The sequence below is a fragment of the Microtus oregoni genome, unplaced genomic scaffold (genome assembly GCF_018167655.1).
Source record: "Microtus oregoni isolate MIOR12 unplaced genomic scaffold, Mior012 000011F_ref0000422, whole genome shotgun sequence".
Classification (NCBI taxonomy): domain Eukaryota; kingdom Metazoa; phylum Chordata; class Mammalia; order Rodentia; family Cricetidae; genus Microtus; species Microtus oregoni.
Genome location: NW_024543070.1, coordinates 23,428,817 through 23,572,995, shown reverse-complemented (window position 1 = coordinate 23,572,995; position 144,179 = coordinate 23,428,817). Strand labels below are relative to the sequence as shown.

The window sequence follows — 144,179 nt, the reverse complement described above, 5'->3', positions numbered from 1 at the left end:
GCTGAATGTGTGGCCTCATGTAGGAGGAACATCTGGGCATCTGACTGCATTTTTTTCCTATTCATCCAAAAGTTTTGGCAGCTAGCTGCAGACAGCTTGAAAATCTTCTCTTGAAGCAGGAAAGGGAAGTCTCTGTCAGATGAATAATGACAGGAAACATGGTGGGTTTTTTTCAAGTCGCAGCTAAGCTACCACCAGAACATCATTTTCCAAGACGCTAAGTCCTCATCTTTTATAACTCAAGATAAAGTATATTCAGAATGAAACATCAAAAATGCATTTAGTAAAATTTTAAATCCTGGCAGAGGTTTTCAATTACAGATAAAGTTACAGAATGGCACACAGAGAAATAAACATGTGGATATTGAATATTTGATGTCTGAAATTATCCCTCATGACTAGTTTGCGCTTCATGCTTACAGAAAGAATGAGGGTCAACCATTACCTTTGAAATGTGCAAGGACTCAATCTCACATGTGTCCACTTATTCTAAATAATAACTTAATGAGTGCCATACAATTGTATACTAAAATTGGAATTCCCCTGTAGTCTCAGTAAAATAATATACAAGCTAAATATTTTCATGGCCAGGGATGGTGGCAGGAGCCTATAAGCCCAGAACACAATAATGAAGGCAAGATAATTATTTTGGAGACAGCTTGAGCCATACAGCGAGTCCAAATGCAGTTTAAACTACATTACAAGAACAAGTCTCAAAGAAAAAAAGGGTAGAACTATAGCTAAGTGATAAATGGCTTGCCTAGCATGCATGAGATCCTGGGCTAAATTCTCATAGTCACGAAAAGTTCTATAAGAAATAACAATAGCAACCAGAAGTAAATTATCTAGGATATGCTTACATGAGACTTGAAAATTATGTTATTACCTTCCTTAATCACAACCACATTAAAAAACAAAACAAAACAAACAAACAAAACTTGTTTATAGCACCAAAGATCACATTTGCGGTGAGAGATGTGGATCTGACAAATGACACCTGGGAGAAAGTTCTAACAAACAAAAGGATAACAAAGCCACCATCCCAGCCTTGTCATAGGCCTAGGAAGTGAGATACGTCATTGTTTACTTCCTTGTACCATACAGCCTCCAAATTCACGCTTTCACTTATATTAGCTCTGCAGGGCCAAGCCCACCTACCATGCACTGCAATCCCCAATCTTCTCCTACCTTAGAAAGTGGGTCCTTCAGTTTCTAGTCTTCTTTCATCCCCTCACTCCTTTCTGATTTCCTTCTAAAACAAGGTCAAAGCCCACCACGTACTTCTGTATTTCATCAGTTAATGGAGCTGCAGTGTGCATGCATAGAGCTTATCTCAAATACCCTATTAATATAATTAAACAAAAAAGATTGCACACTCAGTAGTAACAAACCTTTAAAACTATAGATAAGAAAAATAAGGACAAAAATTCTAAAATGAATATTAAAAGATTACTTATCAGTTATTCTTTAGCCCCAACATGTATCTTTTGACGGACATATGGCTGTCTTGTCCTTACATAACATGCATGCCTAGTGTTCACTGAAGTCAGAAGAGGGTACCACCAGATCTCTTAAAACTGGAGTTACAAGCCTGGCGGTGGTGGCACACGCCTTTAATCCCAGCACTCGGAAGGCAGAGGCAGGTGGATCTCTGGGAGTTTGAGGCCAGCCTGGTCTACAAGAGCTAGTTCAGGGACAGGCACCAAAGCTACAGAGAAATCCTGTCTAGGAAAAAAAAATGGAGTTACAGACAGTTGTGAACTGCCATGCTGAGAACAGACTCTGGGGCCTCTGAAAGAGCATCCAGTGTTCTTTATAACCCAGCCACCTTTCCAGTCCCCCGATGTGTAGTCTCCAAAGTTAAACAGCTCAAGTTTATGCAAAAGCTTTCCTTGATTAAAACAATCTTCTATTTGCAAAAGTCCAACTCATACTAATATTGCACACCAGGAAGCAACTCCACTGTTTATGTTACCAAATATCTGCTACCCAACATCATTTATATGTCACATGCCCTGTTAATAAATAGCTGTGCAAAATACATGCCAGAGAAGTCAGGCATTTCTTTAAAAGTCAATTAAATATTTTATAAAATGTTTTTTTCCAAGGGTTGGTTGAAAGGCTTTTAGTTTTGGCATTTTCCACCATATAACAAATACACAAGGTGTTCTTTTGGAGAGTTCTTAGATCTTCAGGGCCTGATGGTGGCAGCAATCAAACTAATAATGTTAATGACAGTGATAATGTTGAAGGCAGCATGTTCAAGCTGGCGAGATGGAAAAATCTCATTTTTGAAATGGCCCCTTTCAGATTGTCATTTCTTCTTCTTCTTTTTTTCATTTTTTTTCCATTGGTTATAATAGGTGGAGAATCACAAATAATTTCCAAGTGCATTTTGCTCCTGGACATGAAGGACAGGGACTGAATCTCAAATCACCAGCTCTCCTCCAAGGTGTCATGACACCCTCATTTTTTCCTTACAGCTGGCGAGTACTTCAAGATTGAGCTTTGTGTTCTATGCAACGAGATACTAGTAGAAAAGGTACTAAAATGTGATTTTTAAAAAACAGTAATCCTGAGGTTCTACAACAAACTGTAAAACTTTCATTCATTTGCTTGTAAATTATCAGCTCCCGAGAGTGGAAAAAATAAAGATAAGACCAGTATATTAAAAACTGTAAAGAATGCTTTTCTGTCTGTCCACACCATGGTGTCATGATGACAAACTCTCATGTGTCCTTACTTCAAATGTTCTGCCATCTCAGAAACAAAGAACTTGAACCAAAGTCTGTCAGAATCTAAATGAGGCAACACACTTCTCAATGGCATAATGGGCACAAATTCTTTTGTCAAACTTGCATTTTAAAGATTTGTTTGCAAAATACAGTTACCATAGAATCCTGATAAAACTGTGTGGTTTAAATTGTCATATACAAGAAACAAGATCAGAGAACCATCATATAGACACTTATTGTATAAATCCGATATAAGTCAAGAGCACGAAAACTCAATTAAAAATTCTCCTTCATTATAGTAACATATTTAAGTATACTTTCAACATTTTCTCTCCCCAAATTCTTTCTATTGTAACCCTAGCTGGAGGGAACAAAAACTGCAAAGGGCATCCAAGCATTCAAGACTGTAAAAGAATGAAAAGGCATTTGGTTATACTAGTACCTGCAAAAGATTGGCAGTCATTTGCAGCACACATAATAGAGAATCACCATTTTCAATTCACACTGGGAAGAGAATGGGGAAAGTATAGGGGAAAAAAGGAATATCAAATTCACACAAACGGCAAAAAATATAAAGTTAAAGTGGGGAAAATGTGATTGGAAGGAAAAGGGATAAAGAAGCCTGTGTGTGTCGGACAAGACGGAAAGACCAGAGAGGCTGGCTTGGGTGCTTCACCTTAAAGGGGTCTAGGAATTGAAACCTACAGCCAAAGCTCAGCTCCCGGGTGAAGCCAGTTCAAGAACAAAGAGTCAAGCCGCCAGTCCCTGTAAGGCTGTGTCCTGGATCCGCAATGAACTCACCTAGCAGAGAGAGTGTGGAATTCTTCCAGTACACAGAATCTCTTGTGTCCATCCCTGCAAGCCCTCATTATTGACTGATGAACTTGTCTGAATCACCTGTTTGCTTTATGAATCGGTAACAAACACAGTTATGCCTGTGCTAATTCAAGATTCCAACTTTTCCTTTTTAGTGTTGCTTAAAGGAACACTAAATCCTTATCACCTAAATCCTTTCACTGTGCTCATGACAAAAAGGTTGCGCTTTCTTCTTTTGTTCCAGGGGATTTTTTTCAGGGTGCCCCCCACAACTGGAAGTCGTTTTCTCTAGAAATGTTCTCCCACCTTCCATTAGCGGAACAGTCTAATCACTGCATATCAAAGAGAGAGGCGCACACAGCTGTCTGGCTTCACCACTTCCACATAATGGTGCAAAAATGCAGCTCAACAGTCCAGTGAACTGTCAGCTACAAAAGTAATTGGAACTCAGGGTTCCGCCCCCAGTCCTGGTGGTGGGAGCCATTCTTGTGTTTTGTTAATGTGGAAATAGCCCTGGGGAGATGGGAGTTTAGAGTTTGGAAAAATTCTTTATAATTTTTTTTTAAAAGAGGCAGCCATACTCTTACTCCCTCCTAAGACATTTTTTTTTTCAATTACACATTAAATGACTTGGCATTTGAGGTAATGTTATCTAGTGTTAATTCACCTGTTAGGAAATTGCCTCTCTCCAGAACCTGGGGTTAATAGAGTGCAGAAGACCATTGTTATCAAGGGGTGGGAGAGAGGCGATTAATTTACACTATAAATTAAAACATAGAAAATGGAAAGAAAATAGACTGAGTACTGGCCTTGCTCCGGAAAAGCTATTATGTTTTGTTGGATTTTTTTCTGTTTTTAATTTGTTATTTTTATCCAAGTTAGCAGACCTCTAATCACTCCGGGCATAACACACAGCGTGGATAAAACTACACATGAAAGAATATGCTTCAGGAAGCAAAATTAATTGACATTGGAGGGAATGTAGTCATAGGGTCCATGAAGTTAGAGCTGTGTGATTTCCAGTCACATCACAAGAGAATCATTTTTTTTTCTAGTTAATATTTGCAAAGGCAAATTTGGAAAAGAAAACTATACAGTGTTAGGTGGCCATGTTGATAAGGACTAATCCTCTTCTTCATACCTTACCTTTAATAAAAGCTGTGAATCGAATCACAATAGATTTATATTGATCTTGCAAGGCAATGTAGGTCAGAGACCAGCTTACAGCATGTGGACATTAAGGTGCCGGTTTGCGGGCTACTACTGGCTCTTTAATGTCACCAAGGAAATGACAGTATGACTGAAGTGAGTAGCTAAAGATAGGTCTCAGGGTATTCATGCAGTGTGCATTTCCTGAGCCAGCCCTCTGGTGTCTACTCTGTCAATCTAGTATAACTAAAACTAATAAATGTCTTGTTACAGGCAAACTTTTAAGCTTACTCTTTGCTCCCTCAACTCTTGATCTCCAACATCTATAATGTTGGGTTAGGCATCTTCCTAGAAGCCTAAGATTTCCCAGAGCATCAGATTCAGATGGTCAAGTCAGACCTCTTTTCCCTCATCTATCCTGGTGGCACCTCTTTTTTCCTCTTTTGTTCTTTCCTTTAAGACTCTAACAAAGGTATCCCAGCACATTAATTTAGCCTAACTAGCAACTGCTTACTGTGTAATTGATCAAGTGCTCAGCACTCACAAATTTTGTAGCCTTGAGCCTATTGTCTAATTTCTTAAACTCCAGTTTCCTCATTTGTAAAACTGGGCCAGTTGCTGTCTCAGAGGCTGGATAAGATGTACTCGAGGCACCTATACCACTAACTCATTAAGTATTAGATGCCACATAATTACCCCAGGGCCAAGCAAAATACCTGCCACATGATGGGGGTTAAATGCATGATGGTTGAATAGGCTAGATAAAGAAAGACAAATTAGCCCAGATTGCTATCACTACCTAAAGTGCCAGAACAAGCCACCAATCAAGTAGCAATTATTTTATGCATAAAATATCCCGTAAGCGACAACACAGTTTCTAGAACAGTATGGCAGTTTAGACTAGTTGAGAGTCCACCTCAACATGCAGAGACTACACAATGGAAATTCTGAATGCTTTCAGGAAGCCTTCAGATGTAGTCACTGACACTACCTACGGAGACACAGGCCCAGTCTCCTGAGTTAGTTGACATAATTCACTCTCCAAGATACAATTTCAAATTATAGACTAAATGACTCATCACTGACAATAATGAAGAGCTATAAAACAAAACCCCAAGAGTATGGTTAAGAAACCCCAATTACCTTAATGTACTTAAAAATGGAAAACTTGAAATATTTCTGATATAAATTTGAAAAGTTGCTGAGTCAGTGAGAGCAGCACAATAAATGTGGAGAAAATAATGAGAGAGAGAGAGAGAGAGAGAGAGAGAGAGAGAGAGATCTTAATAGACACAATGGTCTTGGGGATAGTGATCTTAATAATTTAGCATTGAAAAATAACTACTTTTTTTAGAAGAATGTAACTGTAGGAACATCAATCCCTTTCGACCTTGGTTTTTCTATCATTAAGGTGAAAGTTATCTGTCAAAGCCTTGTGATGCAAATCTATTGTATGAAATGCTGAGGCAGGTGAACCTCGGAATTCAAGGCCTGCATGGGCTACAGATCATAATCCAGGTCTGCCTGGGATTTCTGTGAGACCTTCTCTCAAAATACAAGGGAAAAGAAAAAAGAGTTGGGGGTCTAACTCCATGAAGGGCTTCTTCCTAGGATACACAAGACCAGTCTGAGATCATGCCTCACTATCAGAAATTCATTAATTATAAAAAGGAAGTTGGGATTGTGGTTGTCCTGTTAGCACTTGTTTTGCAAACATCAAAAACTGAGTTCAGAATCCCAGTACTCGTGTACAAAGTCATGGCTATAAGACCCTGTCATTTCAGAATTGAGGAGGTAGAAACAGAAGAATGCCTGGAGCTTTCTAGCTATCTAGCCTAGCTGAGTAAGTGAGCCCAAAATTCATTCAGAAAGCCTTTCTCACACAACAAGATGGAGATCGGATTGAGGAACATATCCAATGATGATTCCATGTGTATGTGTGGACCTTGCAAACATTCCAATACTACATGAACATATACTGACATGTATACCACACACAAAAATAAATAAATGTTAAATATTATATTTACTGAACATCCTTCACCTAAAAGTCTGAAGTCCAAACATCAGAAACTTTCTGAACATCAACATGATGCCACACATGATAGTTCTACCCTTGACTTCAGTGAACAGTCACAATTAGAATGAAAACACACTATAAATATAAGGCATCCCCTGAAGCCTATGTATAGAGGTGGGTTCTGTACTCAAGCATAGATACCATGCCCAAGTGTATGCACAAATACTCCAAAATTAAAGAGAAAACTGAAAGCTCAAACACCTCTACTCCTAAGCTCCATATCTCTGAAAGTTTCTCGTGAGAATTCAAATAACCGGCACAGAGTAACTGCTTGTTGCAACTGTCGTGAAGATGGCTATGGACACAGCAGAAGCTACAGTTGCAGCAGCAGGAAGACATGGCCCTTTAGAGAGTCATATTTAACCTCATGCTAAATAAGAATTAGCAATTTTGTGCTATTAGGAAAACCCCACACTACTCGGCAATGTATCGTTTTAAACATGTGGTAGCAGGGAGGGAAGCAAATGTTCATTTTTAAAAGTCTTGCTGGTGATCAGGCACATGAAAATTGAATAAAAAGATTATGTTACGTAGCTATCGGAATGGTGGAAATGAAGAAGACAACAAAAGCAATGCTAATGTGGTTATTAGAAACAAGGGCCCTGTGAAGATCTTTGGGGAACAGTTTTCAATATCTAGTGAAAGAAGACGGATGCCACAGTTGCTTCCCAGATACATGTCGTCAGCAGAAACACCGCTACCTGTAAACATGAGGACGCACATACAATATTGCTTATAAAAGGAAAAATCTTAAATACCTTTCTAAATAATAAATACATGAAAGAGTGTGTTCACATGGATTATAATAGAACAGCCAAATGAACAACACAAAACTACATGAATCTAATTGAGTAAATTTTAAAGCAATAATGTTGAAATGAGAAAGTGTAGTGCTTTGTTGTAGTGGTCCTGAGAAAACTCAAAAACACAGAATAATACATATTAAAATTGAGATGATAGTTTGCTCAGGAACAGCATCAGGCAGAAGTACACATATCCTGATATCTGATCCCCTTCAAACAAAGTTGAGGCAATTATGGCAGAGAGACACACAGGCAGGGTCTCTTAAACCCACAGCTTTGGACACAGGAAACCCCAAGAAACACATCTGGTAGATAAGACTCTGGAATTTAGAGTCACCATCTGCTAAAAGGTTTGCCTGAGACGCCAAACCACCAAGCTCCCTTCAACACAGTGATTCTGAAACACTATTTGGCAAATCTATAACGCTGGCACATGCCAAGTAACTAGTCTCTCTGATATAGGAAGAAATCATCTCAAGGAAGGAATGTTACAAAGTGAACAGCTCCAAGACAGTGTGGTACATCAGTGTGGTACTGGCTTTAGAGTGACCATGCACGTCGAAGTAATAGGTCTGGGATTCTAGAAATCCACGTTGGTTCTTATGGTTACCTGATTTCCAACCAAGGTGCCGGCACATTCTGAGAAGAGTAATATTTTCAACGAATGACACTGGGACACTTTGATATTATCAGGCAAAGGAGCTATGTTGAATTGATATCTCACCCAAAGGAAAGTGTAACTCAAAATAGACCGCAGACCAGAGTCGGAGCTAGAAACAAATCTCCTAGAGAATGAATTTATTCTGGAAGTAAAATTTTTGTGGCCTTGAACCAGGCAACATTTTTTAGACACACCACTAGTATCAGAGAAAAGGGAGAAATAAAATAAATTTCATCAAAATTTAAAACCTGTGTTCTAACAGACACCATCAAGAAAGGGAAATGGCAACACGTGGAATCAGAGAAAACATTTGCAAATCATGTCTTTTGATTCAAGAATACATCAATGGTGGTTAAACTCTGCATGTAAGAACCATTTTGAAAATCAGGGAAGTGAGTAGACATTTCTTTATATAAAAATATAGTGTGATTCATATACAAGTAACAAAGGAACATATAAAAGAACACTCAATTTTATTAGTCTCCAAGGAAATAAAAAACTAATGTCCCAGCTACTACTATGTCTACAAAGAAAACACCAAATTGTGTCAGATGGGGCAGTCTGGAACCTCATATGGGGTCCAGGAACACACAGCAGCAGTACAGCTTTTTTTTTTTTTTTGAAATATCAGTAAGTGGTTCTCAAAAAGTGAAGCATCCTTCACCATGTGTTTTAGTCTCCTTTGTACTGCTGTGAGAAACACTCTGATGACAACAAAAAGTCACCTAAGAAAGGGAAGCTTAAGAAGTCGGAGGTGGAGGCAGGTGGATGTCTGTGAGTTCAAGGCCAACCTAGTCTACAAGAGCTAGTTCCAGGACAGGCTCTAAAGCTACAGAGAAACGCTGTATCAAAAAACCAAAAAAGACAAAGGAAAAAAAAAGGGAATTAGCTGGGCACATGCCCCTAGTCCCAGAACTCAGGTGGATCTTTGTGAATTCAAGGCCACAGAGTGAGTACCAAGACAGGCTCTAAAGCTATATCGTTAAACCCTGTCTCAAAAAAAGAGAAAGAAAGAAAGAAAGAAAGAAAGAAAGAAAGAAAGAAAGAAAGGGAGAAGAAGGGGGGTATTTGGATTACAGTTCCAGTCTATTACTGAGGGGAAATCAAGGCAGGAACTCAAGAAGCTAGTTACATCACATCCACAGTCAGGAGCAGAGAGACAAAAATACAGGGATCCTTGCTTGCTTGTTTGCCAGCTCTCTTAGTGCTCAGTGAGCTTTCCTTGCTCTAACACAATCAAAATCTCAAATAATAAAGCGGTGTCCTGCTCTAGGTTTTCCTGCATCAATCAACAATCAAGATAATAATCCCTTACAGACATATTTGCAGGACAGTCAGCTAAACAATTCCTCTACTGAGATTCTCTTCTCAGATTGTGGCAAATTGCGAATTAAAATTAATTGTCACCTGAGGGCTGTGTAAAGGCCTGTAGTGAACTTTGGTATCTGAGGGCTGCACTGCCTAGGGGGCCGTGAAGATCTGAGTGACCCACACTACCACCTGGGGCCATGATGGCAGACCTGCGGATTTCTGCTGAGGACTATATCTGAATCCGGCGTCCTAGCACCCCCAATATTCACCTCATTTATGAATTGTTGGAGCCCAGACAGGACAACAGGATATCAAGAGGAGCCCCCGTGAGAGCCCGTTATTGGTGACGTAACAGAGACAGAGGTCTCGAGCCAGACCAGTGGCTCATGGCAATGCACACTTGCAAGTTAAAGATGCATGGACTAAAGGGTAAACTGTGTGACTCGATGGGCCACGCTGCAGCTTCTATGACAAAATTCTCCTTTTTTTTTATTAGTTTGGTTTATCTTGGTTTGATTTGGATTGGTTTTGGTTTTCCTTTTAAGTTTTGTTTCGGGAGATGGTCACAAAAAGGCAGAGGGCAAATATGAGGGGATCAGGAGATGAGTGGGAACAGAATGTATGATGTGTAATCCACAAAGAATCTACAAAAGTTAAAAGGAATTTAAGAAAAAAACTAATCATCACATGGCATGTAAATGGTATAGTCATTTTGGAAAACAGGTACACAGTTCCCCAAAAGTTAAGTATACATTTACCGTATTGCTCAGCAATTCCAGTCCTGGGAATATTCCCCAAAGAACTAGAACCACACATGTGCACCAAGTCTTGCATGCCATTGATCGTAGCAGCCTGCTTACAATAGCCAGAGATCAGGCAACTCAAATGCCAACTGTGTTGAGTGAATAAACAAATGTAATAGGTTCAAGCCAGTATATCATTTCATCACCAAAAGCAGTTGAATACTGATACATATGGCTTTAATCAAACTGAACATATGGTATTTATCATAAGAAGTTTGACACAAAGAATTGTTTTGAATTCGAATTCCCTTCCCACCTGAGTTGGTTAGTTCTGTCAACCTAACCCTAACTAGAACTCTCTAGGAAGAAACCACAACTAATGAACTCCTCCATCAGACTGTGCTGTCCACAAGTCTATAGGGGCATTTTCTTGATTGGTGATTGATGTGGGAGGGGCCGTCCCAGGGCAAGTGGTCCTGGGTGCTATAAGACACTATGGTGGAGGTGGGTCTTGTATCTTATCTGTTGCTTTCATTGGTTAACTAATAAAGAAAACTGCGTGGCCTGATAGGACAGAAAATTAGGTAGGCAGAGTAAACAGAACAGAATGCTGGGAAGAAGAAGCCGAGTCAGGCATTTGCCATGATTCTCCCGCCAGACACAGACGCAGGTTAAGATCCTACTTGGTAAGCCACCTCGTGGGCTACACAGATTATTAGAAATGGGTTAGATCAATATGTAAGAACTAGCCAAAAAGAGGCTGGAACTAATGGGCCAGGCAGTGTTTAAAAGAATACAGTTTCCGTGTAATTATTTCTGGTAAAGCTAGCTGGGTGGCGGGACGCAGCCCACCGCTCATATCACAACAAAACTAGGCTGAGCAAGACATGGTTAGCAAGTCAGTAAGTGGCACCCCTCCATCGCCTCTGCTCCTAGTTTCCTATCCTGAGTTCTCTTGATGATAGACTGTAATCTGCAACCCAACCCTTTGCTCTCTAATTTCAGTCATAGTGTTGTTTATCACAGCAATAGGAATCAAGATAGAACACCATCCAAATTTATCACTTGAAATCCTACCCCACAGCGTGATGGGTTTCAGTGGTCAGGTCCCTAGAAGGTGACTGGTTCATGCTCATGAGTGAGATTAGTGCTCAAAAAAGAGGACCTCAAGACTTCTGTCCTTTTCACCCTGTATAGCCACGGCATCAAACCTTGCCATTTGGTTACTTTTGTTGTTGTTGTTTTGATTTGTTTTTTGGCTTTTGTTTTGTTTTGTTTTGCTTTCGAGACAGGGTTTCTCTGTAGGTTTGGAGTCTGTCCTGGAACTAGCTCTTGTAGACCAGGCTAGCCTTGAACTCACAGAGATCCACCTGCCTCTGCCTCCCGAGTGTTGGAATTAAAGACTTGTGCCACTACCACCCAGCAAATCTTGCCATTTGATAGAGAGGAGGCTCAGGGACCAAATCAGCTAGTGCCCATACCTTGATCTTGGGCTTCTCAGCCTCTAGAGCGATAAGACGGTCGATGAGACGGTGACTTCTTTTGTTTATAAGGTACATACACTGTTTATATTCTGTAGCAGCCCATATGAACTAAGTTAGTCCATATCACCTGATTCAAAAAGTATTAAAAATCCACAATAGATAAATCTATTTTTAAGTAGATTTATGATTTTCAGAGAACGAGGGAAGGAACAGATGAGTAACTGGTACTGGGTACAGGTTTCTTCTTGAAGTCATACATGGCCTTCATACCTCCATACTGACATTTAAAGATGTAAGGAAGAAATTTTGGGTGGCCATGTTTAGATTTTACAAAGAATAACTTAAATGCTATCTATCATTGCTAGGACCAGTAGACTTTTCTTGGAAAACTTCAAGGAAAACACAGGCTGTTGTTTCAGGAAGTCTTCAGAGGAGGATATGTTGCAGGCAGCCTTGATGGCTTTCGACATTTTTCATCAGAAAGCTTCCAATCCAGTGATGTAGTTTTATGACATTTCTCCCCGTTTTATTTAATAATGAACCCAAGAGTTCTATTACCAAATATTGATTTTTTTCTTCCATTCCCCTCCTAGGTTTTATGTCTAAATACAAAATATATACTCTTTCTCATGTGATTTGAGGAAAATCCTTCATGTAAATCACAATGTGGTGATGTTATGGCCTGTCATTATAATGGAAGGAGTGAGGTGCTAAGAACAACTGGGAACTATTTATAGCTAAGCCTACCTGCCTTTTTCTCAGTCTTTCTTGTTAGAAACAACTTCAAAATGCACTCTTCCATGACTTTTGAGGCAAAAAAAAAATGTGTGTATAATCACCTTCCCTTCTGAACTGGGGTCATCTTGAGGAAGAGCCACTAGCTGCCTTGGGCTGCTAAGCCCTGTCCAAGGCTGGCCTGGGTTTGCGTGGCATCTGCTCACAAGCTTGGCCATCCTAGGTGATAGCCTTGCAGGTGTTCCACGAGAGCCTTTCCATTCTCTTTAGGCCTTCCTCGTGCATTAACTGAAAACAGTATTTTATGTCAGTTTCCTCTAAAGGAGAAAAGAAAGGGTTTTTTTTTTGAGAAATAAGATGAAAATAAAAAGCCAGCACTCTGTATTGCCATAACTCCCTCATACCTGGGAGATGAAAGGTTCTTGAGTCCAGTTAGTCTTCCTCTTCTAATGGCTCCCAGTTGAAGAATGGAGAAAATTCCATCATTTCTGTCCAAAGGAGTGACAGAAGAGTAGAACTATGTACTGGTATGGACCACATGGTGACCAAGGGTGTGTGACAAAGTTCAAGCATTTCAACACTGCAGACCACACTTCTCCAGCACCCTTTATTTTCATTTTTAATGATTCTCAATATCAATGCCTTTCCCTTTGGGAAACTTTTTGTGGGCTTTGGTAAAGGATAAAAAATGTGTACAATGTTAGCCTCTCTAAACAAAATAATTCTTTGGGAAAAAAATCCCCACCACCGTGGAACCAGGAATTCCATTGTGCCCGCCTAATTATACCAAGGTCAGGAAAGTTAGAGATTCACTAGACACACCTGATCCCCAGGATGAAATGCCTACAGTCAAGATCCAGAGCCTGAGGCCATGAAAGGCAAGAGTTCAGTAAATAAATACAGAGAAATCAGAATGGTACAGTACAATGGAAAAAGAGTAAGATATCACAACCTTCCCTTTTAGAATTATGAGGGGAACAGGTCCATAGAGTAAGACTAAGAAACTGTAGTATTCCCAAGGTCAGGCATTTGGATAAAGGTCTTCATTTCCCTGGGGAGCTTGAGGAAAGTTCCTGCTTGAAAAAGCAACCAGTCTTTTTATCTCTAGTAAGAGAAACTGGTGCCTATTGTCAAGGTCAGTGCTAGCTACCTCAACTCCTGGTCTCAAGTCAAACCCCAGATCACAAGTCCCTTGTCTCCTATTTAATCCTACTGTATAAAAGGTGTGATCTTTTCTCAATTAAAGGCGCCTGGCAGCCATCCTGATTTACCCTTGGATAGTGTGGCTCCTTCCCCCTCCCCACTGACTCCATGCATACTCTTTCGACCTCAACTCCTTGTTGCTGAAGCAGGTCCCCAGCAGGGTACCAATATTTAATATAGACATGTAGTTCTTCATAATATAGATATGTAGCTCTCACAACAGCCCTCTGACACGAGCCAAGCACCTTCTCCCATCTACTCCCATCTCTCCCATGTGTTGACAAGGGTAGTAAAGGAGATGTTAACAGGTGTTGAGGTGCCCAGGAGCTTGAAAGAGAGTCCTTATCTCACTCAGTCTCAGCAGTAGGAGATAAAAGAGTGGGTTACTAGTTTCTCAAGATTTCTTAGAAACACAATTTAAATAACGTATCACCTTCTTCTGAATGTATCATTTGACAAACAGGATGATTCTTCTGTTCGTGTCATACTTTCCGTCTTTGAACTGAGGGTGTTGGGAAGGGCTTGACTTCTATCTTCTCTTCTAAATAAAGGAAATATTAACCCACTGAGACAAACTTCCCCCAGTCTGGCTTTAATTCATTGTTTTTCTTTGTTTATCTTCCCAACATTTCAATGTTGAAGCATATCAAATAGTACTTTAATATTGTCTGCATCAGCGATCCACAGCCAAGAACGAGGCCAAGTTCCAGGAATCCAATTGGACAAGGGGAGGAAGGAATATATGAACAAGGGAGGCCAAGATCATGGTGGAGAAATCTACAAGACAGCTGAACCAAACTTGTGGAAACTCATGAACTCTAGACCAACAGCTGTGGAGCCTCCATCAGACTAAACTTGGCCCTCTGTATGTGGAAGACAGTGATAAAACTTGGACTACCGGACAATAAGGACTACTGAGAACTCAAGAACAATGGCAATGGGTTTTTGATCCTACTGCACATACTGGCTTTGTGGGAGCCTAGGCAGTTTGGATGCTCACCTTACTAGACCTGGATGGAGGTGGGTGGTCCTTGGACTTCCCACAGGGCAGGGAACCCTGATTGTTCTTTGGGCAGACGAGGGAGGGGGACTTGATCGGGGGAGGGGGAGGGAAATGGGAGGCGGTGGCAGGGAGGAGGCAGAAATCTTTAATAAATAAAAAAAAAACTTGGACTACCTGAGTGGCCCCTGGCCAATAGGACCAGGATCTATCCCTGGTGCATGAGCTAGCTTATTGGAGCCCATTCCCTATGGTGGAATGCCATGCTTAACCTTAACAAAGTGAGGAGGGGCTTGGGCTTGCCCCAACTTAACGGACCAGACATTTTTTGCCTCCACATGGGAGCCCTTACCCATTGGGAGGAGCAGATGGGGGTTAGATTAGGGAGGAAAGTTGGGGTTGGGGGAATAGAGGTTGCAGAAGAGAACTATGAATGGAATGTAAAATGTTAAATAAATTTAAAAAAGAAAAATAAGTAGTCAAAAGCAAGTATCAATTGTTTACTTTTCATTTTAATTCAATAAAAATATCTAATATAAAAAACAAGCAAACCAAAAGAGACTACACATCCAGACACAATACTGGTCTATAGAATCATTCAGACACAATATAGACAAAATGTGTGTATTGGTAGGGAAACCAATAAAAAATGATTATATTGAAATTAAAATGTATGAACCTTGAAATACATAAAATCGGTCAGCTAGTGGTTTTGTTTGCTTGGTTTTGATTTTGGTTTTCCCAAGAACAAGAGAAAAGCAAAATAAAACAAATGAACAACAATTTATTCCACACAGTGGCATAATGACCTTTCTGGAAGATAAAGAAGAAATCTGGGGCCATTCTCAAAGCACAAAGATAGATCTGGTGACTCCCATAGAAAATATCTCTTCTGGCTTCATAAACTATCATTTTATACAATTCATTGAGTAAGATTTTTATGCATCTAACAGTTTTTCCCTGATATATATAATTAAAAGAGAATTTTAAAATTTCAAAAGAAGTATTTTCTGCATCTACATGGCAAGAATTAATCGGATGGTAGAGTGCTGTTTGGCTCATATTTGGGGTTATTCAGAACTGCCATTGGTCCTTAGAGCTAATCCCAGAGTGATTATGGGGATCCCTGAAGACCCCAGTGAAACAAGAAATAGATTCCTTAGATGACTGATGTGTGTTGCTATGACACAGCCTGTTAATCTTGACTTATGTGAGCCCAAATTATGTCACTTTATGAAAAGGGTGTTCCATTTGAAGAGTGTCAAGAATGGTTATTGTTTAGGAGGAAAACAGGGGAAACAATCAAGCTGGAATATGAAAATTGAGCAAAAGGAGAAACGTATATCCTTATGAGTGAAATAAGAGAATAAAGAATGTGCTAAAGGAGAGAAGAAAAACGTGTTTAGCCACGCAGCTCAAAGGTTCAGACCACAGCCACTGGAACATGATGCCTTGTGCAAGATTCATTAATGACAAGAATGAGGTAACTGCTTGTGCTAATTCAAGACAACAAGGGGAGATGTTTAAAACAAAATGGAAGAAGTGGAGGTGTTTTAATACTCAAGATTGCTGAGGCTCAGAAAACACTGTGATCCAGAACAGGGGAAGTAAGTGGAGGTACAGCAAACGCTTGTTTATATATTTATCTTGACTTCTTTTGACACATGTGTTTCATCCCACAGAAAGGCATTTTCATCTATTTACTTTTTTTTTTTCAGTTCCAGCCACAGATTGGTCAATTTAAATTCCAGCCCTTCATCCCAAAGAGATAGCTTCTGTTCTGGTCAGGTTTCTCCAACACAATTAACCACAGTCCAGGAAGGTGGCTCACAGGGTACACACACATCTAAAAGGAGAGCACTCGGGAAAGCACGGGTCTCCTAGAATGTAGATTGCCTGGTATGTATGACGGGCTCCCAGCAGTTGTGCATTCGTAGATTGTAGATGAAGTAGACTATGATGCATTATACAAAAAGGTAAATACAATGACACACACCTCTGTAGTGAAATTTATCTTGACAATATTGAGCACAACAGGTCAAGGTCAACATAAGACAGAGACAGATGACCTCAACATATAGCAACATATAGCCGGCAGTGAATGAGTATCCTAGTGAAAATATCATGAAAAACTAAAGGAAACAAGAAGCAGGAAGGAAAATTCAGTTGCATCAATGGACAGTAATGGTTTCTTCCTTTTGTTGTTGCTGTTATTTTTACTATTTTCAGACTAAAAATGGTGGGGGGTGCTTATTTTTTAACCAATACTATCCTAGAGCTCAGATTTCTCCTGCTTCAGCTTCCCAAGCGCTAGGGCTACAACACACACAACCCTAATAGACTGCTCAGCTCTGTAAAATGGGCATTCAACCAACCTTCCATTTGGTTACAGTCAGGTGGAATGTGCAAATAGGCTATTTTAATGGTGCTGATGAATTCAGTTTCTCATATGCTAAGAATAAATACAGGTCAGCTTCATAAAAATCATGAATAAATTATTAAGACATATTAGGTAATGAATGGAAAGTTTCCTTATCTTTAAAATTTTACAGATTTTGCTGTTTTAACTTTCAAGTTATGAATAATGTATTCTCTCACTCTTTAAAGTTGGAATTTCCATTTGTTTGGTTGGAAGCATCACCTCAGTCCCTAACATTCTTATACCCAAAGAGTCTGAAATGTTTGGGTTAAGGATTTACCCCAGCCCCTGGCATCCATATACCCAAAGAATCTGGAATGTTTGGATGGAAAGTTCCATCTTAGGCCCCTCCCTTGGGAGTTGCTTCAGTCCAGACTCCACCTTCAAGAAAGTTCAGCAAATGATGACCCCTCTTTAGAGATGCTCAAGACCACTCCCACAGGCTATTCAAACTGCTCCCCAAGAGACCACACACATGGTTTTCCCGTCTCCCTTCTCCATCTCCATCCCTGGGGAGCAGGAAGGCCACCCGGGAGCACTGGCATCCATTAAACCTGGACTTTTCCAAATTCGGTTTGATTTGATCTGATTATTAAGTCAGCGCAGAGGTTTATTGGGATGTACAAACTCTTCACCATTCACCTTGAATTTCATGCTGCAGAGACTGAGAGTTTAACGAGGTCTCTAGCCTGGGGAGTGAGAAGACTCTTCGGCTCTCTCTGAGTTCTTCTGCGAAGAGCCGGGCCAACTAACTCACACTGATGCTGGCTTATAAAATTTATTTCATAAACAGGGTTTCAGGTAACACAGGAAAGCATACCTTAGTGTGCTCTGCAACCCAGAAGCTAGTAACTCTTTTAGCTCTGGTTCCTATAGTCATGAGAGGAGGCAATGCTGCAGATCTCCTTATTTGGGATAGGTTCAGATTTTTAATCTACATTACTTACATCTATCACCAACTTTAAGGACATGCCTGTCCCTATTTCTCTGAACAACTCTTTACTCTCTACTCTTTAGGAAATTCTAAAGCTTTAGAAATTATTCCAGATCTCTGATACTCAAATCTTTGCAGTACATTTCTCTTCGGTCAAGTAAGGCATACTCTGTTGACCTGCCCTCAGATACAGATTCTTTTTGCTGCTTCTGAATCCATGTATTAAGCTTTCATGCCTGTTAATCATGTCTTTTATTTCTAATATTTTGTTCCATTGATTTCTTTTCGATGCTTTCTTCTTTGCTGGGGTTTTACATGTTTTTATTTATTTCAAGAGAACTCATGATCGAAACATTCAATGGCAGCTACTTTAAACTCTTTGTCAGGCTTTTAAACATACTATTTGTGGCAATGTTCTTATCTGTTTTCTTTCCTCATTTAGGTTGTAGTTTTCCTAGTTCTTGATGTGAAAAGTTATGCTTAATGTGTCCTTGGTTCTGAAGACAGAAGGGTGCAATATCCTTGACCCTCAGTCTTTTCTAACAAGGAGTCCAGGTTTATGTGCAATAGAGAAACGGGGGTTGTGTATGTATGTCCCACCTGATGGGCTCCTTCCCTTATCTTCCTGCTTCTTTTTTTTTCTTTTAAGCTTTTACTTTATTTGTTCTCTAGGAAATTGTCTGCATGATATGGCACATAAAGTCACCGTAGATCTACTCCTTTAGCTTTTTGCCAACACCAACGTTGGCTGGCCTTTGAGGGCCCCCTGACCTTCTTCATTCTGTTCTTGTGTTCCTTTCACTGTTTTCAAGGAGTCTTTTTCTACTCATAAAGGCCACGTTTTGCCAGTCTATGTTTGAGCTCATTCTGCATAATCTAGAGACTCATAGGTCATGCCAAAGCCAGTTGTTTTGACACCACCAACGTGGGTTCTGAATCCAAATACGAAGATGATAGCTGCTGGGGTTTTGTATATTTTGGCTAGCTTTTCCCGAATGTCTATCTTTGGTGCTGTTGCCTTCCCAGGGTGACAGACATCAGGGACCATCTATTTCCTTTGAAGAAGAGGATTAGTCATGAACTTCCTGGTCATGAACTACTGTGTCATTCTTGATGGCTACTGTGCAAATGAGGAAAAGAGCCTATCGTCCCACTTCTTTTCTTTGGCTAGAGCTCTTGTCCTTTGTCTTTATTTCAAAAGATTGTTTCCAAACACATTCACATTAGTATTTTTGTCTGTTTGGTAAAGGTGGAAAAATAGGCAGCTTTCACATCCTGGACTTTTCAGCACACTGTGAAAACATGTAAGTACATGTGTCTTTACATTGAAAGTAGGGACTCCATGTTTCTAGCTCATATTTGCACCCTTAATCTCACATTTTATGTCTCACAACTCTGTAGAGACCATGCTTTAGCTTTAAGAGCATCCACAGTTATTCCACTTAGTGGTGAATGTTTCTTGACTGATATGTCTGATTTTCCCATTGAAATGTGAATATGCAATTTTAATCCAAAATAGTAATGATACCTTAAAAACAGTGGTTCTCAACCTGTGGGTCATGACCCCTTTGGTGTCACATATCAGATATTTACATTATGATTCATAAGAACAGCAAAATTACTGTTATGAAGTAGCAACGAAATAATTTTATGATTGAGGGTCTCCACAACATGAGGAACTATAGCAAAGAGTCACAGCATTAAGAAGGTTGAGATCCACTACTTTAAAATGTATTCTCGAATATGTAGTTGTTTGGGGATGGATGGTCTTGTTGGTAACACTGTATTTTTATAGTTCCATGAGAAAATACATACCACATAGATTCTTTAATGTTCTATGGGAAAACATTGTTGGACACAGTTTGATAAGAACACTCTTAGGGAACATGCAAATCAGTGAACCTTTTAAGTATATTTTGTGTGTTAGAACTGTATGATTTTTAAAAGACAAAATTGTTTACATTCTAAGACATATTAACTATGCATCAATAAAAAGGGGTGCATGAAACACCACAGAAATGAAATTCATTGTTTACACATAAATGATTCGAAAATTAGAAGAAACTTGATATACATAAGCCTTTATTTCCAAATTCCAGAGTAGAAAATATTTGAATAATAGAGTCTAAATGTTAAATTGCCTTTTTTTTTCCTTTTAGAAAACAATATAACTATGACTGTAGCAGCAACTCCCTTCTGTAACTGAAATGATCTGGGCAGAGCCTGGGGTGGTTTCGAGTTTGAGTTGAGAGTATTGTACTAACACATTCCAAGTTTCCTTTCTTAACTTATGACTCTGGGGCTGAAATAATGATCTATTTTTCTTCCCTTTAAAATAAATCTTTTCCCGCTTCTAACTACCAGGGGAATATTACGAAAACATTCAGAACTAACTTCACAGAACTAACACAGCCTAAAAAAACACGCATCAGCATTGTGGAAAAGGCTGTATTCCCAAAGAGGTAAAAACTCCAAACACTGTGAGCAACACAGAACTCTTTACTGTTGATTCTGAGAAGCATTAAGTTTGGAGTTCCCGCAGCTCATTTAGCAAGAATAAACTTACAAGAAGAAGGCAGGATGAACAGAAAAGGAATATAAACAGGAAAGACTCCCCTGTGCCCCGTGTTATTCTTTATCGAGCAGCCTGCCTGATTCTGAAAAGTTTGAGAGATGAAGGTAAGATGGGACAGAGGAGGTGCGGAGCAGAATGGGGTCTAAAGTAGAAACTTTAACACTGAATAATGCCCTTTCTCCTCCACAGTGCCTTGTTCTTCCAGAGATGACGCTAAATGACAGACAGCTTTAGAAAAGTGATGACCACCCTTCACACACACGTCTGATCCACAAACACAAGGCAGAGAGAAAACTAACTGGGAATGGCATTGGGTTTTGAAAGCTCAATGTCAATCCCCCTTTCTCCCCCACCAAGTGAAACATTCTCCAATGAGGCCATACCTCTTCATCCTTCCTAAACAATTCCAACAAATGAGTACTAAGCATTAAATATGTGAGTCTATGGGGGACATTCTCATTTAAATCAGCACAGGTAAGCCCCAGTCCACTCTGGAGAGTGCCATCCCTGGAGCAATAGGCCTGAACTGTCTAACAGTGGCACCTGGGGAAGCAGACAGAGGAAGTTAGTATGCAGCATTCTCCCATGGCCTCTGCTTCAGTTCCTTTGTTGGCTTTATTTGATGATGGATGTTAATCTGTAAGCTGAAATAAACCCTTTACTTCCCAACTTAGCCTTGGACAGAGTGTTATGGCACCAAAAATCAAACTACAACAAAACCTAGTATCAGAAAGTGGGTCTTGCTGGGATAAGTCAAAGTATATGGCTCTTATGCCTTGGACTATAATGTGTGAACAAACCAGTACAGCATTCCTCCATGGTTTCTGCTTAAGGCTATGCCTTGAGTTCTTGCCTAGACTTTCCATGAAGACAGTTTGGAACCTGTAAGATGAAGTAAACCCTTGTAGTTTTGGCTGTGGTGTTTACCACAGTAACTAAGACATAAACCTGAACAATACCAAAATGAATATACAGTGCCCAACATGTATATTGCCAGTGATGCCAAACAAGACAAGTCTCTGTCTTCTTGCTTCAGATATTATATGCTAAACAAATGACTTTCCTATAGTCCTTTTTACCCATTTCTGACTTTTGTTGGATTTTCCCTGTTTGAAATGCCTTCCAAATGTAGCACTTCAATGCTGTACTAGTAGGTGCTTATAAGTATAAGAAGGTTGACATATGCCTTACTGGGGAAATGCTTGTGTTAGATGGCCTTCCTTCAGGCAAGAATTATAGTGCTGTTTTATAATAGTTCAGCACTTCATATTGAAAACATTTATCAAACAAGCTGCCTTTAAACACAAACATGCAGATAGTGAAATTATACATTGGTTAATGAAGACAGTGTTACCAGTGACTGGTGAAAATCTGACTCTGTATAGCCCACCGTAGTAATGCTTCTGTGTTTGATAGCTTGTTATTTATAATATTTTGTAACTCATCACTTCAGAAAATAACCAGACCTATTTGTAAAAAGGAATGATAAGTGTAGGAAGCAATACACTGACTACAGAAGCTCTTCCTTACAGTGCTGACAGGCAAATGAGAAAGGGGAAGAAAGGGTGGATGGATCATAGCTACTAAGGAAGGGTAGACATTACTTAGGTACCTGAAAAACACAACTGCTCTGGGTGGGGGTTGTGTTCTGGACAGAGAAAACAATGTGAATTCCTTGAGAGAAGATGGAATGATAGAATCACGACATAAGGAGGGACAATTAGTCATCTGGGATAGGTCTACAAAATACCACTCCACTCACTAGTGTCTTAAGGTCGAAGATCAAGGCCAACAAGGTTAATTCCATCAGAGAACTATGATAAAGAATCTATTTTGTGTTGATTAGGTTTCTGGTCATTTGCCTAAAACCTGTGTGTTTCTTGGCTTATGTGATTTCACTTGTATGTGATAGTCTCTCTGTGGTTAACAAATTCCCCCTCTTTTCTAAGGACAGCAGTCACACTGGAATTGACATTCTGCACTCCTGTATGCTTCTTAACATTGCAAGATTGCTAATACCTTTTGTTCAAATAAGGTTACATTATGAGATGACTGGGAGCTGAGAGTTTAAAATCAAAATTCTGAAGAAAAACATAAATAAAGTCACACAAAGGAGGAAGGACAACAAACAATGGTTGAAGGATTTGCAGCCGGGGCCTGTGTAAAAACTCTGATGAGTGCAGACTTGACTCTAAAGGCAGTGTAAGGGGAAATGTGCTTTAGCGGAGAACTATACTCTGCCTAGTGATACTCTCTGAGATTATATGATATTAGTTTTCTATTGACTTTGACCTATTTTAATGTTTTACAGCTATAATTTGCAATGCCAAAAAATTCTTATAAATAAATGCAATTGACTTACCAAGATCACAGTTGAGTTTGTATTTATACTTTGCATATAGTTAGGACAGTTGTTGAATTCCAGTACTTTCAATGCTTAATGGGAAGAAGATAATTATTAACACACATTCATTTCTATATGTAAATAAAAGTTACTGTTTTTACCTTTTTTTGGAAAACGATCTTGCAGAGCAATGTGAAGCCTTCCATGAGTAAACCAACAAAGGAAAATGTGTGCGAGTGAGTCAGGTTATACACTAGATCCATTTTTTTAAGATTTATTTATTTAGCCGGGCAGTGGTGGCACACGCCTTTAATCCCAGCACTCGGGAGACAGAGGCAGGCAGATCTCTGGGAGTTCCAGCCTGGTCTACGAGAGCTAGTTCCGGGACGGGCACCAAAGCTACAGAGAAACTCTCTCTCGAAAAAGCAAAAAAAAAAAAAAAAATTTATTTATTTATTATGTATACAGTGATCTGTCTTTCTGTATGTTTGCTGACCAGAAGAGGGCACTAGATTTCATTACAGATGTCTGTGAGCCACCATGTGGTTGCTGGGAATTGAACTCAGGCCTTCTGGAAGAGCAGTCATTGCTCTTAACCTCTGAGCCATCTCTCCAGTCCCCCACTAGATCCATTATTAAGAGGAATGATGGTCCACATCACAGCAGGGGCCGTACATATATGGGTGGCCAGTGATACCACCCGGGGCCAGGGTGTCATCCAGTCCCAGGCTGCTGCAGATGTCATATCTGGGTCTGTGGCCCTGTTACAGCCAGGGTCCAGATTGACTCAGTGGTTCAGGTTACCCCCAAGGGCTATGAAGAAGCCTGGAGTCAAACCAACCACCTGAGTTCAGGTTGGCATTGGAGAACCAGGATGCAGCCATGTCTGAGTGTCCTGTGTCTGGGCCGGAGCTGCAGCTGAGGGCCATGCCAGGGTCTGTGACCCCACTGCATCCAGGGTCTGTACTGATGTCATGCTTCTGTTGCCATCGAAGGCCGTACAGACACCAATGAACAAAAGCCAAGTTAGTGCTCAGGGCCATGCTGCCGATGGGGGCAGTGGTGATGTCTAGACCCAGCTGCTACTAATGGCCATGTTGAGGTCCATGGTTCTACCACAACAGGGGTAATAACGTGAGGTCTGAGTCGTGCATTGCCACTAATGGTCATGATTGGAATGGCAATCTGTGGCCTTGGTGGTGTTCGGAGACCACATAGCTGTCAGAACCATTCCTAGAGGGTGGCCGTTCTTTCCACATGGGGCTTAAGCTGCTTCCTAGGACTATGTTTCAATCCCTCGTCCAGCTGCAGCTGGGGTCTGTGTTGGGTTCTGTGATCAGTGTCATCTCAGGAGGCCTAAAGAATCATGTGAGATGAAATCAGAGGACTATAGTGAGCCAGTCGTGCCCTTCAGTGCCCTGGGAAAGTTCCAACTTAAAAATTCCCCCACCCTGCCGAGCACTGGTGGCGCATGCCTTTAATCCCAGCACTCGGGAGGCAGAAGCAAGTGGATCTCTACAGAGCAAGTTCCAGGACAGGCCTCAAAGCTACAGAGAAACCCTATTTCGAAAAAACAAAAACTAAAAAAATTAAAAATTCCCTCACCCACAGCAGGTCTATTCTTCACTCTGGAAGTCTAATATAAAGCAACCCTGCTAAAACTTTAGTCTGAAGTGTTCTTGCTATTCAATAATTTGAATAAAATTAATTTCTTTAGTTATTAGATTCCAAAGTAGATTTCAAGTGCTTTCAGAGAGCTCTGGAAAGATATCTTGGGTTTAGTCAGCAGATTCAGGGGCATTCTTTCCTTTCCCCCTGCACTACAATGACTGCTGTTTTCTCCTCCCTTTCCTCGTGAGAGTAAAGGCTTTAAGAGAGTGTAATTGTCTGTCCCAGTATGAGTTTGACTAGCCTATGCACTGAGGATGACTTCAAACTCACAGAAATACTCCTGCCTCAGTCTCCAGGTGCTGGAATTAAAAGTGTGCACTCTCACGTCGAGCAGTTCTCTTTAGATATATGTAGTTTTCTTCATCTTGTGATTTTTTTTCACCTTGTGATTTTTACAACTGCTGGGTAATTTCTGTTGTGACCCTCTACAAGAGGGTATCTCCCTGCTCAATAGCTCTGTGATAATAACAAAAGCATCTTAGCATGTTTAATTATTTATAATTTAAGCTAAAAGTAGTTACAGCTATATAAATAAATGGAAAGAAAATGTCTGGCAGTGACATTAAGCCCAGGCTGTTTTGATCTTTGACAGCACTTGGTTGTGTAGGTGCTCCATGTGACCTGACTATGTTTTGAATGCATCTCTATACTCATAATAACAGTCAACTCCAGAATTTCTGGAAACTCTTTTCACTGCACAAATTAAAAGTTTTTCCTGTGGAAGGAACCCCTTCTGAAGAATAATCCTTTCCACCTTGAATGATCAGTCAAATCATAACTTGAGAACTTTCCTATGGAGCTGAAAACATGGGAGGTAACTCTTCTCTTATTTGTAGTCTCTGGCTCTAACATACATGGCCATGTGGGCATTAATATAAAGGACAAAGAAACAAGAGAGGGTCTGAAGAGACTGGGTTTGGAAGAAGCAGTAAAGATGACAGTGGATCAAAGTACAAAGTACCAGGGGCCAAAGAGTACAGCAGGGAAACGGGTTCAAAGATGGCGGGAAGACTCACCAAAAATTAAATGTGAAAATTCCATATGGAAACCTGCACTTTGGCTTTCAGAGACAAAACAAAGAAAAACCAGCCTACAATTCAAAATCCCAGAGAACCTAGACAAGAAAGAGGACTCTAAGAGAGACATACATGATGAGAATCTAATCTATAATGGAAGTAGAAAAAGACAGGATCTCCTTAATAAATTGGGAGCATGGGGATCATGGGAGAGGGTAGAAAGGGGAGGGGAGAAGAAGGAAGGGGAGTGGAAAAAATATATAGCTCAATAAAAACATTTTTAACAAAGAAAACCTGCACTTTGTAAAACAACTAAGAATAAAGTCTTGGCAACTGCACCTGGAGAATTGATGTTTTTCTCTAAAGACATTTAATAAAATCTTGCACAAAGACCAAAAGAGGTAAAAATAAAATGCCTTTATAAGTGAATTTTTTCTGTTGTTTATAGTTCTTTTTTCATCATCAGAAACAATCTCAGCATAACAAGAAAGAGACCTTCCCCTTTTCCTTTTTATTTGAACCAGGGATTTGCATGTTCTACGGATGAGATGATTACAACCATGAAAAGCAAATGTGTATTTCAGGTGAGTATTATACATAAGTCATAAGCTTTACCTATTCAGCTTCTGTGTGGAACACTTAGAATTCATGAGGTACGCTGCTGTGTCTGTTGGTACTTCTTATTTTATTATTTGCTATTGTTACGCATGCATTTGCTTTTCCAGCACATGCCCTTCAGCATATGATATGAGCCTTGCCTTCTAGTGTTCACTAAATATCCAAGAATAGTGGCAGATATTGACACGCAAAAGAAAAATGATTGATGCTAAATTGCTTATCTTTTGAGTAATGGCTTCTTGGTGGGTGACAGTAAGAATTTACAAATCCCTGTGTTTATTAATTGTTAATATTTTAAATAGTGGGCTGAATAGTAAACCAAATAACCTCAGGGCATCCCATTGAAGAAAACTGAATTAAAGTCTTGTTTTTTCATAAGAAATACAATAAATTCAACATTTTAAAAACAATACTTTTAATTTATATTCTTCCTTATATAAGAAGGCTGAAGTGGTCAAAAGTCAGCAAGTTTGCAAGTTCAGTAGGTTAAGAGGTTGAGCCTATAATTGGAGAAGGGTTTGCAAAGCAGTGAAAGAATGCACACCTACAGAATAATCCTCTGAAACACCAAATTTTATGCAGGAGGAGGCTGGCAGGGCCATTTATGTGATTTGAATCCCAGAGTGAATTTATGAAATCATCCTGTCTTTCTTCCCCTTTCCTCCTTAACACCCCATCAATCAGAAGGTGTATCTGCACAGAGATAGTTTTCAAAGTTGAGAAGTTGAGCTGCTTCTAGGGTGTAAATCTCTATTTCAAAAGAGAGAGACACCTCTGAAATAATAATTATAGAGGAAGACGTCATGGATTCAAGAAGAAGTTTAATTGGGAGGAGTTTGAGGAGGAAGGAGTAGAAATAATGTAAATAGTATACAACTTACTAGTGTATAAAATTCTCCAAAACAATATATTAAAAATAATTAAATGGCACATCAAATAGTATGAGATAAACAATGTCTACAGGCTATGGTGTTAGAGGTGTTTGTGTGTGTAAGAGACAAAGAGAAAGAGAGAGGGAGCAAGAGACAGAGACAGGCAGGCAGGGAGGGGAGAGAGAGAGAAAGAGAGAGAGAGAGAGAGAGAGAGAGAGAGGCAGAGAGGCAGAGAGATAGAGAGACAGAGACCTTCCTGGGGCAAGGTCATTTTTTGACCTTAAGCAATCTTTCTTCCTATAGAGGAGTCCTAGAATGCAGTTCATCTGCCCCAGTATTACTTTTTTGTCCCAGGTTTTGGCACCTTGAAGGATGGCTTTCTCCTGTACTTGGATTGATAATAACTTCTTCATGTAAACTATCCGTCTTCAATGTCTGCAGTCCCATGGAAGAACAAGAAGTCTTGTATGCCAATCTTACCCCAGCCCTTTCCTTATTGTTAATTCTGCATAAGCATGCATGTGTGCATGTGTGTGTGCATGTGCACACACACAGACACACACACACTTGCCTTTCGCACTCTAGTATGTAGTAGGAGCTGCGGGCCTCTTTCCACAGCCCGGCTCCTGGCCACCTAGCTAGCTTATGCCCCAAAATAACAACACACAAATTGTATTCTTTTAAACACTGCTTGGCCCATTATATCTTGCCTCTTCTCGGCTAACTCTTGCACCTGGACTAGCCCATTTCTAATAATGTATGTAACACCCCAAGGCGCGCTTACCGGGAAGATTCTAGCCTACGTCCATCCTGGGTCGGAGCTTCATCCCATCTGCTCCAGAGAGCAGAGCTAAGGTGTATCTGTGTCTCTGTCTCTGTCTCTCTCTCTCTCTCTCTCTGTTTCTGAAGGACTCAGTCCAGACACTTGTGGTTTGATGACATATGTGTCTCTAATAAACACACGTGTCATGACTTTCCAATGGTGCTGTAACTACTGCTATGTCTAACTGTCTGTATTTCCTATGACTTGCTCTACATCCCTCTAAGAAATACATTAACAAAGAAAAGGAACCACGCATAGGGTCTAGCAACAGACTCCAAATCCCACAAGCTGAGCAAATGGACACTTCTTCATAGAAGAATTCCCCTTTCCTCTAGAAAGGATCAATTTATGCTCTGAAAGCTTACCAATTGTTCACAGATCCCTCATTTCCAATCAAATCTTGTCAAATTCTACCTAACGCCTTATAACACCTCAGCCTAACTGGGCTCTGTGTCCTCATGTGTCCCTTAGAGTGGCAAGCACTCTGGTGGTACTGATCAAAAACATCCAAGTCTTTAAAGGGTTTAGATCTTCATTCCATTCCATTGGACTTGAACCTGCCCTCCAATCTGATGATAAACTAACAAAAACACAATTACTTATCCAACGTTCCTTCATGTTGCACCGTCGGCTATTGGCTTACCATATTTAAACAACTCATGGGGTTTTTTTGAATGTGTATAACCATCACCCTCTCCAAGAATAAACTAAATAAATGTTCTTAATCAAAGCCAGAAAAAAAAGTGATTTAAATTTAAGGTCAATTTTGTTATATGTATATGTATTTCTTTTTTTAATTTTTTTTAAATTTATTTATTTATTAAAGATTTCTGTCTCTTCCCCGCCACTGCCTCCCATTTCCCTCTCCCTCCCCCAATTAAGTCTCCCCCCCCTCAGCCCGAAAAGCAATCAGGGTTCCCTGTCCTGTGGGAAGTCCAAGTCATTTAAAAATGTAATGTATATAGGTTGTTAATGGATAATCATTAATAATAGTCAAGTTTGTAGTCTTGTTAGTTAGATTTTCTAGATATATAGAGATATATTTCAGTTAGATCGGCATTCTTCATATCTTTCAAAGACTACGGAATATGCTATTTAATGTTTTAATAACTTGGAGTTTTTCATGACAATGAGTTATGTCTGCTCCTGGAAACACCAATCTACTTCAAGAAGATGGGCATCGAAGAGGATCCTTATGGAGTTTGATAGTCATTTGGGCAAGAAACTGCTCTAGCCTGGACTATTGCATAAACTGGACACAGAGAACCCGCAGAGAGAGAAATACTGAACTTGCCTAAAGGTGAGATGATCTTTCGGGGTTCCTGATTCATGAAAGAGTCTACAAGACATTCTTCAGAACAAGCAGATAGTGACTGCCTTTGAAATTTCCTGCTTCATGGAAATGTCTCTGGATACTATGGGCCTGTAGGCCAAAGATGGATGCCCCAACGGTACAGAGAAACTTTGGGTGACTGTCAAGGCAGCAAGATGCCTCTGTCATTTCTAGAGTTTGAAAGTTGCTTATTTCTTGTTTGCTTAGGTAATATTGTATCTTTCTGGAGTCTTTGATGGAGTTGAAGAATAGTTAGTTATAGTTATAGATTTCCTTAGTTATGATAAAGATAAAATAGATGTAAATATTGTAATTTTTACCTGATAACTGTTTTGTTATATGTAATTTTGCTATGTTAAAGTTAAAGCCTTCCTTTTTTTGTTTAAACAGAAAAAGGGGAAACGATAGAGGAAGGTCGTTGGTTAATTAATAAAGAAACTGCTTGGCCTCATAGGTTAAAACATATGTGGGTGGAGTAAACAGAACAGAATGCTGGGAGGAAGAAGAAGTGAGCTCAGACGCGATAGCTCTTCTCTCTGGGGCAGACACGATGAAGATCTGACCCAGGATGGACGTAGGCTAGAATCTTCCTGGTAAGCACACCTTGGGGTGCTACACACATTAATAGAAATGGGCCAGGCAGTGTTTAAATGAATACAGTTTGTGTGTTGTTATTTCGGGGCATAAGCTAGCCAGGCGGTCGGGAGCTGGGTGGCAGGAACACAGGCCCACAGCTCCCTACAACACTAGTATTTTTCAAAATATGGTCAACCAACTCCACATATTACAGTGTAGATTACAAAGAAAACTGAGGCCTAAATGAATGAGTCCCAAATAAATGGTTCCTGAAAAAATAAGAGCAGGTTTCTGGTCCTCAGGAGGATAAGTTAGGAAAGGATGTGTTGACTCTGGCCATAGGCTTGGAAAGCCATACATGACTTTGTGGACTGCAGCTCATCATCTATTTTCTTTATATGGAAACACTGAAGAGTGTAGTTGGTGAGTGTGTCATATAAAATAAAAGCCACTCCAGTTGGTTATAGTCACCTTTCTTTTGATTTTAAAAGGAATTACGATATTTTTCCAATCCCCATAAAAATATAGGTCTAACACCATGTTCCTGCTGTGGTAGTGGACAAGGCAGTGCCAACCTGAATGAGGATGAAGGAGATACAGTTTGAAGGAAGAGTGAAGACCAGAATTATATCTCATCTACCTCTTGGCTTTTCACTGAATTATCAAAAGAAAAGAAACACCAGGCAGTGTGTGAGAGGGTAGTTTCTATCTGGAGACAGACATGCTATGGATAAGCAAAGATAAAGAGCTACTCAGAAGTGAGGCAGTGCCTCTCCTTCTGATCTCACAGCACAATTTCAGAAGGCTCCCCAAAGGGATGGGAAGGGAAGAGATTAGCACAGAGTCAGATCGAGGCCAGTACAACCAAGTCCACATGAGAATTCAGGTAATAATGGATATAAGCACTGAATGAAAGAATCTCTAGAATGAAAGAGAGAGAAAGCACTCCAGAGTCTTCAATTTTAATTATGCATCACCTTGCGAATTCTGAAAGCAAATACTTCTACCATGAAGAAAGGCATGCTTGTCTGTGCTGGAGATGAGATTTGTTCAGAGAAAAAAAGATTCAAATGAGAAATAAAACACCTGGACTTCCCTGTTCTTAGAGACATCAAGTCAAACCAGGGCACAGCTGTGGAAATTTGCTTCTTTTATCATGAAATGAAACCAAAGTGTCTTTGGCTATTCATAGAACCTTGTGAGACATGTAGCCAGGTCTTACTTACTTTTGACATTGTTACCATTTTTTCAATGTTTGAGGGTGCTAGTTCCGAATAACATCCTTTCTCATATATTCGGATCACACCTTTATCTATTCCCAATAGTGATATATTTGATTTTCCTTTTTGTTAGCTCTATAAAGACAAATTGTACAGAAAATGTGCACATCTGAACTGCTAATGCCAGGTAGAATCAGGATATGTTCCTGGAAACCTCTGGCACAATACTCATAATTTGATGAATTTGTTGTCTGCTTACTCATTGTTCTATTGCTGTGAAGAGACACCATGACTAAAGCGACACTTACAAAAGAAGGCATTTAATTGAGGCCTTACTTATTGCTTTAGAGAGTTACTCCATTATCATCATGGTGAGGAACACAGCAGCACACAGGCAAACATGGTACTGGAGAAGTAGCTGAGATCTATATCCTTATCCTCAGGCAGCAGACAGAGAGAGAGAGAGAGAGAGAGAGAGAGAGAGAGAGAGAGAGAGGTGCGGGAATCCTGGACTGGGTGTGGTGTGGTCTTTGGAAACCTCAAAGCCCACATCCAGTGACACACTTCCTCCAACAAGGCTAAACCTACTCCAAACAAAGTCATGTCCTTCTCCAATAGCGCCGTTCCTTGGTGACAAAAGATTCAAATATATGAGTCAATGGGGCCACTCTTTTTCAAACCACCACATGGACAATGTCTATGTTTCTACATAAAACCCCTTAATTAATATATCATATTGACTAATAAACACTGAGCTTATGATCACCAGTGCTGTAGCTGCAGTCTAAAGGAAACTTAACCAATTCAGGAGTTGCTGTCTAAAGCACACCATAGCTTTGAGTTATTAAGAACCTCATAGGGAATCCATTTTAACTTTGAGTCATTAACATAGAGCACAAAATTGCAAATACACAGTATCAAATAGAACACAAAAAGACTTGTTTGCAAAATGAAAGCTGAAAAGAGAAGATTCACAGTTTAGCCTCTGCTGAGAATATACAATCCGGCCTTTTTTCCCCCACTCTACATTAGTGTTTGTTGTAGGATTGCAAATACATTAAATCATGTAGACAAATTTGTAGTTGCAGTGTACCTAAATAATAACAACCAAAAGTATTTTTTCCTTTGAAGAGCATTGTTTCTACAACAATCAGTGGTTCCTGTTCACGATATATTCCTTCATGTATCTCCACCCTTTCCCTAAAAGATGTTCCCTTTTCTCATTGTCTTCCTTCAAGAATTAAGTCATTCGTGTAGTCCTCCTTGATCTTCAGTTACAACTCTTTCAAACTTCCAGGTATCATTGAAATCCCTGTGCTTATTAATATGAATATATTTGCATTCTCATCTTATATAAGTGGCTGGGAGCCAAAATTAATTTATCTTTGTATTTTCCACTGCAGAACAGCATGCATATTTATTATTGCACCTGACATCTATTAACAGTTTCAGCAGATATTTATTGGGCATCTGCCACAAGCCAGACATGCTTCTGAAAAGAAAATAAACTCCGAAATAGAACTTTGCCTTGTCTGAGTGCAATTTCACAGGGAAGGAAACAAAATAACAGCAATAAAAAAAAGTTACAGTTGCACATCCGTAAGGTGAATATGTTCTTTGAAATGTGATGCAAGATAAGTTTTGTCATTGTGAAAACATTATAAATCATAGTTACATAGACCTTCAGGGAATAATCTGCCACTTGAAACACTTAAATCTGACCATAGGCTGGGCGGTGGTGGCGCACGCCTTTAATCCCAACACTTGGGAGGCAGAGGCAGGCGGATCTCTGTGAGTTCGAGGCCAGCCTGGTCTACAAGAGCTAGTTCCAGGACAGCAACCAAAAGTTAAGGAGAAACCCTGTCTCAAAAATCCAAAAAAAAAAATCTGACCATATATATAGTGTTCACATTCTTTAGAAAAATCTCTCTCTCTCTCTCTCTCTCTCTCTCTCTCTCTACCTATCTAGCTCTATCTAATCTCTCTATACATATATCTGTATATCTATGGCTATTTATATATCTTCATATATAGACAAAGAGAAATGTTTATGTACTGTTATATACTGTATTCCATATGTTATGTGTGTCTATAATATAATTGTTGAGACCACAATGAACTCAACAAAGTGGAAATTAAATTATGTTCATAGAAATGATTCTCCATTGTTAGATCTAGAAAACACAAGTTCTATGAGACAACATACCATACTTTTTACAATGAAAATTTTTATGAGCATTATTACACTGGGATAATAATAAAAATATAGCATAATAAATATCTAAGCCAATTACAGTTTTCTTTTTTTCATTATCGAATACTACACATCGTGTATGCTGTATTCTCATAGGCCACCATCCTTAGCACAGCCGTCAAACACGTGCTGTGCTACAGTATTAATAAAAGCCATAGTTTTGCTGGTACTAAGACATTATCTATTCTCTTATACTCATCCAAGACCTATCTGTGATCTCTCATTGACTGACATACCTGTATTCGGTGTGACCGGAGCTAGTCTTCATTACTCATTCATTTCTTCTTTTGGTAATCTGTCTACTTACTAAAGTATGTGTATAATACCAGTTATAGATATTTGGTTGCCAACTTGGCAAACCCAATAAAGACATCATACTTTTGAAAATCATACTTCTCTAGCTTCCTAAAATTTTAGGTATTCATCAAATAAATCATATATCCAGTATCACAATTACTATTGTTTAGTAAGAATAAAAAGACAAGAGCACTAACTGCTCTTCCTGAGGCCACACTTTTGTTCCCACCACCCACATAGGGTGGATCACAACCACTTATAACTGCAACTTCCAGGGATCTTTCATTCCCTTCTAACCATTACAGCATCTTCTCCCATCCATACAAAGAAATAAAAATAGAATAAAATCTTTCTGAAAATAATTAATTCATTAACTTATTGAAATTATTAATAAACATATAAATGCAACTGCGTTTCAAGTGCTATCTCACCTTCTCCTTCTTTATCTTCTGGAGTGCTCTGAACAAGGAGACAATAGGGTGTTCTGGTGTCTTAGTTCCAAATTACTGCTATCTGCTGGCTTAACCATCACAGCTATGGATGCTGGAGACAGGATGTCAACAGGGTCAGGGCTAGGGGTGGGTTGTTTTCCAGGTTGAAATCTATCAGTTCTCTTCCCATAACAAGAGTACCAAGTTCTTTGGCCTCTTCTGGATTCTTATGTATAAGAATTCTCATCTCCTCCATGAACATTCTACTCTCGTGATCCAGTTTATCCACCTTTGTGTCAGTATTTTCATTCATCACCAGAATTTTGGAAGCACAGCATTACTTTCACAAAAACTAGCAAATAGAGTTGACATGAAGTCATTTTTAACAGAGTTTAGAGTTTAGGATTAGGAGGGGTAGTTATCAACCAAATTTTTATAATATCTTGAAAGTTCCGTGAAAAACAAACATGTGGAGGGATTGCTTGTGTTTTGGGATAGGGCTTTGAACTGTGATCTCCTCCTGAGTGCTGGTTTTACAGGACTGTGCCTCAGATTCAGACAAAGGGGGAGCGTTTGAGTGATACCACTTGCTAGTATTGAGCAACTGATGTAGCACTAAGAGGCTTTGGGTAACTCAGTCTACTCATTTAAAAATTCTCACAGAAATTTCTTTGGTAAAAGATGGGGAGAAGCATGGAAATTATCCCAAGGTCCACAGTAGTTAAAAGGTCTGATCTTAATGAAATTTGGAGATTTTTGATAAACTGAAACAAGCACCTAAAGATGACAGTCTGTAAAATATACTTCAATGCTCTATTATGAGTAGTAAGCTCTAATTTATAGTAACATAAAAAATTAAAGTGGCTTAACTTCAAATATAATTATGATTTAGCTCATAAGAAATTTGGACTCCAGAAAGTGTGGTACTATTTGGTGACTCCATTTTGTTGCCAAAGATGTGGGGACCTCATATTCTTCCCTTCTGCCAACTCTAATTTTTACCTTGTATTATCAAATCATATCTGAAAGTCTCTATATGGTCTCCAGACTTTATTTTATTGTGACATCTTTGTATGTGAGAAGGGAGGATGAGCACGGTTGTTTGCAAATTAAATTCAAGCTCTGCTAACAAAGGAAGGGGTGCTTAAAGCTCAGCATGGGGTGGAAACTTATGTTCACATCATGTTGAGAACTTTGGAGTTGGTTCTCATCAGACATAGAAAGTGACATAACAAAAGAAAATAGTCAGACCCTACACAAAAAGCACTGTGACCCACATTCTGCACCAGCCAGTCCAAGAAACAAAACCTCAGTAACTGCCTAATTGAAATGATCATGATTATCAGCTTTCCTGGCTCCACCTGCTCCCCAGCTTCCAATTTTGGGACAACCAGAGAAAAACAAGTATGATACCAGCCAAACATAAACCATGTCTTTTTCCAGCTGGCCCGCAGCTTCTCTTTGCCAACAACTTTAATTCAGGTCATGCTGAAATATTTTCATTTGCTCAGCCTTAATCCTTTGCACTTCTCTGATTTCACTTGGTTATCTACTGGCTAAATTTTTTGCTATGTCAAGTGAACAAATTGCCTTTGTCACCTCTAATAGAGGTTAGCCTTCCCTTGCTGCCACATCCTAAAGATTTTAAGAGGTCTTAATCAAAGAGGTGATATAAGGAAACTAGAAAAGAGTAGACACAAGCCAAGTAGTTAGGGAGCTTATTAGCTAATGTAACTAAAGATTTTAATAATTTAATCCTGAACCTCACTGTTTAGCAACATGAAATGTATTTCTAATTTATATCACAGTCCATATAGGAGTCTGTTTCCCAAGCATTGATTTAAAGACTGAGGAATTTCCTACACTCTGGCTTGCCCACTTTCAGAGCTTTACACAAATCTACATGCCATCTGTGCCCAACTAGAATTTAAAACAGAGATGGAGTATGACAAATGACACTGAGGTTCGATGACCAAGACTTCAAGAGCTATACTTTGTCCTTTCTTCAGTTTTCAATTCCTAGATTGAGTCTCTTGGCTATAGTCTGTCCACCAATAGGATTGAAAACTGTGGTTTTCCGGATGCCTCAAGGAAAATGATGAAATTCAGCACTCACATGATGTTGCCTTTGCCACAGAAAGCTGAAGTAATAAGGGCGGCGGGGCTGTGTCCCCAACACCCCAGCCGCCTGCCCGGCTAGCTTATGCCCCGAAATAATTACACGGACACTGTATTCTTTTAAACACTGCTTGGCCCTTTAGCCCTAGCCCTTACTGGCTAATTCTGTTATCCCGATCAACCCATCTCTAATTATTGGTGAGCACTGGTCTTACCGGGAAAGGTTCAGCATGTCTAACCTGGCGGCTTGCTTCATGGCGTGTGTCTGCCCAGGAGCCTGGAGCATGGCCTCTCTCTGAGGCGTCTGCTCCCGAGATGAGAGCTGTGGAGTCTCTGAGCTCACTTCCTCTTCCTCCCAGTGTTCTGTTCTGTTTACTCCTCCCACCTATCCTCTAACCAATAAAATGGGCCAGGGCAGTTCCTTTATTAGCCAATGACCTTCCTCCATCAGAAAGCCACCGGGATAATTCAGGAAAGAAACAGTGTTTTCTGCATGAAAATAAAAAGAAATTGACAGGGTCCAATATCTTGAAGCCAACGTATAATACGTATAGTGATAATGAGTCATATCATAGTATATGATATGATCTTAGACTTCTAGTTTATCATCATGCATTACTATGTGTGATGACAAGGATGAGAAAACATTTATTTAACTGGAAGGGTTTAAGCAAGCTAAAATATTGAAAAGTACCTAGGGATAGGGAAAAGACAATGTATTATCACAAACTTCCTAGGAGATGATAATTTAATAATTAGGAACTTTAACTATGTGGTAAGCCTGGAAAGGAATAAAACAAGCCAAGGGTCAGGACCATGCAAAGAGTCTCAAGGCCCTTGAGAAAGTGTAGTAGTTTGTAGAGTGTAATCAGCAGAACTTGGGGATCTAGGAATCTGTGCCTATGATTGCCAGCACACTGTGAGTTTTTTCCATGAATTCTGTGCTGCTGGAGACCTGATATAGAGCCCTGTGGTCCTACTGCACTTCTCAGAGCTTGGGTTTTATCAGTTCATTCTGTTCAAAGAGGAGAGGTACTATTAATCATTACTCACAAATACACAGTGTCCAGGAATGTATATAAAACTGGTTCTGCCTCTTTAAGTTTGGATGTTAGAACTGTAGTAAGTTAGAACTGTAGTCAGTTTTCAGGCTGGAGCCAGAAAAATAAGGCAAACTGTAATCACAATGAAGCCACGAATCAATATAGCAGCAAAAGGGTTGTTGGTGATAATATGTTTATAGGAAATGCTTGGTTTAGTGATCAGTGGAAAATGCTCCTTATTTGTCGATTAACTAATTCAGTCAAGAGAAAAGTGAAAATTTAATAACTCTAAAATATAGAATTGGGCCTGAGAAGATGTCTTAGTGTGTTAAGTGCTTGCTGTGCAAGCATCAGGATCTAAGTACAAGTACCTGGAATTCATGCAAAATTGGGTACATGTCTCTAATCCTAGTTCTGGGAGGGTGGAGGGAGTAGAATCCCAGGGACTCTTCAGCTACTCGAAACAATGAGCTCCAGGTTCTGTGAAAAATCCTGTTTTGCAAAAAAAAAATGCATTTAAGTATGAGTCAATATTTTCCGAATAACCCATTTTTTATCCTTTCTCTTTTATAGCTAATGCAAATTATACTCTTGAATGGATTCCCCTAGGCCTTGGGGCTCCTTCACTGAAATGACTGGTGAATATTTATTAAGCCCCTGCATTCCCACATTGTCACTTGAAAAAAATTGTCAACATCTTGAATTTGGGTAAGACTTCTAGCATTTCTTAGCACTATTGTATGTTCCACTAAGTTATTGAATTTTAAAATACTTAAGGGTATTAGGAAACTTATAAGGGAAATTTTAATTAGAGAAAAAGGATTTGTGAGGCACTCTTAATCTTACAGTATCATAATTTGTTCATGATGGAAGCCCAATAATAGACAGTTGCTTTTAAAGCTCTAATTGCATTTTTCTTAAATTACAAGCTAGAGAGAATAAATTGGATCTTAGAAATGGGCAAAAGCTAAACTGATTATCACTGTGAGTCACGAGCAATTGGAAGAAGAGATCAAAATGAACACATTTCTAAACCATTATTAAAAACTGCTATTAGAATAATTAAACATGAAATGGAAATGAAATGGAAAACAAAAACAAAATACAAATTGCACCTCCAAAGGAAAATTAAATGCCAGATCACATAGTCAGTGGAACATGCCATTAAACAAAGAAAGCACCCACAGCTGTTAGCTGTTTTTCTACAGACAGGCAATTGTGGCTGTTTTCAGTACAAATAGTGTTGCATTATTATTAGTGTGTATTATATTCATGAGTGAAAAGGATAAAAACATCATTCTTTTCAGAGTGAAGATGCCTGAGGCTCCCATAGTCCCTATGGATGCTTCTTGCCAATTAGATGCTAATACTAAAATCCACCAATAATCTGACTTATGTGTCGTCTAGGAAAAACACTATCAGCATGAGTTTATGGGACTCTTATCATGCACACACAGATTACCAAGACAATCGCTAATGGTGCCTTTGCTTTTCTTGAATTATTAATACATTTATATTGTGCTTCATGATTTCTTGGGGTTCAATTACTATTATTTTAATTGTTATAAGCTCGTGGCAGAATGGAGTTAGAGTAAAATATAAAGATATTTTGGAGCCAAGTTAAAGTCAAATAATGTCATGATAGTTGAACTACCAAATATGGCATGTTGTTCTAGATAGAAAAGAGAGGATAGAAAAGTGAACTTGCCCTGTTAATACAGTATAGATTTGCTAAATTTCAAAGAGCTAGTTCAGGAAGAAGTTAGTTTTGGATGCTGTAGAGTTCCAACAAAAAATTCTAATTTATTAAATTCCTATTCAAAGTGTACATATTTAATTCATACACTTATTTGGTAATATATATGTATGATATATATATATATGCTTAAATTTATAAGTTAAGTTGAATTATTCCCAAATCAATTTACACTCTAGAACCAGACATTTTAATTACTTTCACATGTCAGGATTTCACAGGGTTAGAGAGGTGGTCCAATGGTTAAAAGCATTTGTTGCTCTTTCTAGAGGACCTGAGTTCAGCTCCCAGATGCTCATGGGTCCTTCATAACATTGTATAACTCCAGCTGCAGGGTCCAGCCTCCATAGGCACCGTATATACGTGACAGAACCTCACACAGACACATGCACACAGTTTCCAAAAAATTACTAATGTTTCAAAAACCTGATTTAGTTCCAGCTTCACAGTGTCTGCCCAAAGTATGTAAAAAACAGAATACTTGCCACAATTTGTTTACTGTTGTAGAGCTCTGATGTTTATAAATTTCTTATTTTATTGTTGAAAACATAATTTCTCTATGTTCTATTTGGTGATAGTTACATGTAGACACAACTCAAATTTGTGTTTGTTTGTTTAAGTATTCAATTATATAGAAGGATAGCCATCATGATCTTTGATAATATACATGTGGTCTTTATTTCAACAAAGACTAACTTTTAGAATTTACATTGGGAACAATACCATGCATTTACCATTTTTCCCTCTTCTAATCTGAATAGCCTCATTCCACTCGAAATTTCTTTGGTCTTTTATTATTTGACCACTAAAAATTCTAAATAACTTGTATTTATGATTACTTTGGTGTTATTGTCTTAAAATGTGGTACCTAGAAATAAATATACAAGGCCAGCAAGAAGATTCAGTAGGTAAAGGCATTTTCTACTAGGACTGTCAACTTGAGTTCTGATTCCCAGAACCCACAAGCAGAAGGAGAAATCCAGCTTCCCAGAGAGTGGTCTTCTTTTGCCTCCAGTCCACTTGGTGTGCTTGCACCAGCACTGTTTCTGACACAACACATGTGGGGGCCGTGCATGTATTTGTGCTGTGTGTGTGAGAGACATCCAGAAGAGTAGACTTTTCGATGGACCCTGTAGAAATAAACAGGAATTATTAAAATCAGTAGTGTATTATGTTATGCCTAGAACTGCAAAGTTCCCCCAAAACCAACAAGGAGACCCAGTCCCTTATGTCAAAGCAAAGAGCCTTATTCTACACAAGTTTGCAAATTTAGACTCTCCGTGTGTCCAACATATTAGAATGATCTGAGAGCCCCAAGCTCAGTTAGAGTTGGTTTTTATAGTAGTAAAGGTGGGGGTGAGGGATTTCTAAGTTTTAGGACCCCGGATTGACTGGCAGGTGAACCTATCTACAAGAGTTGGAATGTTAGGAATTACCTTTGGATGGTCTGTTCCTGGGTGGTACCTGGGTAATCTCAGTTTGTGGTCTTTCCTGCAACCAGGTATTGCCTCAGGGTGAACTACTGAGACTCCAGCCTCTATTTTAAGCTTATACATATTACACCCAGAAGGTACAGAAAACAGAAGCATCTAGCAAACTATTTCAAAAATTTTTATTTATTTATTTATTTTGTTTTTTCAAGACAGGGTTTCTCTGTAGTTTTTGGAGCCTGTCCTGGAACTTGCTCTTGTAGACCAGGCTGGCCTCAAACTCACAGAGATCCGCCTGCCTCTGCCTCCCAAGTGCTGGAATTAAAAAGCTGTGCCACCACCTCCCGGCCCTCAACAAATTTTTAAATATAATTGTAAACATAGACCAAAGTGTTAGAGTGTATTAAATATTACTAGAATAAGTTATGGGAATGCAGAAGGTTCAGAAACTCAGTTCCAATTATTATTGGCGGTTTCTAGGCTATAGCTGTAGAATTTGGTCCTGAACTGCTAATTAGATCAGAATATATCCAATACAAAGCACTGAAGCACAAATATTGAGGCTGTCAAAATGAAACCCAGATGTTTTCGGCCTTTGTCTAGTCCTTTTGGTTGTCTTCTCCACACACACACACACACACACACACACACACACACACACACAAAACAAAAACAAACTCAACTAAGCAAACAAAATAACCTATGGCTGGAAGCAGCCAATTAATAATTAAATCTTTTTTAATGGAAACTGGAATATAAATTAATCACAATAGTTTTGTGCATCTTCTCTATTTGGTTTGAACCAGGTAAATGTTACTACATTAATTTTGAGCCGAATATCTCTTCTGACTCAAGTAAGAAAAAAAAAAGTTTTGTCAAAACAGGAAGACTGGTATGTAACCACATAAGCCACGCTTCCTGGCCTCCCACTTGCCCTTAAGCAAGATGGCAGGCTCCTCTTGCACATGCGTACTGCAGCCCGCCGCGGGCTTCTTCCGTCGCTTGTATTGCGTTGGGGACAGGGATTGCTAGGTTACGTGCGTAGGGGCGGGACAGGAAGTCTCCGTGTTTTGAGGCACCGGCGGCTTCTTTCCGGAGTCTTTCGCGTCCCTGGCTGTCTCTGCGGCTTCTGCTCTCCGTGCTGGCCATGGGGGAGGCAGAGAAGTTCCACTACATCTACAGCTGTGACCTGGACATCAACGTGCAGCTGAAGATGTGAGAGCCCCGGGGGAGTGAGGGCGGTGAGGGGCGGGCAACAGCCCGGGAGAGGGGCTGGTGGTCCTAGGAGGAAATCTGCAGTAACCGGCGCTTCCCCAGAGGGGCACGGAGCAGTTTGCATTTTCAGCTTTTGCGGGAGTACTGCAATCTATTTTTACGCAGAAGAAATCAAACCGTAGGAAACAACTCTCCCCACCTAAGAAAGAGGGAGGGAGCAGATTTTTCCTTTAGAGCAGGGCTGAAAGGTGGAATGGGGCATTCGGAAATCTTGAGGATGGGATAAATGAGAATATAGGTGCAGTTTTAACTACATGCGAGATAACAGAGACATAGATTTACCCTTTGGAAAGTTTGCATTTTTAAAGGTAGAGACATTGAGAGGGAGTCTAGTCTTTAAATAAAATCTTGTGGCAGCAGTTTTAAAATACAGGTCAAGGGCATGACATCTTGAAATGAGAACCCTACTGGGAAAGAAAAGACCCCAGAGAAGGTAACTTCAGCACCGTAGAAACCTTTGGATAAGTAGGGAAGCTCACCTTTCCGGGCAAGCGCAGTTTTGCTGTGTACTTTATATTTTGTCAGAACTTTGCCCAGTGCCATTTCTTGAGGATAGGTAGAGAAATGTGAGGTCCGTGCCTAGTGAGAGCCTTCTTGAGGGTGAAGACTTCAGATTCCTGCGTGGAGAGAACAAATTGTACATGCTGTTCTTTAACTCTTTCGTTCCTATCTCCTACGCGTCAATGATTAGGCTTATTGCAGACATCTGTCTAAAAGACAGAGCGGCCATGTCAGTTTCTCTTATGAAGGGAAGACGATTGGCTTTGGCGTATCCAGTATGGCTTACAACACTGAGGGTTTTTTTTTTTTTATTTTGAAGTGGTGAGATAGTATGAATACATAGTATGGAAAAGAGAATAAAAATAATGCCCAGGTAAAAGTAAGTTTGAAGACAGATTCTCGCTATGTGTCTCTCACCTAGACCACACTATGTAGATCTGTCTACCTCTGCCTCCTGAGTGCTGGAATTAAAAGTGCACACTAGCATATGTGGGCTTAACAGTTTTTCAATAGAGCATTGTGTATATTTTCTTATGTTTCTAGTATCTATGCCTATAAATTAAATGTTTGCTTAAAGGTGGGGTAAATAAGTTGTCAATTTGAAATCAGTAAAGTTTTGCTTTTGAGACAGGGTTTCTCTGTGTAGTCCTGGCTCTCCAGGAACTTCCTTTGTAGACCAGGCTGGCCTTGAACTCAGAGACGCCCCTGCCTCTGGCCCCAGGTGCTAGAATCAGTGAAATTAATCCTAAAGCCTGGATTAAGATTAGGTGACAAGGTTTAAAATGAAGCCCGAAGAAGAGAAATCTTTTCAGGAAATTAGAATAAGCCTCGCAATGTTAGGGTTTTCAGAGTTCCTTACCATTTATAAAAGTGATGTTACTTTAGAAATAGGAAGTTGTCATTAGATAGTTTATAGTTACTTTAGCATACATAAACTTCTTATCTTTTTATATACTCCTGCGTACTTTAAAACTGCACATCTGAAACAATCTGTTTGTGCTTCCAGAGGAAGTTTGGAAGGGAAGAGAGAGCAGAAGAGTTACAAAGCTGTCCTCGAAGATCCGATGCTAAAGTTCTCTGGGCTCTACCAAGAGACGTGCTCTGACCTGTATGTGACTTGTCAAGTTTTTGCTGAAGGGAAACCTCTGGCCTTACCAGTCAGGACATCCTACAAGGCATTTAGTACACGATGGAAGTAAGTTGTTCTCTTTGCTGTTGCTCTTTTTTCATTTGCCATGTGAAAGATTGTATACTGTTCTTCCATAGCTTTAATAATGTTCTAAGTAGAGACAGTTTAGCAGGGATTACCAAGGAGTTTCTTAACTGTATACCTGTGAAACTATAAATATTAGTTAGGCTATTGAGAGCATGTAAAGATAGTTGTGCTGGTGTGTAATTACTTCATGTTTGTGTTTAGTATGTTGACATTTTGGAAACTAAGCATTTTACTCTTTCACACCATCAATCAGAGTACAACCATGTCTGGACTCTCTGCTGTTCCGTGGCCTTTAATACAAATGCCTTAGATAGTTTGAAATGGCCATCTTGTTGTTTAGATCTTTAGAAGTAGATCTTATATCATAGGTTCAGGTAAGATTTATAGTCTTTATTTGTTTTCCAAATGAAACTTTAGTTTTAAGTTCGTAGTTTATTTATGTATTTACATGTTATACTAGCAGTTCATTGTTGGCACGGAGGGCCAGCATAAGGTAACAGAAAACTGTTTTTCCAATAGTATTGTGGATCTTTAATCTCCTTATGCTTATTATCTCAGAGACTTCACGGGGGCATTTCTAGTGTGCAGTCAGTTTTATTCTGCAGTCACGTGGAATGACAGATGCATAGGTACTTGGTGCTTTTTTTTTTTTAAATGTGCGTGTGCAAAGGGTTTTGCCTGTATATATGTATTTATACCATGAAAAGGGTGTTCAGTCCCCTGGAACTGTAGTTACAGATAGCTGTGAGCTACCACATGGATACTGGGAACTGAACCCAGATCATCTGTAAGCACAATGAGTATTCTTGACCACAGAGTTGTCTCTCCAGCCCCAAGTGTGTGCCCATAGAAGTTAGCTATGCACAGAGTGTCACGGACGACAAGGCATGGCCACGTGCACAGTCACATGGCTCTGTTGCTGTACCGGAACCTGGGAAAGGCTTTCAGAGCAAGGAAGTTTGAACATTGCTGGTCAGACTACATCCAAATCAACGATTTCAGTAGTCTAAATTCTCTAGTGTTCATTTTGGTGTCAAATATGTATAAATATTTATATCCACACAACACACACACACACACACACATATTTAATACATTTTATTCTGGAAAATTTCATCTATATAAAAATATAGAAAATAATATGCCCAGGCAAGGTGATGCATATCTTTAATCCCAGCACCCAGGAGGCTCTAGCAGATGGATCTCTGTGAATTTGAGGCCAGTCTGACTCAAAATAACAAAAACAAAGCACAAGAACAGAAACATTATTATAGTACCATCATTACATCTAAAACAATGGACCAAAATTCTGCAATTTAAAATATATTTGAATATAGAATGTCATCATCTTTGGTTAATGCTACTTTTCCCTTTTTCTTTTGTTATGGAAAAATTTTATTCTCTATTCCTCGCACTGCCCAAAAGAACTTAGAACAAAACCAGCTTTGCCTCCTCTCATTTGTTAGCTCTTTCATTCATTGTTTTGCTATTATATGTTTGCAAGGTTGTAAAATTAAAAAAAAAAAACATAGATCAGTAAAAGATCTAAAACAACTGTAGAAAATAGATTGAGAAAATATTTGGGGTATGTAATAAGAGAGTTGACGTTTAAAAAAATAGACTGAAATTGGGGAAAAACAGCTTTTATGAAGTCTGCTATTAGTATTTGAAAGGTGAATTTTTTGCCCAACCCACCAGAACGGAAATGGTGAATAAACATAATGCACAGTTGATTAAAAATTCAGCAAGAGGATTCGATTTGGGTTCAACCTGAAGACTGGACAAGCAAAGCAGCTCTTATCTTGACTTTAATCTGAAATGGTGATCCTGCCTTTAGGAATCTTAGAATGAGACTGTGTCTGAGAGCTGTCTCCTCCTGTTTTAAAACCCTCTAGAACTGGGATTAAAGGCATGTACCACTGCCGCCTGGCTTTCCGTTAGATTTTTTTTTGAGGTGGGGGTGGGTATCACTTTCCTGGCTTTCTGTTAGATTTTTTTTTGGAGGTGGGGGTGGGTCTCACTTTATAGTGTAGGCTGGACTCAGACAAACTCATGAATCTCTCTAGACTGGCCTTGAACTAACAGTCCTGCCTCACACTAAATTCTGAGACTGTGGGCATATGTCACACTGCTCAGCTTGAGTGTCCTGATTAAATGTCGATATACTTATTTCAGGAGCTATATTCAAAATTCCTGTGTTTATATTTGAACAAGCAAAATTGAGGTGATTTTAATTATTCCACATTATTTTTTAGCATATAAACCTAATCTTTCTGGAGCTTTCTCCTCTGATTGAACCATTTTTTTTAATGGGCTAATTTGAAAGAAAGATACATGTTTATTCTGTTGACTTTGTTTCCATAGTTGGAATGAATGGCTAAAACTCCCTGTGAAATACCCTGACCTGCCCAGGAATGCCCAAGTGGCCTTGACTATATGGGACGTGTATGGACCAGGAAAAGCTGTGCCAGTGGGAGGAACAACTGTGTCGCTCTTTGGAAAATACGGGTAAGCATTCTGCCCACTAGTCCACAAAGGGCTGTCTTTTTCTTTCCTAGAGAACTTTGATTGTTTACGCCGTCTGGTTCTCTGAAAACCAGTTAGGTACATAGGCCTTCCAGCCTTCCGAGAGAGGGTCTGGAAGGCATTTCCTACAGGATGCACTGTATTTGTTACTCCTCTCACTGCTTTATCAGGGACACAGTTCCCGACAGAAGCAACCCAAGGGTACCCAAGTTCGAGGGCTCAGTGCATCATGGGTGGAGAAGGCGTGGCTGCAGGAGTGTGAGGCAGCTGGTCCCATTGCATCTGTTGTCAGAAACAAAGAGATGAAAGCTGAGGATCAGTTTACTTGTCTGGAATAGCAGCTCGTAGAATGTTGCTACCTACACTGGGGTGGGCCGCCAGACTTAACCCCATCTAGACACAGCCTCACAGGTATGCCCCCAAATTTGTCTCTTAGGAGGTTCTACACCCTACAGATTTGTCAATCAGAAGTAACCATCCCAGCAGCTAAATGAACCAAGACACAATTTGTACTGCTCTACTGTTGAGTGAATGCGAGGACCATTTCTAAAGTCATTGGGAGTGAGAGCTTCGGGTCCAGATCTGGACACTGAAGATGTCGTGCCTTTCAGTGGAAAGTCCTAGGGACTTGAACTGTCTGGCTCTTGCCATATGCCTTAGTTTTGGTCCTTAAAGTTTAAAAACGTTAATTTAGACATCAATAAATAAGAATTATCTTAAAAGGTTTTGACAATTTTCTGTAAATTAATTTAATGCTATCTTTTGTCCATTTTTTAAAATACAGTTGTTCACACAGCAAGACTTCCTTTTTTGGTGATGTTGTTGAGACAGGTGCCTGAAAGGCAAATTAAATCGTAAAATTCTCCATAAAGTTAGTGGTAATAACTAGGAGTTCAGTTTGTTCGCTTGCCATGAGTTAAGATTAAGTCTTAGGAAACCTGTTCATGCTGTTTGTCCATACCCTCTGCCGCAGTTGTGCGATTTTTGAGCATCACTGCTTTGGGCCATAGTTTTCTCAGATGTCTTCAGTGGCCTCTTTCTCCAAAGGACCCTAGTATGCACTTAGTAAAGTGGCGCTTGAAGCTTCCAATGGTAGGTAGCACAGTGACTACCAGCTGGTGCTCTTTGCCAACATCTGTTTTGTCTGTGCGAGTCATTAAGGGGGAATTCTTAGTGAGTGCTAATAAATTATTAAAGACCGATCTTGTGCAGTAGTTCCGCCAAAGCCAACTGCCTCTAACTTGAGCATCTGACTTCAGAGACTTCTGAGTAGCTTCAGAGCAGATTGGTTATTACTTGCATTGGTAGAAGCGCAGGCACACTCACACTGCAGGTGATGTGCAGGTGGATGTGAATTCTGTGGTCCTGGCAGTGGCTGCTACAGTGGCCTGGCCCTGCCAGCTTGAGCCGCATCCACAGCTGGTATTGGGCCTCCGATGGAGCTGAAGAAGGGCCTGCTGTGCTGATCCCCTGTCTCGTTCGTTTGGCTTGATTTCCCAAGTGGATGTAAGGCAGTGTGCATCCTCTGCCTCACCACCGGGAGATTGGGGGGTGGGAACAGTGTAGTTTTAGGCAAGTTTTCATTAGTGTCCAAAGAAAGTGGTGTGATCACTTCATTACCAGCACTTAGCATTCCCCTCACAAACTCCCCATTTTAAACTCTTTTCTAGATCTGTCCCAAGGTGCCTAAATCATTTAGTAAACCAACTTTCTTCCTGCAAAATGTGGCTTTTTGTTTCTAGTTAAATTCAGCCGGAGTATTTACTGAGGAGTGGAGCAGTAGAGAGCAGGAAGAGCTGCCACATGCTCTTTCTGAAGGTGTATGTGAGGATCCCCCTTTTACTAGTGCTTTAGATACTACACTGCAACCAGTTCCTCAGGGCCTGCTTCAAGGTTGTACTGCGTTTTGTTTCATTTCGGACAAGTTCTCATTAGACTGTCTGTGTTACTCTAGAATCTGTGATCCCCCTGTCTCGGCTATCTGGTCTGTTTGAGATGAAAAGAGAAAAAAATTTCACTATATAAGAGGCCGTGTTTATGTGTTTTTGTAATAACAAGAAAGTCTGTAATATGATATTTTTATTAATGAGAAGATGTATACTAAGGAATGAACATTATTTATTCATAGTCACAGCCATGCATGCCATAGATGGCACAGTTGGTACCAAACCCAGGCAAGCTTACAGAAAAATGATGTCACTTAGTTTCATTTCCATCCTGTAAATGTGATGTTGTTCTATTGGCTGGAAAGTTGGTATCTGCTCTTCTAAGATGTCTGCTGAGGTGCTTGTTGAGTGCTGGCCTCCAAGCCTGGCTGACACCATTTTTCTCATAACAACTACGAATACTTCCAGAGAGGGATCCCTGTTGATTGGCCATGCTGACTTGCCACTCTTCGTAGGAGGAGGGTGTAGGGAGTCACGGGACCCTCACCTGGGATTTACACCTGGGATTTACCTGTCCCCTCACGCATCTTCCAGCCATTTATTTGTATGCATGTCTGTCCTGACTGTGTGTCCTCGTTGTATCCGGGGGTCTTATGTAGACTGTGGAAGGCTAACTGAAGCGGGCTGCATTTGTTTGACCATGGGGAAGTCTGTTCTGGGATGAGACAGACGCATGTCTGGCTGCCTTATGGTCACTTAAGTTCCTGTAAGTAACTGCTCACTTATACTTTGGATTTTACCTTGGTTTGCCACTGGACCCATATACGAAAGGTGCACATTTGCTTAAGTCTGCTCCGGAAGGAATTCCCTCCACACTGGTAACATATGCATTGGATTTATTTAGGTCATTTCTATATACGTCTCCCATTTCTGATCATCTAAGGGAGAAAGAGTAGCTTGAGGAGACATTTGCGGTTTTTAGTAGCCTAGCTCAGTGCTGCACGAACCATAGGGACTTTGGAGCCGGACAAGCTTGACACACATTTCATTAGGATGAGCTGCCTCGGTTTATTTCTACTCTGAACTCCTTTCCCTACAGCATGTTTCGCCAAGGAATGCATGACTTGAAGGTGTGGCCTAATGTGGAGGCAGATGGCTCTGAACCCACAAGAACTCCTGGCAGAACAAGCAGCACGCTCTCCGAAGATCAGATGAGCCGCCTCGCTAAGGTACATGGGCTTCTGAGACGAGGCGATCTCTGACTGGTGTGGATTCGTGTGCCTTTTTATTGTGAATCCTGTCAGTTGTCATCTTAGTTTAAAGTAAATGTTAGTAACAGTTTTGATATGATTCATGAGCCTTCGCTCTTGAAAGGCATATGCTCCATGATCCTCCTCTCTGTGTGGCTTGAGGACCTTTTCACCTCTAAAAGCTCCATGTACTCAGCTGTCACCCCTTATTCCATCCTCCCTTACTTCCTGATGGCTGCTGGTCCACTTTTTGTCTGTGGACTTCTGCATGCGTGAAATCACGTACTGTATGGCCGTTTATCTAGATGTGCATGAGATTTGGAAGTGCAGGTCTCCTGTATTTCCATCATTATGTCTCTTTCCTACATTTCTGTTTGGGGTGAAAAGGGTAACACCCCTGGAATAGTCTTTATCTCCTTTCTTTCTCCAGGTGAGTAAAAACTCATTTCAGCTGCTCCTTTTCAGGTCCACCCGTGTTCTTCCTGGGGGTGTAGGACAGTTCACAAGCCTCTCTATGGTCCGCCCTCTCTTTAAGAGTTTATCAGCAGCGAACTTGGATTTGGTTACTTTTCGTGATTTACACATAGATATTTTATTAGAATCATCGCGTATGTACTCTGTGGGCTACTAAAATTTGAAAGATTCGGTTTTTAAGGGTCACAAGAACATAGTTTCAGTCTGGCTACCAAAGGATACTGGGGACTGTTAAATGAAGAGCAGCCATTAAGTAGCCCATGAAAACACGGTCTTGGGTAATTACTAAGCAGGCACTGGCAACTCCGACCTGGAATAATGCTTTTACTCTGACTTTTGCTTAACTATGGAGTGAAATTCTAACTATAATATGATTAACTATCTAAGTCTGTTTTATTTTAAACAGTCCTTTTATAGTAATTTTAATGGAATAAATCTCTATAATGATTTAGACTGTTTTATAAATCTGTCTAGTTTTCCTTTGGGGAAAAATATATATGAGAAAAAGAAGTAATCTTTATAGTGCTCAGGTTAGGTATCATTTTTTTGGTTTTTCAAGACAGGGTTTCTCTAGTTTTGGAGCCTGTCCTGGCACTAGCTCTGTAGACCAACCTGGCCTCCAGCTCACAGAGATCCGTCTGCCTCTGCGTCCCAAGTGCTGGGTTTAAAGGCGTGCCCCACCACTGCCTGGCTTCATCTTTTTTTTCTTTTTAATAATTTGAATATCCTAGAGTTTTAATAGGGAATAGAAAAAAAGTATGTATTAAAATATGCAGCACCCTACATCTTGCTCATTTTCCTCTCTTCCATCTTTAAACTTTTATAGTTAATGCTTGCTTCTGTTTCAGCTGATTTGTGAACATAGTAAGAGATGAGACTTCAGGGCTGTCTGTTGACTTTCACGGTCTGGACCAGCTTCTTGGTAATGATGGCCCAGTGTGTCCACTGTTCCCTTCATCTCTATTTTTCAGCTTGTCATACTGTAAGAATTTTGATAGGAGGCATGCCCTCCAGGGGCTTTGGCTGTGACCCCTGGGCTCCGGTGTCTGATTTATGTTGAGCCTGTGTCTTTGGACGTGAAAGGATAGTGCAGAAGCAGCTTCCGCCCTCCCTCATTTAGCAGCTCTGCGTGATGCTTTGCCGTGTGCTTTCCTTTCTGACAGTTTGATTAAGAGGAGGCAAAGAAAGTACAAGCAGATGAAAAACGTTTCATGGTCTGTGCGGGGATGTTGGGGAGGGTGGGGAACTGTGCACGCCAGCACTGAAGAGGGGAACCGTGGACTTGACAGAGCCGCGTCTGGTCACGGGGTCAGGGTCTGGATCTCAGGCTTACTGCAGCAGGAACCAGGGGACAACAGAAGCAGGACAAACAAGCTACCCTGCTGTATGCTGCCTAGACGGGGTTGCAGATTATGGGGCGAATACTCTTTTTCTTAAGTGCTGTCTGTAATTAACAGTAGGACTGCACTGCACATGCTGTTCCCATCATTTACATGGTAGTTTGTAAAAACTGAATGGAAGGCAATCTGCCTTCAATCAAGCTGCTCAACTATAATCTAAGTCATTAAGAGAAAATACAATAGAAGAATGGTAGCTCGAAGTGTGAACTCTCTAACAAGTGAAAAGACTTAATGAAGCACAGCTATTTCCTTGAAAGAATACATACATTCTTAAGGATAGCATAGACACCGAGAAGAACCCCGTCATACTTTTAGGGAGTTAGTCCTAATGGGGAAACAGTTGAGACTTGACAGCCTGCAGTATGGAGTGCACCGCAGATACTCTCTGCCTTGAAGCAGTGACGCCCCTGTTCACAGTTCACATATTTTGACTGTCCTAGTGGATTTTAATCCCAACGAGCAAGCAAAGCTTCTGCTTTTAAAATGCTTATCTTAAGCCCGGCGGTGGTGGCACACGCCTTTAATCCCAGCACTCGGGAGGCAGAGACAGGCGGATCTCTGTGAGTTCGAGACCAGCCTGGTCTACAGAGCGAGTTCCAGGACAGGCTCCAAAGCCACAGAGAAACCCTGTCTCGAAAAACCAAAAAAAAAAAAATCAGGAGCAGAAGGAGACAGAGAACGAGCAAGGAACTCAGGACCGCGAGGGGTGCACCCACACACTGAGACAATGAGGATGTTCTAACGGGAACTCACCAAGGCTAGCTGGCCTAGGTCTGAAAAAGCATGGGATAAATCCGGACTAGCTGAACATAGCGGACAATGAGGAATACTGAGAACTCAAGAACAATCGCCGTGGGTTTTTGATCCTGCTACACGTACTGGCTTTGGGGGAGCCTGGGCAGTTTGGATGCTCACCTTACTAGACCTGGATAGAGGTGGGCGGTCCTTGGGCTTCCCACAGGTCAGGGAACCCTGATTGCTCTTCGAGCAGATGAGGGAGGGGGACTTGATCAGGGGAGGGGGAGGGAAATGGGAAGCGGTTGCGGGGAGGAGGCAGAAATCCTTAATAAATAAATAAATTTAAAAAAAAAAAAGAAAAGGGCCAGGAATTTGAAAGGGAGTTGGAGGCATGGGAGGAATTGAAGGGAGTAAAGGGAAAGGGGAAAGTGTGTAATTATATTTTAATTTATGAAATATTCCAAAAGCCACAATTTTTCTCTTAATATAAATAGGATTTATGTAATCAAAATAAAAAACACACAAACTAAAAAAAAATGCTTATCTTACAGAGAAAGAATTTTTGACTAATTAGAGTTTATAGAGAAACTCATTACTCTATAAATCGGAAAAGCACACTCCTGGCCATTACATTTGGGTTGGGTGAAAGTGTCTCATCTTGTTTCATTTATCCCTTTAGATGTTTTTAAAGTGACAATAATTTAAAAACTAGATATGATAACGACTGTTGTGATTTGAGTGAGAATGGTCCCCAAAGTCTCTTGTGTTTGAATACTTGGTTCCCAGTTGGTGGAACAGTTTGGGAAGGGGTAGGAAGTGTGTCTGCCTGCCACTGGGGCAGGCTTAGAGATTTCAAAAGCCCACACCGTTCCTAGTTAGCTCTCTTTAACTCCTTGCAGATCAAAATGTCAGCTCTCACCATCATGAGCTCCTGTCCTCTGAAACTGTAAGCTCTGTTAAGTGCTTTCTTGTCTAAGTTGCTCTCTTCATTGTGTCTGAAGACAGCATGGAAAAGTAACTAAGGCGATTGGTGAGATTATTCAAGGCTGTCAGGCTTGTTCAGTGGTGCCAGTAACGTTACGGAAAATATTTTGTGTGAAGTTCATAAAGAATGATTTTTGTTCTAGATAGCATACCTTTTATGAACAGCTTGTTTCATTTGATTACTTATCGCCATTGTTTAGTGTTACAGCCAGGGTTTGGGGGATTTTTTCGCTTTTTTCCTCATTTTGCTGAGTGGCATCTTTTCGATAATTCATTGGTTTGCTCACAGTTCTCCAATATTGTTAAAGCCTTTAGACTTGTCTTAAAACTAGTGGCCCTGAGTAGACTCTGTTGATGCCAGTGTGATATTGAGCCCTAAAACGTTATTGATTGATGTTCTGAGAAATCAATTCTCTGTCTTTACAGCTATAGTTTCTGCCCGAGGGGAAAAAAGTAACATGCTTTTATAACTAGATTAATCTGTGAGAAGTTTTAACTAAATGGCACTTTTATATGTCAACTACTACTCTTCCTGAATAATGAGATTTATGAGGAATGTTTAAAAGTAAAATTGAAGAATTGTGGACGAGATTTCATTAATCAAGAAGACAGAAAAATTTAGATGGAACTTCTTTGCTAGCTAAGAATTAAATATATATGCCTAGGTGGACTCTGACATGCACGTGTTAGTTGTTTAGACGAAGTTCATGTATGGCTGTAGTGTGTCTTACTTACAAATTATTTCATAGTTTAAGTTGGATTTTAATATATACATTTAGATATATATATATATATGAAACTCATTATTTTTGTTTATTTCAGAGATACATCTTTAGATAGTAGAAATCTGAGAAACAGCCTTAGTTTGCCTGTCTGATTGTCTGCCTTGTCTGCCGCTGACACTTTTCATATGTTAGGGCAAGGAATAAAATTTTTTGTCAGTATTTATTTATGTCCATTTATTTCAGTCTTAAGAAAAGTGTTAGACCAGGAACAGTGGAACATGTCTTTAATACCAGCACTTGGGAGACAGATCTGTGAGCTCAAGGCCAGCCTGGTCTGTATAGTAAGTTCTGGGTTAGCCAGAGCTACATGGTGAGACCCTGTTTCAATCAAAGAAACAGACAAAAACAAAAAGGAAAAAAAAAGAAAGGTACTAGAGATGAAAGAGTAAAGTAATGACGTTTTAACTGAGTAAGTGTAGAGTACAGTAGCAGAAAATCGCGATACACCTATGCTAAAAAGGCCTATGGTGAACAACAGTGGGGCCTGGCCAGCATGGCTGCATGCGCATAGCTTCTGGGGATTTGAAGGGTTTGCTGTCTGCTGAAAAAGAAAATTTCTTAAGTGTCAGAGAAAAGAGGCAAAACAAAACAGATGCGTGCTTTTAATTACCTGTGGGGCTATGTAAACAGTTTTTTTAATATTTTTTTATTGATTTTTATTGAGCTCTACATTTTTCTCTGCTCCATCCCCTTCAATCCTCTCTCATGGTCCTCATGCTCCCAGTTTACTCAGGAGATCTTGTCTTTTTACTTTCCTTGTAGATGAGATCCGTGTATGTCTTTTGGTGTCCTCATTGTTGTCTAGGTTCTCTGGGATTATGATTTGTAGGCTGGTTTCCTTGCTTTATGTTTAAAAACCACTTATGAATGAGCACATACATGGGTCTGAGTTACCGTACTCAAAATGATGTTTTCTAGCTCCATCCATTTGCCTGTAAATTTCAAGATTTTTTGGCTGTATAGTACTCCATTGTGTAAATGTACCATATTTTTGTTATCCGTTCTTTGGTCGAGGGGCATTTAGGTTGTTTCCAGATTCTGGCTATGACAAACAATGCTGCTATGGACAGAGTTGAGCACATATCCTTGTGGCAGATTGAGCATGCTTTGGATATATACCCAAAAGTGGTATTACTGGGTCTTGAGAAAGATCATTTCTGAGAAATTGCCACACTGATATCCAAAGGGGCTGTACCAGCTTGCATTCCCACCAGCAATGCAGAAGTGTTCCCTTTACCCCACAACCTCTCCAACATAAGTTGTCATCAGTGTTTTTGATCTTGGCCATTCTTACAGGTGTAAGATGGAATCTCAGAGTTGTTTTGATTTGCATTTCTCTGATGACTAAGGATGTTGAGCATTTCCTTAAGTGTCTTTCAGCCATTTTAGATTCATCTGTTGAGGTCTGTACTCCATTTTTTTATTGGATTATGTGATCTTTTGGTGTCCAATTTCTTGAGTTCTTTGTATATTTTGGAGATCAGACCTCTGTCTGATGTGGGGTTAGTGAAGATCTTTTCCCATTCTGTAGGCTGTTGTTTTGTCTTGTTGACCGTGTCCTTTACTTTGCAGAAGCTTTTTAGTTTCAGGATGTCCCATTTATTAATTGATTCTCTCAGTGTCTCTGCTACTGAGGTTATATTTAGGAAGTAGTCTTATGTGCCAATGTGTTCAAGTGTACTTCCCACTTTTTCTTCCATGAGGTTCAATGTGGCTGGCTTTATGTTAAGGTCTTTGATCTATTTGGACTTGAGTTTTGTACGTGGTGATAGGTATGGATCTATTTTCATTCTTCTGCATGTTGATATCCGGTTATGCCCACACCATTTGTTAAATATACATTTTTTTCCATTTGATATTTTTGCTTTTTTGTAAAAAATTAGGTGTTCAAAAGTGTGTGGATTAATATCTGGGTCTTCAATTCAGTTCCATTGGTCCTCCTGTCTGGTTTTTTTTTTTTTTTTTTTTTGAGACAGGGTTTCTCTGTAGCTTTGGTGCCTGTCCCAGAACTAGCTCTTGTAGACCAGGTTGGCCTCGAACTCCCAGAGATCCGCCTGCCTCTGCCTCCCTAGTGCTGGTATTAAAGGCGTGTGCCACCACCGCCCGGCCTCCTGTCTGTTCTTATGCCAATACCAGGCTGTTTTCAGTACTGTAGCTCTGTAGTAGAGTTTGAAGTCAGGGATTGTGATGCCTCCAGAAATTCTTTTATTGTACAGGATTGTTTTGGCTATCCTGGGTTTTTTGCTTTTCCATATGAAGTTGAGTACTGTTCTTTCGAGGTTTGTGAAGAATTTTACTGGGATTTTGATGGGCATTGCATTGAATCTGTAGATTGCTTTTGGTAAGATTGCCATTTTTACTATATTAATTCTGCCTACCCAAGAGCATGGGAGATCTTTCCACTTTCTGGTGTCTTCTTCAATTTCTTTCATCAAAGATTTAAAGTTCTTGTCATACAAGTCTTCCACTTGTTTGATTAGAGTTACTCTGAAATATCTTATGCTATTTGTGGCTATTGTGAAGGGTGATGTTACTCTGATTTCTTTTTCAGCCCATTTATCATCTGTGTACAGGAAGCTACTGATTTTTTTGAGTTAATCTTGTATCCTTCTATATTACTAAAAGTGTTTATGAGTTATAGAAGTTCCTTGATAGAATTTTTGGGGTCGCTTATATAAACTATCATTTCATCGCAAATAGTGAGAGTTTGACTTCTTCTTTTCCGATTTGTATCCCCTTGATCTCCTTTTGTTGTCTCATTGCTCTAGCTAGGACCTCAAGAACTGTATTGAATAGATATGGAGAGTGGACAACCTTGTCTTGTTCCTGATTTCATTGGGATCACTGTTAGTTTCCATTTAGTTTGATGGTGGCTGTTGTCTTGCTGTATATTGCCTTTATTATGTTTAGATAAGTTCCTTGTCTCCCTGCTCTCTCCAAGACCTTTATGATGAAGGAATGTTGTATTTTGTTGAAAGCTTTTTCAGCATCTAATGATGACTTTGTGGTTTTTATTTTTCAGTTTTTTTATATGGTGGATTATGTTGACTGATTTTCGTATGTTGAACCATCCCTGCTTCTCTTGGGTGAAGCCAATTTGATCATGGTGGATGATGGTTCTGATGTGTTCTTGGATTCGATTTGCCAGTATTTTATTGAGTGTTTTTGCATCAATATTTATGAGTGAGACTGGTCTTTAATTCTCTTTCTTAGTAATGTCTGTATGTAGTTTGGGTATCAGTGTAATTTTAGCTTTATAAAAAGAGTTTTTCCTTGAAAATTTTAGAGAATTCTGAACTGAAACCATCTGGTCCTGGGCATTTTTTGGATGGGAGACTTTTGATGACTTTTTCTATTTCTTCAGCAGTTATAGGTCCGTTTAATTTGCTTATCTGTCTTGATTTAATTTTGGAAAATGATATTTATCCAGAAAGTTGACCATTTCCTTTAAGTTTCCCAACTTTGTGGAGTATAGGTTTTCAAAATATGACCTGATGATTCTCTGTATTTCCTCCATGTCTTTTGTTGTGTCCCCCTTTTCATTTCCGATTTAGTTAATTTGGATATTCTCTCTCTACCTTTTGGTTAGTTTGGATAAAGATTTGTCTATCTGTTGATTTTTCTTGAAGAACCAACTCGTTGTCTCATTGATTCTTTGTGTTGTTTTCTTTGTTTCTATTTTGTTGATTTCAGCTCTCAATTTATTTCCTGCCATCTAGTTCTCTTGGGGGAGTTTGTTTCTTTCCATTATAAAGTTTTCAAATGTTCTGTTAATTCACTAGTATGGGATTTTTCCAGCTTCTTTATGTAGTCATTTAGTGCTATGAACTTTCCTGTTAACACTGCTTTCATTGTGCCCCATAAATTTGGGTATGTTGTATGGTCATTTTCATTGAATTTTAGGAAGTGTTTAATTTCTCCCTTTCATGGTGTCCCATATTTCCTGGATTCTTTGGCTTTTGTTAAATTTAATGTTTTCTTTGACTGATGAGTCTATTCCCTCTATTGTATCTTCAATGCTTGAGATTTTCTCTTCCATCTCTTGTAGTCTACAGTTTATGCTTGCGTTTGTTATTCCTGATCATCTTTTTCATTATTTCTGTTTCTATAATTCCTCCTCTTGTGTTTTCTTTATTGTCTCTATTTCAGTTTTTAAGTCTTGAATAGTTTCTTTCATATGTTTGATTGCCTTTTCTTGGTTTTCTTTAAAGGATTTGCTGATGGTTTCCAATTTTTTGTTTCTTTTCCTCCATTTCTTTGAGGGACTTTCTCATTTCCTCTTTTAGAGTTTCAAACATTCTCCTGAAGTTATTTTTTATGTCTTTTTCTTCTGCTTCATCTGTATTTGGTTGTTCAAGTCTTGCTGTTGTAGGATCTTTAGGTTTCACTGGTTTCGTGTTGCTCTTTGTGGTGTTTTGTGTGTTCTTACTTTGTCTACTCATCTGTTCCTCTAATAGGTGTGGTTGGGGCTGTCTGTGACTCTGGTGATCAGTCTTCTAGGTGCTCAGATGGTTGTTCCTCACCATAGATAGTACCACTGATCTAGTTACCCCGTTTTTCATTCTGTGTTCCAGGAGGTTGCTCAGCGCTCCTAGGGTTTGCTTTGCTCCTATGGAGTGTGCTTTCTCAGGCCTGCTCTGATCTAGACTGCCAGCTGTAAATGTCCCTGGTGTGGATCTGCTCCTGCAGAGGTCCTTGTCTTGGAGTCGGTCCTGTAATGGTCTGGCTCTGATTTACTCCCTCAGAGGTCCCATATTCCATTGAGTCCAGACCCACAGAGGACCCGGCTCAGGCTTACTCCCTCAAAAGTCCCAGATTCATGTCCTGACCCACAGCGGGCTCTGGCTCTGGCTCAGCAGTTGCTCCCCTGTACCTGCTTCTGTGGAGTTTGCTGTCTCAGGTCTGCTCCAGCCCAGGTCGCTGACTCAGTCCTGAATTCACAAATGTCCCTGGTCTGGATATGTGCCTACTTCTGTGGAGTTCATCGTCCCAGGCCTGCTCTGGCCCAGTTTGCTGGCTCATGTGAACAGTTTTGGATAGGGGGATTTGGCAAGCTAGTGAAATAATGAACACTTTAGACCAGAATGTAAAGAAAGCAGGTTTATATAGGATAGAGCAAAGTGTAGCAATTATGGTTGTGTCTGAAGTACCATCTAACTGTGGCAGTGGGTTTTGCGGGTTCCATTTTCACATAGATCTTACATTGTGACCAACCCCTGCAGTTTTCAGGCATGTAATTGTCACTCTGCAAATGAGGGCAGTTCCGGTTGGGACATGTTCTCTGGTAGTTGGTGTGGGCCACGATGCATGAATTTCATTGTCAGGCACTTTCTGTTACATGTTTGAGGGCAGCAGTGTGAACTGGCTAAGTCCAGTTTTGTTTGATCATGCCATTCTGCTGTTCGGTTTGGTTTGTTTTTGTCCTTGAGCTTCCAGTTGAATGTTTCTATTACTTAATTTCTATGAATTTTTTTATTAGTCCCTTCTTCTACTTCTAAGCTAGAACAGGTCCTGGGCAGGGTCAAAAGTTGACAGATTTTTATTCTCCTTCCTGGTTATCATCCTCCTACATAGCTCATCTCACTCGATGTAAGTGAGCCATAAGTGCTGGCTCTGCCAGAGTCATGGCTTTAGCACTTGAGGTGCTCATAGCAGGCTGGGCCAATCAGGGAGCTCATCTGTCTCCAAGGGCTGCTGTTTGATAGGACCCCACCTGCTGCTCCTGCTCTGGATGCTGTGTGGCAAGCTGAGCTTCTGTAGTCCCTGTCCTTTGTACTTTTATCCACACCCACTGATCTGTGAGATTGTCCTTCATCATGACATCGTCCACAATATCTGAAAATGTATGATTAGGAATCCAAGAACTTTCCTGGCCATGTTGCTGTTGGTTCTAGTTGATTCTTTTACTTAAATGGCCTTTGCAACTCCTGTTTAACTCTGGATGAAGTTAGGGCATAATAATTATTCCATTGTTTGGAGGACACTGACCTTCTCCAACTCTGTATGGCTGTTGTGAATTCTTTAGAATCCTCTGTACCTGACAAAGAGTGCCACTTGCTGACTCTTCCTAGAATGGATACCTAGCAAGGATGATTTCTTCACAAGCATTTTTAATAGATCGGATTTCTCACCCTGCTGCTTAGCAGGGTGCAGATCTTGTTGGAAAGATGTAGGTCACTGACATTTCAGACTCAGAATGAAATGGAAGCTTATCCCAGCACCACATATAAGTTGTCTACACTCACCTATGTTGACAGAAGTCGCCTTTGATCCTCAGCATCGGTAGAAGTGGAGGGAACTAGAAACTGCTGTAGATTGGAGGACTATTCCTGTTTGCTATGTTGTTATCGGCAACAAGAGATAAAATAACGGCTCTGGGGACCTTTCATTGTGCATAATGATTATAGCTGTGTGAATTCCACACATGTAAATACAAATTAATATTTAATTATTTATAATTATTATTTTATGTGCCTTGAGCTAAAAATAAAAGCCGTGATGGCCTGAAGAATGTAAAAGGGACCTCGGTAGCTGAAGTGTGTTTGTTATTTGTTGTATTGAATTTGGGTGAATTATCTAGAAGAGTTTTCTACCCCGTCCACCATTCCTACCATGGTGCGCAGCCTTCAGAGAAGTCGTTCTGGATGCCCCAACTCCAGCTCCGTGTTTCTAAGGAGGATAGCTTCTTCAGGAATGCTGGGAAATAATGAGGTAAATGCCGTGGGCCTCTAGCTGGGTGTGTTTTATACTGGTAGGTCAGTAGGGCAGATTCCTGGGAGACGTTTTCAGTTCTGCAGAACTTCTGTAGCTAAGTTGAGAAATAGCTAGAATTTCTTTAAATGTCAAGGTGCAATGTAGGAGCTCTTGAACAGTCATCATAACATATGTAAATGACTCCTGATTTTCCATTCATGGTTGAATTCCTCATTATTTTTCTCTGTAGAGGCATACAGACATTACACACTATTTCTGATTGCAGCTCTTAGAGTCTGTGTTCCCATCGCTTCCTGAACAGCTCCTACAATTGAAATCTGTAACATAATTTATGCTTGACCTTTGTGGTTGCTTTGAAAGCAAGGCCTCGCCTGTGTAGGGAGTGACATGTGTTACCAGCGACATAGACTCAGCCGGTACAGACGGCTCCAGAAAGTTCCCAATGTGTCTGGATGTGTATCATGGAGAAGACGGAAACCTCACTTCATTTTCCTATCAGGAAACCGCTCACCATGGTCAGTGCTTTCCTCATAGCAAATCATTGTGGGGAGCAACTGTTAGATCACAAACACAGACCGAATGTCGAGTAAATAACAGAAGCTGGAGGACCTCAAGTTGTGTAATTACCATGTACCAACAGAGCAGATAGCAAAGACGGGCAGGTGGGGGTGCCTGAGAGCCACATTGTTCCAAACTGGCTTTTACAGTAGAAAATACAGAAGTTATATAAACATTTTTTTCATATGAACAAAGTAGTAGTAAAAATCTGTAAGAATTTATATGCTATGTAATGGAAAGAAAACATTAGTCATATCAGCCTTTAGTAGCTATATGGGATGATACTGCTCGCCATGTTTTGCATCTACCTGCATGTTAGGGCATAGATAGAAAATGATATTTATTGGCATCGGCTCAAAAGTGACAGATTTTGAAGAGTTTGTCAGTGTAGAACCAAGCCTCCAGCTGCAGTGTGACACTCTCTTTGGTCTCTAAGCCACACTGCTTGGTCTCTGGTCCTCCGGATGTTTCTTATTCTCATTGATGTAGCTCACACATCTGTGTGATGTTCTAGCTAGCCCTTGCTGTGTGTAATTATACTGTTCACCCACTGGTGTTCTCCCTCTATTAACTGTTTAATTTAGCATCATGCTACAGTCCGTCATTATGTCAAACTTTGTTCCTACTCTACCCTCGCTTCCACTTCCCACCTCTGATTTACTAATCCCCTTCCTTCTCCCAAGTATCCCATTTGCTTTCATGTCCCACATAGTCCTTTATCCTCCCTTTGGTTCTCTTGTCCTTTCCCCTTTTAAAGATCTCTTTCTAGTTTAATCCACTTCTACGTTTTATATGCACAAACACATTCTCTCTCTCTCTCTCTCTCTCTCTCACACACACACACACACACACACACACACACACACATGCACACACAGTTCACATCTAGATTTAGTCTATGAGAAAAACGCAGTATTTATCTGTGTCTGTCATATTTCTTGTAAGATAATGATCTTTGTTCAGTTCCATTGTTTTCTCTCAGATGTGGTTTCATTCTTTATGGCTAAATAAAATTTCTGTGCATATAATATGTGCCACATTTTCTTTATCCATCTTTGATGGACTGCTAGGCTGGTTCCATTTCTTTATAAACATGAGTAGTAGTCACTAAGATCTCTATGTCTATTTTCATTTAGAGGTTACTATGGGGGAAAAGGTACTATTTGCTATTTATAAAAAGTTATTATTTCCTAAGTAGTCCTTTCCTATTTCAATGGACCTCAAATCTTTTTAAAAAAAGGTTTATTATAAATGTGTGACTGTTTTACCTCCTTATACATAAATGCACCACTTGTGGGCCTCCTGCTTACAGAGACCAGGGGAGGGCACTGAAATCCTTGGAACTGTAGTTACAAGTGCTAGTCAGTATGTGGGTGCTGCAAGCTGAACCCTGGTCTTCAGCAATAGCTGCAAATGTTTTTCACCTCTGAATCATCTCTCTAGCCCCTGAGCTTCAGACCTTTTACATAAGGTTGTCACTTTTTTTTTTTTTCTGAAATACTGTGAACTCAGTGATGGTGTCAGGGAAGATTAAGAATATTAGTGGTTCTGGCTTTCAGTTCTGAGTGAGGTAACAGTTAATGGCACGGTTTGATGTCTTTATGGGAATACTGCTGTGTCTTGGACAGTGAAGAGGAAATCGATGACCTAAGAGAAGTGGTGATATAAGGTTTTGATGCCCAGCGTTCCTTCATTCTATGAATTTGTTGGTTAAGAGTTTTGATATATAAGTAAAGCTGATGTTTAAAATTTACACAGTCAATGTCAAAGCCAGTTCTAATCTGAGGACCTTGTTTGTAGTTTATCTTGACTTCTCTATGAACCTGAAACCACTGTGATATAACTTAAGAAACTCGGGCAAGACAGTGTGTAAGACCTCAGGGCACTCAAGCATCCGTGATGTTAGAATTTTAAATCCTTTGTTGTTGTCTCCTAAAATAAAGGCACACGTGTGTATGCACGTAAATCTTAGAGTAATGATTTGTTGGGCCCCGAGAATTGCCTTTCTGTGTATAATTCATTTCTTCAGAATGTTTGTTACATTACAAATGAGAAGAATAGGGAAAAGGTGTTTTATTCTCCTTTAGAGGATCTTTTATTGTGATTTTATGTATGATAATAAAATATAAGAGCTATAGAACATCTAGATAACATTCAGGAAGGGCTGTGTTCTTCTCTTGCTTACTAAGATTGCAGGCTTGATTTTATTTACTTATTTATTTATTATTTTTTGGTTTTTTTGAGCAGACTTGATTTTAAAAACTTCTTTTTAATGATTTTTTTCCATTTTTAGAAAAATGTCTCTGGCCTAATTTTTTACATATCTGATATTGTATGTGGCTTTGATACATATATTTGAGTATTATGTATATTTGTTTTAAGAATACCATGATTTATGTAAGAATTTGTGTCTAGCTTTGTATGTGGGAGTCTGAGGAGTAGATGTGGAATCTGATGTTCTAATGTGTAGATTTACACACATAGACTCTAATGTGTACGAATGTTCATGCATGTATTCTGATGAGTGGAACTCTTTGTATGTGGAATTGAATATGTAGAAGGGCTTCTTAGGGCAGGCTCAGGATTAGATATTTAGAGCCCAAAGTGTTTTGAATTTTGGATCATTTAAGAATTTGAAGTATTTGTACAACTTGATAAGATTATCTTTAGTGTAGATCCCAAATAGAAGGACAGAATTCACTTACTGTAATCTATATTATATTGTCTTAATAGTGTAATAATCATTTTAATACACTGTATGCAGTGAACAATCCTGTGAGGCTGATGTGGCCTCCTAAAATGCTTTGGGTTTCATAGTGTTATAGATTCTTGATTTTCAAGTCAGGATTGAGTGATCAGTTGCTACCCTTCATTTCCATTTTGTTTGTCTCTGTTGAGATTAACCATGTTTTACTTTCTGCAGCTGACCAAGGCTCATCGGCAAGGACACATGGTCAAGGTGGATTGGTTGGACAGATTAACATTCAGAGAGATAGAAATGATTAATGAGGTGAGTTGTCTTCTTTCCTATGTCAGAAAATAGTGTAGATTACTAAGTTAATTTTTTTTTTAAAGAATTTGTATTTGCTAGACAGCTGGTTAGTAAGTAATCCCTTACTTCCTAGCTGTGAGTTTTTCTTAAAGTAACTTGGATCATTAGCAGGGACTAGCTGTCATATGTAAGGCTCAGTGCCTCGTGTGTGGTGTTATCACTCATGTTGTTCAAGTCCTGCCATAGCTTGTGAGTGTTGCAGCAGTACTGTCTCCTCCCCCAGGTTACCACGTGACATCCAGCACACACCTGATTCATTAACAACTTACTGGATGTTGGCCCCTCAGTCATACTCCATTTACATAATTTACATTTTCTTGACCTTGTGTGTCAGGCCATTGTAAATATCTAATTAAAAGATGACTTCAGTGAGTCTTTTCAAAAGTTATATTCAGAAGAATTGAGCCTGGCTGTGGTTGTGCATGCCTTTAATCCCAGCACTCATGAGGCAGAAGTAGGCAGATCTCTGTGAGTTTGAGGCTAGCCCGGTCTATAAGAGCTAATTCCTAGTTCCCAGACAGCTAGGATTATTAGACAAAGAAACTCTGTCTCAAAAAATAAAGTTAATAAAAAAGTTATATTTGAGTATTATGTGTATTTGTTTTAAGAATACCATGTTTGATGTAAGAATTCGTGTCTAGAGAATGGAAACAACTTTATGAATCACATTCCAAGAAGAGAATACCTGATCATGATAATGACAACTGTGATATGCACATTACATGACTTATCTTGAAGGATTCTCAGCAGTGGAGAAGGAAAGAGAGAAAGATGATAAAGATCAAGTGTGAAGAACCACTATTCTTGGGTTTTTTTTTTTGTTTGTTTGTTTGTTTGTTTGGTTTGGTTTTTGTTTTTCGAGACAGGGTTTCTCTGTAACTTTGGAGCCTGTCCTGGAACTAGCTTTTGTAGACCAGGCTGGCCTCGAACTCACAGAGATCCACCTGCCTCTGCCTCCCGAGTGCTGGGATTAAAAAAAATGTATGCCACCACTGCCCGGCACCCACTGTTCTTGTTTTAAATGAATCTTGGAGTTCTTAACATTTATATTGATTGTGACTTTTAGATCTTTTAAAAATGAACTCATGTGTTCTCAACAGAAACTACTAGAAAATTTTGTACTTTTAATAGTAGTTCCATTAAAATAAATAGTTCATTCAAAACATGTATGTTTTCTTCCATGTCGGTTCTTTGTATGTGGAAATGTAGCACTGGGCTGTGTCCGCTTTCCTTTCTGCTTTCTACCAGACAGTAGACTGCACTTTATGGAGATGAACAATTTCAGTGATGTTAGCATTGTGCCTGCTTATATCAGTGCACCGTGTGTGTAGTAGAGACCAGCAGAGAGCGTCATCAGCCCATTTACAGGTGCTGGGAATCGAACACTGGTCCTTTGGCAGAGCAGTTGGTTCTCTTAATCCCTGAACCATCTCTCCTTTAAGTAACCTGTTTATACATTGTCATTTTATGCGCTGGCCCTAGAGACATCAGTGAAAGTATTTTGGAAAGATTAGTCAAATAATTTTAGTTTATATTTTTGAAAATGCATATATACATATATATGTATGTGCACACACATATATACAACAGAGAGAACGAATCTACTTTTGTTCATGTTAAGAAAAGTAAATATCCCCCAGTACACATACAGTGTTGATAAAAAGTCATTAATGACAAGTTATCTTATGAACATTCAGAAGTTGTGAAAATTTGATAAAAATCATTTAAGTTCTTTGGTTAAAAAAAAAGAAAATAAAACAAGGTTATTTTTCTGTGTACTTAATAATTGCTGAAGTAGGTTAATTATGTAGTTTGAGTTGAAATTGCTAAAAGTTGTTACAAGCAAAAATTGTCATCTTTACTTTTGAAATAAAATAGTTCTCAAAACGCCCTCAGGTTTTGAAATCATGAAATCCACAATGCCAATTGAACCCGGAGTTTTATGGAGTTTGGGTGTCGCCTGCCGGGTGCATACTCTCCTGAAGAAAACAGTGATTCTCATGGGCTGCTGCATGTGGATAGCGGCAAAAGTTGTATTTTAAGTAGCAGCTGATTGATTTTATATGTTGCTCAATTGTGGTGAAAACTCGTATTAAGGTTGAAAATGGTCATTTCTGTCTGTGTTTTCTTTTTTAGAGTGAGAAACGCAGCTCTAATTTCATGTACTTGATGGTTGAGTTTCGCTGTGTCAAGTGTGATGATAAGGAGTATGGCATCGTTTACTATGAGAAGGTATTTCCCTCGGAATGTTTGAGCTTCCTAGCATCGAGGGCTGGGTACAGATGACGGCTGGCTCTCCTGCTGAGACGCAGTGTTTGGTTGCAGGAGAGCAGTCAGTAGCTTCCAGCCGCATCTGCTTCTACACAGTCATATCACATAGTTGCAGCCCGCCCGTTTGGCTCATGCCGTCCTGGGCCACAAAATTCAATAAGTGTGCAAGTGAGTCAAGCATTCTGATTAATTGTTCTGCAAGTTAGTGAGTCGGACACATTAGTTACAGCGGTCCACTTGCACAATAAAGTAGGAGATCATGGTTTCCTTGGCAAGACATTGAAAGTTCTGATGTCAGTTATTTAACCTGTATCTAATGTGTAGAACTATATATGCTTATGAAAGTCTTCATTGACATGCATTTATATAGTTTATTCACAGTTAGGAGACGGTGTTTCTACTAGAGTGAATTAAGAGTTGCGTGTTGTTCATGTTTACTCATTAGGGAAGAATTAGCCTCGTGATCAGGAGGTAGCTATTTCAGATTTTTCGCTTTAAATTCATGTTGAAATGCTTACATATGTAAATGAATACTTATAGACATGTTTAGTTATATAGGTAAGTTTATACTCATATATATAAATGTATACTTATATATTTGTATGTATAGTATACTTTTATCTTTATAATTTAGTGAAGTTTCTTTCATTATTATGGAAATAGTGTTAAATCAATTAAATGAGAACAAAATTTTTATATTTGACAGATGAACACTTGTAACACACAATATAGTTTATTCATGCATCTTTGTTCATTAGAAGTAGTAAATTACATTTTCATGTTAATATCACTTACTGGTGCTGCCTTCAGGGACTTATACACTTTGAAGATGGTTGCTTGAGAGATTTTCATAAGGATCTGTGTTTGCATTGCTAATTTATCATTACTTTGTGATCCTTCTCCAGTTAATGTCTTACTTATTTGTTCTTTTCACTGTGGAAAAACACTGGGATAATTTAACTGATTCCAGCCTTATATATATGAGGAAGACTGGGAAGGGTGGAAATGAAGGATTTTTAATATTATACGTTAGTTTATTATAAAAAGAAAGGAAAAGGTTATTGAGCAAAATTTTTACCAATGTGTTTTAAATTTACTTTCTATTTTGTGCTATAAATATTTATTAAAGCCATACTGCTGCTCGGATGGGGCTTCTGTGTGAAGAACCTGCTAATTGGGTGATTCTTTCAAAGACTGAGCGATCTTTAAAAGACAGCTTAGATAATAGATAGAATAATAACAGGCTAGAAATAGGTAGTTGTTCCTGAATTAATGTCTGCCCATCCTGTCATATTCCCACTCAGAGTAAGGATTGCAGGGCCAGTGCATAACAGTCTCCTGGAAACAGACTTTCTTGTCACCTGTCTCTGGAGACAGATAGCCTTAGTGAAGATTACCTGTCACAGTTGGGCTGATAAATGTGTTTTCTGGTGTTGTGACCGCAAACAAGCCTGTTAAACAACAGCTTTGGGAATTTGTTGTTTCCTGTAAGACTCAATTACTGAAGTGAAGTTGTAGAAGTAAACTTCTTTAGTCCCCCTTGATTCTCTTGCATATATGTAAAACTGAGATTGCACTAACCCCAGGAAATAGCAAAACGTAAAGCTAGGTACACAGTCCCAAGGGAATTATTATGCTGAGTTCAATTTAAAACAAAAGCTCACTTCTCAAGCATGGTGACACCAATAAGATAAGCCAGCTTTAATTCTTGATGTATGTCAAGAATTAGTGCTGTGCTTTTGTCTCTGTGATGGCTTGTATTGTCCCCTGAGAAGCTGTGTTGCTGCTGTCTCTGATTGTTCAAAAATGTGATCGATGCTTGAGTTCTTGAATAAGACCTGGTGGTGACACCTGGACCCATTTATTTATTTATTTATTTATTTTTTAAGTATTTATTTATTTATTATGTGTACAATATTCTGTGTGTATGCCTGCAGGCCAGAAGAGGGCACCAGACCCCATTATGGATGGCTGTGAGCCACCATGTGGCTGCTGGGAACCGAACTCAGGACCTTTGGAAGAGCAGGCAATGCTCTTAACCTCTGAGCCATCTCTCCAGCCCACCTGGACCCATTTAAGTTAAAAAAAAAACGGGTGTTTTCTTGTCCATATATATAATAAACCAAGTTCTGAAATTGTAGCCACAGACAATAAAAAACAATTTGTTTCCAGATTTCAAATCTTTCTAACTGTAATAATTTTTCTTTTTATTTGCCAAAATCTTTTATTAGTGATAGAGATTAAAAAATGGAATTTAAAGAAAATAAGAGTTATAAATGGAACAGTGATGTTTTAAAAATAGACTTTAAATATAAGCATTTTATAATATCATGTCCACGGGTAAAATCTCTCCTTTTTATCTTTTAACCCTGCACTATATTCTAGGATGGTGATGAGTCGTCTCCAATTTTAACAAGTTTTGAGTTAGTAAAAGTTCCTGATCCTCAAATGTCTATGGTAAGCTATTGTGCAAAGCTTTTTTTTTTTTTTTTTTCGAGACAGGGTTTCTCTGTGGTTTTTGGTTCCTGTCCTGGAACTAGCTCTTCTAGACCAGGCTGGCCTCGAACTCACAGAGATCCGCCTGCCTCTGCCTCCTGAGTGCTGGGATTAAAGGCGTGCGCCACCACTGCCCCTTGTGCAAAGCTTTTAAGAATGTATTTTTCCCTAGAATAAACACAACTTAGACCCATGCATTGTATTTTAAAATAGTAATAGACATAATTCAACTATCGAGACGTGATTTGTAGTAAGTACACTTCAGCTATTTGAATTGAAATCCATGGGGTACTTAAGAAACATTTACATCCTAAAAGTAAGGTTGATTGATGCAGGACAGGGCAACTACTGTGCTTAAACTACGAAGAGCTAGTGGATGGGGTTGTTGAGTAAGGGTTGCATGGTCCCAGTTTGCTTTTTCTGTGACAAACACAGGAACAGTAGCAACTTGAGGAAGAAAGAATTTATTTGGCTATAGCTGGACTTCATAACATGGCTTTAAGAAAGGACTTTGCTATTTCTGACTTGTGACACTTGTCTTTGTAAGGTTTACATTCTCTGTGTATCTAAATAATTTACAGGAGAATCTAGTGGAGAGCAAACACCACAAGCTTGCTCGAAGTTTAAGAAGTGGACCATCTGACCACGATCTCAAACCCAATGCTGCCACAAGAGATCAGCTAAATGTAAGAGATTTTATGGACTGTATAAAAACAGCTACATGGGCATTTTATTATGGCCACTATTACAAGTGATTTTAGAGTTTGAATTATGTAACCTCACGACTTCAACAGTTTCATGTTGTCTACAGAATGTTAGTTTTTTTTTTTTTTTTTTTGCTGTTGTTGCTGTTGTAGTTGTTACAGGCTTTTTTTTTTTCTTTAAGCTATTCAGGGTTTTCAGTAATTCTGTCACTGTAGAGACAAACTAGGAAACTGTAAACATTCCCAGACATTAGTGTTCTTTTAAATGATTCCTGGGGTTCCTTAAGAAGACTAGTATCTAAGCTCACAGGATTAAGTGTTAATTTGACAAGAGGAGGGTTCATTTTGTTTCCACCGATTTTATGGCAGAGGGCATTGCCACTTTGCCCTCCTTACTATCTGGTTGGGTTAAATAAGCTCTGAAATCAGATGTTCATGTGGAACACGGGTTTCTCGTCTTTGCTCCTGTGTCCTAATGACTTGCTGTCTGGATGGATGCCTCAGCACATTCTTGCCATAGTTGACTCTGCGGGCCTTCTCCCGCAGAATAATTATGTTACAGAAATATTAAGCAAATGAAAAATTAAATGAAATAGAAATGTGTATTAGGCGCATTAAATGTAGTTCTTTATCTTTTGTTTTAGATTATTGTGAGTTATCCACCAACCAAGCAGCTCACATACGAAGAACAAGATCTTGTTTGGAAATTTAGATATTATCTTACTAATCAAGAAAAAGTAAGTATGTTGAATAGGTTATGTATTAAATTAACCTCTAGACATTTTTACTAATGATCAAGGGAAAATAAAACCACCCTAAAAATGCAGCTGTGGTCAAGTAAACATGCTAGCCAGCAGTATACTTGCTACATGGTGTTTAAAAACATAGTAAAAGGCATATATAGCCAGGCCCATATTCCTGTGTATCAACTCCCAGAAAGGCATATACACCGAGGCACATATTTCTGTGTATCAATTCCTAGAAAGGTGACTACACCAAGGCCCATATTTCCGTGTATCAACTCCTAGAATGATGTATACACCAAGGCCCATATTTCCGTGTATCAACTCCTAGAATGATGTATACACCAAGGCCCATATTCCCGTGTATCAGCTCCTAGAAAATGCCTGAGTGAACTTTGGAGGTGGAGTTGGGGGTCTGTGTCTGCCTCTGAAGTTTGTATACATGACACAGGACACAGATAGGGTGTCCTACTTTATTTCCTCTTGTTCTAATGGAGACAGCTTTTCATCATAGATGAAGTCCCTCTTCCACAGCTGGGCAGAGTGAATCCTGACTCCTTTCTCTCTTATCCTCTTTGTCTCTGCACTCCTTGGTGACCAGGAATGTAGTTACACTGATAAGGAGAGCAGGTAAATTCTGGAGATGATGGGAATAGAGGAAGAATGGAGGAGTGTAGCTTATATGAGAATTAAGTTAGTGTCAAATGGCTGGTTTGCAGGAAGGAGGTGCCGTGAGGAACTGGAGAGAGAATAGTGATGAACTTCCAGGACTAGGCCCAAGTCTGAAGGCTTCTTGTGTTTACACTGTTAGCGCTGAGCAGCTTTGTAACTGTAGGATTGAAGCTTTAGTTTACTGTGTGTAATACGGGGTGATTCCATGATAATAAATTTTGTATCTCTTGCAGCTCTTGAAGTATTCTATCTTCGGTTGAAGGTCAGAGATTAATTCTTTAAAAATAAAAGGCAGATTCACTTATTTTATGTGTATGGATGTTTGACCTGCACAGATGTATGTGTCCACGTGTGTTCTTAACCAGCTGGTGAATGCTAGGGACCTTTCAATCCTGCGGCAGATCTACTATGTGCATGTACATCACTCACACAGATAAGAGTCTAGTACAGAGCCACAGAGGTCTACATGCTGCCTGTGGAGATGCTCATGTTTGTGATTTAGAAGGGAAGGGTTTAGTGAAGATGCGGAGAACCAGACAGCAGATCTGCAGCAGGGTTTCTGAGTACACTGGGCAGAGCAGGGATGCCTAGGGAAGCTGTGCATCAGGCAGCCGTCATCTCGTGGCGGAGAGTGGACCAGTGTGGTGCAGTCTCATGAAATGATCTTGATTCCATCTGTTTTTCTAAGGTAAAGGTATAAAAATGAAGTTAGCCATGAATGATCTTAAGTTAGCCATCATCTTAAGATCCTTAGCTTTTCTTCTGTTTCATTATTGGTGGCTTGGGAAACCCATTGTGGATGAGTCTTATCCTTTCTCTCTATGAAAAGAGGCAGAGGATTTTATGTTGCTCCAGCTTTGAGGACCTGTTCTTCCTCCTCAGTAGCGAGTGGAATTGATTCTGAATTCTGTGGAGCTTGAGTTAGTTCAACATGCTGTGCTAAGTGAAGAGTCAGTCATGTGGTCACAGAAACATGGCTTCAATGCTACAGTCATGCATAGGTCAGCCTCTCAGAGCAGAACTTTCCTCGACAGAAAGGCTTGTAAGATAAACCCTTCCTTTTGTCTTAGAAGTCACTACCCACTGCATGCAGTCACTTGAAGATGCACACAAAAGAACTCCGTGCCGGCGCGATGTAAGATGTGGGGCTCATGTCATCTTATTTCCAGAGCTGCAGATGGAGCCTCAGTTCTCAGACTTGAAGGATCTTAGATCACTGCATAGAATAAACAGTGTTTTTAATGTTCAGGAGGGGCTGTTGAGCAAACCGATATAAGTGACGGGAGTAGTCACCACACAGCAGCCTGTGGATCCTATGGTAAAATAGCCGTGTAGAGTGCGCATGTCCCTGTGCCACAGCCCTAAGGAGCACATGGACATTCTTTCTCTCTGCTTCTCATTGCCGTGGGGTTGGTGGGCACCTGGGCTTCAGGAGAGTCAATCCTGACCTCAGGAGGGCTCTAGGAACATTTGGTTAGTTACTAGGAAGTGACACTTTTTACTGTTTTCAGTAAATTTGTTTTTTTTCTAAATGACCTGTCTAAAGAGTGTTGGATAAAAATCTTGAAGACCTTACCTTATTTGCTACTAAAAAGTTTACAGTAATAACCATTCGACCACTAATGTTTATGAAATATACTTATTTTGGTTTACATCGGATAAGAAATGACTCTTATAGGTTCCTAAGTGTAGATCTTATAATTTTCCAAGCTAGCTTTTATGATGAACTTTCTTCAAAAAATGTTAATTAGTAATAAATGCTGTGGCTGTTGAAATTGCCAGCAGGTACAGGTGCTTGACATGGTCCACATGGTAGAAGGAAAGAACCAACTCCCGAAAGTTATCCTCTGATCTAAACAGACAGACAGACACACACACACACCACACACAAACGTAATTTAAAGAAGTTATTAATTCCTTGACCTTTGATTCTGTTTGGGGAAAAGCAATAGGGAGGCCCCGTCTCAGTGAGATAGCGAAGATGTACTTGTTTTTTAGAAGGCAGCATCTGACACAGTCACATCAGGGCAGAAGTCATCTCTCTGTTGCCAACTAGTTGGTATTGAACCAGAGCAGAAGTGGATTTAGCTTAGATATATTTATTATCTGCCTTTGGCCTAGCTGTCTCTTAACATATCATGGCTCTGTTTACATACATTAAAATTGTCTTAGACAAAAAAATGTTGACATCCAGTTGAAGTGGAATAGTGATATACTGCTTGAGGAAGCATAGGTAATTGCTGTAATAAAGTTTGAGGGGCAGTGCCTGCTTGCTGTGGACTGAGGAAGATACCAAGTTTGAGTGGATTTGGTTGGCACTGGTTATCTGGTTTCGGTGTAAGCACGTGTTCAGGTTCAGGCAGGAGCAGTGGCGTGAAAACAGCCTGGCTTTCCACCTGCAAATTGGATTTCACTGCTGCCTGGGCACCTGAGTCAGGAAGTGTGGTTTAGCATGTGGGGCTTTAGGGAAGATGATCTCAGGTACATTGGAGCAGAGCTGACGATGAAAAGGAAACATGATTAGGAGATCTAAGAAACTCCGATAATTAGTGATAAACAGTGTTAGGCTAGAGAGAGATGGGAGAAGAATGCTCAAATTAAACTGATTTTAGCCCCCTCTCTCTCCCTCCCTCCCTCCCTCCCTCCCCCCCCTCCCTCCCTCTCTCTCTCTCTCTCTCTCTCTCTCTCTCTCTCTCTCATGTGCGTGCATGTGGGTTTTAAAATGACTGTATTGGAACAGCAGCAAAGTAGAATTTTATAGTGGTTGTGTAGAAGTTCAGGCATGAATCATGTGTGGCAAATGCTTGAGGCGGGTGGCTATGAGAGCCGTAGGTCACAGCAAAGGGCTCAAAACCAGAGGAGAGTTAAGAAAACACATTGTCAGCTAATCAAATCTGTTAGCAAGTGTTGAGGGTAGCATTGTTACTAGGCTCAGCACGAAGTTACTAGTGATGACTGATAGGAAATTGCCACCGAGTATTGCTCTAAACATTTTACTGGATAAATCTTCACAGATGAGAACTGACAAATGGGAGGAAGTTATGACATGAGGGCTTTTTGGTTGGGTGTAGTAGGTTTTTTTGCTTTGTTTAGTTTTTTGATTCATTATAGGATTTGTGTATATATTTTATATGCATGCATGTATAAGTTCTTTGTAAATGTTATGACTGTTGGGGAAATTGGTCATTAGAATAGCATAACTGTTGTCTACCTCTTCCTAGCAGGGGTGTCATAGGGTCAAGTACTGATAATGTATGCTAAGATCACTTACCACCTTTGAACTTGGAAGAGTTTGATGGAAACAGTGAAGAGACAAGCTGTTTGATAGCCTTTCAGACTTCAGGTGCGTGGCATCCTGAGAAACAGACTAAGGGAAATGCAGGAAGAACTTTATTTAGAAGATCATTGTCACGGATTGTAGTGGCGCATGAGAGTAGGGCTTGCTGAAGGAGGCGGAGGCAGGAGGATCACGGATTTGAGGCCAGCCTGGGCTAGAAGAACAGTGTTGGGGATTTGGGAGAATTTCACTAAGTACAGAATGACAGTGTCTGCTTGGTAAGACCTCTCAGTTTGTAATTTAGAGTCTGATTAACTAATTTTAGTTTTAAATTTATTGAGGTTATGTGTGATTTAAGGAGCGAGCTAATAATGATCTATCTTCATATTGCTATTGCCATGTGTGGGGGCGGGGGGCGCTGGGTAGTTGAGTGTGCATGTATCCTCTCTCTCCAGCTTATTTTTTGACACAGGGTCTCAATGAACATGGAGTTTACCAATTGTCTACAGTGACTGGCCCTTGAGTTCCAGGGACCTTTCTTTCGTCACCTCCCCTACTATCTCTCTCATGCTTATGGAGCTGGCACTTTTGGGAAAATTGTAGAGTTTTGTTGGAGCAGGATTTTAAAGTATTAGAGCTTTCTTTCTTTGATCTGTAGATGTAGAAACAGAATTAACAGAGCTGTGCATCCTGCCAGCAGTGCTGCCAGGAGACCTGGCATCGGGTTTTCCTTGAGGACAGCGGGAGCGTGCCCTTCTGAAGTGAGCATGTGTTTAATGTACAGTCGGGAATGACACCTGCGGGCAGCCACATGCACACTTGGGGTCATGGCAGAGCCAAAGAAATAAGCTTCTAAGACGATTTGGCCGCCTGCCACACAGACTGCTTGTGACTGGTTCTGTACCTAGCTGTCTTGGTGTTTGGATTTTAGTGTTTGTTTTAATTGCATGTCCCTTTAAAGAATTGCTTCTCAGAGAGACATCCTGGTTTCTGTTTCATCTTCATTTGAAATTATGCAGCAAAACCAAGGAACCCACCTTGATCAGATACTGAGTGAAGCCTGTTGTGGAACTGTCACCTTGACTTATGAAGTTTCTTGTAAGATGCTATTGATGTTTTAAAGCTAAGATTGTTGCCAGCCTTGTTAAAGTTAATTCAGTTTGTCTCAGCTATTTCCTTGCCTTGAGGCCTCCAATATTTTTAAACATCAAAAGCAAATTTAAAAACTTACAGTGCCCTACAGTGTTTTTATCCTGGAAACAACAAGTTACAGGGAAGGTGTTTTTCTGTCCTGAGTCCTGCAGTGCTGCTCCAGGACCAGGTCCCTTCTGTGGTACAGGTTCCCCTGGCAGAGCCACATAGATCTCTGCCTTCACCTTTCACCTGGCAGCAGGATATGGTTCCAACTAAATGTCCAGTCTTTCTGATTGTAGGCTTTGACAAAGTTCTTGAAGTGTGTTAATTGGGACCTACCCCAGGAGGCCAAGCAGGCGCTGGAGCTCCTGGGGAAGTGGAAACCCATGGACGTGGAGGATTCCTTGGAGCTGCTCTCCTCGCATTACACCAACCCCACAGTGAGGCGGTACGCCGTGGCCCGCTTGCGGCAGGCTGATGATGAGGTGCGTGACGGTCTGACCTGAGTGTTTGAGAGAGAGAATTTCTAAGAGAAGATATATACAGATATAATAGTTAGGTTTCCATAAGTATTTAAAGTATTTCTGCAAGGGCCGGTGTGAGAGGAAAACTGAGTTCCAGGTCTGTTACATAATGGGCCCCTTTCCCCCAGTGCTTCCACTAACACCAGAGCTTGCTAATGAAAGGGCATTAATGGAACCCTTGGGAGGTGCCCTGAGCACGGAGTCTCCATCCCCATGGAGCTTTAGGTGGAGCTTTGTCCTCTGTGTAGACACATTTTCATGCTGTCATTTTGTATCTGGGCTCTTCCTCACATTGGCATGATCAGTGTATCAATTGGCCATCGGTAACTAAAACTGCCCTTTTGAACAGACAGGTCTAACTTTTGGACATTGATTTTTTTTATAATAACTGTTGTTTTACGAAACCTTCATAAGAATCTTAATCTTTTTTATATACATTTTTTATTGATCTTTATTGAGTTCTACATTTTTCTCTGCTCCCTTCCCTGCCTCTCCCCTTCCCCTTCAACCCTCCCCCAAGGTCCCAGTTCTCCCAATTTACTCAGAAGATCTTGTCTTTTTCTACTTCCCATGTAGATTAGATCTATGTAAGTCTTTCTTAGTGTCCTCATCGTTGTCTAAGTTCTCTGGGATTGTGATTGTAGGCTGGTTTCTTTGTTTTATGATTAAAAACCACCTATGAGTGAGTACATGTGATAATTGTCTTTCTGTGTCTGGGTTACCTCACTCAAAATGATGTTTTCTAGCTCCATCCATATTCCTGCAAAATTCAAGATGTCATTATATTTTTTTATACTGTGTAGTACTCCATTGTGTAAATGTACCATCTTTTCCTTATCCATTCTTTGGTCGAGGGGCATTTAGGTTGTTTCCAGATTCTGACTATGACAAACAAAGCTGCTATGAACATAGTTGAGCACATGTTCTTGTGGCACAATTGAGCATCCTTTGGATATATACCCAAAAGTGGTATTACTGGGTCTTGAGGAAGGTTGCTTCCTAATTTTCTGAGAAATCGCCACACTGACACCCAGAGGGGCTGTACTTAACCTTAAGCTGAAGTAAGAGACCATTGACAGCTTTATGAAGTTCAGCCCTTTCTACGGCAGTGTGAATTTTTACTCACGGCTCTTACAAAGTCCTTTGTAGTGTTTAAATTAAGTGTGTTGTCTGACAGTTATGACAGTTACTGCTACAAAATGTTCATTTATTTCTCATTATTTGTTAGGTAAAATAAAAAGCTGTCATTGTATGGTGTTTGTTTTTGGTCACCTCACTGTCCCTCTTCTGGTTCCTGTGCATGTTTTTGGACTTCTCACATGCTGCATATACCTTTCAAGTCTCTTTGCTCTCCTCTCATTGCAGCTAGGCACAAATAATGTGCATCTTTGCCTTGCTTTTATTATGAATGTCTTCTGAAGTGTTCTTCATGGTAGTTTCATTCAATCTTAGTTTGTTCAGAATGGTTCTTGTTTGTTTATATTTGTGTTTGAAGGGGTATACTTCTATCAGGAAAGTGTGTGTGTGTTTACGTCGGGAAAGATTCTAGAAACCATCCTCTTTGGGTCTTGCTCTTATGTCAAACTGCATTGCCATATGTTTTCCTAGGGCCTTACCACTCATAATCATAAAGTATATCTCTTAATATGCATAAGAATTTAATTTTTTAATAATTCTATTTAGGAATTTTTAGACTACTGATTCTCACCCTTCCGAGGTTCAGACAGGGAAGTTCTGTTTGAGAACTGATTGGGGATGGTGGTGGAGACACACTGGAGGAGCCATTTGTATTCCACACAGAGAACTCAGCACGAGTCAAGGCAGGGGCAGCAGAAGAGCGTGGGAAGGCAGAGCCAGAGCCGCATGGACAATGGCTGCTGTCTGCAGGCTCGGGGAAGGGGCCTGCGCTCTCACTGCAGCCCTGCTCTCTGCAGCACGGACTGGTTTGTTCTGGGGAAAGGCAGTGATAGCTACACATATTTGTTGTGCTTCCTGGGAAGTTGTTGTTTTATTGACTTGGGTAGAAATCTGTTTTTCCCCTGCTTCTGCTTCATTTTACTTAGAAGCTTCCATCTTCCATGTGTAGAGGAAGTTTATATTTTCCAGCGTGTTACTATATAAAGGAAGAGCAAGTGGTTTACTTGGTATTCCTGTTAATTTATTCCCCTACAAGTGAAGAAAAAAAAAAAGTGTTCGAATGTGAGCATCACTTAGAGGCTTCCCATTAGAGAAGATTCCGATGAGAAGTGGCTCTGGGCGTGTTTAGTTCCAGACTCCTCCTGACTGCAGTAAGCATCAGGGGACTCAGACTGGGACACAGATGCTTCAAGCCTTTCATACTTTCCTGCTTTCTTGTTTTGTTGTATGACAAAAGGAGAGAAATCGGCCGGCCACCTTACTGTGTGCTGCGCACTCTCCTGTCTTACTGTGTGCTGCACACTCTACAGCCTCTCTTGCTTATTTCATGGTTGTGACGGTTTCTGCAGTCGTTGCTGCCCTGGTCTTTTATAAATAAAGACGCAAGGCTGCACCCCGCAATTCCATAGCTTAGTAACTAACATGCCAATGGCAACAAACGGAAGAGGTAGAAATGCAAATCATTTTTCCCAACTGCTAGAAATAAGTGAGTCTATACTTAGTGTGCTTTCACCTTCTAATGCCAATCTCTTCTCCATTCCTTTGTCTCTAGGATTTGCTGATGTACTTACTGCAGCTGGTCCAAGCTCTGAAATACGAAAACTTTGATGACATAAAGAATGGTTTGGAGCCTACAAAGAAGGATAGTCAGGGTTCGGGGTCAGAAAGTCTGTCAAATTCTGGAATCAGTTCTGCAGACGTAGATAGGTATGGCTCTTCAGGGAAGATTATTTTTACATGTGACTTTTTGTCCCTTCTCACTCTATTCTTGCTCTTTTATTTATATTGTTGTCTTCTTTCCTGTCTCCCCTCATGTACCAAACAGACTCTTGCTTTTCTAACTAAAACTCACCAAGTGAACTCAAGAATACATATGCACAGATTCCTAGAGACCATTCCTGCCTTCTAGTCAGAAGAACTGAGTTAAAGTCACATGTGGGCATCCTTGCTGTGCAGCCTTACAGTTCCACACTCGTTTATGTGATTGCTTTCTCCTCTGGAAAGTTCCAAAACAGTTGCAGCCCCTTGCTTGTAGATAAAATGATTCCACAGCGTTTTGCATCTTGCTTATCTCTTCTGTTCCATTTTCAGCTCCCAAATTCTAAGCAACCCTCTTCCTCCGGTGTCCTCCCCTCCTCCTGCATCGAAATCCAAAGAAGGTTCAGATGGAGAAAATCTAGAGGTGAGTAAAAAGCTTTGCAAAATTATGGTGCAGGAGGTTCTGTCTATTGATGTTCTGTGTTGTTCTTTAAGACTTTGTTTTGATTAATAAACTAACCATTGTAACTTTGTTCAGTAACTGACTTTATGCTACTTGTTGTGACCTTCCCCCTCGTGTAATATGCTGGATATTACTTGGTTCATTTTATTGGTTCTCTGAGCATATACATAGGTTTATATGTAATATGAAAATAAACTAATTCAAATATTTTATCAGGGAGACCCAGGATGTTCGTTTTCATATATTAATGAATGTTAATGCAATTGTCAGTATTTGTAATTGTACCATAGAAATGTATTATTCTGTAGAATTATACGCTAAGCAGATGTTTTTAATTTATACAGACAGGTGAACTCAGTGTTGAAGGGAAACAGAGAAGCAGCTCTCCTGACTAGTAGTTATCTGAAAAGCTACACCAGCTCTTGTGTGTATGTTGAGAAACAGTGGGGGCCAGTCCAGAGTGAGGACATGGGCATGGAAAAGAGGAGGTCTCAGGGAGAAGCAGGTGTCACTGGTGTCGGGCCCGTAGGTCAACACAGGGATTTTCTTTAGAAGCTGTTGAAATAATTGAGGTGAACACCTTGGGAACCTTATGCTGGGAATGCTGTGACGTGATGAGGTTGTAAACGTTGTGTTCAGAATGTCACCCTGCTTACTACCTAGCAAGCAAATTATAGCTTAAACAGTTTTATCTATTTCTGACATTTTTTTTTCTGTGACTGATAAACCAACTTTTGGGGGGCTGACTGCTCCTCGTAGTGTTCATGTAATCCAGTCCATCATAGAGCAGTGGGATCCTTTTGAGTGGTGGCCAGCCCTCTTCCTTAGCCTCAGAAAATTAACAGTATATAAGCTGCCAGCACCTTCATGTTGGTCACACCTCTTTTTCCTGACTGAGATACCCAGTCTCTCCTTCTGCACACCTGAGCCGTGTCTTCTGGCCTTCCCCTTTGTTTCTTTCTGCTCCAAGAAAGACATCAGTTTATATGATCAGCTAAATGTAAAAAATGATAAAACCCGAGTTTTTGAGATCTTGGCTAGAAGATGCCAGGTCCAGCTTTGCAGGGGGTGGTGGAGTCAGTAACAGGAACTGGAAGCAGCCAAACAACAGCCACGAGCAGGGAGCAGTGGATTAATACGGACATCTTTGTGCTTACCTGCCTCCTTCCTCTGTCAGTTCAGGATCTCCTGCCCAGGAAATGGTGCCACCCACAGTGGATGGGAGTTCCTTCCTCATTTAATATAACCCGAGATAATCCCCCGCAGACATGCCCTCAGCCTGAACTAGAAAAATCCTCATTTAGACTCTTTCCACATGATTTTATGTCAAGTTGACAGTGATGTCTGTCACAGAGAGTGAAGGGGGAATTGTGAGGGTTCCTGTTGTTTGTTTTATGCATGCTTGTAGGTATTTCCTTGAAATATTTTAATCTCTTTGTTAATTAAATGCATCTAAAAAAGGAACCTCTTTACTGAATCCAGAAATTTGGAAATTACTGTCAATTCTTTCTCATTTCCTCTTCATCACAAACCTCTTAGTTATGTTTCAGACATTTCTCACCTTGCTTTTCTTGCCATCTTCACTTTCTAATCTATTCTTAAAACATCCTAACTGACCTCAGGTCTGTACTTTTCAGACACTTGAACTAACTAAATGTCAGTCAGCCTGTCATACACTCCTGTTAAAATCTTTTCTTGGGTATGGATATTCTCTGCTTTTCATACTCGGTTCACACTCTATATTGTACCCAACAGCTGTTGAATATTTTGACTATTGTTTATCTCTTAGATTTGTTATTTTACAGATCACTGTGATTGAGCTTCATGCCAAGCATAGGGCCTTTTTATGCGCTGTCATCTTGTGTTGGCCTAGATGTGATGGTTTTACTATTGTCTTTTCAGATCCATTGAAACTATTTCCATGGTTGCTTTTTCATTGTCTTTATTGACAATGATTACCAAATATATTAATCAGGAGAACAAGGAACTCCTTCACCTCTTATGTATTGTCTTGGTTTGTGGTCAGTTTGGAGTGGGTAGATTGTAGGATGGATGGGAAAGATAGATGCTGGATGAAAATCTGTACCATAACTTCAGGTATGAAAATCTACCATAACTTCAGGTATGAAAATCTGTACCATAACTTAGGACCTCTCATTTTCCTTCTGTCAGTAACAGATGGTGATATGTGTTTCTTTTAATTTTTTCAGCAAGATCTATGTACCTTCTTGATATCAAGAGCCTGTAAGAACTCAACACTGGCTAATTATTTATACTGGTATGTGAAAATAATTTTATTTGCTTTGTATCACTCCTTTGAACTACTTTCCTCATGCTGTAAACCTAGAAAACTTACAATAAAGGTCCTCACCAAATGTCCTGTGCCTGTGGCGCTCATCGCCATCACGGCTGTGTTCATGGAAGTCAGTGCCATCATATTCTTCTTCGGCTAATCTTCAGAACTATGCTATAAATGCCTCTAGTGACTCCTCCCCAGTTTGGTCTGTTGTTTTTGTTGTCGTTGTTATTTCAGTAGTGTGTAATATTACTTTTTTGAAGTATATTTTTACATTATTTACCAAACAGTTAGAATCCTACAAAAATGGCAATTGAAATTAAAAATTACATTCTCTCATTTTAAAGATGAAGGGGCTGAAGCAGACGGATGCTCTAACTGAGCTTGGCAGGTACTGATTAGGATAGATTGTGCGCCACTTGCAGAGGGTCTCGGGAGCTGTTTTCCATCCTTCCCGGAGTAGTTAAAGAGTAGCTATCATGGTTTGCAAGAAAACAATGTAAAACAAAGGTACAGAGAGGTGACTTCCTGTACCAAAGTTAGTGTGAAGTGTGGCTCCCTCTCTTTCTAGAATCTTGAGGCAGAGGCCATATTGATAAATACATTGAAACAGTGGGGAAGTATCACGGGTTTAAATGGGGACAAATGAGTCCTGTCCACTTTCGCAGAGGATCTTAGGGCGAGCTGGACGGAAAGTTGGGTTTTTAACCATAGAAATGATTTCCGATTCAATTCTCTACTTAATTTATGGCCTTAATTTAAATAACACAAATTAATACATGTTCATTCTGAAAACTTGTCATTTTTTAGTAATCATAAGACAGTTTCCTTTTCTTGAAGAAATTTAAATGCCATCTTACTTTAGACTGGGTTTGAAAACCCTGTTGTATGGGTTGAATCAAGATTCAGCTAATTTTCCCTTTCTCAGATAGGAAGAGAAGCAGAGCGCTTGTAAAAGGCACAGATGCCTGGCCTGCATAAGCAATATTGTCTAAGCCTTTATGGTTTTCTCTGCCACAAAGAAAGACTAATACCAGTGATTTTTATGACATGAGTAATTTTCTCCAATGGGACCTGTGAGTTTTCCCCTTGTCCAATGACTGAACTGCTGGAAAGCCAAGTATCTCCAGGTGTCTACTTCAGCAGTTGAATGTATTATTCATAAAAATATATTCCCTTCACACTAAATGTTAGGATGCCCTTGAAAATACATGGCAGAACATTTTGACTAGTTTTAATTGCCTGTTTTCCATTTAAGAGTTTACTTAGAAATTCTCATATTGCTAAATCGCTATTTTGATTTAATAGAAACCTACAGTTAATGTTCCTTGCATTCCTATCTGAATGCTTTAGTGTACTTCTGTTCACACTATTACAAAAAGCATTTCCTTGTGAAAAGCTAAGTAAATATTTAAAAAAGAAACGACAAAAGAATTTACAGGGAGCTTAAAACATGGGCAGCCCCTCTTCTCACTCTTTGGAGCATGGCATCCGACTCAGACCCCATGTGGGTTTCTCTCTTTTGTCTCTAATTCATTGAACAATTCATTTTCGGAGAGGTAACAGCTCTCCATGTAACACTCTACACATTATGATTGCAGGCCAGAAGAGGGCACCAGATCTCACTACAGATGGTTGTGAGCCACCATGTGCTTGCTGGGAATTGAACTCAGGACCTCTGGAGAAACAATCAGTATGCGTAACCTCCGAGCCATCTCTCCAGCCCCCACTCTACACATTATGTATTTAGAAATATTCATTGGTGAGAAAAACGATTGATAGTGACGCCTGACTTTGGCAGACACTGCTATTTTATGAGTGTAGGATAGTTATATGAGAAATAATTTCTAAGTTTTCTAAAGTGATGAAGCTTCCTCTGAGTTTGAACCAAGTGTGAGGATTTAGAACCTCACCAAGCTTCTTCTGGCCTAACAGATGAATAAAAATTTCCAGTTTTGCTGATGTCCTTTTTTTCTTCTGAATACTCTGGGTTACTTTGCTGTTTGTGTTTCTTTGTTTTCCAGTGGTTTCAATAGGATTCCTGCTCTAGCTAAATCCTTGAGGGGCTAGTAACTGTGCGGACGGCCCCTTTAAAACGAGTAGTGTCACATTTTAATCCACAGAGGGCAGTTCTGTCTGGAGTCTGTAAAATGTTGGCATCAGAATCTATAAATCCTAACAGGTTTTTATTTTTATAGTCACTGCAGTATGTGGAAAGGAAGGTAAACTTTCGACGCTGTGACATGTTTTTTCTAGCTTCTAAGACCTTTGAAAGTAATGAAAGTTAGTTACTCCGCAAAATGAAATTGCCAGGGAAGAGTGAGCCTGCTGGTGCCATCTTATTTGAGTGCCTGGCCAGATTGTCACTTTCCCCCTTTAGATGACAGCGAACTGTGAAATGATTCGACGCCGGTGTTTTGTCCCCATCTGTCTGTGGAGATGATGCTCATTTGCATGCTAGATGACTCATTTCTTCTTTAGCAGAACGTTGACTTGAAGCCCTAGAAAGGTGTTTAATTATGGAGATCATGCACCTTCAATTTCTGGAAACGCCATAGCTGTTTCCACGGCAGTTAGCAGGTAGTGAACGTAGTGGTGAAGCCTGCAGACATGGGCATGCTTGTCATGGGATGAGTTTGCTACTTAGGTGCATAGGAAAAGAAACAAAATTATAACAGTGGTGGAGCCATGAGTTTAGGCAGCTAGGCTTAAGTTTGGTGAGATCACAGTGATGATTTTGGAGTCTGAAAATACTCTTCTTCTCTTCTGACATTCTTATCTGTAGTCCTCAAGTGACCACACATTCTAAAATACCATAATAAAATATATGAGCTTATATCGTTTGGGTCCTGGCTGAATCCTCTACAACAGAACCATCCTCTAAACTGTCTTTCTTGATAAGAGGGCAGAGCTGTTCACCTTCCCCTTGAGCACCTGAGATGTGGGCAGTATGAAGTACTGAAGTTTGAATCCAATCTGGTTTATTGTTGTTGTTTTCATTCTTTCTTGAAACAAAATCTTGTTTCTTAGTCTGTGCTGGTCTAGAAGTCAAGTTTGCCTGCCTCAGCCCCCAAGTGATGGAATCGTAAGCATGCATTACAATACTGGAATTATAATCTAAAGAGTTTTGTGAGCCGGGCGGTGGTGGCGCACGCCTTTAATCCCAGCACTTTAATCCGGGAGGCAGAGGCAGGCGGATCTCTGCGAGTTCAAGACCAGCCTGGTCTACAAGGGCTAGATCCAGGACAGGCTCCAAAACCACAGAGAAACCCTGTCTCGAAAAACCAAAAAAAATAAAAAATAAAAATAAAGATTCTTGTGTCTGATGATGTTGTAGATGTTCTATAAAGCACCGCTAGTCCTTATTGCTTTTATTAATTTGTAGTTTACAGCTCTTGTAGAGGATGATGTAGTATGATTTCGAGTCATGCTTCAACTCCTTGCAGCCCTGTTCTAGAAATGCTAGACCTCAAAAACGTCTGCTTTTGCGGTGTAGCTTAGCTCTGAGAAGAGGAGAGAGGACAGCTCTTACCTTCTTTCAAACAGTTGTCCGTCTGTGAGATCAGTTTGGTAAGCTTATGTCAGCCGTCTCTGAAAGTGTTTGAGGTATGGCATTTCCGCCAATGCCTTCACAACCTAGGAAGGTGCTGAGCGTTAAACACGTGGAGCAATGACAAACAAGGAGCTATTATCAGGACAGGTTGTCTAAAAGAGTTCACTTACACAGTACGTCCAGAAGCAAGGTGCGTAGACTTTGTGAGAGAGACAGGATATAACGATGACAGAACAGAGGCTGGGAACATGGGGAGACAGGGAAGGAAGGTGCCTTGGCAGATGCTGCCATATGTGCTAAATCACAGGGTTGGGGCTTAGCAGCCCCAGTGGAGACTAACCTGTCTGGGAGTACGAGTGCATACTGGGTGATGGGGCTGACACCGCAAGCTCAGGGAAGCACAGTCTGTTTTAAAGGGGGATGCTGATGCTTCTGCTGTTGGACGTGGGGCATCAGGATGGTGTTTTAAAGAAAATTTGAAGGTGGTTAAGTTGAGGAATAAGAATTTTTTTGTTTGAGTTGAAGAAATGTGCTATTACTTTGGAATTCCTGGTGGGGCCGGGCTGGCTGGCTGGTGCAAAGGCATCATAAGCATTTAGTGGAAGCATTTAGCAGACTGCATCGAGTAACTGAGCACAGGCATGGTAGGGGTAGGTAGAGGACACAGCTAAAGATGCCTTTCTGGACATGGGAACCATCACTGACCACAGGCAGCATAGGCATTAGCCTGGGCTTGCATTCCCTTGATTTGGCTGTGTCACGCCTTACCCCTTTTTATTCATGTCACTGAGACATGTCTCCTGCTTGGCTTTTGAGAAAACAATTTTTGTTAATTTTATTTACTACATGAAAAAAATTCACCTTAAATCATACGGGATTTATTGATAGGGTGTTCAGTAGTTAAAGAAAAAAGATTCCAGTTTGGTAAGTTTATTTTATATATTTTGTTTTAAAATGCTGCAGTATCTTTGTTTAAAGTTCTGGTGCTTGAAAAAAAATCACTGAATGAATATGAAACCAAATCATATTATAAGGTGGAAATTATACCTTAGATGAGCCTGCAGGGGTGTGGTGGAGAACAAGACACATGAGCTCTCTAGTCTTAGGCGGTTCATCCTCTAAGTGGTTGGATGCATTCTTCTAGTATCAGTGTAACGGATAACAGTATGTGTCTGGGACTTGACATTTGACCTATGTTACCAGTTTAAGAATTTGTAAGTTCCTTGTGGTTTTGAAGTTTACTCCAACTTCAATTCTACACCGAATTGAGTAAACTTAGCAGAATAGAAAGAATTCTGCCCAGGCTGTAGAGAGATGCTTACAGGGCAGTGTGTGTGCTGTTCAAGCATAAGTTTGGATCCCAAATACACATAGGAAGCCAGGTGAGGGGGTGACAGAGACCATTGCCCAGAGTTCAGCAGCCTGTTGGCCTCACAGATCAGTGAGCTCCAGGTTCAGTGAGAAATCCTCTCTTGAGGAAAACAGTCTGCCTCTGACCTTCACATACATGCACATGTGTGTATACTAATACACATACATGCTCCTGAACATACGTATAACACGTGTACACACACACAGGATGGGGTGCAGGGCGGAGGAGGAAGAATGGATATAAATGTATGGACTCTTTTGGAAGCTATATCCTAAATCAACCAGATGCACCATCCTAAGAAATATATATATATATAGTCTCCCAGTGTTGAGTCTTGAGCTCATGTAGCCCTGCCAGTACGAAGAACTGCTTCCCAAATGATAAAATCAGACTTGCTCCACCACAGGTCACTGTGGACAAGGCTCGCAGGGTGATCTGAATGGTTGTTTATCATGGCCCACTGAAAGTGATTTAAAGCAGATTTACAATTTAGCGTTGTTATTTAAACAATATAGGTATAAGAACTATTAAGTGTCATAGGGTTCTGCGTTTTAACTTCCTGCACCTATGTTATATATATATGGTTTGTTCCCCTCAGAACATTTTAAAACATTCATTAAATTACCTTTCACTTAGCTTATTAATGTATGTGTGACCTTTGTTATCATTCAAGGAATTTAGATTTAGGAAAGCAAGTTTTGTTAACTATCTAAAGCAACTTTTATAATAGAAAAGTTCTAGATTTTAGAGAGTTTTTGAGAAATAGTGAAATTGGGGAGAGCAAAATCAATTTGAACTTTTAGTCATCTTGCAAAATTATGTCAGAGAAAAAGATAACTCCAGGGGGTTTTCAGAGTAAGAATACCTTTTCTGTGCCAAGTATGAGATGGGGAAGTAATGTGTTTATTCTACAGTTACTTGGTGGATGTGCAAGCTTTATTGACAGAGGAATGCATTAGTAGTTTCCAGGTATTTTATTGCATAGTGAAGCGTGTTTCCATGGCATCACATAAGAAACATGAGGCATAGCCCAGAGTGATGCTAGCCCTGTTGATTAATGGCTGCTTATATTGTTGCTTAGTGTTCACTTCTAAAGGGATGTAGACAAAAAACTTCTTTTCCATACTTAACTCTTACAACTGTGTTTTAATCCTTTTAATGAAATAATACAAATATTTACTCAATGAATCTTTCATTTCTCATCCTCTGAGCATCTTAAATGTGTTTTGAAGGTACGTGATAGTGGAGTGTGAAGATCAGGACACGCAGCAGAGAGATCCAAAGACCCATGAGATGTACCTGAACGTCATGAGGAGATTCAGCCAAGCCTTGCTGAAGGTACTCAGGAGCTGCAATGGGGCTGACTAGATCTGGTTCACAGTGATCTTGTTAGCTGAGAAAAACATAAAAGAGGTTGCTATGGAGATGGCTCATTGGTTAATAACACTGGCTGTTCTTCCAGAGGACCTCTCAGCATCACAGAGCAGCTCAAAACCACCCACAACCCAGTTCTAGGGGGTCTGACACCCTACCCTCTTCTGCCTTCTGTGGGCACCAGGCATGCCTGCTGAGCACAGATTTACACACAAGCAAAACACCTAGACAAATAAAATGAAAGTAAATAAACCTATTTTTTAAATATAGGAGATTAATATTTGCGGTATATGAAAATTATTTGAAATCCCAAGTTCTGGGATTATAAATAAACTGCTGAAACATAGCTATTCATTTTCTAGTGTGTGGGGGGCTGCTCCGGTTTGAAATGCATGGGTCAATCATTGGATAGGAAACTGGACAAAACTAATATTTACTCTGACCCTTACAGGGTTTTGACTTCTATTAAATAAACTTTACATGGACAAAAAACAATGAGTAGATCCCTGCTCTTTTAATTTTACACTTCTGTCCTCTTTTCTCATCTAAACTCAGTAGATAGTTTGCCTGATATTACGGGGCCATTTTTTGCTGCTTTTGCTTCTTTAAAGCAGTGTCCAGGTCGGGCCAGCAGAGGGCGCAAGGGGAAAGAAAAGCAGTTGACATACTCTCCAGCTCTGCTGCTGAGATGCTTCCTAGCATCTTTTTGCTGTATCTTGTGTTTCCTGTCTTACATTCTTGAAAAGCTAAACCACAGCTTATAGACTAAGTTGGGTACAGCTCTCGGAGTCACATCAGGCTCACTAAAAGGTGAGCCTCCATTTCACCCCATCATAGCCTCGCTCTCTCCCTGAGCCTGAGCATTCCATGTGTTTTAAATGATAATATTTTCACTTGTCAGGTAGCTGGGAAAATGCATTTTATATTATTTTATGGGCTGGAATTACTATGTGGTGACGTCTTTTTTTTTTAAAGACATTTTGCTCAACAAATGTTTGGTGCATTTTTGGGTATGTCCCCTTTTCAAAGAGATTTCTTCTTAAAACATTTTTTGGAATCAGACTCTTTATTAACTCCTTAAGTAGAAGCATTTTGGGATGAATAAATCCTGTCCTGTCACACTGTCATTTATATTATGGTTTGACTAATGATTGTCCAGGACCCAGATAATTTTCTGCCCTAGCCAGTTGGTGCCGCTTGTCCTAGACAGCAGGCTTCTCATTATTTCCCAGTCAGAATAACTAGTCTGTTTCAGTCTTGTTTTGTTTTGAAGTTTTTCGCTTTAGAAGAGGAAGGGAATGGTCCCCCTGTGGAGGTAGAGCTGATTTTTCCTTGTTTTGCTCACTCAGGGTGACAAGTCGGTCCGAGTCATGCGCTCCCTGCTGGCGGCACAGCAGACCTTCGTGGACCGGCTGGTGCACCTGATGAAGGCCGTGCAGCGGGAGAGTGGAAATCGGAAGAAAAAGGTAAGCCACGGTGTCGCTTTCTGTTGATGGCTAAGAGTGGCTTCACATCCTGAAATCTTGAGTTTTGACTCTGGTCTTGTCAGCTTGGCACATTGTACAAACACACTGTTTGCTTCCTGTTAGAAACAGTGTCTTAGTTGCTGTGTAACCTAGACAAGCCTTGAATTCATCCTGCTGCCTTAGCCTCCTAAGTGCTAGTTTAAAGACATTAGCCACTATGCCTGGCCTTATAGTAACTTCTTATGGGTAATTATAGTCCCAGAAGCCCGAAGCACTGATGATATTGGGGTCCTTTTTGTAGGTTATCATATGTTAATATGACGTGGTGGTTATCATAGGTTAATATGACCTAACTGTAAGGAACGGCAGGCATATAGGATTAAGGGATCAGTTGGTCCAGTGTCACACAACTAGGAAGTTTTGGAACTATTTATCTCCAAGCGTAATTTCATCTGTACTGCATTACTGTCTCTCATCTTAGAACTTAGCTGTTCGGAGACTGAGATCATTTACGTGAACATTTTGAGAAAACAAAGGACCAGAGCAGCTTGCAGAGCCAGTGCCGCCTTTCTGTCTGCTCTGGCCAGCAGCGGTCTTTGCTGTTCAGAAGAATCATAGGCCATGACCAAATAAAGAAGTCCCCAGTGCCGTTTGCCCAGCACCGTAGGCCATGCCTGTCCCCACAGTGAGAAGCAGTCTCTAGCGTATCCCCAGCAGTGGCCATGTCCGCAGCTTGGACCTTTGATCTCAGCAGCAGCATTGCTTAGTCTGATGCAACAGTGAGGGGCAAAACCCGGGGAAGCAGCAAAGTGATCGCAAGCGTTGGATTCCTTGTGAGCAATCTGCCATCCATTTTGGAAAGGAGTATTATTCATGACCTTTATCGAGACACCTAAATAGATCTCTGCCAGTTAAGAATTGGTTTTAACTTTAGGGACCTTGGAGCATTACTGAAGGGAAGTAATTTTGTGCTTGGTCATCCTTAAATACTGTTCTTTGACCAGCTAGTTCTTGCTGATTCTAGAACTTCCACTTCTTATACATGAATCATACTTGAGGTACTTTCTAGCTCTGGAGACGTAAGTCAGGTTTTCTCTCTTTAAAGCATGACTTGCCTATTTAAAGACTACAAGATTCTGTTGACTTCGGAGAAAATGGATTGCTCTGAAGCTGGGTAGGTGAGCTTTAGTGCTGTCAAAGACAACTCGGATTGCTCAGATTCTGAGGCCTGTGTTCTGTCCAGCGTGTCTGTGAGCTCATGAAACGGAGAATCAGAGGAGTAGGTAGCAGTTTGCTCCAAAGTAATTAAATATTCTTCTTACAGTTAAAAAGATGCGCTGGGGTAGTATAATGTCATACTTGACTAATATTTGGTCATGCTAAATTATGTTTCAAATGAAACTGCACTTCTCTGCGACTCTATAAATCCTTCGGACAAGGAAATGTACGTTCCTGGTTCTCCCTCAGCTGCAGTAAGAAAGTGCATTCCCTGTCACTGTTGAAGACGTCTAGCTTTTCGTCAGGAGGTTCCTCCTGAAGGCATGCTGCTGCTGCCGCCACCCAATGGGTTGTGTATAGAGATGGTTGTCTGCATGTATACCCTGTACTTCATGCTCAAGTGAAATACATACATACGTATTCATGTGTTTCCATATACTTCAATGTTGCTAAGTGAAATAAAGTTATATCACCTCCTACTTCCCTTTCCTCCCTTAAGTCCTTCCCAGTTACCCTCCCTTGAATCCTCTCATGCCTCCCCTTGAGCTGATAGCTGCTCTTTCTTTGATTGTTACATATACACATACCTGCGTATGGATATATATATATATATATACACACATATACTGCACACACGTATGTGATGATGGTAACGTGGTTCCTAAGTGTTGCATCTGGGTAGGACTGTTTGATTGCTCCTCTCCCTTGGCAGCTTACATAGTTTTTCCTGGAACATTAAAGCCAGACCTGAGGAAAGAGGCTCTCAGGTCAGATCCATCTCAAGGCAAGTATGTGTCCTGAGTGTGTAATGTCTCCAGCAATAGGGCAAAGAACAGTAAGGCTGACTAAAGCCTCTTTTATACTTACCTAAAGTTACATACAATATATAATATTGAATGTATAAGATGTGTATGCCCATATTTATATACATACTCATACACATATGTGTGTATGTCTTGAAATTAAGTAACTTGGACTGACAGTGTTCTCTACAAGAACCATAGATATAAAAACAAACAAACAAACAAACAAAAAAACCAACTCCAGTACCAGGAATGAGAAACTGCCTTGTGAAAGGGAGGGTTGTCCAAGTGACTCCCAAAACAATATGGGTTGTCAGTGTAGGTGCTGGTTGCTTCTCTCCTTGAGGGCAGGCCTTTGTTGCTGCCTATTTTCAGATACTTTTATGCTCTTTGCAAAGAATATTACTAGAACCGGTTTTAGGGCTGCGTTATGTGCTTGTGGACTAATTTTTCATTACTCCTTTTTAATTTGTTCTAGAATGAGAGACTTCAAGCGCTGCTTGGAGATAATGAGAAAATGAATTTGTCGGATGTGGAGTTGATCCCCTTGCCGTTAGAGCCACAGGTGAAGATAAGAGGCATCATCCCAGAGACAGCCACCCTGTTCAAGGTAAGTCTGACAGGTTGTCCCCGTGTACGACTGGAGCTCACGATTGAGAATGCAGCAGAATCGCCACCGTGGAAAGTGAAAACATTTCAGGGAGAAAACTGCATTTCTCTTTGTAAATGTTAGATTAACAGCTGCTGTTTCATTATTGTTTATCCGTATGTTTTATTATTCACATTATTGTGTTTTTTTATTTTTGGATTTATTTATATGAGTGTTATGCCTGCATGTATGTCTGTGTGTACTGCCTGTGTGTCTGGTGCCCTCAGGTCAGAAGAGAGTTTTAGATCCTCTGGAAGTCGAGCTAGGGATAGAACCTGGGTCTTCTGCAAATGCTACAAGTGTTCTTAACTACTGAGCTGTCTTTCTGGCCTGTTACTGTATTTTAAGATCTTTTTTGTTTCAATTAGAGAGACATTTCTATGAGAATATGTCATTTTTTTCTCTGAAACTTTATTTTTTTAATATTTACTTTGAAAAGTAGTCAGAGCCACAGTTACTATATTTCATATAGGGTATTTTTAAAAGGCAAATTTCAAGGCTTACATTAAATATTCAAAGTTCGTAAGTTCAAGTGGCTAGATATCAGGCCCATTTACCATTTTTTTTTTAAATAGCACAATACTCATTCCTGTATATTCATATATTCTTTTCACTGGCTACTGGCTGTACAGGTAGAAAGCTAATCAGGCATCCAGGATAATCTGTGGACTCTCAGGTAAAGGCTTGTGGTTCTAGGAGCACACAGCCTTAAGCTTCACCGACGTCCTTTCATATCAGGTGAGGAAGAGCTTCTCGAACCTGGGAGATGAGACCATTTAAGGCAGAACAGGAGCCTTTAGTGCTGTGTCAGCACCCTGTTCCTAACTCACACAGCTGCTGAGAGCTTCAGCGTACAACATAGCCGTCCTGGCAGCATCTGTTGTTTTAAAGTACTCTTAAAAGTTTTTGTTTCGTTTCTTTCTTTCCTATAATGAGATTTGATGCTCTCTTTTGGCCTGCAGGCAGAACACTGTACACATTTAAAAAAAAAAAAAGTAGCATTCTTGACTTTGTGTGATCCTGCACATTTTTGAATGGCATTCTTTGACATTATTGCTCCATTAGGTCTCTGACACCACAACAACGAGGTGAACATCTGTCCAAAGCCAGCTCTGTATCTGGCCCTGGAAGTGTCAGGCTTCGGCCCCGAGGTTTCCTACTGTCTTAGTAGACGGGTAACCATGGTTTACAGAGGAGGAACAGCTTGAAGAGTCTGTTTAGGTCACTCTGCTGCTACCTGGTTACACTCCTGTTCATTCTGGTCTAATTGCCTTGTGTGTAGTTCCTGCCTGGCACCCCGAGTTTCTTTCCCCCGGCCAATTCATTTCTTAAGGCCTTGTGCCCCTGTGCACATAGCGGAGCGTCAGCATTTCCTTCTGTATGGAGTCGATCTTTGTTCACTAATCTCCACCCAGTGTTCAGCGGTGTCTTTCTGTTGCAGAGCGCTCTGATGCCTGCGCAGCTGTTCTTTAAGACAGAAGACGGAGGCAAATACCCGGTCATCTTCAAGCATGGCGACGACTTGCGTCAAGACCAGCTGATCCTGCAGATCATCTCCCTGATGGACAAGGTGAGCGTGAGTCGTTTGCACAGACACGCAAGCATTTGTGTCGTTTCTTTACAGTGCTACACAGCTCGGCAGTCTCCACTTTACCTCCAACAAGCTTCTCTTCGTCACTTTAGAGTGGCTCTCATGGCAAGTGGGAAGGCACATGCAGTGGTTTTTCCACTAATAAGCTAGATCCTTGCCAAGTGCCATCCCAGTCTCTGACCTTTAGAGGACCACGGACCCCCTTTTTCTTTGCTTCTGCCTTCTGTGTCACTTTGTGTCCTGGAAGGTCAGCACGAAGCATTAGGAAGAACAGTGATGTTTATTGACAGCGTATGACATATTCAAATTAGGTGAAAATTAGTTCATTTTGACACTGAGAGTTCAGGTATCACCCGTAAGATTTCTGCTTGTCTTCATTTTATGTCTGTGCTATGATATGTCCATGAGCCTGCTTCCAGTCTTTACGTTCACTTACTGTGTTTTATCTTTCAATCCAAAGCTGCTACGGAAGGAGAATCTGGATCTGAAGTTGACACCTTATAAGGTCTTGGCCACTAGTACCAAACATGGTGAGTTCATTGTACATCACGATCACTTTCTTCAGTTTCCAGTCAGTATACTTTTCCTTTTTAAACTGAAAATCCTTAAAAAAGTTAGAGAGTGACTTAGCTTATTCAGAGCTCTGAAGCCATGTTGGAATGTCTTCCCATCTCCCTCTCTTCTCCCCTCTGCCCTCCCCTCCTTCTCCTCCTTTCTTCCTCTTCCCCCTTTCTCTGTGTTCTCTCCTCTATGTTTTTATGCTCGCACCCACCTCTTTCATTTCCTCCTTCACAGTTCACAGATTTTCTTGCATCTGACTGCATGGTCCTTTTGGGAGTTCCTGTGGCCCAGAAAGGCCTTGGAGCACACTCGGCTTGCAGATGTCACTCAGCAAGTGCCTGCTGCATGTTGTAGTGTGTCCATGTGTGTGCAGATGTGCACCTTTGTGTGTACATAGTCTCTGCGATGCTGGACAGTTTGAGCCTGGCTGTTGCTCATTGTAGATTCTATAGATCAGCACTCCTCCTGTTTCAGCTCTCCATTTCCGCTCCCAAGTCCGGTTGGTGATGTCGCCCTCATTTCATTTTCTAGAGCAATCTTCCAGAAAGCACCATTGTGCTTTTTCATGCCTTTCTAGCTTGTCTACCCAAGTTTATTTCTAGCTTTTATGTGCTCTCAGGACAAAGACAGAGGAGACTACCTGACTGAGTTGTGACTTGCTGGCAGGCCCTGTGTCTGGCTGTCTCTTTGGCACCGCCCCTCCTCCCCCCATAGTCTTTGTGGTGAACCCCTTGGGTGTCTCTGCTCCTTCCACCTCAGGGCTTTCAGGTGTCATGATCAGTGTGTGACGATTCATTTCCTATACAGTGTCACCTTTTAAGGCTCTGCTTCTATTTCTTTATTTATTTATTTATTTATTTATTCATTTAAGATTTCTGTCTCTTTCCCGCCACTGCCTCCCATATCTCTTCCCCTCCCCCAATCAAGCCCCCCTCTCTCATCAGCCCGAATCGGGTTCCCTGCCCTGTGGGGAGTCCAAGGACCTCCCACCTCCTTCCAGGTCTAGTAAGGTGAGCATCCAAACAGCCTAGGCTCCCACAAAGCCAGTACATGCAGTAGGATCAAAACCCAGAAGGCTCTGCTTCTTAAAAACATGGCCCCGGCACCTGGTGACTTTTTTGTTTTTAATTTTTTTCTTTATATTTGAGAATATCGTACATATACACAAAGAAATACAACCCTATAAATACCCACATTTTACTTCCTACTCCTTCCAAACCCTCCAAAACACCAACTGGTTAAGATATCTGTTTTTTTGTTTTGGTTTTTGTTTCAATAACTCACTAAGTCTAGTTAGTGCCTCTCATGTGTGAATGTGTGTGGACCATCCAGTGGAGCATGGGAAACGTACCTGCGGCCACATCTTCAAAAATAAATAAAAGATTTTCCCCTCTCAGCAACTGTCCACTGCTAATAGCCCCTCCCGCGAGGAGCAGGGCTTGGAGGTCATCCTCACATCCGCCTACATGTCAGCTGATCCTGTGCAGGTAACTGCAGCTGCTGAGTTCTTGATTGCACTAGCTGTGTGGTGTCCAGAAGACAGGATGTCACAGCACTTCTCTCCACCTCTCGGCTCCTACATTCTTTCTACCTCCTCTTCAGAGATGTCCACTGAGCCTTGGTAGGGACTTTAGTATAGATATGCTACTTATGGTTGAGCCCTCAGTCTCTTATTATCAGCACTTTGACTTGCTCTGCATCTCTCCTCTGCTGCCTACTCCACGGTTGAGAGCAGCCAGCCTAGGGATATAGACTCAAATATTTAGAAGGCAGATTTGACAGTGTGACCATTTAGACAATAACAATAACAGGTTCTACTTTGACTTCCCCAGCTTCTGACAGAATTACAGTACCAGACATGAAATTTCTTCCTGCTGTGCTTGGTGGCTTTTCATTCTTGTGGAACGTCCATCTCCCTCCTTGACTTTCATGGAGCTCTTTCATTTATGATATTTATTCCAGTAAAATTTGAGCTTTAAAATATATGTATAGTTAGGGATAAGCATCTTTTATTCCCCACATATGACATAGTTTATACTACATGATAGAAAATCAATAAATGCTTGTTGGAGTGAATGGATTTAGGCTTTTTTCCTTTTTTCTCTTCTATATTTGTACTCTGCAGGGATTACCCTTTGTCCACAGTTGTTAGACTGTCAGGGCCACCAAATCCAGATCAGAATGCTGCTGCCTCGTGCGCTTAGGTTTCTCACGTCTGTTGTTTAATGATCTTGTACCAGGTTGACTGGCTCTCTTTTTACTCTCAGCACTTGGCAAAATCTAATGAGTGTGTACGTCCTTTCTGTCTGGGGTGGGAGGACAGAACTTCACTTTCTGAGACAGAGTTTCACATTTGTGCTGCTGTTCTAAAGTTATGGAAGGATGCTAAGTTCAAGTTAATATAGTCTATCACTAAATGTTAACTGATAGAAATTCTCCTAGGAAAATGTACAGATGAATCAAACTAATTAAATGAAGTTGCCCAGTAGTTCTGTAACCAGCATAAAGTTAGAACGGTGTCCACTGTCCTTGCTCTGGGAACAGAATAGAATGTCCACTAAGTGGGAAGGTGTGTCCAACAGAGCCTTAGCTTTCTCTGGTTACCCAACCCATATGGAATGAATACGGTGTGTCAGACCTTCCTGATTGATGGGAGCCTGAGGTACCCAATGTGATGCTTACTGCAGTGTACCAGGTCTTCCTGATGGGCCGGAAGTGTGGTGCTTACTGCTATGTGTCTCTTTCCATGTAGGCTTCATGCAGTTCATCCAGTCAGTTCCTGTTGCTGAAGTACTTGACACAGAGGGAAGCATTCAGGTAATGACATCCATATGAAATACAGATGATGATGAAGGACTCTGTTAGTCTCCTTTTCTACTCTTTTTTTCAGCATCTTTGTTCTCTACAGAGGTAAGAACTCTTGGTAGTTGAAAGCTACATTGTTAGTCATTTCAGTGCTCAAGCCTTTAAACTGTGTGCAACACCTAACTGGGGCTCATTATCTATAAACAGATAAAATAAAGCTCACCACCTCCATACTATACACCATACAAACTAAAGCTTAGAACTGCATTCTGCTCCAAAACATGGAAATACTGTAATTTATTTAGCCATTAATTGATGAACATTTTTAGTTATTTCCAGTTTTTGTTCTTAATACAGGTCTATACCAAAATTTTATCTTAAACATGATTTGTATGGTTGTGCCCATATCATGGCAAAATTTTAATTTGGGGGAGTTTTTTTCTTCTTTCTTTTTTCTCTCCCTCCACTCCAACCACCTTGGTCTTGCAAGAAGTTACACTTATTTTATCCCTTCCGAAGAGGTAGCTTCCACATCATTTCCCTCCATTTTTCCATCTGATCCTGTGTGAGCCCTTTCACTATAGCAAACACTAGTCGTGGCACAGGAGTGTGCCTAGTTTGGCTGTGGTTCCCTCAGCCGTCAGATTGTCCAGGGGTGTCACCTATTCATAAAGGTGTAGATTGTGTATGCTGCCTTTGACAGGCTTCTCACGTGCAGATTTCCTCCGATGATTCCATCCATCGCTGCTGTGGGTAGATCGCTTAGCAGCCATGTGCCTTCCCTAATTTCAGATTCAACTCAATTTAAGAGTTATTTTCACAGCAGTTTCACTTTTTCTAGCTCTACTCCCACTTGCACAGTAGCACCCATTAGGAAGGTCTGGCACGCTCCCATGATGAGAGCTTTGGGGATCTCAGTGTAGCTTTCCTTTGCGTATTCTGGCTTGAATACAAGGTTGAACATTTAAAAGTAAACCCGGTAGCCCTACTGTGAAGTACTCCTTAATCCTTCTGTGGCATGCTCCCTAGTCCTCCTCCAATGTGCTCCCTAGACCTCCTGTGGAGGGCTCTGAAGTCCTCCTCCGATGTGCTCCTTAGTCCTCCTTTGGAGGGCTCCTTACTCCCTTGAAGTGCTCCTTCCCATCGCCATTCTCTTGTTTGTGTTTGTATGAGATGATCAGTGTATAGGATTCCCTCATATACTCCAGATCCAGATCCTTCGTCAGGTTCATGAGGTATGGGAAAGCTGAAAAGAGAAGCCTGCGTATTCAGGCGCCCACTGTGAAGGGCGGGCCCACCTGTTCATGTGCAGGAAGTAACCCTAAGGTCTCTAGGCTCTTGCATCAGCTTGGATTACTGGATGCTGCTGTTGCTGTTTCCTCAGCCTCAGACTGCCCTCTGACTTCATGTTACATGAGACGCTTGGCCATGGTTTTGTAACGCCTAACGCTCAGTTTGTAAACTTACGTTCACTTCCTTTTCAGAACTTTTTTAGGAAGTATGCCCCGAGCGAGACTGGACCGAATGGCATCAGTGCTGAGGTCATGGACACTTATGTCAAAAGCTGTGGTAAGTGTTTCAAGCTGCGTTTTTTTCATAGATGCACGAGTGAAGAAAAGCCAGCCATACTGATGATACTATATTGGTTCATAATTACAACAAGCTAAGATCAAAATGTCTTGTAAGAAAACAAGTAAAAGGTATAAGGTGGTAAAAGAAATCCTTGGAATCTTGAAATGCTGGAGGTGAAAGTGTGCGTGCAGTTGATCTCCATATGTTAAGACTTCCCCTCTCTCGTTCTGCCGCTTGGCCATTGTGGAGCTTTGTAATTCCCGCTGAAGTCTCCGTGTTTCGGGTCATTATCATTAAGTAAAGTCTGGTGAACACCTCAGTCAGAAATAATTATTTTTATTAATGTTAAGCAGAACTAACAGTTGTGTTTGGAGAGCGACTCTCATGGCCTCTGAAGTTGTCTGCTCCTGGAAGGAAGTAGGGCCATGCTTTCTGGTGAATTTGTCATTTCCTGTCATGTGTGCTAGTCACCATTCAGCTTATCGTCGTAAGAACTCATTTTCATTTCAAGGAGGGATTAAAAAGATGATACTGGTGCTGGAGCATTGGCTAAATAGACTAGTTCGAGATTATGAGATTATATATATAATGACTGACAGTTTACCTTATATGTATTTATTTAGTCACCATTTGCATATCTGTTTCTAATGAGACGTGCTAAATGGATACTTAAGTTAAAGTTCACAAAGCTTAATTTAGCTTCTGAGAGTAAGAAAAACTCAATAATTTGACAAAAATCTTTAATATTTGCTGCTGCAAATAACTAATTTCTTTAGTGTTCAGGATAATAATTAACAAAGCCAGGGCCAGGGAGCCACAGCTTTCTTAGTGGAGAAATTGGAGACGCTAAAACCACGTGTAAACTAAAGAAGCGCAGATTACTGTCAGGGTCAGTGGAGTGTGTGACCTGTGTGCGGATATGTCTTTCCCAACTTCTGTTGTCTTCCAGCTGGCTACTGTGTGATTACGTACATTCTTGGAGTCGGAGATCGGCACCTGGATAACCTTCTATTAACAAAAACAGGTAACAAATCAGTACCATTAGAAGACATATTTTAGGTCGGCCAGTGGTATCCCATATCTTTAATTCCAGCTCAGGAGGCAGAGGCAGATGGAGTTCTGTAAGTTCGAGGCCAGCCTAGTCTACATAGTGAGTTCCAGGACAGCCCGAAACCCTGTCTCAAAAAACAGAAAACCAAAGAGAGGGAGAGAGACAGAGAAAAGAAGATGTATTTTTGTATGTGGTGTTTTTCCTTTATCCTAGAATCAACTTATTAACAAAATAAGTTGCATAGGAAGGGGGGAATGGAGGAGGAACTGTGGTTGGCATATAAAATGATTTAAAAAAAATCAAAAAATTTTTAATGCATTTCTTTATTTCTATATGTGTATGTGGTTGCACGTGTGCCCTGGTGTATATGGATGTCAGAGGACAGCTATCAGAAACCAGCTCTCTGCCCACCATGTTGGTCTAGGAGATCTAGCTGAAGTCATTGGGCCCATGTGGAAAGTGCCTTTAGCTGTTGAGCCTTGTCACTGCCCTAGATTCTTCTTAAGTCCCTTAAGAGGGGCACTAGAAGGACCCGTTAGTAGGGAGCCAGTGAGTGAAGCCTCTAGCCCCATCTCTACCTCTGTAGAGAGCCATGTGTGCGGGCACCACACTCCATGAGCATGCCTAGGTACGTTGTTCCTTCTCCTCACCCGTAGCTTTCCTCGGTTTAGCAGCTGTCTCCCGGTTTCCTTCTCCATGGAGCACCAGGAGTGATCATTGCTTTCTCCCTTCGTCATGATAGCTTGTTTGTTTGTTCTCAGAGTTTCTTTCCTCAGCCTCCCAGTACGGGGTTCCAGCTTACATCACCTGCCTGTTCTCTAAGTACAGCTCTAGACACCCCTCCATTCCTTCCTGTCAGTTTGGAAGAGCCAGCTGCTTCCTTGCATCCTAATCACGCAGGACCAGCTACCCTCTACAGTTTTGCCCCCCTACAGCCTTACTCCTCCCCTCCTTTCCTTTCATAAGGTAACAGCCCAGACCGTTATCCACTAATGTCTTTCCTGGCCTCATCTCATCCTTGCCCATCACCCTTGTTTGTAAGTCTCTTCTCAGCTCCGGGACCCATCAGTAACATGCCAGTTCTGCATTTTCAGTGTCCCTCCTTTAAGCCACCAACATAAAGTCTCCCAAGCTCGTCTTCTATCTGCATGTCACATCTCTCCTGCCACAAGAGAAGTACCCTTGTTTCCCCTTTCTGGAAAGTTCTTTACTCACTCAGATCCTTGCAGGACAGACTTTGACTATTGTCTGAGCTGAATTAGGATGCTCTTAGCAAACCTGTAATTGTTAGGTGGCATCAGCGTGGCACCCTGTACTCATTGCTTCATTCTGTCTTCCTCATGTTGGCTGCTGGTGTTTATTTACGCCAACAGGTATTTTTTAAGGACCTGCTAGAGCTGGGGCTCTTACTGACTGTTCATCAATCATCGCCCAGTCAGGGTGCAGGGCCTGTGCGAGCAGGAGCCTTGTCTGTCATTTAACACTGTGCCCTGTTCCTCTAGAGCTGCGGGCAGCACTTGGCTAGGGGAACAAGAAGGCGGGGTTGGAGTAATGGGCAGCTAATCAGCTCTGTTCTTCTGTGTAGTCCTTTCTCTGAACAAATAATTCAAGTGTCTGTAGCTTCTTGGAGAAACTAGGTTTTCAAATGACTGGTTAATGGCATCTTTCTCATATGCAGATGGTTTCTTGTGTTTTTGCATTTCTCTCATGGTAGCCAGAATTTAATGGAATAGTTGAATGCAATCTGACCACTTGCTAATATTCTAACCCTGTTAACTCACATACTGTAATAGAATTTCTATATTCATTTTGAATTATCGTATTTATTTTATTGAATTTGTGTCTGAGATGCCATGTTTCTGTTTTGACCACACTGAAGTAGCTAAGACCAAAGGACTTTTGGGTAAACACAGAGGTTTGGGGCTACTTTAACACTTTAGCAAAAGATATTTATAAATTCTCATGACGTTTTTGAGAGCATTTTCATTTTGAAGACATTCTCTTGTATCTCTTCTTTAGCTCCTTCCAGAACTACAGTGGTTCGCGCCACTCCTGGCTTGAGCTGGTCTGCAGCCATTCACTCTGCAAAGTAGCTGCCTTACCAGCACTGCAGCTCATGCTGCTTGGCTATCTGGGGTTTATGTCTCCTTTAGTTTGGTACATTTTGTCTTATTGACTTTCTTTCTTTCTTTCTTTTCTTTCTTTCTTCATATCTCGATTTTAATTTTTTGTTGTTTTTTTCTTTTTGCAGAGGTGAGAGACACAAGAAGTTGGGTAGGTAGGAAACTAAAGAAGGGAGAGAAAAGAATATGGTCAAAGTGTACTGTATGAAAACAATTTTTTTTTTTTGGTTTTTCGAGACAGGGTTTCTCTGCGGCTTTTAAAAAGACATGAAACTCCTAGATGAAAACCCAGAGAAAAATTTTTTAAAAAATTGAAATGAAATAGAATAGCATTTTTTTTTCACCTAGGTCTTAGTGTTGTGGAAATCAGACTGTGAATTTTTAGTTGTGAGCCTGCATTAGTTTCCACCAGAGGGCGCCTCAGTTTTCCTCTTTAGATAACAAACTTCCATGAAATGTTCATGAAGAACATTCTTTTTCTTTCTGAAAAGCAAGGTATTTTGTTTGTTGTTTTGTTTTTTTCTTTTTCTTTTTTTTGGGGGCGCGGGGGGGCGCTGTGGGTTTTGAGACCAGGTTTGGCTTTGGAGCTTCCCTGGAACTAGCTCTTGTAGACCAGGCTGACCTCGAACTCACAGAGATCTGCCTGCCTCAGTGTGTGCCACCACAAGCCAGCTAGGGTTCATACAGTTATATCCTGCAGTAAACATATAAGCCTTCTTTACCAGGGAACTTAATTAATTAAACAATACCTATAGGCAAGTGTAAGTCTAGTTGGGGGTGGAAACTCCTAGCACTGGGGAGACTGGGGCAGGCAATCCATCACTATAAGGCAAGGCTAGCCTGTCTGATGAGAGTCCGTTCCAGGCCAGCCTGCTCGCAGTGAGAGCCTGTCTAAAAACATTAAAAGATTTTAAATAACATAAAAAAATTAAACAATGCCAGAGAAATTCTTTCAAAATTCTCAGCTGAGGGGACATATGGCAATGTTTCAAGGCAGTTTCAAGTTATGTTCTATATAAATAGTATGATAGCTGAGCCTTAACAGAGTGAGTTCTGACTGTTGGTTCACTGCAGGAAGTACATTTCCGTTCTATTATTTTTAAAGTGCCTCATTTTAATCATCTTTCTTTGTGCATTTTTGATCCATTATGCCATAAACATAAATCTTAGACCATATTAGAAGTTGAGAACTTTGGGTTCTCCTATGTAGCTGCCATGTCTCAAGAGCTGATACGGAATGTCTCTCTGCTCTGTTCTTATTGCCAGCATAGCAAACAAAGTTCAGCGTGAGGGTCTGCTTTGGTGGTGGCTATGCAGAGTAGTCAGAGGTGTCCTGTTATCTCTGTGAAGGTCTCTGTTGTGAGGTGTAAGGCTTCAGATTTAGCTCACAGTGGCCCAGGGAATATAGATGGGCTGGGAAAGGACCAGTGAGGGACTTGAGGCACGTGTGAAATAAGGTGCTTCTGTAAATATGGATAATTCAAAGTGTGTTTAAAGATAATGTAAGCATGACATTCAATTACAGATTTCTCTAATTTTTCATTTCTTGGTTTGAGTACTTTTAGCTGGTTGGGTATTTCCTTAGACGAACAGCAGAGGGCACTGTATATCCACCATAAAACTGTAGGCCTTTATCAGAGGCCTGTTAGTCAGTTAATTAGGTTTTTGTTTTTTAAGGGATTTGATGTTTTACTTGATACTGAATTGTTATGCCAGCCTGGAGAAAGCAGGAAGCTACAGATTTAAACTGGCATGAGATTGAAAAGGGGATTTTTGTTATTCACTGCTGATATCTGTGGATGAAACCATAGCTTAGTCGGTGATGGGTCATGGAGAACTTGTTTTAGTTACTAGTCTATTGCTGTGGTGAAACACCATGACCAAAGCCCCTTTTATAAAAGAAAACATTTAATTTGGGGCTCGCTTTAGTTTTAGAGGGTTAACAGGGGTGTGGTGGCAGGCAGGCAAGCAGACTGGCCTGACACTGGAGCTGAGAGCTTATATCCTGATCTACAGGCAACATGTATAGAGACTGGACCTGGCATGGGCTTTTGAACTTCAAAACACTCCTCTTTCAACAAGGCCACACCTTCTAGTCCTTCCCAAACAGTTCAAGTAACTGGCATCCAAACATTCAAACATGAGCAGCCTATGGGGGGATTCTCATTATACCACCACAGGACTCAAATGAAATGAAGCTTGAATTTATCATAACTCTTTTGATAAAGAATTATTTTTATTTCTGGAGATTTGAAGGGATGTATGTGTTCGTTGCTTTTGATACTAACCTAAAAATGAACCCTGGATGCTAGCATTCTTGGTTAAATGGGAACTGACTTGTAGCTCCTAAAACAGCCCACCCTCTCCTGAGAATCAGAGTGACCTGCTTCGGGGCTTCTGACAAAGCTCAGTTTAACACTGGTCACTGCTGACCTAAAGAGTTAGTTTGTCAGAGTATCTCCTGTCCTTAACTTCCTTATTATGCTTTGTAGTTTTATGTGTAATTAACTTTGCTAGAAATTCTGAGGGAAAAAAAAAACGGACTTAACAATGAAGGCATTTATCTCTAAAGTAAAGTTCTGATGCCTCTGGGCTATTTACACCCTCTGTCTTTTTTCCTGGACACAGTAAGGCTAGAACCCTTGTCCTGCTTATTGTGTGAGGCTCACAGATATGGCACAGTCCAGGGATGATGGCTCTGGCAACACTGTGGGCTTCCCTCGAGGGTGAACTACCGACTGAGATAAGGATGCCTCTTCTGGTTCATACAGTTAGTTGGACTCCTAGTTTCAGAGATAAGAAAACGTCTAATATATTAAACAGTTCCTTTTATCTGCTGCTTTTTGAATGATGCTTTAACAAGAGCTTGATGGCTCGCAAGTGGAATGAAGGCTCCATGGTTGTGGTGGTTTGAATAGGCATGGCCCCATAGATTCAAGTGTTTGAATGCCTGGCCCATAGGGAGTGGCACTATTAGGAGGTGTAGCCTTGTTGGGGGAAGTGTGTCACTCTTGGGGCAGGCTTTGACGTTCTATATGTTGTTAGTTTTTATATCGCCTTATGCTTTGGCTTTTTTGGCTCTTTAGGGGGCCTACTACACAGCTCCAAAATAAATCACACATGGGGTCTTATTCTTTCTTTTAAATGACTGGCCTTAGCTTGGCCTTTTTCTAGCCAGCATTTCTTATTTTAAATGATCCCATCTACCTTTTGCCTCTGGGCTTTTCCCTTTTCTTCTGTAATCTTACTTTCATCTTGCTCTGTGACTGACTAGGTGGCTGGCCCTTTCTTTTCTCACTCCTTGGTCTCTCGCTCTCTGATTTCTCCTTCTATTTATTTTCTCTGCCTACCAGCACTGCCTGTTCTTTCTCCTGCCTCGCTATTGGCCATTCAGCTCTTTAATCGACCATCAGGTGTTTTAGACAGGCAGAGTAACACAACTTCACAGAGTTAAACAAATGCAACATAAAGAAATACAACACATCTTTGTGTCATTAAAACAAGTGCTCCAATGTGTAAACAAATGTTAACACATCTTAAAATAATATTCCACAACACCTATCTACTTAAGCTACGCCTAGTGTCGTACAGCATCTCCTGCTGCCTGGGAATCAAGATGTAAACTCTTAGCTCCTTCTCCAGCACCACATCTGCTTGCATGCTGCCATGGTTCTTGCCATGATAATAATGAACTAAACATCTGAAATTGTAAGCCAGCCTCAATTAAATGTTTTCCTTTATAAGAGTTGCTATGGTCATTGTGTCTCTTCACAACAATAGAAACTTTAACTAAGGCAATGGTGTATAACACAAACTTGATAATGACTTCGTATATGAATAGTTTTTTATAACTATAAAATGAAAACAGATTTATTGATTTAATAAATAATATAAACTAGTAAAATTTAATCTGATGACATTTATGTGTCAATGGATATAGCATGAAAACTACATACCATTCACAGTGTGGGATTTGGGTATGAATTTGGACTGTCCTGCCCCTGTGAAGATGCTTAGGTATATGCAACGTGAACTATAGACCCACTGTCTGTTCTGGATGCCACCAAACGATTTCAAAGTGCAGATTGTCTCTGACTGTGTGCGAGTGATACACAGTTATTAAAATCTTCATGTTGAATGTTTATTTGTGTGATTCCCTCATGGGCAGAAATGAAGGGCCACAGCTCCCGGCCATCTGTGTGACCCTGGGAATAAACAGCTGGCCCTCTGTAGCATTCTGTGGTTGCCATGGTGTGGGGTTTGGAAGTTTGGGTTCAGTGCATTAATTTATTTTATGCCTCATATTGTCATTTCATGGTGTGTTTGCAGAGATGTAATCAGCATCACAATTGAAGAAGCATCTGGATAGCCAGCCATTCTGTCATTATCATTAGCTGGAAACATTTAGAATGGCTGTGTTGTCCGGGCAAAAAAAAAAAAAAAACGAACTCAGAAATGAAAGGATGCCAAAGTAGTAAGCTTTACCATGGCATTCAGATGCCCTCTGTTGTCTGTTTAAAACAGGATCAAGAAAGGGAAGAAGGATGTTAAAACTCCTACTTGCTCTCCAGCCTCTAGAAGAACGTTCCCTGTTTCAGCAATGTTAAACGTTGTCTGGGCTGTAGCTAGAATGAAGGTCCTTGGCTTAATAGATGCAAAGCAGACACATGGAGAGTTCCTGGTGCTCGGAACTGCCTGGATTCGGGATAGTAACAATAGAGTATGACTTCTAGTGACTCCTACTGGCTCATCATAGGTTGAGTAGGGGAGAAAGGTGAGTGGGCATCTTTTAGTGTGGTCTTTAGTAACTGCTTAGGGAACGTGTGCTCTTCTGTAGGCTACAGGAGCCCCGAGAGCTGGTGCAGAGTGTGCCCCCTTGTCTGATGATGATCGGATGGCTCAGTCTGTAGCTCCTTGTCATTTGCACCATCTACACCAGAAATAGCAGAAGAAGCAAACCCAGTTCCTACATGATTTAACCACTTCTTTATTTAGAAAAGGTTAAGGTAGTGACTGAATAGAAGAGAAGCTGGCTTTTACGTGCAGCTGTTCCAGTGTGAGTCTTTAGGCAGTTAGGATAAACATCCATTCGCCCATGGCCTGCTGCCTGTGCTGGCAGGTCCATTTCCCAGACTTGGTGTTTGCAGCTAAGCTGTTAAGCACACTTTCTCTCCCCTAAAATGTCCAACGTAACCATTTAGTTCCTTCTTCTGATAAAGATGTCTAAAAGTTGCGGAAAAGTAGGTGGCTTCTCTGTTGACTTGTACCAATTCCTGTCATCGGTGAGTCTCGGGTACCGTGAATTCTGGATGCTCAGACATCTTCAAAGCCGCCGTTATTAACATGTTACTGTCATTTGTTTGCTTGTGTATTTAGTTAGTTATTTGGGCGGGTTGCATGTGGAGGTCAGAGACAGATTGCTAGAGCCTGCTCTCCCCTTCCTCGGGTGGGCCCTGGGATGAAACTCACAACACCAGCCTGGCAGCAGGTGCCTTTTCCTGCTGATCGTCTTGCCAGCCTCAGGATTTATTTTTGAGAAATATTCAAAGTTTAAATTTTTACATGTTATTAAAGTATTTAAAATAAATACTTATTATTGGACCTGATTATTGGATGGTAAACAGCTTAATTTAATTTTGAATAAATTTTATCATTTTTAATTGCTTTCCCCTTTAGAACCAGTTAAGACGTTAATCATGCGCCCTTAATGGCTTTTGGTTGGTTGGTTTTTTTGACCTTATGTCGTGTGTGTGTGTGTGTGTGTGTGTGAGAGAGAGAGAGAGAGAGAGAGAGAGAGAGAGAGAGAGAGAGAGAGGTGGGGGGGCAGCTGGCTTTTAGAGCATTTACTGTGTTCCAAGTACTGTGTTACAATATTCTCTTGTGATTCTACATCTCAGGTCATCAACATTATAATTTACACAGTGACACTAGGATGGGTCTCTGCAACATTTCATAAAGATGGGAATTTCTTTAGTGCTTTGGTTAATTGTGCTTCCTATTAGGCCCCGCCTCTTCCTCCTGCAGGGTTTACAAGCTTAGTCTCTGTGCCTGTCACTGATGCATGTCTCCCCGGGACAAAGTGACTGCTAGCACTCAGGATAGCAGAGAACAGGAAGGCATAGCCAACATCTTAACCAGGAGTCAGCGTGGAAAATTGATTGGCACAGTGTTGCTTGTGCTCATGAATGGTAAATTCAGTCCTCAAGGCTGGTACCTTTGATGGGAAAAATAAGGTGGATAAATTTCCATGTGAAACAGGACAGTTAGGTTGCCCTAGCGGGGAATTTATTTAGCTTTTATCCTCCCCACCCCCACCCAAGACAGGGTTTCTCTAGCTTTGGAGCCTGTCCTGGAACAAGCTGGCCTTGAACTCAAAGAGATCCACCTGTCTCTGCCTCGGGAGTGCTGGGATTAAAGGCAGGCACCACCACTACCCGGCTTTAGTTAGCTTTTTAAGCCAGTTAATTCCATCCCTTAATGGTTGGTGCATCCTGTGTGCCAAAAGCTGAGGCAGGAGTTAACAGCACTAAGTGCCAAGTTTCTGCTCTAAGAATTCAGTCCAGAGCATCCTTGCTTCATGGCAACTTGTCAATCACTAGGTGCTTCCTGGATTTCATGTACTAGTAAGCGGACCGATCCCATTCCTATGTGTCTGCTCTGAGATTATGATGTAAGACTTCTCGGAGGAATTGCAGCTGTGTTCAGCTCTTGTTAGACATAAATGTAGTGTTCAGATTCCCTGTCTACAGCTTGAAATTTGAAGGATTTTTTTTTTCATTTTAGGAGTACTAAGATCAAAGTGGCTGTCTGCCTCATAAAGAGCAGTTCATTTTACTTAAGGAACAAGAGATTCTCTGCTGATGCTGAAACTGATTCCTCTCTGAGTTGGCCAGATGTTTGCTCCTTGATTCTGCAATTCTATATACAAGATAAAAATTTTAAATTAATATTAATTGGGATGGTTTTAGGCTTGCTTTTTTCATTTCCAAGAGTTGAACTACACTGTATTCTGAAGGGCATGTTTGAAGGTATAGAATAATTTAATGAATTAATCTTTTTCAGAGGCACTTTCGCAAATTGATTAAAGTATTTTCTTCCTCGTTTGTAAAGACACTTGTAGAAATGACCAAGGTTCTTGTTCACATCCAGGCAAACTCTTCCACATAGATTTTGGGTATATCTTGGGCCGAGATCCAAAGCCTCTTCCTCCTCCAATGAAGCTGAATAAAGAGATGGTGGAAGGAATGGGCGGCACGCAGAGTGAGCAGTACCAAGAGTTCCGAAAGCAGTGTTACACGGCCTTTCTCCACCTGCGAAGGTGAGGACTGTGTGTCTCAGAACACTAGGATGAGTGTGGAAATGTGTGTTTACTGCGCAACCTTTCTCTGAAAGACATAATGGCATTTCTCAATATTTGCTACATATAGTGATGAACCCAGCATCAAAGGATACCTTGGTTTCCTACTAATTATCCGATCTGTAACCTACCAGTTGAGTAGCTGGCATTCTGTGAGACGAGGCTACCCAGGAGGAGTTTTACCCATCCTTTCTCCCTGGAAGTGGTGGCGAGCAGCGTAGTAGCCACTGCCCTGCCTTAGGTACACTCTTAGTCAGCCATTTTCTAGTAATGCTTTCTCCACCTCAGTTTTGGATGCTGTTCAAGATAATTCACAGGTTTCATTTTTTTGTCTCTTCAGTGACTCATTCTACTTTGAACAAGGTTTATTTTTTTTACTTTGTCCTTTCTTCTTCAATGTCACTCTGTGCTTCTTTCATCATGCTGATTAAAAAGACTGGATGACTTAAGTTACCAGGAAAAAGATAAAGTCATGTACTTGAATATGAACAAAGTTCTGACAATCAGAAGTGACAGGATCCCTGGCTTTTTAAGTATTTTCCACCTAACTATGCAAAAGGAATTTTCCTAGTCCAGCAGAAATCCTAGCGTAAGTTATGCCTGCAGTCCATCCCAGGGTGGGTCAAGATGGTTTGGCCAACCTACAGGGTCTGTGCCTCTAACCTCACCAGGTTATTATGCCATGTACAAAGAGCAGCAGTTGTGGTTTTGATTTGTAAGTATTTATTTCTCCTTATTCTGTTTACTAGAGCAGCTAATAATAATCTAATACAATAAGAGCAGTGAGAACAGACTTCTCTGCCTTGGACCCTGCTCTAGCCTTTAGTGCTTTGTAATTCAGAACAATGTTAGCTATAAGGTTTTGGTAGATGTTTCAATTGTGTCTACCTCACATAGGACCATCTGTATGGTCCACAGATTGGCACTCCTGGGAGGCTCTGTCGACTTTGAAGAGGAGAGGTCCTTAGGTGATTAGTGCTGTGCCAGGGTGCCCTGGGGAAGGGGTCTGGCAAGAGGTTGCAGATTGATAGCTGGAGTCATGCCCAAGGATGTCTGTCTCACTGAAAGCAGAAGGGAAACAGCGTTTTTTATGAACTGCGAGTGGAACATTGGTAGAATCATGTAAGGAGGCCGCTTGTTGGTTCCCAGCTGCTCAGCCCCGAAATAATCACACAGAAACTGTATTGATTAAATCACTGCTTGGCCCATTAGCTCTAGCTTCTTATTGGCTAACTCTTACATACTAATTTAACCCATTTCTATTAATCTGTGTATTGCCACGTGGCTGTGGCTTACCACCTAAACTTCCCAGCGTCTGTGTCCAGCGACTCATGGCTTCTCTCTCCTTCTACAGTAGAAGGAAGAGTGAGAAAATAGAAGCAAATTATTAATGTCAAGCTGAGGTTCCCATTCCTTACTGCAAACAACATCACAGAGTGACTAAATATCCAATATGAGTGAATATTGATGTGGGGTGTCCTTCTGTATAAGTGTTGCTTTATTGGTTGATATATAAAGTTGTTTTGGCCAGTGGCTTCACAGAGTAAAGCCAAACAGAGTGAACAGAGTTATATAGAGAGTGCAGGTGGAGTTGGGGAGATGCCATGCAGCTGCTGAAGGAGAGATCACTAGAACCTTACCGATAGGCCACAGCCTCGTGGTGATACATAGATTAATAGAAGTAGGTTAATTTAAGATATAAGAGCTAGCTAGGAATATGCCTAAGCTATTGGCCAAGCACTGTTGTAATTAATAAAGTTTCTATGTGATTATTTGGGTCTGGGCTGCTGGGAAACGAACGAGCAGTCTCCATTTAAATATACACGATGTCTGAGGGAAAAGCTGGGGCCTTCATATTACAATTTCTGGGTCTCATACCATGGAATATTAACTTTTAGAATTTCCATCTAATAATGACATTACCCTCTTTTTCAGAAAATATTTTTATAAATAAGAACAAAGAGGAATACACTGTCATTTCAATTAGAGTTCTGTAACATTGAAGATTTGTCTTTTTAGATGACAAGTATGTTTTTTTATGACTACCTAGGTTGTCATTTAGCTGTGGCTAAATGAGTGGAAGGGAAGTAACATCCCATGTGTCACTCAGGAGCGGCTCCATGGAGTCGAGCTGTAGCTCCAGGAAGTACAGTACTGTTGTGTGTGTACTCATATTGTCTCCTCCTTAAGAGTCGAGCTGTAGCTCCAGGAAGTACAGTACTGTTGTGTGTGTACTCATATTGTCTCCTCCTTAAGAGTCCAGCTGTAGCTCCAGGAAGTACAGTGACTGTTGTGTGTGTACTCATACTGTCTCCTCCTTAAGAGCCGACCTGTAGCTTCAGGAAGTACAGTGACTGTTGTGTGTGTACTCATACTGTCTCTTCCTTGGGATTAGTAGGAATCACACGATTGCAGTTGCCAACACTTTTGGAAGTGTTCTTGATAAGGCAAAGAAACCTAAAATTCTCACTCACTGGTTTCATTTTCTTTCTTGTTCTTGTAGGTATTCCAATCTGATTTTGAACTTGTTCTCCTTGATGGTTGATGCAAACATCCCAGATATTGCTCTTGAACCAGATAAAACTGTAAAAAAGGTAATTTTGTGCTTCTTTTTGTCTGTAATGCAATCTACATTTCATAGTAAAAATGGGTAAAGACTTTAACAATGCATGCCCTCTCTTTATTCCAGCTCGTAGATTATTAGCAGAATCTAAGGAAGAGTCCTATGCGTTCTTTTATTCATGTTTCAGACACAGCAGTCTCAAGTCTTCTCTGGCACAGCTGTTCAGTTCCATCTGCCCTCATCTCTGTACCTGTAGCATGAGTCTAGAGAGACAGCTAGCTCACTGAGAACTGCTCTTCTTTATCCTCAAATGGGTAACTCTCCCAACATTGCCAACAAGATGCCTGACTTGGTCGCAGGTGGACCATGGTGGGGATCACATATCATTTAGATGTCTCCCCTGTCGTCTTCTTTTCTGTCCCCTCTGTTTTGGATATTGCTGTGTCACTGTAGAGTCCCGCCATTTGTTTTCTTTGTAAGCACCCTATAGTGATAACTAGTGGAAGCTGCTACATGCAAGCAGTCAGTCAGCTGTCCTAACTAGAATTTGAGCAGGAATGGGAGAAAAAAAGGCAGTGGGTTTGGATACTTCCCTTTAATCTACTTCTCGGAGCTGCTTCTGATGAGAGCAGATAGAAGAAAGATTTTGTATCCAAAGGTAAAAGATGATGATACAGATCAGTATTCGTCCTCAGAGAAGATTGTGAAGGGCTTTTAACTCGCAGAAGTATAAAATCTCTGAAAGACAGTAGTATTTTTCAAGATAGATCTGCCCCGGCTTTAAAATTAGTGACGGCGGCTTACACCAGCAGATCTATGTCTAGCTCAGTGGACTTTGGAAAATTAAGTTCAGCAGTGATTATACAGGAAAAAGACCAATTCTTTCCTCAGGCTTAGCAGGCTAGGAGAAGTATCTGAGTGGAGTTTATTTTCTTCAGTCTTTTAGAAAACAAACTCTTAGCTGGGCGGTGGTGGTGCCCGCCTTTAATCCCAGCATTTGGGAGGCAGAGGCAGGTGGATCTCTGTGAGTTCAAGGCCAGAGAGAGCTAGTTCCAGGACAGGCTCCAAAGCTACAGAGAAACCTTGTCTTGAAATACAAACAAAAAACTCTTAAAGGGTGCTTGTTTTATTCTGGCAGATGGTACATTGGCCTTTCCATTTCTTGTTTTATCCAGTCAGCAATATTCAATGATTTCTTGTTGTTGTTGTTTGTGTGTCCTGTTCTTGTCTTTTTATTTTTCCTTTACTGGCTAAAGCTCATCCATCAGGAAGTATAATTGACTGATGGAAAACTTTTGAGCTGTGAAGGATGCCTGCACCAGCTTCACGTGTTCCCATGTTTGGCTTGTATCCACTCTGTTAAGGATCTCTTCTGTAGTTTCTTTTAAACTCATTTGTCATATCTCCATCATGTTCAGTCTTCCCTGAGTGTGGCTGTTCAGAAGCCATTTGGGAAATTTCTGGCAGTGTTGATCAGACTTGTGACAGACAGCGGTTTCTTTGACCAATTAAGCCATGCCATAGTCATTGTTTTCTTTAGCCACTTCTGCTGGGTGTGGACAGTATTTTCTTTGCCTGCTAAGCTGTGTCACAGACAGTGGTCTCTGCCTAGTAAGCCATGCCATAGGCACCGGTTTCCTCTGCCAGTTCTTGTCTTTGTGCATCTTCTATTGCACCACCACCTATTTCAGGAAGTCACATGACTCTCTTACCAGCTGTCCTTAAAGCACTGTTTCAAAGTGCAAAGCAATTCCTTTGTGAAAAATGAGCCAGAAAGCAAATTTTTTAGATACCTTTTTAGACTAGTAATTCCTACCACTTTATTTCCGTTAAATAGAACTTTAAAGGGCATTTTGCCATATTTTTTGAAACTGTATTTCATAACAGATGTCTTTACTTTCTGATCCTTTATCAAAATGTGAAGTATCCAGTTAAATATAGACTCAGCACTGTCATAACAGTGCTTGAAATGTGTGTTGTAGTTGATTGAAATTTTTCTCATATTAGTTGAATTACTTCTTTCCAAAGAAGTAGACTTTATACTTTGGTGAGGTGATGGTTACCACCATTACTTCATCGTGTTGCTGACGGGACAACACGCCAGCTAGGCGAACACACAAGTGTGCATGAGGCTGTTTGTTCACAAGGATGCAGGTCAGATTGCCTGGTAGGCCCTAGCATTTCCTGGGTTTGGCTTCGTAGAGTAAGTAACAAGCTTTATAATTCTTTGAGAAATGATTTCTTGCACGTAACAATTTTGTTACTCAAATTCATCTGCTTGAGCACAAAATTGTCCTAAAATATGAAATGCTGTTAGCAGGCTCAACCCCTAAACATGGGCCTTGGCCTTTAATCCACAGCAGCAATAGGAAGGTCTCTGGCATGGGCCTTCAAGAATTCACTGATCTTAGACCCTAAGTTCAGAAAAGCCTGCCAAAAACTGGCAGACAAGAATGCTGCCTAGAACAGGGAACATAAAATAGGTTTAGTTATATTTCCTTAGGCTGTTCCACGCCTTCATCAGACCCCATGAAATAAACACAGTTCCCCCTCTTCCATTGGGTCTTCACTTTCTGAAGGAGAACTAATGTTACTGAAATATTCATGACAGATAAAGGTGTGCACCTTTCTGTTATATAAACATATGTGACAGATAATTGTGTGTGACCTGGGATATGCACTGGAGGCCACCACCTTGAAGCCTGTGCTGGGGAGCTTTCCCTCCCTGCTTGCCAGGAGCTAGTGTACCATTGCCAGCTGTACACATCAGAGGTTGCCTCGTAGAGTGGGTCAGAGTGTCAAGCAGAGCTCGGTTATATAATAAGTTCACTCAAAACTGTCATAATTCTCTTAAACCCAAACGAAGATGTTAGTTTAATCAATAAAACTACATTTTGATAAAACTAATTTTGTTGTTAATATAACCAGAGCTTAGTGAATTAAATAATCCAGCCCTGAGCAAATCGATCCTATTAGTTTATTATGTAAATATAATATGTGTTTTATAAATATTAAAATGTATGTGTAAAGTACTGAAATCATATGAAAATAAACACTTTTGGGTTGGCAAGATAGTTCAATAGGTAAAGTTTCTCATTGCCCAGACAGTTGACCTGAATTTGATCTCAGAACCTATATGGTAGAGGGCAGAAATTGTTCCCTGAAAGTTATCTTCTGACTTCCACAGACACACCCAGCACACAGGTGGGAGTGTGCTATGTAATCAATAAGCAGATGAGCACACATAGACATGGGAAGCTGAAGGAGGCCAGCTGGGCCACGTGTCAGTGTGGGCTACATACTGAAACAGTGTCTCAGGGGAAATAAGAAAATTAAAAACTAAAAGTACATAAAGCACATCTGTAACCGCTGCCTATGTTTGGCCCATGTTAAGGACTTGTGGTCTCTAGATCTGCTGTTCTGAAATGAAAACCCGCTCCTGCGCTGGTACTCTGCTTTCCCGTTCACCTCCCCGTCCCCTGCACAGTGTCTGAGCTGCCGCTTGTCTGTGAAGTCGTGCCTGGTGTTTGTGGGATAGATGTCAATGGAATCCATTTCCCTGTGCACAGAAACTAGTAAGAGGGACAGACGGAAAGTGGGGCAAAGTGAATGAATAAAAGTTCTAACTGATTAGGCAATGGTGGATGATAAAGGTGGGGGTGGCATCTTGAGTTGGCAGTGACCTTGGTGAGGTTAGCTGTAGCCAAAAAAATGGCCCCACTGGGAAAGATAGAAACTTTTTATGAGACAATTTGGAGGAGACATTTTGTAAACCTGCAGCAAGAAATAAGGCTTTTGGCTATAGAAGAGTACAGCCCTCGGAACAGAACGCGTGCTCCCTAACAGTTCGTAGCTTTGTGGCTAGGGATGGCGAGTTGAAAAGGTGATCTGATCTTCTAGGGAGTTTTCAATCTTCCTGGCTTGTTAAAATGTATAGCCATCTTCAGAAGGTCGGTGTGGGAGGGCATAGAGTAAAGATGTTTAATGGAACCACATATAAACATGACTGCTTAACAGCCAGGGCCTTGTCGTTCCTGTTCCCTTTATTTCAGTAATTAAAAGGAAACCTCTAAAGTTTGATGCCAAGTTTATTCAGTAATTTAAGGCATTCCTTTCTATTGGAGAGTTTAATGGAGACATTCTTTCTTTGGATTGATTTCCTACTAAACTTTAAAACAAAGAAATTATATGTATTATAAATAGTTGACTGTATTTGAGGTAACCTGTAAAATTAAATTGCCCATGATTCCTGCTGGATTGCCCATGGCGCCTGTTGGCTCAGCCTGTAGACAGCATGGTTTCCCATGCACCATGGGAGACATGAGACTCCGGTTTGCTTCAGCAGCAGCTGTATGCCTTGTTTACAGTGTCCAGTGGTGGGTCCCCTATAGCCATGGGTGGGTGGGGATTTGGTTTTCCTCTGTTTTTTAAAGTTACTCATTTAAATCCTCGTCTATTTTACACTAAGGAATTTTGGTTTTGTATTTTAATACAGCACAAATAAATGATCTCCAGAAAATGATAAGTCAGAACTTTTCCTTTTGTCTGGATGAATCAGATTTGTTCCTTTGTTGTAGTTATTTTTATGATGATAGTATTAAGAAGTTGCTACAGGGAAAACAGTCTCCCTGCTTTGTTTGTTGTTTAATTTAGAGATAGGATTCTCTGTAGTTGAGGCTAGCCTTCAAGTCATAGTTCTTCTGCCTTCATCTCCCAGAGTCGTATCCAGTTTCATCCAGCTTTCTCAATAGGAAGAATTTAATGGGGAAAGTCTACATTTTATTTAATTGAAAGCTGCTTCTGAGTGAGAGATCCTGAGCACTAAATTATTCTTATTCGAAGGTCTTGCTCTATTAACTTATGTGAAATTGAACTCTCAAAAATGCTTAACTTAAAAAAAATACTCAACTTAAACAAAACCACTGTGCTTCATAGTAAAAAATGTGTTTCAGGGCTTTATTGGAGGAACTTAAGAATTGTTAAGATATATATATATGATTGAATATAGTCAACTTAGGCTATATTATCCCCGTATGGTGCAGAAACTTTAGGCCAGTCTATGGACTTTATTTTATTAAATTCACATTTAATAATTTTTTTCTGTAAATAGAAAACTAAATTGGATTGATAACGGGAGCAGGGAAAATTACTGTACCATTGTTCAGAGATGGAAGTTTGTATAGCTTGGTACAGGTTGGGAGGTGTAGAATGGTCTTGAGGTTGCTGGGTGCATCATTTGGAAAGGGGTGTGTGCGTATTACATGCAGATGAAGGCACTAGGCTGTCAAGTGCATTACAACGAGGGTGTGAGTGCAGAACTCAGAAGCAAGCAGAGACTTGAGAAACTACCTCCTATGCTTTCCCTGCCTGAGACGGTTGTGTCTGAAGGCTAGGACTTCCCAGTGTTACTGTCACTAGGGACACCTTCTGATATGTGGCCCATTGGTGACTGGGATGTCCATGCAGCATATAACTGAACCTGTTTTGGCTCATTTATGCTTTTAGATCACTGGGTAGAGGAAATGTAGACACCTCAAAATATGATTACCCACTGTGAGAATGTTGTTGCTGGCTAAGTGACCCTTAAAGAGACGCTGTTTGTTTCTTGACTATATAGCAGTTGAAACGGGGCTACTGTGGCACAAGATTGCAAGTGGATCTCCAAGATCGGGCAATTTGGGCATTTCCCAAATGGGGAACTACTCTGACTGTTTGGATGTCTTTAGATGTCCTGATGTCTGTACTGAGTGTTAGAGTACCCTGTTTGACAACAGTGACCAAGAGTGCAGGTGGCCCTTGTAAGGCAGGGTATGAATAAGTGGTACTGCGTTTCCAGCAGCATACATAAGCAGAGTGCCTGTGTAGCTCTAAGAGGCGAATAGCGGGATAAAACTTTGAGCTTATGGCTTTTTGCTTCAAGGCAATTCCAGATTGTAAATATAAGTAAGTAAAACTGAGCCAACTGTTCAACAGTGAGTGCTTAGTGTTCGCTGGAACCTCAGTCAATTTAACTGCCTACCTACTAGGATGAATCTTTACATCAGCACAACAGAACCTACAGTCTCTGTTCCATACCGTCCAGAATGCATGTGTTGATATCTCTGTTTATAGATGGATAAATGTGGTACCAAGCCAGTGAACACAAAGGCAGTAAGGGGAAGCATATTGAGGTGATACATGCTCCATGGATCCCCGGGAAAGCTGAGCTGGAAGCGTGGCCCCTCAGGCAATGTGCCAACTTACACAGCCATAACAGCAAGTTGAGTGTCGTGCCAGCGTATAGAAGTTATGTAGGCTGAAGAGAAGAGGCTTAAGTGTGATGAATCAGCAGACTCTGAGGAAGGCAGAGGGCAATGACAGGTGGCCTCGCACACGTCAGGAAATAGTAATAATTGACCACTTGTATATAAGCCTTACTAAAGAAAATGCCTCATATCTGGTACAGAACGTTCTTGTGAACTATGACCATCAAGGTATGGGTGTGTCAGGAGTTGTTAATATGATCTCACCTTGTTTTGTCTATTTTTGTCACTCAGTAGCTCTTGAGCTGAAATGCTCAAGTATAAAGTGCATTTGGAGCTAAAGTAATGGCATTTCTGTCCTTAGAAGGAAGCCATATCTGTAATTGGAAGTGATACAGATACATTCAGAACTCTTTATTGGCATAACTTTTGGCATCTTGATGATGCCTGTCAGTTTGATCCTATCACTGCAGAGCATATTTCCTGACTTGTTCCATTAAAAGGTTGATGTTGTCTGTGGTTCCCTCTAGGTTCAGGATAAGTTCCGTTTGGACCTTTCAGATGAGGAGGCTGTGCATTACATGCAGAGTCTGATTGACGAGAGTGTGCATGCGCTGTTTGCTGCAGTGGTGGAGCAGATCCATAAGTTTGCCCAGGTAAGTTCCCAAGGGCTGTGTGCTCGTAAGGAATCATTAGAGATGCTCCTTGCTGGCTGACATTATCCTTCCTGGTTTTGTTTCTCCATCAAGCCTTAATGGCATCTTAGCAGTGGGTGAAGGGAACATCTTGAGATCATATTATTCCTACATAGAGGAGCACTGTAGACCCCGTCATAGGAGTCTTTGTCCCATGTAGTCTGTTACAACTTACTCCCTTTGAAACTTCAAGGCTTGTCACATGAATTTAGACACTTTGGGTTCTGGTAAACGCTGCAGTATAAGGAAAGGAGGCTAGAATCCAGGGAAAGCAGTCTACACCCATCAGTGAAACAGATCAGTATTCATGTTAGCAGTATCTCTCGTGTGCAAGGAAACTCTGCATGGCAGCCCTGGATGATGACCTTCAGATTTAATCTGTTCCTGGTAAGAATTTCATAATGAAGATGAGTATGAAAATGGCTGTCAGCAAAAACAGGCAGGCGCCTTCTCTTGTGAAGTTTTTCCTTACTCTGCATCTTCACTGAATCTCTGTTCTTGGCTCTCAAGTTCAAGGTCGTTGTGCAGATCCATCCTGCAGTATCTAGTATGCCATCAAGCCCTTTCTGTTCCTTAGTTCTTAGTTACTTCTTTACTAGTCCTTTCCTGAAGAGTGTTTTAATGTAGGTTTTCCTGGTTTGATAATACCTTGAATAGTAACAACTTTTGGGTTTTTTGTCTTTTTTAGTTTTTTTGTTGTTGTTGTTGTTTTGAGACAGGGTTTCTCTGTGTAATAGCCCTGGCTGTCCTGGAACTCGAACTCAGAGATTCTCCTGCCTCTGCCTCCCAAATGCTGGGGTTAAAGGTGTGCACCACCACCACCCAGCTAACCGTTTTTTTTTTTAAACTTTCCTCTGTATTTAAGTCTGTTTCTATTCATTCTTACATTTATTCTAAATTTTGACCAGATATTCCCTGGCATATGTGAAGATTGTGTATGTTCTCTTCTTCTGTGTTAGATTTATGCACATGTTCAGGATACCCGGTGTAGGGAAAAATCCGGCAGTGACCTGCTAATTACTGTCTATTTTGTTCCAGTTGTTTGAAAGTTGCTGTGTTTGGTTTTAAGCGTCAGCAGCAGTATCAAATGTAATAATATAGATGCTTGATTATTTCCTGAACTTGAGTCCATCAAACAATGAACTTGATGATCTTTACATGTTGGTCTTAACAAAATTCTCTGATGAAGCCAGCTTAGGTAGAAGGGCTAGTGTCAACTCTTGTCCATCCAGAAGAGAAAATCACTGTGCAAGATTGTTAGTGCTGTATCTTTGAAACTTTAAGTCTTAAACCTAGACATGTGTTACCATGTTGAGGCCTTTGAACAAATAAGTAGAAAATAAAATATACACTAATTTTTGAGCACATAAGTAAATACCCTAAGTAATAAACATTTCCACAAAAGCCCTTTATGAATTTATTATTTTCTTCTACGACTATTCAGTGTCCTTTGTTCTTCAGCTGCGTATATAAATGGGAATAGAGGTAACTGGACTGTGGAGCTTGTGGTTCCTCTTGTGATAAGTAGCAGAGATTTTTCTGTTGCGTTTTGTTTTTACTGTGTGACTTGGCATAGTAGTCCCTCCAGAGTCCATACTCTTTCCTCATGTTCCTTGATTTTGAAGTTTCCTTGTCTATATATTGGCCAGTAAAACCCAGTTCTGCTGGCTGTATTATTCACGTTTCCCATAAAGTGTGAAGTCATGTAGCTGTGACTGTTCTTAACTAGCCACATCCTAAGCCACAGCACCGACGTCCTTCGGGATACCCAGTGCACAGACTTCTTAGATGTAGTTCCCTCTGTCTCACCTCTGTAGAGAAAGGGCCGTTTTGTGTATAATAGCCCATCTGTTTGGAACACAAGGTATCGGCCTACCTTCTTTTCTAGATACGAAATATCTTTTAAAGAAAAGAAGTAGATGCTGTTCAGAGAACCATTATGTAGTCCTTACTTCACCATTAGGCTTGAACAATAGCAGAGTACAGTTTCTCATGGAACAAAACAAAATACTGGGTTCTGTTACCAATGAAATTCTTCACTAAAATCCCATTTTTTTTTTATTTAGAATTTTTTGGAGAGCCAGATGATTCCCTAAGCAGTGTTTAAATAACATACCAAAAGGTCTAATCGTCACGTGACAGCCTGTGTCCCACATGTGTTCCTAATGAATTTGGCTTATATGAGGAATAAACAGACAGCAGTCATAACTGCAGAGAAACAGAAATAAGAGAGGCAGCGCCACCTATTAGATACCTGTCTGAGCCAGCACTGATGGCAGCTCGCTGCATTACCTCACGTGGTTGTCTTGGCTGTGACATACCTTCACCTTCTGGAAAATTGAGGCCAATTGGTACCATGGTCCAGATCCATACCTGTCACTAAAGGTTTTTTGTGGCTATGTACTCAAGATTCACTTTGTCGGCCTTTATTATGAGAAGTTTGTTATGAATAGGGTTATCTTTATTATTATTATTACTTACTTACTTGTAAAAAAAAGAAATACTTTCATCTTTTCCCCCTAATTTTCTGGCCATCAAAAGTAAAAATAATCTGTTGGACATGAATTTGCATACCTTTAATCCGGGCACTTGGGAGGCAGAAACAAGTAGGTCTTTGTGAAGGCAAAGCCACTTAGTCTGCATATCTGGCTAGACCAGGACAGTAGCACTACATAGAGACCCTGTCTCAAAGAATAAAGCAAAATAAAAATAATAAGTTAAAAAATTTTAAACTGCTCAAAAGCCACCAAAACATGTAACACATAAAGGAGCTTCCTGGAATACTTAATCAGAAACAAATTCTGTGAATGTGGAACAGCACTGATTGGCCTGTTGGGCAAAGCCATCCTGAGTGTCTCTGGCCCCTGCTGTTCTGCTGAGTGTAGTCAGCCCTGCTGCTTGGCTACCAGTCTCTCTCTCTCTCTCTCTCTCTTTTTTTTTTTTAAAGTGTTAACTATTTATTGACAAGGGAAGTATAGATGCATTCATTTAAATAAGATAAGGGTCAGAACATTTAAACACTTCTTTTCTCAATTGAATGTAAGAATCCAGGATACATAGTCAGCAATAATTCTGTCTTGTGACTCTTAAAATTTTTTTTCTTTCTTTTTTTATATTTATTTATTTATTAAAGATTTCTGTCTCCTCTCCGCCACCGCCTCCCATTTCCCTCCCCCTCCCCCAATCAATTCTCCCTCTCTTATCAGCCCTAAGAGCAGTCAGGGTTCCCTGCCCTATGGGGAGTCCAAGGACCTCCCTCCTCCTTCCAGGTCTAGTAAGGTGAGCATCCAAACTGCCTAGGCTCCCACAAAGCCAGTACGTGCAGTAGGATCAAAACCCAGTGCCATTGTTCTTGACTTCTCAGCAGTCCTCATTGTCCGCTATGTTCAGCGAGTCCGGTTTTATCCCATGCTTTTTCAGACCCAGTCCAGCTACCAGTCTCTTGCTACATGGCTGTGGCATTGAGGTCTTCCATCTGCTTCATTATTGTGATGGCAGCCTCCTGCCTGCCTGATGGGTGCCAACTACAATTCCCAAAATATTAATTTTCTGTCATACAGATTCCATTTACCTGTATTCGAAAGTTTTTTAAACACTTCCCATGTGATCCCAGGGGAAAGTTTGTCTGTCCCTGTTTTCCTCCTCAACTAAAACCAGCTTCTACTCACTGTTTTCTTCCTCAGACTTGTACCACCTTAAACTCTTTTAATTTTATTTTTGAGATTATAATATTACATTTTCCTCTTCCTTTTCTTCCCACCAAACCGCCCCATATTTCCCCCCTTCTCTCCTTGGAATTCATAGCCTCTTTTTTCATTAACTGTTATTGTATATATTGTATACATACATTACTAAACACAACCTGTTGAGTCTATATAGTGTTAGTTGTATGTATTTTTCAGAGCTGACCATTTGGCAGTGGACAGCCAGTTTTGGTGGGCCCTTCTCTGGGGATTTTCCCAACATCTCTCCACTGAATATGGTTCTTTGTGTAGGCTGAGGCCTGTTAGGCTTTTCCTGTCGGTTGTCATGTTCATTGATGCCATCTTGTTCAGCTCATGTTCGGTGAAACTTTATGGGTATGGCATCTGATATTTCTAGGAAGTACAATCTCAAAGCAACTCCCTCATCCTCTGGCTCTTAGAACCTTCCCATCTCCTCTTCTGCGTGTTTCCTGAGCCTTAGTTGTGGGATTGCTTAAGTCCTTCTTAAAATGGTTCTTCAGGGGCATAGGGAGAGAAATGTTTGGAACCAGCTCTCATATTTAGTATTCCTAGTCTTTTTTTTTTCTTTTCTTTTTCTTCTTTTTTTTAATCGACAAACACGTTTGAAGTGTTTTAAAAAATCATTTGAGACCATCTGTTCAGTCACAGGATTTTTCTCACACACACATAAAAACATACGTAAACACGCATGGGAATTCGATTTCGGAAGTGCTTTCAGGATCTTAGACTGTTAGCATGTCAGTATGGGTTTTTTACAGCTTGCCTTTTACCAGCCTTTTCAATATTTATCATGTGAAAGCTTTGATAACGAACCTTGTAGGTTTCACAATGGTCCCTTTCCAGAGTGTCACCCTGACCTCAGCCTTGGCTGTGCTGGGAGCGTGTTTCCTATTGGTTAGAGGACTCTGGAGTTGGAGTTAGTTCCACTGTTTGGTCATAACCGTCTGCTTAATTACCCGTAGAGCCCACCCTGGTTCTTGCCACCTATCCAGATAATGTATGTTGTTCTGTGTGCATCGGGATATACTTCAGAGTTCATTTCTCTGATAGAGCCTTTAGTGAAAATGCTTAAATTGCTTCTGAAAATGGAAGTTACTTCTTTCATTAGCATAAAATAACCATTTCGCCATGTTTTTACTCAGACTCGTCCTTTAAATTGTATCCCACAGAATCTGGGCAGAATGCTGGCGGTGTCGTAGTCACACAAGCCTCTGCACACTGCAGCACCTGGCAGGAAGAGTTCTCTGTCACTTCCTGGGAGATGCAGTTCATAGGCACTAAAGGCATGAGGGGTATGAATGATACTGGATGCGTCCATCTTGGACTCAGCTGTGTGCTGGCTTTGTTCTTTCAGGACTGCATTAGGTTTGGTTTTCAGACCAAGGCAGAATTCAGCACTTGCATTCTGAGAAAAAATGGCAGGAATTCAGTTGTCTCAAGAGCATGGCACAGAGAGCTAAGCATGGGAGTGTAATTTAGGATGGGTTTGCCTTCCAGTGCTGGTTGGATTTTTTTTCTCTCCCACGTAATAATTTGTCGTCTTAATCTTGTGCTCACAGTGAATCAACAACTCCCCCCACCCCAGACATTCTCTCACATAAACTATTTCTCTCCAAGCCTCAGGAATCCCATACATGGACAGTTCCATCCTGACCCTCATTCGGGACATTTAACAAAGTGTTTAAGTCACTTTTATTAATTATTTCTTAATCTTTTCTCATAAACAGTGAACTAAATTGTTTTTGTTTGTTTTCAATTTTAATAGTACTGGAGAAAATGAAAGTGGATTTGGTCCTTCATGATACTCGGCTCAGTAAGAAAATGTGAGAAGGTGCTGCTGTGTATGCTAAAGACATCAGAGAAGTGAACAAGGAAGAGATGGTCTCCAGAAGTTACATCGTGGCCAAGTTTTGTCTCCTTGGATGCCACTGCTTAAATCTTGGCATAGAGAGTTTGTTTAAAGCGACCGTGTATAGGGCAGGCCATCGTAGCTCACATCTGTAATTGCAGAACTCCGGAGGATGAGGCAAGAAGATATGCTGCAAATTTGAAGCCATCCTCAGCTACATAGTGACTTCTGGGTCTGCCAAAAAATCACTGTGTATATTTGTCTTATAATGTATAAAGATAAGAAGAGAATTGTGTATATGTTTTAAAATTATGAAATAGTAAAGCATTTAGCCCCTGAATCTGGAGTGCCTGGTTTTCCTTCTCATGCATGTGGATCTGGTTTCAGTTATGAAGATGGTTTTTCACTTCTCCTCTTTCCCTTGCTCTCTTCCTCCCTGCCCCCATTTTTGTTCCTTAGTTTCTATGTAATTTACATAATATTTTGCTTTTACATTTTCTCCAAGTTTTATACATTACGATACATTCTTTTTACAGTTGAATAATTGTTTTTTGTTTTGTCTTGTTGGTTTTTGAGAAAGCTTTTTGTGGGCAGAGGGTAGTAAGAAAGCAGGACTCAACAGTACCCTGTGTCCTGGGCTCTGTGCCCCGGGTCTGCTGCTTCCACAAACAGCACTGAGCATCTCTACAAGAGGTGGTAGATGGGAGCAGTTGCCAGTCAGTTGTTTCTGCCCGTAGACAAATGGAGAGGGGTACAAGGTCTGGGGAGAGTGGTGAGGGAAAAACAGCGCCTCAAGAAAGGGTGATTTCTCCTAGAACTACAAATATAGAGGTTTTGTTTTCTAAACTACAGTTCTCAGCCCTCCTGAGTTTGCATATGTAAAGTGGGAGGTGAAAGTGAGCTGCAATTGTCGATACTGTCATTCAGCATGAGAGTCCATCACGTCCATGTCACACAATAAGTTATAAGAGGTTTTTGCACGTATTTGTGTCCATGCAGAGATGGGGCAGCGTGCCATGGCACTTGTGGAAGTTAGAGGACAGCTTTGAACAGCTGGGTCTCTTCTGCCACCTTATGATGGCCAGGCTTGGTGGCTGGCACCTTTCTTCACTCAGTGAGCCCTCTTTCTTATCCAGGAAATTGGTTTTCTTTGCAGATTGAGATTTGAAATCTTTTATATATATAGCTCAAGCATGTAATGCATCCTGCCAAAGCAGAGTGCCTTTCAAGACTAGAATTTCCACCAATGTGTCCAGTTTTTCTGAAGCATTTCTGAAGAAAAGGAGCATCCATAGTGATAGAGTCCCCCAATTGTACCTGCACATTCATGTATTACAGTCATGTGACCTTGTAAGGAAAATGAGTATTTCTTATTTAAGACCCAATAAATATTAAGTATCAAATAACAAGATGTATAACCATTAAATTACTGCAGTTTCTGAGAATTCCATCACTTGTTATTTCTCACAGCTGTAGAACAAGCATACCGTTAGGGAACGTCCCTTAATTACATGATTGCTAAGATAGTGTCCCTGAGAGTCCTTGCTGTATATTTCCCTCACCATCGCGATTTCTTCTATTTTTTTTCTTTTACTTCCCCAAATGGAGTTTCTCTTTCCTGCTCTCCTCTCAGCCCCATCCCAACACCTCCCCTGTGTCCATCCCCCATCCACTTTTCCTCAGGTTCTCTTCCCACAGTGCAGGTTAGAAAAATGATAAAGAGGAAACAATCTTTTCAGTCATTAGAATCTGTGCCTAAAGTAATTGGCCAGCTCCCTTCTCCCCTCCTTCATGTGCCAGTGCCATTTTTCATCATCAAAAGTCTTCACCCTTCTGTGGTCGCTTCTGAGCCCTCTCTGCTGGCTCCTACAGTCTCTGACTGTTGATAATGAAGGCTCCGCTTCTGGGCAGGGTTTCCATAGCTTTATAATTAGCACGTTGGTGAGTTGGACATTTTCATTATTTTTGTGTTTCCTGTCTCCGGGTTGTCAGGCTTTCTCTGTACAGGACCAGCTATCGTGGTAAATAGCTTCAGCTTGGAGACGTTCATGGACTCCTCATGTGTGCTGTTACACAGGAGACTACAAACGTAAATAAGTGGGCATGATCTGATAGTGAGCTCGGCCTGTAGTCTGAGCGTTTTGGAGTTCACTCTCAGATAAAATTGTATCAGCTCCCTGATCTTTGCTTTGTTTTGTTTTTGTTTTTCGAGACAGGGTTTCTCTGTGGCTTTGGAGCCTGTCCTGGAACTAGCTCTGTAGACCAGGCTGGTCTCGAACTCACAGAGATCCGCCTGCCTCTGCCTCCCAAGTGCTGGGATTAAAGGCGTGCGCCACCACCGCCCGGCCTCCCTGATCTTTGCAAACTCAATGTTGTATAGATAGAACCGTGTGGCAAACAGGACTCAGAAAATGATTTCTGCTCTATTATGAAATTCCCTGCAGGCAAATGCTGCTGAGTGAGACTTGCTTAGGCTTGGCTAGAGGACTGCTTTTCCACTCCCTAGCGTGTTATGCGGTAAGCCAGACCTGGATAGTCATGTTTCTCTCTGATGTAGGCTTACCACCACCTACTACCTGCAGCCACTGTCTGTCTTCAAAACTGCCCCTTCACATTTAGTACCCACCCTTCCTCCTAGATCCCAAACAACTTTTTAAACATAATTTTAAAAACTGTGTTGGGTAATTTTAAAACTTAAACTTGTGATACAGTACTGCAGTTCATTTCTCACGCAAATATGTCTGCATAAGGACTTGTGTGTCTATTCTTTTCTACTTCCTTCCTTCAGTTGATTATGTTTTAGATATTTGTTGTTATTTTTTTTTTGTTTTCGCGACACACGCAAACACAGACACACACGTACACACACACACAAATAAAAGCGAGAGCTTGTGCTATACAAATTCCATCAATAATCCTGGATGTTTTAGATTTTTGAGACACAGCCTTACAATTAGCTGGAGCTGGCCTGTAACCTCCTTTGTAGCATGGGCCACTCTCAGGCTTTCTCTCTGTCTTCATGGCTTTTCTGTTGCTGTGATCAAATAGCATAAGGTAGGAAAGGTATGTTTTAGCTCACACTGCAGGGCACAGGCCGTCACGGTGGGGAGTCAGCACAGCTAGAGCTGCAGCAGGAGCTAGAGAGAGCTGGCGCTGCATCTGCAGTCAGCAGCAAGCAGCAAATGCACCTGCTGGTGCTCAGCTGGCCTACTCCACTTCATTCAGTCCTGAGTCAAAATCACATCTCTGCCTTGAGATTTAGAGCGTCATAGAATATTGACTCAATTGGAAAAGCTGAAGGGCACCGCCGCACTAAGCCATTCAGAGGATGAAGGCTGTAGAGGAAAAAAATCACAGTTGAGTAAAGAGGGGCCAGTGATCCCAGTGATCTGTTCAGTTATTCAGTCTTAAATGTCCTGAGCAGAGAAATGGGGATAAAGGAAAAGTTGCCCTTGTGGAGGGCTTCAAAAAATCAACACAGGCCACATGGGGTGATGTCACCACCAGGTTCAGATCAGACTTGGCCTGTCAGATATTTCTGGATTTTCAGTAGAAAATTCAATAGTGATTGCGAGGGAGATACTTGATAAGGAAAGCAGGGGGCGGGGAAGGGGATGTATGCTAAGGTCTTTTCAGAAAAAGTCAAATTTCTGGCTAACCTACACAACTAATTTTTAACAATTGAAATTTCAGACAACTTAAGAGATCAGCTATTAGAAGATCACATATTTTCTTGGTGAGATAGTTTGATAACATGGCAAGAAAGCTTGATACTGATTAACTTGAAATTTCTGGGTTTGTTTGTATGCAAGCTTGGAGCAAACATTAGAGTCCAAAAAGCATGTTGGTTTGTTCCCATGTCCTTACTTGGATTGAAGTAATTTTGATAGGAACCTCCAATTATATATGCAAACAGTATTTGAACTATTACCTAAGATCCATGCTAGCAAGTGTATTTGGGGGGTAGAGGGAGGTCTTTGCTGCTAGAACTAGAATGATATTCCTAAAGCAACAGAGTGACTTATTATTAGCCTGTAAGGCAGTTGGGTTTTTCAATTTGAAAAATCAGTTACTAGTCTTTAGGAATTTCTATGAAGGTGACAGTTACTATTAATTTTGCTTTTTATAGTTCTTTAATGTAACAGCAATTTATAATTAAACTGTTACATGAGATATTTATAACTGTAGCATGAGTATAATGCCCTTAAAAATTTGTGGAAGGTACATAGCACATTTCCCTTAGGGTATACCACTCTTATATTTCATTGAAATGTTTGTTTGTATTGTTTTTCCCTATTTTTATTCTTTGAGAATTTCACACATGTATACAATATGTTTTGATTATATCCAGTCTCCCCTCCATCTCCTCTGGATGCCCCCCCTTTATTTTTTATGTATTTCTGAGTCTTATGTTATGCATGGGTGTTTGGCTATCCACTGGAGAAAGGGCAACCTACAGTGGCCATAACCCAAAAGAAAATTACTCTCCCATCTGAAACACCCACAAGTTTTCAATAGCTTCTCAGCTTGTGAGCCCTCACCGCAGTCTTTGATGGAGTTTTGGCCGGCAGGTCCTGTATTGACAGTTGCAGCTACTGAGAACAGCCATGTCATGCCAGGAAGGTGGCCCTCTGTCTCATACTCCAGCTCTTAACCTTTCCACTTCTTCCAAAATGTGTTCTGAGCCTTTGGAGACAGTGATACAGATGTCCCATTTAGGAGCAAGGACCCAGTCACTTGTTCTCATCACTTGGGCTGATTGAATGTGCATTGACTATCAGGTAAATTTCCCTGATTGAGGTGAGGCCGAAAGTCCATACGTAAGGGTCTAAATGACCATTTCACAGAATTGCAATAGACCCCACCACCAGGATCTCCAGAGCCTCAGGCTTTTTACCAGGTAGACAGCCGAAAGTGATCATTTATTTAGACCAATTATTATAGAGTCCTTAAGAGTTCTATGTAGTAATAGGAGCGACGGGCTGCGTTCCCAGCACCCCGGCCGCCTGGCTAGCTTATGCCCTGAAATAATTAGACGGACACTGTATTATTTTAATCACTGCTTGGCCCATTTCTATCTAGCCTCTTCTAGGCTAACTCTCGCACCTGGACTAGCCCATTTCTAATATTCTATGTAGCACAGCTAGGTGCGCTTACCGGGAAGATTCTAGCCTACGTGCATCCTGGGTCGGAGCTTCATCGTGTGTGTCTGCCCAGGAGCCGGCAGCATGGCATCTCTCTGAGGAGTCTGCCCTCGAGAGGAAAGCTGTCGAGTCTCTGAGCTCACTTCCTCTTCCTCCCAGCATTCTGTTCTGTTTACTCCACCCACCTATGTTCCCAAGCAGTTTGTTTATTACTTAGCCAATGAAATCAAGAAATTGATATATGACACTCCCACATCAGTTCTAGATAGTTGTGATGATGCAGCCAGTAATGCGAGGTGTAGGCCAAGTGCAGGAGGGAAATCCTGGGGATGAGAAAGGGCCATGCCAAGAGGAAGAGTAATTCTCCTGTTGTAAGGAGGGGCTTTTGGGCAAGTCTTTCTTCGGGGTTGTGTAAGTGAAGATGAGATTCAAGGGGTATGTGGAAAAATGAAAACTGGAATGACTAAAAATGTGTCCTTGTGGCACCTTGTTCAATACTGTGTCAGCCCCCACCAAGTTCAGATGGTTTATGAATTTTGCCTTCTGTCCAATTTCACTCAATAGATAGCATAGCAGCTATGCTCATGGGCCCAGCACATCCAGTTTGCTATCACATACACAGTTCCTTTTAGCAATGACACATTCTTTCTTTCCCCTTTCCAATGAGACACACACACTCACGCAGACACCCACGGGTAGGTGCAGACAAACACATATACACAGCTCATGGTGCCTAAAGGGAGAGGAGCCTAAGTGTGTAACACACATTGCCCTTGTTCATATGTCTCCCTGTGAAGATGTGATCCTGGGCTTCATGGGCATTTTAACAGCAGAAAATGCCCAGCCTCCAGTACCTTTCCCTTCCCGTGGTACTTTTCCTACAGTTCACACAGATCGTCCATTTCCATATTCTAATTAATTGAGAATACTTATGATTGCTAAAAATAACTAGTCACTGAATTCATCACATGAGTAAAGCTTTCCCACAGATGATTTAGGACTTAACCTTTGCTATATCATTGAGATTTTAAGTTTTAAAAACTCATAAGCACCTGGGAGAGGAAAAGAGGCCATTTGAACCCCTAATTTATAAAGTTCTGGAGGATTGTCCTCGTCTTCCCAATTACAGCGGACAAAAGTACACTTGAGGCTTAAGCTAATTGGTTCTCCATCACTTCTATCTGAAAGGCTAATGTAATTGTCTAAACCCAGCAGGAAACGGGAGCCAGATCAGGAAGGAAGGCCTCTAAATAAAACTGAAGGATCCCGGTGAACAGCCCCCTGAGTATTCAGTGTGACCTTAGCTGTTGTCACTTAATCACATCAGAAGCCCTTTCCACTGTAATCACACGGTCTTAGGCAGTTAAAGCAAGAAGATGAAGAACAAGAAGCAAGGCAACAGAAGGTGATGCTGATGCCTGAATGACATCAGCTTAGCACAATGGTTCTCAACCTGTGGGGCGCGACCTCCAAAGGAGTCCAGTCTCAGGTATTTATGTTAAAATTCATAACAGTACAAAGATTACGGTTGTGGAATAGCAGCCAAAGTACTCTTTTGGATGGGGTCACCACAGCATGAAGAACTATATTAAAGGGTCGCAGCATTAGGAAGGTGAGGACAATAGACTTAGACTCAGTGGGAGAATTTAGAGAAGTTCTGAGGAATCTGGGGTGGAAATAATTTGGTCAACTAGAAAGATTCAGTGGGCGGAATGTGTCTCTTTAGCAGGACTTCCTATTATAGGTAATTGATGTCCCAGTGGCCAGGTTTCTAATTTAAGAGGCTTTAAGCATTTTTCTTTCTGCTCCAAATTTGTTTATAATCTTTTGTTCCCTTTTTTTTAATAAAAATTCCTTTAATGGAATTTGTTCTGGGTAAAATGTAGTTTTAATCCGCTTGTCCAACAACCCATACGTTTATAAAACTAAGCATGTGATAGGCAATGTGTGAAGATTGCTTAATTCCTATTTTTAATTTTGTTATTTTGGGATTGTAATTTATTTTCAACACTTTTCAGTTCCATTTTTTCCCTCTAAACTTTCCAATAGACTGCACCCCCTTCTCCTTCAAATTCATGACCTCTTTTTTCCTTAATTGTTATTGAATATATGCATGTATATGTATAAAACATATATATTTCTAGGTCAAACCTGCTCAGTTTATATAATGTTACTCGTATGTGAGTTTTCAGGGCTGATTTTTGGCACTGGAGAGCCAGCCCCTCAGCGTGCTTCTCCTCAGGGAGGACTACCTCTGCTGCTCTCAGGTTTCCTGATTTTCCTGTGGTTCTTTGCATACGGTTGAGGTCTAGTGGACAGTCCCCCCAAAACAGTATATGTCCAAAGAGAAGGAGCTAAGCAAATATACAGCATTGTGGATTCAAAGGTGTGAGCATCCTGGAAGATCTTCATTTTAATTTTCTTGTTTATATTTTCTTACACTTTGTCCACCCTCCCTCAACTAATTTTTGTAACAAGAAACTAGTAGCTAGAAAATCTTAAGCATGGAAAAAAAAAACCAATATTAGAAAACTGAATAGGAGCACAAGGGCTAGATTAGCAGAGACACCAAGACATCTTCCAGGAAGCCATAGTGGACCCAGTGGAATGCTGGGATTAGAGTGGTTGGGAGATGGAGCGCCTGTCAGCAGGGCTTTGTGGTAGGCCTGTTTTCAGCTCATTAGTCTTTTCAATGACATGATGGATATTTTGAAAGGAAATTTTAGTGAGGAGGTACCAGTAAAAAGCTATGCCTTGGGCGAAGAACATGACTGCAAACTTAGATTTATGTATTTATTTTTACATCCGTATCTGCATATATTTTTTCAGATACAGTCAGTCGATTTTTAAATATCAGTGACTCTCTGGGTGCAGATGAAGCGTTGCCTGCTCAGGCAGCAGAAGAGAGACTGATTTATATTAAGAGCAAGTCATAAACTGAAGAAAGTGTTACTACTAATGGTGTCACCTTCTTGACTTTGAGCAAAATTTGAAACACCGGTTTCCAAGACATTGGGAGACTATGAAAAGCGGAAGTGGTGAACAATGGGAAGAACAAGCAGGGATTCATTAGGAATTGAGATACCAACTGTGTGTCGCGAGGAACTTGAAAAATTAGCTGGGCTGCTCGAGAGGAACATCTGTCGGAATGTGATGGATGGAAGGGATCAAAGTGCCTGAGTTAGCAGAGGTTTTTGAATCTAAATAAGCTGCTTAATATTGCTGAGCAGAAAAATAAATCTAGGTAAGTATTTTAAGCTTGCTCCTTAGGAGGTTCAAACAAAAGAAAAAAGATGAAAAGCAGTGACATTCTGTGGCCTGAATCTGGGCAAGGTGAACAGTCGTTGAAAGAGCTGGAGAGTGTCCAGAGTTTTACACATTTATCTGTATATGTGTGTGTATGCACATGTGTGTGTACGTGTGTGTATGGATCATTATAGTCTCTTATTCCTCTTTCCCTACCAAACCTGTTCTTCCCTACAAGCTGCCACTCCCTCCCACTTCCATTTCTTTCCCTTTTATTTCCACTGTTTACCAGTAAGGTTGCTTCATGAACATAGATTACAGTTATTTACTTGAACCAGCAACATTACCAGTGACTCCATCACAGGAATGGGATCTCTTCATTAAGGAGGCGCTAACCGCCTGTAGCACCCCAGGAAGAAGTGGGGGCTTTATGCTGGCTAGTCTGTGTCAACTCGACACACAAACTACTGTTATCTGGAGGAGAGAACCTCAATTGAGCAAAGGCCTCCCTAAGATCAAGTTGCAGGCAAGCCTGATTGATGGGGGACGCACCATTGTGGGTGCTGCTATCCCTGCCTGGGCTGGTGATCCTGGGTTCTATAAGAAAGCAGGCTGAGCAAGCCATGGGAAACAAGCCAGTAAGCAGCCCTCCTTCATGACCTCTGCATTAGGTCCTGCCTCTAGATTTTGTCCTGTTTGAGTTCCTGTCCTGATTTCCTTCAACAATGAACAGTGATATGGAAGCATTAAGTCAAACAAACCCTTTCCTCCCCAACTCTCTCTTTGGCCATGGTGTTTCATTGCAGCAATTGAGAAACCCTAAAACCAGTCTCATGAGCTGTTCATCACTGGACTGCTGAGTAGCCCTGACCTGCACTTCTTACCTTCTCTCAGTACCCTCTTTTGTCTTACTCCCTGAGCCTTGGAGGGGATGTTTTAAATGTCCCTATTAGCATCCAGCATTGGCAGGTACTGAATCTCATCACTTTGACCCTTATGAGTCTCTGCATTCAGTGTCACTCAGCGCAGAGAGACTTTTTTGACCCAGACTGAGAGTAATACTCACCTCTGTGTATAAACATAAATATGTGGAGGACAGTTTGACACCTCGTTTATTTAGCAACACATCAGTGGTAACTTCCCACCTAGGACCTAGGACCTCCCCGGTCATGGGATTTGGACCAGGTTTATAGTACAAAGCATGAATTCCGTCTAGTGCCACCGGCCTAAAACCCAGTGAGAAAGCAGTTACCCTTTTATTGATTATTCCACTATTTCACCTGTGAGAGCCTCTTGCCCGGCAGCTGATATTTTAGCACAGTTTCCACAGCTGGGTAAAGACTATTGCTAACATTCTCCCCCACAAAGCCTGAATGGTACCTTCCCCACTGTGAAAGCTAGCCAGCAGGGAAGATATTTCCAGATCAGTAGAAGCTTAATTTCTCTGTCTTGGAACTGAGGTCTGTGGTATCTTCAGCTGCAGGGCCTTCATGTCTGATTCTGGTTGGCAAGCAAAACCAATGGCAATAGGATCTTGGGCCTCCTTAACCAATGACTCATAGGGAGATCTGACACCTGGTACCAGGATTTCTGTTTAATAGACTAGGGCTTCCTGGAGCACCATTATCCAGCATATTTCTGATCATGCATCTTTAAATCCTACTTTTTAGTTACCTTCCAAAGTAGGTTTCCACAGGTAGGACTTTTTCATGCAATAATCATTGTAGTTTTCTCTTACCTCCTCCTCTCCCACTCCCAACCCCAGTAAAACTTTCCACCTCAAGTATTCTCTCCTACTTTCATGTTACATGTATCCCTATGCCCCACCTCAGTATCTCTATGCCCCACCTCAGTATCCCTATGCCCCACCCCAATATTCCTATACCCCACCTCAGTATCCCTATGCCCTACCCCAGTATCCCTTGCCTGATCCCAGTATCCCTATGCCCCACCCCAGTATCTCTATGCCCCACCCCAGTATCCCTATGTGCCCTATCTATCTTCCTTACCTCTATAGAAGTCTTACAACTTAGAATAATTTTGGATTTGTTTGTTTGTTTACCTCTTTTATAGAGGAAAGCTGGGCCCCATAGGGCAATTGCTTAGTGATAGAGGTAGAGCCTAGGCTGACTGAAGCTCCAAGTTCCATTCCCACCTAGCAAAGAAAGCCGGGGAGGGGGGAGTGAAGCTAAACTCTGAAATCATGGACTCCATTGTTAATATCTTTGAAAGCATGGCCTAATGAGGACCAACATATTTACAACTTTGGGGGGATCTACACCTCAATGCCTCCCGCTACTGATGCCTCCTCATTTTCCATTGCTTCCACATTATGTCTGTCAGGCGTGTTGAACCTTCTGATACATGACATCATCACAAATGAGGTAGGCCCCATTCACAGACATCCACACTGTTAAGACTCAACATGTCCTCTCCAGAGGTTTTGTTTGAGCTCTTTTTTCCCTGGCCATGCCCACCTGCATCTGGTCCTTTAACATGCTGGTCGGACATTGGGCACCATTCTGTTACATGAGGGCTGGCTTGTTGGGGTTTCTCTCCCACCTGGTACCCCATAGCTGGCAAGTCTTAAAGAAAATCACACAGAGAGGTCTATATTAGGTTATAAAACTGATTGGCCCATTAGCTCAGGCTACTTATTATCTCTTGTCACTTATATCAACCCATTATTCTTATCTAAGTTAGCCACATGGCTCGGTACCTTTCTCAGCGGGGCAGCTCACATCTTGCTTCTTCGGTGGTCTGGGTAGAACTGCAGAGGGAGCTTCCTGCTTCCAAGAATACCAAGAATACTCCTGTTCTCATCACCCCGCCTCTACTTCCTGTCTGGTTGACCCACCTACACTTCCTGTCTGGCCAATCAGCTTTTATTTAAAACATGACTGACAGAATACAGACAATTCTCCTGCACCGCACCATGGTCCAGCAGGAGAAGCTCTGGCCAAACCTCTGGAGTCTGAAATTCATTTCAAGCTACTGTGCATGGGCATGATCTTGAGGCTTCTCTCTGTTTGAATTGCTGCTGTCTGTCCGGATTCATTCTGAAGACCCTGGGAATAAACTGATGTCTGTTTCTTCACCTAGTAGATCAGAACTGCACTGCAGTCTCAGGTCACCATTCCGTCATTACTGGGCACTGGGAGGCCACCCTATGTGGTTTCCTAGTGGCACTCCTGTATCATCTTCTATTCTGCTCTTCATAGCTAGAAAGACACAGCTCTGGATTGCGGTGCACACAAGCACACATGCCACATCGATAACCCCCACATATACACACAAACACACACGCCATTGGAAAACCCCACGTGGCTATTGGTATTTGAACATGAAATGTCTCTCATATGCATGTGTGTTTAAACATTTGGCCCCTAATTGGCAGTACTGCTTCAGGTAGCTTTGGAAAGAGGTTGGGTTTTACTGTAGGAAATAAGTCACTAATGGATATGCTCTGAGATTTATAGTCTAGCTGTGTTTCCTGTCTCCTTTCTGCTTCCTGTGACATGAGCAAGCATCCAGCCTTTGCCAACCATGACAGAAGCTCCCTTCCACTGCCTCCGCTGCCGTCATGGACTTTCTTCCTCAACCCATGAGCCGAAATGGACCTCTCCCCCACAGGTTATTTCTTGCCTGCTATTTGAGTACAGTGAAGGAAATGTAGCTAATATGAACTTGAATCAAACCATTTAGAGAGACTGAGTAATTCAGTCAGAAAAAAATATATTGAAGAGAGCCAGGTGTGGTGGAACACACCTGTAATCCCCAGCAATCAGAGGTGGAGAAAAGAGGATCAGATGTTCAAGGTAATTTTCTGTCACATAGCAAATTCAGGGCAGCCTGGGATGTATGAAAGCCTCTGTCAAAAAGAGAAAGAAAAATAAAACTGTTGGGACTGAACCTAACTGCTGTAAACAGCAGAGAACTAATTGTTCATAGTCAGGATAGTTTCCTCTTGTTTCACCCCCACTGTTTCATGGGCTGGTACCCTGCTTTTTAAAAATGCTTGCTTCCCACACTGATTCCCAGTTTCGGGAAGGTCATACCTTTGCTTTTTTTTTTTTTTTTTTATTGAGCTGGCTAATGGATGTACAGTACGTTTATGGTTCACATTCTGCCAAGTCTTCTCCCTCACTCATTCCAGAGGTCATGGGTCACCCTCAGCAGGTAAGTAGTAATAAGGTCTTCCTCTCACACACAGGCTTCTGCATTGGAGCAAAGGTAAGCACAACATAAACCAAGTTCCTCATAGAACCCTGCCGTTACATTCTGCACCACAACAATTAGTCAGGATCTCTGTCCTTGACCATCTGCACCTTTGGTTATACAAACCCTTCAGAAAAACCAGAAAAATATTTCATGTGTAATTTTTTTCCAAAGACCACTTGCACACCCTCTCATAACTTTATTTTCTGTGACTCCTTGAAGATGTGTAACAGCTTCCTAGCAATTCACTAAGAGACAAACTAATGACCACCTATTTAGTACCTACTTCCTCCCACAAAAGAATTTCCGGTAACACAGAAAAGAGAGACGGAGATAGAGAAGGAATGATCCAGGCAGGGAAGACATAATGTGCTGTACTAGAAAGCGAGAGGAGACTAAAGTTCGATAAAATGATGAAAGCTAAGTTCAGGGCGCTCTGGATCCGTCAGTCCCAAGAGGACTGAGTATTTGCGAGAAGTAAAGCCAAACTGGAGAAGTTTTGTATTAATCCAAGCCTGGACTTAGAGGAGCTGAACACGACATTTTGAGCATCAGTTAGTGAGATTACACTGGCAGACCTAGCGAGAGTTTTCTGAGCATCCATGGTTGTCTAGGGGTCTCCGTTCTTCCAGTTCCACACACATAGACACCAGTTCAGTGGGATTGTGGGAAAGAAGATGACAGTCCCCTGAGTGGCCTGTGGAGTCATTCTGCCTCCTCACTCTGTGACTCTGGGCTCTCGTTCTAAGGCACTTTCTTCCCAATTTAAACATTTCCTCAAGGAAGCAGGGATTGGGTGAGTGGGCAGTTTATGAGCCTCGGGAAGTAAACAAACTTCACACGTCTAGATTTAGCTCTGAAAACAGGATAAGCATGCATACTAATTTAAACAGCCGTAGAAACTCTATTAGCATAAGTTCTAGAAATCACAGCTTTAGTCAATACAAAATTGATTTAATCCCTTCTCTAAGCAATGATTGCACTCTAATAACCATTTTTAGTATTTTTGTGTACAACAAAATCCATTTTTCATGTTTACTCCAATTCTACATTTGACTGAATGTTTCATAGAAACTTCAGGTGCCTAGGATCCTGCCCCTCCTGCACTCTGTGTAAATAGGGAAAGGGAGAAGGAACGGCATGGGCAAGAGTTTAATTCCAGCTTTGCAGGTCTCTGCTGTGTGATTTGGGACCTGTCACCTTGTTCTCTAAACTACAGTGTTGAGCAGACAAAACTTCGGGGCATGACCAAAAGGGCAGCTTTGTGTGTCCCCGTTGTTCCCTCTATTCTTGGCTTCTGGTTAATTTCTCTGCCATCCTTTGATGACAACTTGATTTATCTTCCTGGTTTTCATGTTTAAGTAATAACACCACATTCTAAGCACCAGCTCCCTTCCAGTTAAGACCTACTTGCAGGCGCACCCGGCAGACCTAGTTCCATCCCCACCTGGAGTCAGCCGCTGCTGTCTGTCCACGGAGCTGCCTGCCTGGCAGAGACTGCAGTCAGTCAAGGGAAAGGTAGGCGCGAGCACTGCATCTGACTTCTCTCTACAAATCTAAAAGTTGACAAGCTGGAGAAAGGGTGAGAGATTTGCTGACACTGGATCATCCTGCTGTGAGTTCGCCTGCAGAGGTTTTTGGAAGTTAGTTCTTTTTCTTATAGGTGTTCCAGTGGGCTTTGCCCCCACCAGTGAATCCTTTTACTCTGCACACTTGCCCCAGGCCTCTGCTTGACAACCCACATCATAGATTCTCTTTGTTGGAGCCCATCACCCTTCCCTGCATGAGGTTTGACCTGTCTCTAGACTGGTTCTCTTGTGCTTGCATTCTCTCTATGTCTCTGTCTCTCTGTGTGCCTGTCTCTGTCTCTCTCTGTCTCGGTCTGTGTGTGTGTCTCTCTCTCCCTGTCTATCTCTCTTTCTTGCTCCCCATTCTCTATCTCCATCTCTCTCAGCCATTTTTCTCTCTGTGTGTCTCTGTTCCTGTCTTTGTCTCTCTCTGTCCCTCTGTCGCTGTCTCTCTCTGTCTTTCTCTATTGCTCCCTTTCCCCATCGATCTCTATCTTGGTCTGTGTTTCTCTCTCTCATCCAGGAGAAGATGCTTTGCCCCAATAGAAGTGACTGTCTTGTACTGTCTCTAAAGTCTCACACATTATTCATGGCCCCCAGGTTTCCCAGTCAGGAGTCTGTCGACCACTGCCTTGCTCTGTGGGATCTAGAGATCTAGGGATGTAGCCCTTTCTGTGGGACAGGGTAGACCCCTGAGGAAATTCTGAGTAAGAAACACAAGATGGCCAAGAATCGCTGCTTGTCTTCAATTCTGAGCAAATGTTCTTGAATTAATTATTCTCCATTTCCTCCGACTAGCTATAGTTGTTTTTTAAATTAAAAGTACATGTATGCATTCTTTATGTGTATGCCTGGTTCTATTTGCATGCCTGAAAGAGGGTGTGTGATCTCTTGGAACTGGAATTATAGACTGTTGTGAGCCACCATGTGGATGCTGGGAGTTTATCTCAGGTCCAGTCCCTAGCTGTAGTTTTCCAAACAGAGGACCACAGAGTCCTCTCAAGGAGAGTGGAGCTTGGTACATGGCGACATGTGACACCTACCACACACAGCCATGCAGCTGACCACCCTCATCTGTAGTCCTATAGAATGGGCATAGTGATGCTGGACAGAGGAGAGACAGAGAAGATGTCGGATGCTGAGTGCAGCCTTCTGCTTCTCAGCTTCACTACTTGATGGAATGTGGCTGAGGGAAGTCAGCAGAACTGCAGTCTTTGCATTGGATTGCAGCAAGAGGGAACACTGAAAGGTTGGATGGGGCCATCCTGAAACCATAGGTTTGGTCAAATGGAAAGAAATAGTTGATGGACTTCACTACCCTGTTGAATAGTGGCAGCAATTACTACTTTGGTCAGCACAGCTGGTGAGCTTCTAAAGCCCATGTGTAAATGGTTTGACCGAGATTGAAAATGGAATTTGAAGATCAATAGGAATGAAAACACTGAATCATTTGCCCACAGACTATATCTGCTTGTCAGCACATAGGCTGTTGTCCGTTTCAGACATGTTTCTGTGTTTCTAGTGTGTGCCAACTCTGACAGTGCCTGCTGGTAAAGGCTTCATGAAACTGGACATTCATAGTCACATACTGGGGCTCATTCTCCTTATTCAACAAAAGTTCTGCCATATTTTAGGGACTCATATTTCTCTAGGTTTTATAAAGCTTTCTCAGCCAGAGGCAGCTTTGTTTAAGATAAGCCCACCAGCACAATTGCCCACATCTGCCTACTTTGCCCGTTCTTCCGACTCATGTGCAGGACCAGCTCATCACAGCTCTGCTGGGCTTCCTATGGTCTGCTTCAGAGTCTTGCTGACCGGTTCGGCTGTCTTCTCTTCTTTATCGCTGCATGTAAACCCTATAACGCTGTCCCTGCTGTAATTGAGCCACAGTGAGCCATTGATGTCTTGTCACATACTCTGGAATTACACCCTTTAATTTAGCATCATTGATGTCGCAAATCCTGGAGCCCAAGGCCTCCTCAGATGGACCAGACACATCATACACCAGCCCTTTGAGCCTTTGACCCTGATCAGTCTTTCTTTTTATTTTTGTTCTCTCTTGGTACTGTACAGCGGTGTGGAGAATAGCCTCAGGAGGAGAAGAGAGGAAATGAGGAGGAAAGAGGAAGTCAGTGCTTGCAGAAACAAGAACAAAGAACTATAAACCTGGACATACTCCGTAGTTAGCCTGCCTTTGGAAATTGAGGGCTGAGCTATGTGTCAACTCCCAGCGGAGGAATCTGGCACAGCCTAGACCACATAAGAGCTGCCTGGCCAGCCCCTTGTGTCAAATCCATTCTAAACAGCCATGCTACTGACTGCCTCCATCTTCTGTTCACTTGCCCCGTTGTGTTTCCTGAAGTTGGAGATTAAAATTATAATTTGCTAATAGCAGGTCAAATTGGCTTTCAGAAAGCATTGCTCTAAACTTTACCTCCTGGCTTCAAACTGCCACAATGCATTGGACTATTTCCTTTAATAGTCACAGATGGTTATTATATATAATTATATATATTATATAATGCCTTCTGAATCTTACAACCCAACTACCTATCTGGGCAACAAAAGGAATAGCTGATAATATCTGGGGTTGGGTAGTAGACAGTAGCAGTGGGCAACTGGTGAAAGGTGAGTTGTGGCTGGTCAAATCTTGATTAGGATTATTTTGTTGTTTTAAATTTTAGTTGTATTTTGCCAAGTGGTGGTAGTACATGTCTTTAATTCTAGTACTTGGGAGGCAGAGGCAGGCAGAGCTCTGTGAGTCTCAGGCCAGCCTGGTCTACAGAGCTGATGGAGGAAGGTCATTGGTTAATAAAGAAACTGTTTTGGCACATTTGATAGGCCAGCCCTTAGGTGGGTGGAGTAGACAGAACAGAATGCTGGGTAGAAGGAAGTGAGGTTAGATGCGATGAAGCTCCAGCCCAAGATGGACGCAGGTCAGACATGCTGAATCTTTCCCGGTAAGACATCACCTCGTGATGCTACACAGATTATTAGAAATGGGTTAAGCAAGATATGATAGTTATCCAAGAAGAGGCTAGATATAATGGGCCAGGCAGTGTTTATATGAATATAGTTTGTGTGTTGTTATTTTGGGGCATAAGCTAGCCAGGCGGCCAAGAGCCGGGCAGCAGGAACACAGCCCACAGCTCCTTCTACACAGAGCTAGTTCTAGGACAGCTATGGCTGTTACACAGAAAAATTGTGTCTTGAAAAACAAACAAGCAAAAACAAAAAAACCAAAAAAAAAAAACTTAGTTAATACATCCAATGATATGTGTCTTAATAACATTTCCAAGATTAATCTGGTAATCTTTTTGTTTTTAAAACTCAAGTCTTAGTATCGGAGCTTCCTATTATATTTAAGTTTGGTTTGTACATGAATGTAAGTTGGGGTTGGGTATGTATGAATAATATATGCAATTTGTGACCATCTGTGGAGCTGAAAATAAAATGGATTGTGTGTGTGTGTGTGTGTGTGTGTGTGTGATAGAGAGTGTGTGAGAGAGACAGAGAGACAGAGATAGAGAGATGGTCTGACGTGTGTGTGTGTGTGTGTGTGTGTGTAGGAGGAGGAGGAGGAAGAAGAGGTAGAGGAGAAGAGAGAAAGAGAGAGGTCTTTGTATTTGCATCCTGTACTGAGAATTTAGTTTTAAGTGAAAATTGGTGTTTTTGTCTGGCTTGTCAACATTATAGATGATACTGTATATTTATAAACATATTTGCATATCTTTTATCAGATGAATGTTCTTGGTTGATTTAGTAGTCCTGATATTACTCAGAAAATAAACTAATATTTTAAAGTAAGATGAGAGCTGAGGAAGTTTGGCTCATTACTAGTTCTGGGTCCTTCTGACCCTAGGGTTGCGACCTTTAGAGTTAGTGTTCCAAGTAGTCAAATGAGTGAGGAGGGGCTGCTTTTTCTTCTTTTTCCCCATCATACCCATTTGTGTGTCTACAGTGTCCCCAAATTATCCTGTGCTCTGTTATATCCTTGAAGATGCCAATCTCCTATCTATTTTAAATGGAGCTCATTGAGGACCTCAAAGATGCAAATTTAAAAGTGTAGATTTCTTCTGGAGTCTTGGCAATAAAAAAAAATTTGGCAAAATGTTTTTCTATATTTTCTTATTTCTTCCACCTTCTCCCTTTCAGCCTTTCCTTTCCTCCCTCACCTGGTCCCCTTTCTCTTCCTCCTTCCATATTCTCTCTGTTTCACCCTGACTCTTCCTCTGTTTCTCTTGCCCTCAAGCTGAGGATGAATCCAGGATCTCACATGTTATAGGAAAGATATTGACTGTGGCTTTGTTTTCTAAATCACAAAACTCCGTCTCCTGGGGAGAATAGGTTTTCTGCACACGGTGTACAGATAGTGAGCCAATGTCCAGAGAAGAAATTGAGAAGATTGGTTTCATCTCCCTTGAAATGCTTCTCTGCTAAGATGTGTACCCCATTTTTAATTGGGTTGGTTGTTTTCTTGATGTCCTTTTTTTTTAGTTCCTTATATATTTTGGATATTATCCCTCTATCAGATGTATAGTTGATAGAACATCTTTTCCCATTCTGTAACCTGCCATTTTGCACAAATGATGGCATCCTTTGCAATACAGGAAATTTTCAATTTCCCGAGTTCATATTTTAATTGTTGATCTCAGTGCCTGTGCTATTGGTTTTTAGTTGTAAAGTCTTCTCCTGGGCCAATGAGTTCAAGGCTATTCCCCTACTTTCTCCTCTATCAGCTCGGTGTGTCTGGCCTCATGTTGATGTCTTTGATTAATTGGGAATTGAACTTGTGAAGGGTGATAGATATGGATCTATTTGTATTCTTCTGCATGTATCCATCTAGAATTACAAGTACCATTTTTTAAAGATGCTGTCTTTTACACCTTAGTGTGAAGTTATTGCTTCTTTATAAAAAAAATCAGATATCCATAGGTATGTGGATTTATGTCTGTGCCTTCAATTTGATTTCATTGATCAACTATGTCTGTTTCTGTGCCAATACCATGCTGCTTTTATTAACATTTCAATGCTGTCGAATTTGAGGTCAGGGATGGCGACACCTACTGTAGTCCTTTTATTATCCAAGATTGTTTTAGTTGTCCTGGGATTTTAGTGTTTCTGTGCATGGCTGAAAACTTGTTCTTCCAAAAATTCTGTAAAGAACTGTGTTTCCTAATGCCTGCACTTAAGTCTAAATATATGCTATCCTTTTCATAATTATAAGCTCTGACTTTGTTTCATCCTGACTCTGTTTCATCTCTTCTATGGCAGAAGACCCCATCTGCACCTGGGCAGAGGTCTCTGCAAAGAATTCTGTTAAAGAGCAGCTGTCCTGAGCATCATCACCTGCTGCCTCTGACACCTTCATTTTCCTTCCTAGGAAACCGGCAGGATTTTATGATTTTAAAAGATTCCCACTTCCTGACTATTGCAAGTACTTTCACTATGTTACTGGTATTTTAGAGAAAACCCCAGGCTTCAGCACCCCAAAAGGCTAGGCTCAGCCACCCACCACAATATGTCAACGAAGGAGAAGTGCCACAGTGGGAGGGAAAGAGAGAACATTTAAACAACTGGGAAGAACAGGTAAAGATATTCATGACCCTGAGACCCTCTCCAGACGACTGACCAAAGGAACTAGAAAAGGGGGCACCAAGAGGTATCCTTAAAGCAGTCCAGTCTTGGTCAAAGTGTGGTCTGGTTGGTGACTATCTCAGTCTGGGTTCTGCAAGGTGATCACAGTGGGGTCAGGGGACTAATTGGCTTCCCACAGGATGCTCACGTCTGCTCCAATCTTCCTCACCCTGTTCTCATCTGTGAGAAGGTCAATCAGATAAGGGCCAGTTATTCCCAAAATGTGAGGTGACTTCAGGTTTAGGACAGGAGTTTATCTGTGTGCCATCATTCTCCAAGGTGGTGGGTAGGGTGGGTAGGCAATAGTCTTTGAGTGGTTAACATGCCTAGCTGATCAAGCAGGAAACTGAAAGGACGTGAAGGGGTAGGCTAACTTGCCAGTGGACTCCAAGGCTCTACCCGTCTGCCTCCTCAGCACTGAGACCGACACACTTCTACACCTGGCTCTTTACACAGGATCTGAGGATTCAAACTTAGGTTCTTATGCTTGAGCAGCCATTCGATTGAAGTCCC

The 144,179-nt window shown here is 40.9% G+C and overlaps 1 protein-coding gene and 1 pseudogene across 1 annotated transcript; one reads left to right on the top strand and one right to left on the bottom strand.

Moving 5' to 3' along the window:
- Positions 1-18,786: 18,786 nt before the first annotated feature.
- On the bottom strand, positions 18,787-19,157 carry LOC121453654 (annotated as a pseudogene).
- A 22,362-nt stretch (positions 19,158-41,519) lies between these two features.
- Pik3c3 (phosphatidylinositol 3-kinase catalytic subunit type 3) lies at positions 41,520-124,193 on the top strand. The gene is made up of 25 exons (XM_041659983.1): positions 41,520-41,665; positions 43,233-43,421; positions 45,807-45,950; positions 48,954-49,083; positions 63,681-63,767; positions 65,946-66,041; positions 68,466-68,537; positions 69,158-69,262; positions 69,925-70,017; positions 75,406-75,591; positions 78,320-78,474; positions 78,859-78,949; positions 81,199-81,266; positions 87,442-87,547; positions 88,933-89,049; positions 91,549-91,680; positions 93,161-93,289; positions 93,771-93,840; positions 96,624-96,688; positions 98,161-98,245; positions 99,198-99,272; positions 108,572-108,740; positions 111,283-111,373; positions 118,115-118,240; positions 123,770-124,193. Exons 1-25 carry the CDS (start codon positions 41,598-41,600, stop codon positions 123,782-123,784), a joined length of 2,664 nt encoding a protein of 887 aa, XP_041515917.1. The 5' UTR covers positions 41,520-41,597; the 3' UTR covers positions 123,785-124,193.
- The last annotated feature ends 19,986 nt before the right edge of the window (positions 124,194-144,179 follow it).

Coding starts and splice junctions, on each gene's coding strand:
- Pik3c3 (XM_041659983.1), top strand. CDS start 41,598: ATGGGGGAGGCAGAGAAGTTCCACTACATCTACAGCTGTGACCTGGAC. Junction 68,538..69,157: donor CTGATCCTCAAATGTCTATG/GTAAGCTATTGT, acceptor AATAATTTACAG/GAGAATCTAGTGGAGAGCAA. Junction 93,841..96,623: donor GGCCACTAGTACCAAACATG/GTGAGTTCATTG, acceptor CTTTCCATGTAG/GCTTCATGCAGTTCATCCAG.